This window comes from Tenrec ecaudatus, chromosome 3 (assembly GCF_050624435.1).
Source record: "Tenrec ecaudatus isolate mTenEca1 chromosome 3, mTenEca1.hap1, whole genome shotgun sequence".
In the NCBI taxonomy this organism is placed as follows: domain Eukaryota; kingdom Metazoa; phylum Chordata; class Mammalia; order Afrosoricida; family Tenrecidae; genus Tenrec; species Tenrec ecaudatus.
The window spans coordinates 197,667,406-197,792,831 of NC_134532.1; the positions used below are offsets into that span (position 1 = coordinate 197,667,406).

Genomic DNA, 125,426 nt, shown 5'->3' on the forward strand with positions numbered 1-125,426 from the left:
TAGGACACAGGAGAAAGGAGCTGCTGGCTAGAACTGCCCTCCACTACTGAACTGTGTCATATATGAACTACATGTGAATAAAACAATTAAAATAATAATTAATAATAATAAAGAACTGCTCTCCAACCCCTCAGGGCTCCAACAAATGAAGCAGGTCTGCCCCTCAAACAACATTGGACGACCTCCTTAAAAAAACAGGTTCAAGTCGTTTGTGTGTGTGTGGGGGGAACCCTGTTTGTGAGTCCATGGGTCAATTCTGATTCACGGGGACCCCAAGGGTTCGAGTAGAACCATCTCCACACGGTTTGGGTGTCTGCGGTCATGCTCATGAAGCCGAGGATCCGGAAGAAAGAGGCCGACGCAATGGGATAGACTGTCACAGCGCTGCCACCAGGGGCCCAAACACGAAGGCCGCGATTGCCCCGCAGGGCCCCGCAGTGTTTCCTCCTGTGGTGTGTGGGGTCGCTGTGGTTCGGGACAGACTCGACGGCACCTAACAACAACAACAGGCTACTCAAAAGAGAGACCTGGTGATCTATTTCAGAAAAAAACAAACAAGAAGCAGCCATTGGCACCTCAATGGAACCCAGTTCTACCCTGACACCAGGAGCTGGAGCCAGCTCCCCAGCCATGGGTTTTGAATAGATCACAATACTTCTAGTAACCTCCCCACCCCCGTGCCCAGCCTCCCTCTGGCCACCCACCACCACCACCACTGCCTCCGCCACAGCGCCAAGTTCCACAGCAATAATGGAGGGCTTGCATGAGGGGCGCCCTAAATACCCCTGCCAGAAGCCCACAACAGATTCACTCAAACAAGGAACCCCCAGCCCCCCAGCAGAACTGCCCTCCGGAATGAGAATCTCTTCAGGCAACTGTGAAAAATGCCCACCCTTGGGCCCCGGGTCAAGCGGCTCAGAATATCGGGGGTCTCGGGGATCTGCGTGTGCAAACAGGCAAGTTCATCTGTAAAATGGGGGTGACGATGACAGCTGTTGATAGAGTTTCACTGAGAGTGGAAAGGATTGACACTGATCAAGCACCTTAGGGCTGAGACTCTGAGGTGGCTCTACTGCTACCAGGGCTGATTGGGCAGTGCGTAGCACTTTCGATATTTTTTGCCAACACGATTATTCAGGAGCATTGTCCACCTTCCACGTACATATGAGGTGATAGGAAATAGTATGGCTTTGGTCGGGTGCATCTTCATCCTCAAGGTAACCTCCTTGCTTTGCAAAACTCTAAGGGGGTTTGTGAAGCAGATTTAGCCAACGCAATGAGTCATCTGACCCCTTGACTGCTGCTTCCATGAGCACTCATTGTGGATCCAAGCAAGACTCAATCCTTGACAACGTCAACCTTTTCTCCATTTATCAGGGTGCTACCTACCGGTCCAGGTGTGAGGACTCTGGGCTTCCTTACATTGATCTGTAACTTATTCTGAAGGCTGCAATCCTTGATCTTCATCAGCAAATGCTTCTAGTCCCCCTCACTTTCAGCAAGCAAGGCTGTGTCATCGGCATGTTACGGGGTCTTGATAAGCCTTCCTCCAATCCTGATGCCGTGCTCTTCTTCTTATCATCCAGCTTCTCTGATGGTCTGCTCAGCAGACACCACACTAACGCTCACCTTTCCTGGTCGCTTCTCACAACTGCCTCTGGATGCATGTATGTGTCAGACAGGGTTCTCTAGAGAGAAAAAACCAGATTGCTAATAATTATATATATATATCACAAGAAATGAACTGTTACATTATATACAGATAGATAGATATATGATACAAGAAATGAACAGTTAAATTATAAAGCAGTACAAATGGCTCAGTGCAAGTCACTCCCATGACAGAGTTGTGAGACACTAGCAGTCCTTCAAGTCTTGAGGGCCACCAGGTAGTCCTCTGTAGAGAGAGCTAGGATATCCCAGCACAGGCAGCAAACAGCAAGGCAGGTCACCAACTGTCAGCCAGGTCACCAACAGTCAGTGGCCAGCTCAAGAGATGTAAATTCTAATTGTGTGGTCTTAAAGGGACCTCAAATTACAGCGATACAGTCCAAAGGTTAGGTGTCCCACAGGTAGGGTAGCTTGCAAATTGAGGCACAGAACAAGCAAGGCAGCTGCACACTGGTCCAATGATCAAAGATCAAGAGACAAGAAAGGTGAGGCTCACCGAGCCATTTATCTCTCCGCCCTTCAATTAATCCCACATGTGTTTATCGGCCAGACTGGCACCATAAACTATCTCAATGTACAAGTTCCTTGTGCACTTCCCATTCCTCTCAGGCTATTCAGTTTGTTGTCTACACCGCGGAATGCCTTGGCATAGTCATAAAACACAACTAAACATCACTCCGGTAGTCTCTGCTTTCAGCTAGGAGCCATCGGACATCAGCAACAACAGCCTTTGTTCCACGTCCTCTTCAGGATCCAGCCTGGCTCCCTGGGTGCTTCTTATCAATGTACTGCTGCAATTGTTAGATGATCCTCAGAACAATTTTACGTGCCTGTGATCACAATGATATTGTTCTCTACTTTGCACATGCTGGCGGGTCACCTTTCTTTGGAGCGGGTACAAATATGGATCTCTTCCAGCCGGTTGGCCAGATAATTGTTATTCAAATATCTGGGCATCGACGAGTGAGCGCTTCCAGTTACTCATCAGCTTGTTGAAACATGTCAGTTGATCCCCGGAGCCTGGTTTCTGGCTACTGCCTTCAGTGCACCTTGAACTTCTTCCTTCAGCACCATCGTTCCTTGATCGTGCGCTTCACTTGGGAAGCACGTGTGCTTCATGGAGGTTTGTGATGTGACCCATCATGCTTGCGTCGGGCTGCCAACTGCAAGGTCAGCAGTTCGAGGCTACCAGCCACTCGGGAGGGAAACAGACAAGGCTTTCTATTCCCGTCAAGGGTTGCTGTCTCTGAAACTCAGAGGGGCAGTTCTGCCACATCTATGGGGCTGCCGGGAGTCGGCACAGCCTCGATGGCAGTGTTTGGTTTGGTGTTAGCTTTACACAGAGCAGGTGGCAGTGTAAAGGAACCCTGTGAGCGTAGTGGTTAGTCAATGGACAGCAGCTTGAAACCAGCAGCCACTCCACGGGAGAAAGACAGGGCCTTCTACTCCCATAAAGAGTGAGTCTCAGAAACCCAACAGACGCAGTTCTGCCCTTGTCCTACTGGGTCACTAAGAGTTGGCAACGACTCGGTGGCAGCGAGTTGAGTTCTGAGTGAGACGCTTCTCTGCTGGCTGGAGTCGGGCACCACTGTCCAGGTCTCCAAGGTGCCACCCCCGCAGAGCCTTCTGGGAACTTGGGGCTCAATAGTGTGGGTCACCCTTTAAGGAAATAGCCCCCGTCTCTTGTCGCTAACCTCTCCAAGCCTGCTCTAAACTCTGGCACTGGAGAGCTGGTTGGGCCTCGGCCCACTTCCTGGAGACTTGGATGGCCCGCTTGTTCAGTCACACTCTGGCTGCCGAGTGTTTGAAGAGTCAGATGACACACAGAACCCCAAGAGCACTTGCCGCCCCTCCACTTTGTCCACAGCTGCAGAAGGGCCCAGGGCAACACCATTCTCCTCACCAGGTGACTGGCTTCCTGGCACAGGTACCAGGAGATCTGAGGACACTTACCTGTAAGTGTCCCCTTGACCCTACCAGGAAGAGCCGGCACACTACGTCCACTGGCCTTATCTGCCCCCCAGGGGGGTTCCCTGGTAAAAGCAAACCCAATGCCAGAGTTTCCAGAATCTCACCCTCCTAGTTACTTCCCCACAAAGGCGCAGGTGGAAATGGCTCGCGGGGCTTGGTCTTGTTGCTGTTGTTACCAGCTGTCGAGCGGGCTCTGCCACACAGCAACCCCCGGCACAAAGGACCAACACTGCCCCGCCCTCCTGCCCCGTCTGCTCGATCGCGCCTGTGGGTGAGCCCATGGTTGCGGTCACCGTGTGCCTCTGTCTCGGGGAAGTTCTTCCCTGACCAAACCAGACGGCCTTGGCTTTCTTGAGCCTCTATTAGGTTCACACACACGCGCGCGGGCGGAGTTCTCCTGCGCCTCCTGCACCTCTTTCTAAAACTAAAATGAACACTCAGAATGGGGTTCCGTGGGGAAAGAAAGCCAGATGGTGGAGTGCAGACAGGTGGGCCAAGGAGCCTGTCCTGGTCGGCAGCCCCTGCTCCCAGCTCTGTGAGGGGCATTTACACAGCACCATGGCTCCTGCCCCTATGCGGGGCCATCTGTGGTTTGGGACGCCCTGCCAACCCGAACACAGTGGGTTCAGATCTCCGCAGCAGCGCCGTGAAGCACGGGCCCGGCCAGCTGCAGCCAGCGAGCACCATGGGCAGCCCTGGCCGCAGGTCTGCTCTGTAGCGCGCAGGTCTCCTCAGGGGGAACCGGCTTGAGGGCAGTGGGTTTGGGTTGTACTGCTGGTGCTCCCCGACACCCAGCAAGCAGCAGCCGGGGCTGTTCGAGTCCCTGGGGGTGCACAGCAGCAAACCCAGTAAAGAACCTACACCGGAGACAGCCGGCTCGCACGTCACAGATGACTGCATCATACCCTGCAGGTGCAGACGTGCTGGGCAAGACGGTCCAGGTGAGAAAGGGGATGAGCCCGCGCCTCTTTGGAAGGCTCTGGAGACAGCTTCTGAGCAGGGCAGCCATCTACGTCCACTGAAGGGCCATCGGGACAGCTGCGGAAACAGGGAGGTGACATTCTCAGAACCCTAAGCAGGCGGTGGGAAGGTCCGGTGGTGAGACAGCCGGGGTCAGGCCTACACCAGTGCTGTGAGGCTGATGGCAGCAGAAGATTCCAGAAGGTTCTTGAGCTTGTCAAGACCACACAGATGGCCTGTGCACGTGGAAGCTGGGACCTCCGATCCTGAGTTACACATCTCTCCCGGCGTCGTAGACACACACCAAAACAAGACGAGACCCAAACTCACTGCCATTGGGTCGATGCTGACTCATAGTGACCCTGGGGGGACAGGGCAGAACTGCCCTTTACGGGCACTCTTTATGGGGGTACCAAGTCCTGCCTTTGTCCTGCGAAGCGGCTGGTCACCTCTAAGTCCGGACCTGTTAGGATCCCGGTGCATGACCACAGCACCACTGGGGATCCTGTAGCACACACCTGGGGAGCCTTCTTCCCTACCCTGGGCCAGTGGGGTGGGAGTCTAGAATGTTCTGACTGTAGAAAGCTGCTCAGCGCATCTGCTGACTCAAAGCCAAGCTCACTGTCCTCGAGTCCATGCAGACGCATGTGGGTTTCAGACTGTCCCTGTTGACGGAGTAGAGAGCCCCCATCTCAGAGCTGCAGGGGGGGGTGGGTTTTCAAACTGCTGGCCATGCAGATTGCAGCGCAATGCGTGACCACTCTGGCTCCAGGGCACAGTCTGTAACGCCTCGTCTCCACAGGGGCTCTGGGCAGCAGTCCACATGGAAACCTATCAATAGCTCAGCAGCAAAACACAGGCCTCTTGGCACTAAGCCCCTGTGGCCGCAACCCCACATCCTACAGAGGGACCTGGTCCAGGGCATTCCTGGGCTGTGATCTTCACCGGAGCAGATTGCCGGGTGGCCCTTTCTCGGTGCCTTCCTGGTCGGCATGGGTTCAGACCACCAACCCTTCAGTTAGCCACTGAGCACATGCCCCCACCCCACCCAGACGCCCCCGCTGTCCACACGGCCTGAGCATAACCAAAGCACCAGGGGCAGCGTCCTTGCAGGTGAGGTTCTACCACCACGATTGCGCCAGCTCAGGCCTCATTTGGGTGCCAACTCACAGACAAAAAAATAAAACTTTTTTTTTGTAGTCACGACATTTTGGATTTCTAGTAACAGAACTGGGGCACAGGGTTCTAAATTCTAAAAACGGCAGCGGGTTCTGCAAAGCCCAGAGGTATAAGGCCAACTGGAAATTAGGGCACCCACACTTGCCTCTTGGCAGCGCCAGGGCCGGCGGGAAGAGCTCAGGGTGCCAGCTTCCTCCTTGGCAAAGGAGATCAGCTGTCAGCCCTCGGGGGACAGGGGAGGCAGGCGCTCCTGGTCAGAAGTCGACCAAGCAAGCCACCCAGAGCCGAAGCTTACGTCGCAGCCCTGCTTGGTGTTTCCCTGTTATACCAAAATTCTGACCCTCCACTCAGGGACCCAACCTCCCCATGGGTGGCATAGTGGGGCATGTGTTGGGCTGCTACCTGCAGGGCCAGTAGTTAGAAACTACCAGCCGTTCAGCAAGAGAAATGAGGCTTTCAGTCTCAGAAACCCACAGGGGACATTTGTACCCTGCCCCAGGTTGTTACCCTACAGTGCGCTCCGTGGGAGGCCAGCACCCCCTCTCAGAGGACTCTGCGAGTTGCTATGAGGCTGACACTGTTCCTGCCTCATGAACTTTACCAAGAGAGACCATGCTAAATGGAGCGTAACCAAAGCTACCAGGCTTCGGACTGACAGGGCATATTGTGAATCCTAAACAGCAGGCTGGGGGCCAGCTCTCCAACCTCTCCACAGTGTGGGGCCCCCTCTTCCACAGAGAAGCTCAGACCCCCGCTGCTGCCTGTGCTGGAATGGTGGCCGGCCCACAGGCACTTTGTTGTAATCAACTGTAACTTCTCTTAAAGCCTCGGTCTTGCCTGTGTTATGTGGGGATAATCGCAGTACCTTCCAGCGACCACGGAGGCGCCCCTGGGGATAGCACAGACAGGTCAGTAGTCAATACTCGCCAGAAAGTCTGACAGCCAGCACTCAGCAGGAGGCACCGAGTGTCCTGCTTCTCCAAGGTCACAGCCTTAAAACCCCCATTGAGCAGACCTTAGTCTGCAACACATGGGGGGGGGGGGGAGAGGGAGGGAGGGAGGCAGTGGAGCCTGGCATCAAATCGACAAACAACCAGGAAGCCGGTGCGGGGCCAGGCTGCCTTTTCTGACTACATCCTCTGTAGGAGCATGCAAATTGGAGCCGACTCAACAGCAGCCGCCAATTCTCTGAGGGTGACTGCCGAGCAAAACAGGAAAGCCCATGTGAAACAGCACCCTGTCTCGCCCAAGCCTGCCAACCCATGCGTCGTCATTGCTGTACTGGTATGATACAGGACAGCCCTCCTGGCATGTATGTCGCCTCTTGATAATCTGGGGGCTTCCCCATGCCCATGCCCTTCCTGCCTGCACAGTACCGCCCGCAGTGGCCTCGTTCTCCAGGGGGATCTGGTCCGGCCCTGGCTCAGCTCACCACTCACTCAGGATGCTGTCATCCTGAGCAGGGAGTGGTTCCCTGATGAAACAGGCACCGGCACCACCTGGCTGTTGTTGGCCTGATTGCTGGGGACAAACATGCTTCATGCCCTCAGACTGTTAGGATGCGGACAGAGGGCTCTGACTGGCTGATTTTCATAAGCATCTCGCCAGGCCTTTCTTCCTTGTCTGAGTCTGGAAACCCCTCTGTCCCACGGCCTCCAAGCAATAGGCACACCTCAGGAGGCTGTGCTGCAGGTACCTTGCCTGGGACTTGAAGCCAGGTCTCCCACCTGTGAGGAAGGGCTCACCTGGAGCCTAGCTTGCCGGGCCCCTGCCTCAATCTCTATGCAGCAGGCAGGTCTGGGATGAAGTCAGGGAATGCACCTCCTCTCCCTCACTCACTGTCCCACAGGTTGGCAAACACATCCTTCCTTCTGGAACGGCGAGTCACTACGTGTCGTTCAGTTTCTCTTGCGGGTTTTTTGGTGCATCTCCTTATTAGTAAAAGGGCATTGTGACAGTTGTTAGGCGCTCGGCTGGTGACCAAAAAGTCAAACTCCGAAGCTGCTCCACGGGCGGAGGATGTACCAGCTGCTTCCTTTCCGCACGGACAGCCTTGGGTCCCCAGGAAGCACTTCTGCCCTGTCCTGCAGTTGTCAGAGGGCCACTCTCAGCAGGAGTAGACTTGACCGAAGCGGGTCTGGGTTTGGTCTTGGCATCTGTTAGTAAAATGGACTACAGCCGTGTCTAATTTGCTGGTGTCGTTATTCCCAGATGTAATGATTCCAATCCCCAAAGACAAAGATGAGATTCATAAAGATGGGATTTATAAAGACACTGATCATAAAAGGCAACAACGATGAAAAGTAATTAAAACTTTTACAGGATATTTTCATCAGAAGTGACTTCCAACGGAGGCACTGGACTCAAACCGGTGGTAAGTCAGGAACCACCAGCACAATTAGCCCAGGACCTCATCCGTGCTCGATGAGCAAAGCGCAGGTCTATCCCAGACCTCTGTGGAGGCGGAGATTAGAGGCTGGCGCTTGGAGAAAGGGAGGAGGGTTCAAAAAAGCATTTGAGTTGGACGCTGGGACGGCTGCAGGGAAGATAAGGGACAGTCATGACCCTTCTAAATGACGGGGACACGTTTCATCATTTCTCCACTCAGTGGCACATCCTCGTCTGTTCCACGTAAGCCACAAACAGGACCCCCTTCAGTTTCTGTTCTAGTGATTCGTACAGTGTCATGGTTACAGGTCAAACTGTTGATGCCATCGGGCTGGTTACAACCCGCAGACTGTACACACGCACGAAACACTGCCGGGTGCTGCGCCAACCTCACAATCATTCCCAAGCTCCCCAAGACACATGTTGGAATCCTAACTCTATACCTGCAGGAACAGGATTTTCTTGTAGGATGGGTCTTAAACCTAATGACTCCTGAGTCCTAAAGTACAACATAGGGACAGAAGCACAAGCCAGGAGAGAGAGGTGTCATGTGATGTTCACCAAGGAACTGAGACGATAGAGCGCATACCTATCGAGCCGCAGTGCTCAACCTGTGGGTTGAGACCCCTTTGGGGGTCAAATGACCCATTCACAGGGGTTGCCCGATTCATAACAGTAGCAAAATTACAGTTATGCAGTAGAAATGAAAATGTTATGGTTGGGGGGTCACCACCACACGAGGAACTGAATTAAAGGGTTGTGGCATTGAGAAGGTTGAGAACCACTGCCGTAGAGCCAGGGACTGGTCTCCTTCTGTCCAACATATGTGCGATGAAGTCTTGCCATCCTTGCCTCTAAGGAGCACTCTGGTCACGCTTCTTCCAGGGAAGATTTAATTGTCCTTCTGCCAGTCCTTAGCACTTACATTCTTCTCCAGCACGACAACTGAAATCCATCAATTCTTCTTCAGTCTTTCGTATTCAATGTCCAACTTTCACATGTGTATGAGGCAAGTCGAAATACCAACGCTTGGGTCAAACACACCATCCTCAGTCACGTCCTTGCTTTTCAACACTCTATAAGAGGTCTTATAACACATGGATTAGGGGGGAGGAAAATTCAGGGCACAATTCAATGTCATAAAGAGGACCAGACTTCCTGGGGTGACGGAAACTGGAGGAACCCAAGCCTGGCTCTTGGACACCCTTCAAGCCTGGAACGGAAGCTACCCCCAGGGACCACCTTCCAGCCTGAAGGGGTGAGCAGTGACACTCCTGATGGTGGAGGTGCAGCGTTGGCCCGGAGGAGCAAGGTTCCAGGGGCAGGAGTAGGCAGGAAAGGAGGAGCAGTGGAGGACGGGTGCTCTGAGGGGATGTCAGCTCCCGTCACCAAACTAATGTGCTCTGTAGTCTCACCCACAGCACAATACGCTCAGAACGAAGGGCATCAAGAGATCCTTTATGAAACTAGCATTCTAACTTCGGTACAGATGTTAAGAATTCTTGTCAACAGTAGCTCGTTGGCACTAATGCTACATGATGTCACTTCTAATGCTCTTAGGGAGCCAGCCAGCCACATAGCTAGCTGGTCACCGTCCACCCTAGTCTGTTCTAAACAGGAAAGACACCCCATAACTGCTGGGGTTCGAGCTCAAATACAATGGAGTCCGGACTGAGGTGTTGCCTCTTAGCATCCGTGTAGGATGGAGAGCTGCCCTGCAGGAGCTGAAGCTGTAGTTCTTTCCAGAAGTGGAAAGCTTCATCTTTCTCCCTGGTGGGTTTGAACTGCTGACCTTAAAGTTAGCAGCCCAACACATAACCCACTCCACCACTAGGACTCAGACTCGATGACAGCGAGTTTGAGTTTTGAAGGTGTGCCTGCCCCAAGCCATGGTATTTCCAATAGCCCTGTCTGCACGTGCACGTCGGACACTGGTAAGGAAGAAGCCATGCATTTCAATCACGGTGCTGGCCAAAAACACTGCAGGTGCCATGGACCGCCTGAAGAACCAAGTCCTCTCTCTCGGAGGAAGTAGTCACAATGCTCCTTGGACATGGTGTCAGGAGACGCCAGTCCCTGGAGAAGGACAACGGAGCAGGAAGATCTTTCAGACGGATGACACAGTGGCTGCAACAAAACAACTGTGAGGATGGGCAGCCCTAGGCGGCAGCTGGTCCGCTCTGCGGTGCGTCAGTCTGGCCCTTACAAGTCGGAGACGACAACAGCAGGTAACACCCAATTAACAACACACCCAGCAAAGGTAATCATGACGGGTGCCAAGCTAGTTGTGCTTTTTAATCACGAAGACAGCCTCTGTCTTTTGGCTTCTTCAGCACCGAAGTTGTTAGGTGTCACTGAGTCGGTGCAGCTGCCCCAAGCCACGGTACATTCTCCACACTGAAGTAAATCAGCAGAATGTCCGCAGCAAGCCTCACCAGGAAAGCTTGCTGGAGACCTAAAGTCAGCCAGCGTGGTTGCAATTACTATATCGAATTCCCAATGCACATCATCCCCGAGAGTGACCTTCTGACAGGAAAGCCCGTGTTTCTCCTTCACGTTCACCTTGCTCTTCTTTGTGCTGCACACAGCATCCGAGAAACAGAGTCCAGCAGTGACCTCAGGAGCCCTGGGGGCGCAGTGGTGAAGCACTTGGCTGCGACCCGACAGACGGCCGTTCAACCCACCGGAGAGGGAGGTGTGGCCGGTGGAGGTCAGACTGCAGCCCTGGAAGCTCAGCTCTTCTCTGGCCGGAGCTGGACCTGCTCTGACAGCGACAGGCCTGGGTTTCATGCCTGTGACAAAGCCATTATGAGGGGAGGGGCAAAACGAAAGTAAATAAAATCCCATTTATTTCTTTGCTACACAGAGAAGATTCCAAGTGGGTACAACTGCCTCTGTCCATCTTGCTCAGACCACAGAGAAAACACCGAGCCAGCGCCGCTGGGGTCAGGAGTCCAGCTCGGGGTCGAGCTTCTCCACTTTAACGGCCTCCTCAGTGGGCTGGCCCCCCGCCTCGGCCTCAGCCTCGATCTTCACCGGCTTGCCGCCCGCCTCCTCCTCCTCGTCGGAGGACTCGTCCAGCTCCCACTCGTCATCGATGTCCATCTCAAACACTCTCACGTGGCGGAGATTGGAGCTCAGCTGGAGGAGAAAGGCCACGGGGAGATTTCAGACATGAAATTATAGGCGAGGAGCCCAAATCAAAGCACGGCTTTACAGAAAAGGGACACGCATTCCCACGTATCACGCAATCAGTAACTCTAGCCTTCCTCGTGCACGGCGCACGGGTGGGGGACCTTGGCCGGAGGTCCACGTAAGTAAAGCCTGAGAAATCACCAGCTAGAACCACGCACCTCACTTCCCAAAGCTCCGAGCTCGCTCTCAGGGAGTCGGTGCCGACTCGCAGCGACCCTACAGGACAGGGCAGAACTGCTCCTGTGGGTGCTGAGACCGTAACCCTTAATGGAGCAGACAGCCTCCTCTTTCTCCCTCGGAGCAACTGACAGTTTCAAACTGCTGACTTGTGGTTGGCAGCTCACCACTACGTCACATCGGGTGAGTGGATTCAATGTCTGAGCAGATGGCCTGGGAAGGAGGTTGTAAATATCCAAATGGCCCTTTGCAGAAAGAAGGGTCCCACCTCTCCCAAACCAGCGACCGTGTCACTGGCGAGTCAAATCCAGAAGTGCTCCCAGCTGCTGAGGAAGCTGGCTCCCGACCAGCGACCTAACCAGCTAAGGATCCCGGGTGTTCACAGCAGTTAAGACGGAAACGTCACACAACGCGCTTGGACGCATCCGTCCCACTCCTTCCAGTGATCGAGCAGTGTGTCCGCACTCACCACACAGGACACTTTCCGAAAGCCGTTCCCAGCCACATACTGCGCCTTCATGCTCTCCAGCACCCTCCAGTGCTTCTCGAAGTGCAGGGTCCGAGTGGGGATGGCCCCGCACTGCTCGTCCAGTCTGGGCGGGAGAAACAGCCAGCCAGGGACCAGGTGAGTCTCTGGTCCGTCTACCAGCCCGACCCCATAATACTCCATCCCAGGACCAGTCCCCCGGCCACCCAAATTAGAAGCAGGTATTCTCTTGAATCAGAACCCTGTATTCTACTGAGAACACGCCGGCTCAACTCTACATGCCCTGGAGCAGGGTACTCAAAGGCCTTCCATTCCCACCACAGAGACTCCTAACCGGCCCAGCGAATGCTTCGGATCCGAGAAAAGTAAAGACCAGAGAAGCCGAGGAAGGTGCCATGAGCGGTCCAATCAAAAAGAGGCTGGTTCTGAGCGCTTCCTGGCTAAGCCTAGTGCTCTCGCTTGAACGGAGTGCTGCAACAAATGCGTGCTGCAAACAAATGCGTGCTGCCAGTCCTAACCCTACCCTGGGGATGGGCTCTCTGCTGTGTTCAGGGGGCAGGACTAAGATAGGGTCTGTCTAGAGCTGATGGAAGAAGCAAGTGACAGATGAGCAATGTGGGGGAGATGCCAGGCCACAGGGAGACAGACAGGAGCCTTCTGCCCATGTCCACCAACACCCAAGACTTCCCCCAGAGCCGGCAGCCTGAATTCAGACTTGTAGGCTCAACTGGGAGCCGATATACACTTGGGCATTTTTTATTCAAGAACACAAGACCACAGAGACATCTAGTAACTAGGTAGGCATTATCTGGGGTCGCTATAGGTCGGGAATGTACCATAGGCACTACACATGTTCAAGTGCTCTCAGAAGGACAGTTCCGCCAAGGCCGTACCTCGTGGAGTAAGTCCCACTGAACTGGTAGTCTGCAGACTCTTCGCCGTGATAGACAGAAGACAGAGGCAACTGGACCAAGAGGCGATCTCTTCCGTCACGTCCCACCGTGTCCTTCAGCACCACCGTCACGGTTTCATCATCATAGAACTGTGCATCTAAACAACTGTAGGTGCTAGAGGCAAAACACGTCCCACACCATGGTTACCGCCGAGAAACCTTTACATGCATAACATCATGCTGGCAGCAGGCAGGAAGAAAAATGACAAAAGAAAAGGACGTGACAGTCCATACATAACTTTTCAGGCATATCTTTGAGTGTGCACTAGAATCACACTTGTGTGCTCTTAGACTGACATGTCACAAATGTAACTAGGCCTTGAAAGCAGGCGATCGTGTAGAAAAAGGAGGCTGGGACATCGGTTCCAAGTTCCAGAAAATTCCCGACATCAAGAGCCAGGTCTTTAGCCTGTGGAAATTCCATGAATGGCAAAGTCTATAAGCCTTGGAGAACCAGAGTGGGTGAGACTGCGACGTCGGCAAGAAAAGTGAAATGAAGATGTGACACACAAAAAAAGCCACCCGCCTGCGAAGGACTTTTCCATAGAAAACTTGCTCTCAGCTGGGATAGCGTGGGTAGACGCATCTCATGACCAGTGTCTTCCCTGCACAGCTGAGGGATGGCTTAGGTATGGTTTTGCCCTTTTGTACGTTAAGCAAATCCTCTACAAGTGAGCCTGACCCCACCTCCCATTTGGTTTGGCCTAAGAAGAACACCAGCAGCATAGCCCATCAGCACTGGGGAGGCATGCTCTTTGTCTAGCAGACAGAGAATTCCCAAGCATTCCTTACAGGAAGCCACCTCACACATCTACAGGCCACTTGGGTTCTAACCGGTCTGAATCAGATCCTGCTGTTTAAAGTCCAACTCCTGCCCACTTTGCTGGACATGACATGGGCCTTTGCCACCACCGGCTCTGGGCAGCCTGACCACCTTTCTGCAGCTGCACTCACTGAGCGCACAAACGCCTCACAATCACACATGCGCATCAAGCAAGCTTCAAGACTTACCTGCGTCTCACCTTCTCAGTTGTGGCATAGGTGAAGCTCCCAAATTTAACAGCAACCAGCCCGTTACTGGCAGACCTTGGAGAAAGAAGGGGGCAGGGGGAGAGCCTGACTGTGTGGAACCACCCAGAGGGCCAATCAGCTACATGCTTTGAAAGCACATGGCCGGCCAGCAGCTTTAGTTTGTTTATCGACACAACAAGCTCTGGGCCAACACACTACACTGTCCCTCGTAGTCTAGTAGCTAGAGACGCCTCGATGGTCTGAGGTCTGCAAGTCACCTTGTCACCTCGCAGAGTCTGCACCGTGCAGGTTGAAGGTCAGAGAGAACCACCAAACCACTCTTGGGCTATTATCTGGACCTCAATAAATCCCCTTTCAACTGGCAGATTTAGAGCCCTGTAAGTTATACAGGCACCCTGCTAGATGAGCGCTGGCGGCACAGTGGCTACACACGAGGCTGCTAACCACAGGTCAACAGTTCTAAACCACCAGCCACTGTGAGAGAAAGGGAAGACTTTCTAGTCCCTAAAGAGTTAAGACTCTCAGAAACCCACAGCGGCAGTTCTACCCAGTCCTCCGGGCTCCCCGTGAATCAGAATCAACTCAATGGCGGGGTCTGATAGGACTTGGCGTCACGGGGATCCTTGAACCACGCCTTCGTGAGTAAGGCTCTTTGTTTAGTGAAAGGTAAAAATCTTTCTACAGGGTGCCCAATGATAGTTCTGAATGCCTTAGAGTTCGTGTAACCATCCTGACATGTTCCCCCAGTCTTTAAAAAGAAAGAACAAGCTATACCTGCTGCTTCCCTACCAATACAAAAACGTCTGACCTAGAACTAGGAAGGATTATAGAAATCACCACAAAAAACCAAACCACATTCCGGGCCGTCAAGTCAATCTCAGAGCCACACGACAGGACACGGTAGAATGGCTCCTGTGGGTTTCCTAGACTATAACTATCTACAGGAGCAGAAAGCCTCATTTTTCTCCCATGGAGTGGCTGGGGGTTTCACATTGCTGACCTTGTAGTTAGCAGCCCAACACGTAACCACTACGCCAGCAGGGCTCCTGTTATTGCTTGAGTACTATGGAGATGAAGACTGACAAGCCTGAATTCCCAAGGGAGCTCGGAGGCAAAGTTCATCTGCCTACCCAAAGCCTGAGAGCTTGGGGAGAGAGGCCGTGTGCTTTATTATTCAAAATAATAAGTTCATCTCTTCAATTCAGGCATTAGAAAAATACTTACTGGGAGATATCCGTATGTCTTCTTAGGATGCACATTTTATAAAGCGAATCTTCTAAAATGGTAAAAATAAGATAATGGAGATTTGAAGTTTTATTATTCCACCTGAGGGGGGAAACGGGATGTCAGAACCAAGCATCAGTGATGCAGACTCAGGGTGAAGCTGTGTTCTCCATGTCTGACAGCAAGCCCGACTTACAGAAAGGGGAACTTGAGCAGCCTGCGGGCAGAGTCCTCGCTGAAACAGAAGCCGGAGAAGCCAGGTCAGACCAAGGGCAAGTGGCCGCTGGACGGAACCCCCCAAATGGGGAACGAATTACCTTCTGGCATCTTTATAGAGTGGAATACAGATGGCTTGATTCATCGACTTCCCAATGACGTCCTGAGAAAGGGAGGGCAAAGGTGTATCATGCAGGCAGCAAGAGACACACGCAGAGAAGCAATCCACAGAACCGACTGCAGGTCACTCACTACGACTCTACTACAGTGTCTCTGGGAGCAGATCTTCAGGACATGTCTTGCTAATATGAAGTGTTGTTGTTGTTGCTGAAGCTGTGGTAAGTACGTACACAGACCACCTTCATCACTTCAGCCTCCTTCACGTGGACCCCCCCACCCATGCAGGCATCATCGTGTCTACAAGGGCCCCCGTCACCCTCACGGAAGCTCCGTGCCACCTGAGCAATGCAGCCTTGTGGCCCACGCCTCCCCCACCCCTGATGCTATCAGGTTCAGGTCCAAGTTCATGCTGTTGTCACACAAGATATTTTCATGACCCCACCTTAACAGCAAAGAAACCGGAGCAATCCCGGCTAGCCACAAAGGACCTTCGAGGTAAGGGCAGGGAGGAACCACATGGAGACACTTGACGCCGGCAGGCCGCCCTCCTGGGGGTAATCAGGAGCACAGCAGCTTGGCCATGAGGACTCTGAAGTGAGTTTGTTCCGGGGACAACTGAAGTACCTCAAATAGCAACGTTTTCAAGGGCTGTTCCGATACGTCAGAAGTATGGACACTTCCTTCTGATTTAGACAGAAGACTAGCAATGAGCAAAGGGCAGCTGGATTGAATGACTGTGCTGTTGTTGTTGTTAGTCTCTTTTAAAGACACAGCCCTTAACTCACTGTTCCCGAAGAAAGACTCTGACCAGCTTCGGGGCGGAGAGCGCAGCCCAGGTTCCTGTGTAACTCAATCTCTTCCCAGAGCAGGCCCTCCCTCCCTCGAACCTGATGCTCCCATCCCAGCCCCCCAGCCTCTGGACGCCCACCAGCCACTCTGGCAGATGCTTGTCTGAAGCATGTCTCACTCGGGCCCAGGCCAGCTTAAATGCCCACACCCCGAGTTCAATGCAGAGAATAACCCATCACCTGTGTCTAAACATTTTATCTATCTATAATATACACACACGTATGTATACAAACACACACACACACACACACATATATATAAAACATGCACTTTTATTTCATGTGTTCTAATATTGGAGGAAGAAATGATTACAGTAACCTTTGCTCAAAACTGGACTCACTGACCTCGAGTCAATGCCGACTCATCGTGGCCCCTAGAGCACAGGGCAGAACTGTCCCTCCGGGTCCCGAGACTGTGACTCTTTACGGGAGCAGAAAGCCTCAACTTCCTCCCTACGAGTGGCTGGTGGTTTCCAACTGCCGACCTTGCCGTTAACAGCCTTAAACAACGCACTGCGCCACTTGGCTTCCTTCACCTTTACTGAGCGCACACAGGATGGGGCGTTTTAAATGTCGACTGTACAGAAATGGGAAAGACCGGGCTGTCGTGTCTTCGGACTCCGTGGTGGCGAGTCCAGTTCGGGTTACCCAGGAAACAGCCCTGCCCCAGCCCTTCCCCAACAAGCAAAATGACCAGCAAGGCAACATGGTAATTTTTGAGTACGAAAGGAGTCTTCATTTTTGGGTGACCCACCCTAAACGCAGGCAGGGCCCACCCTTAGGGGCCACAAGCTGGAGCGGTCGGCCGCTCACGGCCGCCCTTTCTCCCACTTACCGCTGGCTTCTGCAAACCGCGGTCAATAAAGGTCTCCATCCGCCTTTTCACGAAATGCAGAGATTTCCGAGGGTAATGAGGAGACAGCAAAGGGCTTTCTGTTTTCAAACAGACAAACGAAAGCGACCGCTGTAGCATAGCACGTGTAAGAGAAAACGGGGGGCCCGGGGGGTGGGGGGGCAGGTGAACACACGGCCCAGCACCATCACCCACCCCCACCCCTTCCGGGGCAGGACCTTGGCCTCGCACCTGACACAGTCGCTGAGGGCACCCAGCGCACTCATTACACGCTGAGCCTGACGCACCTGCTATCCTCTGCCCCTTCCCGCCGCCCACCCCCGGGGCCTGAGAGGCCAGTGTGGGCTTAGGAGCCACAGAACACGTAAGGAAACGCCGTGTGCCCTGCTCTCGTCTTGCCATTTCCAAGTGGTGCCAGCAGCCTGTTCTTGTTGGGCAAAGAGTGGCACTGCGGACGTCTGGACTACAGGACAGTAGAGCGGCCCTGTGGGTGTCCAAGGCTGTCACCCTCTACGGGAGCTGTGCTGGGAACATGCTCCCCAATCCTGACCAAATAGCCTCTGTGAAGAGCCCCTTTGCTCTGCTTCCTCGGGAGGAGGGCCCCGCTCGGCACTTGCCGATCCCCCCCATCAGGCCCTTTCTCGTCCATGCTATTTCTGCTCCCTTCAGAGTGACCGCCCTGTCCCCTCGGGCCAGCTGAGCCGAGTCACCAGGAGCGGGGCTGGTCAAGTGCCCAGTGTGCAAACAGCCAGTCTGGCTCCAACCACCACCCTCTGGGGCCTCTCTGACCTAACACTGGGTGAGACGCGGCCAGTTCACAGGGCCCCTTCAGCGTGAGGTGCTATCACGTCTATGCCAATGGGCAGGGTGAAGGTGGGATTGCGGAGCCTCCACCTACTGGAGGGTGCAAACTAAGTCACCACCCTTTCTTTTCTCGGGGTGGGTGGTGGGGGTGGGATGGTCGGCTGGAAGACCAAAACCAGGCCTCCCTATTGCGAGCTCTCTCAGAAGCAGGACGAGAGAATTCCTGGGACCACTGAGGAAGCTGGGCATGGATTAATGAAGACTGAGGAGGAATCAATGCATTTTAATCATGACGCTGGTGACGACTACTCAAAGCACCATGGACTGCCAGAAAAACAACGTCTTAGGAGAAACACAGCCAGACGCAATTGAGAAGCAAGCATGACGGGACCTCCCCCCGTCAGGAGAGCCCAGTCCCTGGAGCAGGACACCGGGCTCGGTAAAGCAGACGGTCAGTGAGAAAGAGGACGGCCCTCGACAAGGACGGACACAGTGGCTGCAAGCGTGGCCTCAAGCAGAGCAGCGATGGGGAGGCCGGCGCCGGACGGGGCGGTTTCCTGGTGTGGCTCCTCTGACACAGCCCTCTGGAGGGCACCTCACGCCTGGCAACCACACAGCACACTGCACGTGGCACGCACCTACCTTTCAGGTGGCTGCTGCTTTGAAGGAAGTCGTACCACTGGTTCCCTTCTGTGTTAGGGGGCGACACCAGGTCATCATCCTCGTCCTTCAAGTACTAGAGAAAAAGACGCGGGAATGAGAAGCCTGCAAACCACAGAAGTTCCTCCTTCAGACTTTCACAGGCTCCTGCCTCTCACGCACATTCCTATTCTCAGCGGGCCGAGTGCCCCTGCTCAACACCACGCAAGGACAGAGCAAACTGGAACCGTCCAGAGGTGGCGGTGTCGTTGGGGGCCTTCGAGTGCCAGCGGCATCACGCACACCTGAGCAAAGCACTGCCTGGACCCGCACCACCCGAGGGCCTTCCCTTGGTTGCTGCCCCTCTAAGACAGGGTGCAGAGCGCACAAGTGGACTTGAGATTGCGTGGGTCGGTTTTAGGAACTGCCTCCGTCAGGTTCCCGAGTCCCCGCTGCATGTGCGCTCTGGGGCAGTGGTCAAAGGGGTCCACGGAGCCCTGGGAGGTCCTCAGGGTGCTCGCAGGGCCCACGCGCTAACCCCTTGCTGTTGTCCACTTCCCAAAGGGCTCTCGTGGGCTTTATTTCTAAATGATGTCTTGTCTCATGTGCAAGGCTGTGGGTAGGGTTTCTTGAACATAAACCAAGGGAGCCAGCCCCCCGTCACCTCAAGCAAAGCAGCTGACTGTCACTGATGACAGAATACAAGCTTTCCTGCGTAGGGAAGAGCGGCCCTGCCACAGTGAGGCAGACAGCTCAGAGACTTGTGGGGTGAGATGGGGTGCTATAAAGGAAACGTGGCCTGTGAATCCCGTAGGATGAGAAGTGTCAGCATTTGGATGAAGAAACTGGAGAGCCCACGTCTCCCAACAAGCAGTGCCTGAGGCCCCAAAGCCAAACGTGGGGGAACAGCCACGCCATGGGCAGGCAGCTCGAGGGTTCGCTGAAGGACGCACGTTACACTGCACATGACCCGGAACCTCTAGGAACACTACCACTTGCCAGTACTTGGCGACCCAGAGAAGAGCCACAATCCTCTGAACAAGCTATGGAAACCCACCTGCCCTATTTCCCACAGCATAGCTTCCTGTCGGCCGTCTAGACACACGGCATGCAAAAAAAACACACAGACAGGCGACCCAGCTGTCCTCTCTTAGTGGGACATTAGAGACATTTGCAAAACGATGAAAAATATAAGAGTGCCATTCTTCCTGAGATTTCTGAGTTTGGAAAAGACTGTATTTTTCACTAACAGTACTTATATTAGCAGATAACAATAGTTGGCTTTACTGTTATATTTTTGAAGAACTATTTGAGCCTCTTAATTCTTAATTAACACCTAATGACACCTACGGTAGACAGACGTGGTCCACAGAAGCACAGCCTCGTTGCTTCTCCTCTTCGGGCAGGGCTGCTACACAACCTGGCGCTGTAACCCCACTCCCAACCCCAACTCGGAATAATACAGACTTCTACTGCTGAAGCTTACAGTTCTGTTACTACACTCTGTCAATTGAGCACTAGGCATGAGTTAGGACCAGAGCACATACCTGGCCAACCTTTTCCACATTGAAGTATTTGCCTTTTCGGTTATAAAGGTCTGGGGCCTAGAAAGAATGAACCGAGTTTCAGTCTTGGGTCAACGCACAGAAGACCCATCATCAACTTAAAGGGAAAACCTTTGTTTTCAGAAAATCGATGGTGACAGTCCCCCTGCCCTTAGATGAACTGTGTGATAAAACACACACAATCCCAAGTGTGGGTGACAGCCTTGGGGGTGACAGCAGTGCGGTTCCTTGGCTCAGAGTTTACAAAATGCCACTGCAGAGACCACCTACAAAGTAGGATCTGATCCGGCTGCTTCTCCCTGGCAGCCAGGTCGATCACAGGAAACAACCCTGCTTTAGGAAAACACCCATGTCCTACCTCGTTGAAATGTTCTGTGAGAAAATCAGCGACAAAGGTGGTGTCTTTCTGAGTCATCTATCAAACAAAAGGAGTCAAGGTAAGAGCAGGCTGCCCAGCGAAAGAAGTAGTGTGATTGTTTTCTTCCCACAATCCACAAGGAGCCTGGTGGCATACTGGTCCTGTCATTGAACTGCTAGCCGCAAGGTTCTCAGTTCAAAACCACCAGCTGCTCCAAGGGAGAACTTTGCAGTTAACACTCTCAGAAATCCATGGGGGCAGTTTTACCTGGTCCTACAGGGTCACTAGGAGTCAGAAATGACTCCGTAGCAGTTTGGTTTTTGTTTTTTAGAAGCCATGGGGTGAAATAGGCAAAGTTCCTTCCAAGAAATAAGGGTAGAAATGCAGGAGATTGTGTGTCTGAGAACCATGATCCTTGAGCTGAGAAGCCATGTAATTAACTATTTCACCCCCCACCCCGACCTCCCCTGGCCGAAGATTGCTTCTTGCGCTACGATTCCATGTTCCTGGCCCTTCTCTGGGAGCGGGTGACAATGAAGCCAGAGCAGAGGCCACAGTGCTATGAGTTTTGATGTCTGCCTCCTGCAGTAACCCTGTCTGCACACCACCCCAGCCTTGGGCCCTCAAAACGCTGCGTGGCAAGCTCCCCTCTCCCCACGGTGAACACGCCTGACCACCCCGGTAAAGCTGATGGTGATGTCAGAAAGCGCCCCCGCAGGGACTGGTCCGTTTGCCCAGTCGGTCTCCTAGGGCTCAGGAGGCCCTCACTGCCTCTGCTTGGCATGAGAGCTGTCATGCGTGAAGGCTCCTGGGGTCACCAGCCCACCTCGTGTTTCTGATCTGTGTTTTCTCAGGCTTAAAATGATCTACTCCTCCTGAAACAGACTGCGAAGATGTCGGATGAGGGAGCTGCCAAAAATAAGTGGGAATTCTGTCCCAACCATCTTCCTGGAAGGCCACTCCCACTGCCACTTGTCAGAAACCTCATAGTCTAACAGAGACTGCTGCCTCCCAGACCTCCAGCTAAGCCCAGACCCAACGCCCTGCCAGCGAGTCCAGGCCGACTCGTGCGACCCCATAGGACAGGGCGGAGCTGCCCCTGTGGTGTGGCCTCCGAGACTCTTAACTCTTTACGGAAGTGGAAGGACTCTCTTTCTCCAGAGGAGCGGCTGGTGGTTTCAAACTGCTGACCTTGGGTTAGCAACCCGAGTTAATCAAACCTGGGAAATGGCACACATAGACACCATTACAAAGGTTTTCTGTGAGATGGCAAACATCATTTTAATACCTTTTAAGAAATACTACCTTATTCAGCTCGGGCAGCACGTGGTCGTCAGTCATTCTCAACATCGCTGAGAAGAGAAAAGCTACAATTATCTCGAGAGGAAAACGGCCCCCCTAACCTGAAATCAATTGGAAACGGCTTGATCTTTACAGTGTTCTTTCTGCACCAAAAGGGGAAAAGGCATTCTTCTTCTAAAAACTAAAGGGCAGAGAACGTACATTTGATTTATTTTTCTGGTTCAAACTGCAGGTCTCAGCATTCTAACGTTCTCACTTTCTTTTCCTCCTTTAACTCAACCCACTGCCACGCCAAGCAAACTCACTGCTGCCGCTGCCAAGACCTTCCGGGCAGGTTTCCCACTTCCTAACCCAACCTGCGGCCTCCCTCAAAATCTGCATGGTGCTCTCGCCACCGGCAACCTCAGAAGAGCAAAGACCAGGGACTCATCACCGTCCCCCCTTCGCCCCCCCGACAAAAACATCTGTAGTAATAGTCACACATGTGCGTGAGCACAGACACGCATATTTATATGCTTAAAAAAATCCTACCACCTACAGTTGGCTTTCTGTCCTTGCCATGAGCCTGTCCTCAACAGCCTTGTGCATTTTAATCAACCCCAGGTCAGCGAGCGATTCCAGCCGAGGCTGCCCAGTGGAGACGGATGAGATCCCAGCCTCAGCAATTCTGTAAGGGGCACGAGGGGGGAACCCCCCCGGGGGGGCAGTGGGGTTAGGGAAATCAGAGCTCAACTGCACACTCTTTTGCACAGTGTCTCATCGCTAATAAGCTTACTGGACAGAGAAGTGTGAATACACAATATTCTGCAGCATCAATGCAAACTTCTAAATGACCTAAACGCAGCTGCCGTCATCTGAGTCAACTCACTCCTTGATCCATCCAAACAACAAGGTTTCCTGAGCACAATGTTGGTGCCCGGGCCGCGGCAGTGCAGCAGAAAAGGCCTCTCCCGGCTGACAGAGCAGTATTGCTCGCTAGCTAGAAAACAGCTAGTGAGTGAGGGAGACCAAGGATGACAATTCCCCAACCACGCCCACTGCCATCGGGCTGGACTTGGACTCAGAGCGACCCCTGCAGGGTTTCTGAGGCTGGAAGTCTGCAGGGAGCAAACCCCTAGGCTTTCTTCCATGGGCGACGGTGTGGGTTTGCACCATGGACCTTGTGGCCAGCAGCCCAGCACCACCAGGGCTCCGACTTTCCAACCCAGCCCGCTCCGGACAGCAGCTGCCCAAAGTGGCTGCAACTGGGAGAGAAAGTCGTTTGTCTCTCAGGTCCTGCTCAGTTCCAACATCGTGAGACTCCTTAGTCTGATACAACAATGCGCATCTTAAACAGGCTGGCCTGATGAACACTCTGGCTCCCCATTCTGGTGGCTGATGGTACAGTTTGTGGGACAGCACCGTGTTTCGAACCTCAACACCTGCACATCACAGGAAGCTTTACACAAAGGCAATCTTATCTGGCCAGCAAACATGGCGTCGGTATTTCGACCACCATGGCAGAAGCTGACACAGATGTATGTTCACAGGGACACGAGCACTTTACCAGCAGTCTTCCTTCTAGCCCGCTCTCTGGAATTCTAACTGACGTGGAATCAAATCCACTGACAACCCAACTGCGCGTTCCTTTGAAGGGAAGCGAAAGGTGACTATGTCAGGGATGTCACAGGAACCACGTGACGACACGCAATGTGCATGCGCCGTGAGGTAACAGGAGGCCATTAACATCCAGCTAAGCAGTCCTTGTTGGCCAGAGACAGAGACAGAGACGCGAAGAGACAGAGGTATGGGCCCGGATCTAGGCAAGGGGTCTACAATCTATCCACAGCTGGTGATGCGGGGGGGGGGGGTGTCCCTGCTCAGGCATGGCTAACCCACTGAGCCTGCGGCACTGGTCAAGTACGGTAGCCAGTGTGACTGAGGGGCTGCAATTTATAATCTGATTGCATTTTAATTTGGGGGGCTACTAGTGGCCATGGGGGAGGAGGGCCTTCAAAGAGTCTGTGGGAAAACTCCATTATCTTTTCGTTTCACTCGTCCACGAACTTTGGGAGCCCCTTGTATCGGCAGCGCAGGCCCAGAGACAGGAGAAGGCATCAACAGGCGAGCTGTCCCTCAGGGGCAGGGGCTGCGTCTTAGGGTGTTGCTGTACGAAGACAGCACCTATTGGAAATGACATTATCTCATGCCGAGGAAGCATTCTTGGGAGAAAAAGGCTAACTAGCCGTGACTGACTGGGGACAGCGTGTAGAGTGTCTTCCAACCGTTCTCTCTGCTTGTATGGCCTATGGGACTTACTCGAGTAACGGACACAGCCCAAGACAGCACCCGCACACGTTGGCTTAGCAAGTGGTGAGAGTAGAGGAACGATGGAGTCAATGAACTTACCGACATAGAGCCACCGGAAAAAGGCTTTGAAGTTCTTCATGCTGCTATCTATCACTCTACAATGACAGAAACCAGAGCTGTCAGGGGGTGCCCAAGGGAGATGGCCCGCACAGCCCAAGCCCCAGCGCGCGAGTTCGTCCCGCCGGGGTGACAGTGACGCCTTCGGGACGGCAAGTTTGACAGATCAAAAGGACACCTAAAAATAACACACGCACAGAGCGGATCCCGATGCTTTTACAGAATGAAGCCAAGAGCTCGGCTTCCGGCAGGTTAACACAGCTTGGCCACAGACTGTGGAATAGTCTTTTCTCTAGCACCTGGGGAAGCGTGAAATCCTTTTCTAACTTTGCAAAAGGAAGAAATCGGGGGTGGGGTGGGGTGGGGGGACAATTTTCAGCATTGTTCTCACTTTTGAAAAACTGCTCACTAGTTCTTTAGAAAAGAACTAGCCTCGGCCCCACAGAAAATCATTACTATAAATTGGTACTAAGTCATTCTCTGATACCAGGGGATATTGCTTTTGGAAATTGATTTTTGATGCTGACAGTACCTAATGGGATCTCCCAATGGAACTGTCCTGCCTTGTTAGCACGTGCTCCTAAATGGAGGGCTGATGTGGAAGGCAGCTTCGCTTTGATGAACCGGTGTCCCAACAGGAGCCCTGGCGGTGCAGTGGGCCCGACACCGGGCTGATAACCGTAAGGTCACCCACCAGGTGCATCTCGGAAGAAAGATGCAGCTGTATATGCCTGGAAAGTTGGGCAGCCCAGACACCCACTTGGGCAGTTCTACTCCATCCTACAGGGTCAGTGGCAGTGGCCTTGGTTATTGCTTTTGGTTCCTGAATACAGAGATGAGTGCCTTTAAAAAAAAAAATAATTCTTTCCGTTCACATCTCTAAGGTTCTAAGCAAATACCCCTGTACTTTTCACTCCCAAGTCTCAACGCCCTTCCCAAGCATGGAGTTCCAGCCTCCTGGAGAGGGAGGTCAGTACCATTAACCTTTCTGGCAGGGAAGAGCACTTGAAATACGAGGCGGTGACAGCTTGTGCTATCAAGCAGTATGTGCACAACCCTCTTGCAGCAAAAACGAAGGGTGGGGGACGCTTCCCCACCACAGAATACTAATCTGACATCTTATAAACGTTATTTAAGTTTCTGTTTGACTATATTAACATCCACTTTCTAAAAACAAACCTTATTTAGATATAATTTATATGAAATAAGATGCACTTATGTGAAAAAGTTTGATACCTTTCTAGACCCTTGTAACTACCACCTCGCCTCAATCAAGTTAGGGAAAATTCCCATCACCCCTTTGTGCCCTTCCTAGCCAGTCCCCACCCGCCACCCCAGGACACCATTCTGTTGTTAAGAGTCCAACATCGACGGGCTCACTGCCTCAGTGTCCCCAAGTGTAACCTGTAGTGCTCTACTTCCCTCAGAGGAGTGAGGGGAAGATCCTACCCTCAGTCATATCCAACTGGGATCAAAGAGAACTTAATACTTTTAATTTACTCTCAGCAAATAAAAAATACCAACGTACAAAAAGAGTAATCTCGTTTCTTTTTTTCACCTTCAAACCCAAATGTTTACAGTGTCTACGTTCTAAAATTCAAAAAATAAGACAGAATACACCCATTCCCCAAGAGACAGGTGGGCACGAACTGCGGACCTTTACACTCTCAGCTGAGCCCTTAGCCACGGAGCCACAGGGGTTCCTCTCTTCCAAGCACCATTCAAACGGCAGTGAATGGAGGTGGGGTGTGTTTTGGGCACTCTCAATAACAAAGACAACAGGACGAAGGAAGACAGGCGGTGAGGCTCAGCCTCCGAAGTCACACACCGGCAGTACGCAGAGGGACAGGCAGGGAGCCGCTTGTCTGGCCCTGAGGATGCCATCGCACCTCATGCCAAATGTCAGCTTCAACAGAGGACAGAAGGACACCGGGTGTGGCTGGAGACAGAAGATGAAAACCAAACACACCGTGGTCAACAGGCTCTCTCCAAAACCTTGAGACCGGCCAGCATCCACTCCAGGCCTCAGAAACAAAGCAGTCACCCACGGGACCTCCTAGGGATGAGGACTCGAACAAAGGGACAGGAACTGAGGAGCCCTGGCCACCTATCAGCAACAAGAAAGCCAGAATGCAATGGACCAACACATTCAGAGTTTCAGGCCCAGGGGCTGGGAGCCACCCCCAGACTCATGCGGCAGCCAGCTGATGAGACAGGAAGGTGAAGCGGGAAGCTAAGAGATCACAGGCTGGTGGGTGCAGAGTCATGGATCAGGTCGGGGTGCTGGCAGCTCCCAGGGTCAGCAGGCCACATGGGCCGCTGGCCCCAGAACCCAGGGTCCAAGCAAGCAGGAAGGAGAAGAGTGGCCGTGCCTCTCAAACAGGAGGCTGTGGCCTGATTGAGGCTTGGACTCCACCTATCCCTCCCCACAGCTTCACCCAGTTGACATAAAACCTAACTGTCCCACAGACCAACACTCCACTCTCTGCACCACCAGGGCTCCTTAGAAAGCAGATGGGGGCAAGATATATTTTCTTACTGTTCCGCATCTTCCTCCTACACTCCATAGATGGTTCCTGAATTGGACTGGGCTGAGCTGCTTTCTTGATGTAAGTGTCTTTCATAGACATATATGCACACACACACATATATACACACATACATACATAAATACACAAGGTGACCAACTTTCAGCCTGTCCTATAAGGTTGCTACGAGCTAGAACCAATCAACTCCAGAGTACTGAGCTGGGTTCTTTGGGTTATCTGCTTTCTGAAGAAGTTACTGGAGGATGTTTTCCTAACTAAAGGAAGTAAGAAAGACAGGCATCCTGAAAACTCGAGAGCTGTCCATGAATGCAGAACCATGCAGGTCATGGGCAGGAGCCCCAGTGAGGTGGCAGGAGGTGAGGCACCCCGACAAGTCTGTTCCAGCTCACAGGGACCCTGAAGGCTTGAGTCCAACTTCCCTTAGAACAGGCAGAAATCCTCAGGGGAGCAAATCCCCAGAGCTTCTCTGTTAGTGGCCTCGAGCCGCCTGCCTCTTGGCCGATGCCTAACCAAGGCCCCCAACACTCCTTAGAGGCAAGAGAAGGCAGGCAAAAGAAGAGAGGTCTGGCTGGGAGGCGAATTCCAGTAATATGATGTCATACCCTTAAGATATGCCTAAGAAAGTGACAAGGGAAAAGCAGCAAACAGTCGAGGGCAAAACCAAACAAACGAAGGGAAGAATCAGGTCTGAAAACAGAAAAATTTTCAGAAAACTGTCATACAGGCCCACCTCTCAGAACTCAAGAAGTGCCTGAGTGCCGACGGTCCCCAGGCCCACAGCACGGGGATCTTTGGACATAACACGGTGTTCCCCTGCCCCACTCATCCTGTCCAGGGCTGTGGGCCAGGAGACTACATTTTATGTCAAAAGATCCCTGTGCTATTGGCCTGCTTTAATCATGGAAAATTTGATAAAAAAATAAACGAACACAACATTTAATCTCAGACAAGCTTGACCACTGGCTAGGTTCTTATGTCAGGAGGAGGTGAGACCCAGGTGAGTAACTTCTGGTCCCGATACTTACTGCAGAAGCTCATTTGCCTTGAGGATGAAAGAGCCCACGGCAGTGATCGCATCTAAAAGGAAGAGAGGAACATGTGCATGTGCCGCACCGGCCGGCGGGGCCCAGCAAATCCCACTGAGAAAGCAGAGGGCTACCTTCAATTCCTGCCGCATCGAGCCCGAGGGGCGCGTACTTCTGCTTCCAGGAGGCCATGCCTTTCAGCTCACTCAGGTGGTACAGCAGAGACTCCGAGCCGCTGGCACAACGGGTGGGACAGGAGGAAAAGCAGCAGGGTTACCACCCGCAGGCGGGTAGGTGGCTGCCACCGTCTGACAATGGATTTCTCTCGGAGAAAAACGGTCCTTTCGCAAAGCTAGTTCTAAAAACGGGACCACACTGGTTGGCTGTCCTGATTACTGAGATGAATATGTGACAGCATTACATTTTGTAGGACGATCTAATTTTAATACGTATAAAAAATAAAGGCCCACCCAGTACCGGCACTGGCACTCAGTCAGATGGTCACCTCGCTCACCCAACAGCTGTGTTGTCACCATTCAGCAGCATGTGCTAAGTGGCTCTGTGAAGGCAAGCCCAGCTGGACACAGGGGACATGGCAATGAGCCTGACAGGAGGGTCTTCCTCCCCAGAGTGACGGGCTTGCAGGGGAGCTGGTCGGAACCAGGCCACCATGCCCTGGCTGTTCTAGCTGCACAGGGCCCCGGGGGTACAGCCCAGGCACAGGTGTAACAGAAGCGACTCTAGAATGGAGGTAAGGAAGCCAAGAGCTGAAGCGAGCCAGGGAAGAGCAGGGTGGGAGTGTCCTAGGAATGATACAGGAGACAAACGTCCAAATGGAGAAAAGGCCACCTGTTTGAGTGAAGCAATACCATCGGGCTAGAGGCTGAGGAAAGGGGGTTGATCTTGGTCCTCAGTGATGGAAGGCTCTCCAACAGTGGGTTCTCAACTTGTGGGTCGTGACCCCGTGGGGGTGGGGTGGGAGGTATTAAATGACCCTTTCTTTCACACGGGTTGCCCGATTCATAACAGTAGCAAAATTACAATTACGAATTAGCAACGAAAATAATTTCATGGTTGGGTGTCACCAAACATGAGGAACTGTATTAAAGGGTTGCGGCATTAGGAAGTTTGAGAGCCACTGCTCTAGAAGACTTGAAGAGACCAGCCTGAGCTAACCCAGTGTGGAGAAGGCATCTGAGGGGCACAGTGTGGCAGCAGAGACCAGCCAGGAGGCTTCTGCAGTGGTTGAGGAGGGCGGTACAGGATGCCAGGGACTCAGCACAGCAGGGCACACAGTCAAAGCCCCAGCAATCTCTCGGATGGCCCCACTGAGGCACTGGTGGGCACACACAGCACCAGACCTGAGCTTCTGAGGCTGTGGATCACACTCTGGGCCACTCAGCCAGCCATTCGGAACGCCCAATTCTCCTCATGTAAAAAGAGAATCATAACCAACACCATGCCAAGGTGGGAAGTGAAATCATATAAAATGTACTCTGTGAATTACAGAATGGTATGTGAAGGAATCAACTTTACTGCCTAAAAAAAGGCTCCGTGTTCTTCTCAAGCTGTACCTCTTGATGCTCTGGTTGAAACAAGGAGCCCAGACCAGTGCAGCCTGGTGTGACGATGGGCGAATTCTTCATAAGTGAGAATTCTTTACGCCAGGGGCGTGCCAAGACGCCTCTGGCGGCCACTGCGAAGATGCTAGCTAGCTAAAGTTCAAAAATAGAATGCCAGGGGATGAGGCAAAGGCCGAGGGCAGGAGACCCACAAAACGACAGAGGAAGGAGTTGATGCACATGGGCGTGCAATGCTGGGAGAGACCCGAGCCCCGCATACCTCTGCAGGTGACTGATGACCAACTTCTGTATACTGGAATATGAGGACTCGATAGACTGGCCGAGCTTTTTTAAGCCCTAACAAAGAGAAGAAAAGACCTTCAGCATGCACACGTGGGGAGCTGCGTGCTAGTCAGACAAAAGGCGGAAAGCGGGGAGGGGACAGCCGTTTAAACCACTGCTTCTTCGCACCTTTACAGTCAGCTGATTCATCAAGAGCGTCTGAAGTTCAGCACTGCGAAGGAAGGGGAAACATGTTCAGCCAGTTCTCTTGTCAAAACCACTGAAGGCATGGCTTACATGTTTCACTTTCTAAATACAAACAAGGTAAACAAAAAGAGACAGCCAGACAAAATCTAAATCCTTTAGAAACAATACACTGTAAAGACCAGAAACTGGTTTTATTATACACCACAGCTTTAAAAAGTTCGTGGAAGAATGGGACAAAAAGATCATAGATTGTCCATAGGACCTGATGCCAGGGACTTAGGTGGAGAGCGAAAGTTTTGAGAATGGTGAGGACAACGAATGTACAAATGTGCTTTATACAATTGATGTATGTATGGATTGTGATAAGAGTTATATAAGCCCCCAATAAAATGATTAAAATATTTTTTTCCATAAACTTCTTCAAGCCCCCTCGCATGACTGTGTGCTAAAATGGCACCTCGGATCAGTCATGAAAAGATGCAGTACACACAAAACCCCTACCTGAGCCTTGGCATGACATTAACTCACAAACCAAACTCACTGTCACCGGGATTCTAAGTCACAGTAAACCCAACCAGAGTGGATTCCCACTCACAGTGACCTAACGGCACACGTGTCCCTGTGAGCTTCCAGGACTGGAAGTCTACAAGAGTAGAAAGCTTTCTCTTTCTCCCAAGGAGTGGCTGGTGATTTCGAACTGCTAACCTTGCTGTTGTTAGCCACCCAAGGCCATCAGGCTCCTCCAGAGACATCTATTAAACCGTTCACAGGAACTACACATGCGATGCTAATTACATTGGTCCAGGTTAGTGGGGTCTTTTAATTATTCTTTTGGTGGTGTACATCAGCAGTTTGTGGCTCTTTAGAGTCGAAGAACACAAGTCACTCGGGAAATAAACGTAAGTATTTTCACACGGAGACGAGCAGGACTTGCTCACCTGGCTTTCCCCCACAGCAGCAGGTGCATGAACTCATCTTGTACTGAGGTGGTTGTGTTCTTTTCCTAGACAACATCGATAAAACGGTGACAGCCACTTGAATAAACTATAGACAGATTTATTCCAAGTTACAGGAATGACCTGACCCCAATGCCCCTCATCTTCCCCCCAGAGCCACGTTTCAGCTGACCACCTGAATCAAGGGCTTATTGGTGGCGGTGGGGAGTAGGTCTGTGTCCTCTGGGTCTGCAAGGGAAAGAAGGACATTACACGCTCTCCCTCCACAGGTACGCCGATAACCTCACCTGCACAAACGTGGTGAGTCGAGAATCCATCTGCATGAGTATCTCTTCCCAGGCTTCACACATACATGTCAGTGACAAGTTTATATACTGCACGCAAGAAGACAAGAGCATTCAGTTAGTGAAAATATTGACACCAAAAGGCTAATGAAGTAGCATGGGCTTCTTAGTCAATGATCTCAGAGAAATCTAAAATTTGCTTTCCATCACTCTGAGCTCAGGTAAGCCAAAGATAAAGAGCAGCTCGGGGGTTGAGAAGCCCATAGTTTTGGTAATCACTTCAGTCAGCGAGTCTTAGAATTCTGCAATAAAACATTCTTAAATTACGTTTCTGACTGGTAAAATAAATAAGCTCTGGCTTTTCCAGGCTAAGATATGTTTTATGAGCAAGAGGCGTCAAAATGCTGGGTCAGCAACTCGATTTGAAAACAGGATCCTGCTGAAGACAAAGCGGGTGCATAAGCAAATGTGGTGAAGAAAGTTGATGGTGCCCAGCTGTGAAAATATACAGAATCTGGGGTCCCATAGGCTGGAAGATACACAAGTGGCCATCTAACTGAGAAACAACAAAGCCCACATGGAAGAAGCACACCAGCCTGTGCTATCACAAGGTGTCAAAGGGATCAGGTATCAGGCATCAAAGACCAAAAAAAAAAAAAAAAAAATTCATAGCATTGTGAATGAGGGGAGAGTGTGGAGTGGGGATCCAGGGCCCACCTTGGAAAATTGGACATCCCCTTACAGAAAGGCCACGGGAAGGAGACGAGCTAGTCAGGGTGCAATGCTGCAATGATGAAATATACAGCTTTCCTCTAGTTCCTAAATGCTTCCTCCCCACCACGATCATGATCCCAATTCTACCTTACAAATCTGTCTGGACCGGAGGATATACACTGGTACCGACAGGAACTGGAAACAGGGAATTTAGGACAGATGAACCCCTCAGGACCAGTGGGGAGAGTGGCGATACCGGGTGGGTGGAGGGAAGGTGAGGGAGAAAGGGGGAACAGAGTACAAGGATCTACATATAAACTCCTCTCTGGGGGACAGACAGCGGAGAAGTGGGTGATGAGAGACGTCGGATGGTGTAATATAATAAAATAATTTATAAATATTTATAAAATAATAATAATTTGTAAATGTATCAAGGGCTCATGAAGTGGGGGGAGTGGGGAGGGAGGGAAAAAATGAGGAGCTGATACCAAGGGCTCAAGTAGAAAGCAAATGCTTTGAGAATGATAATGACAACATGTGTTTGACACAATGGATGGCTGGATGGATGGTAATAAGAGTTGTACAAGCCCCCAATAAAATGATATAAAAAGTAAACAGGATCCTTAAAAAGAGTTTCAAGAAAGAACAAAAGCTGAAATCATAGATAAGCCCAGACAGACTTCCTGGCCTGAAAAGACTGATGGAACCTTAGAGCCCCTCAGAGCCGGGCGGGGTCTGAACCCACTCCAGGAAGCACCAGCTCTATAACAGGTGCAATGCACTCCTCCGGACTCTCCACCCAGGGAGGCACAAGTCGGGGCTCAGATGCAGGCAGGAGCAGGAAGGCAAGGCCAGTGGAAAAGGAAAAAAGAAAAGGCCCAAATCCCTTTCAGCTTCTCGAAAAGCAAGAGGCAGGCTCGCTTCGCCAGACCCTGAACCTGGGCTGGACGGGGCTGGACCTGGCTTTGGTGAACAGAATGCAGCAGAAGCAAAACTGTGAGCCAGGCCTCCCAGGCTTTTCGGCCTGCATCTGCTTGCACAGGAAGGCCCCGTCAGCCAGGACTGGCTGAGCGGACAGGCAGGGCTGGCTTGCTGGAGGGACAGGTGTGGAGCAGGGAGCAATAGCACAGGGCACTTCCAGTCGGCTGCCACAAGGCACGCCTGGGGCCAGCCGAGCTGAGGGGAAGGTGCCGGGTCAACTCAGCCACTAGGATGAACCTGCAGAATCTCGAACAGAGGAGCACTGATTGGGCACAAAAACCAACCGACAGGATGACTACACTGTGCTTACAACCAAACATGTCAGATGGGGGTTATTTCTGGGAAGGCGTTAAATGATTAAACAATGTTGTTTTCCCTCTTGTCTCTTTATCGTGGGAAAGCGGGTTAGGTGGGAATGGATTCTTAGTTCAATTATTTTTCTCGCTGTGATGGAGGTTATCAGATTAAACAGCTCTACTACTGACAGATAGTACAAGAGCCCTGGTGGCATAGTGGGTTACGCATCGAGCTGCTAATCGCAAGGTCAGCAGTTCAAAAACCACCAGCCACTCAGCTACTCCCATAAAGAGCTGTGGTCTCAGAAAGCCACAGGGCAGCTCTACGCTGTCCTACAGGGCCGCTGTGATTCGGAATTGACTTGAGGGGAGTGAAATCACAGTTAAACAATCCCCACTGTCATCGAGTTGACATCAACCCTTCACAGCTATACAGGGCTTCCAAGCCTTTGGAATCTTGACCGGAGCAGGCAGTCTCTCTCTCTCCCATGAGCAGACTGGTGGGTGGGTTTGAACCACCGACCTTGTGCTGAATAGCATGATGCTAAGTCACAGGGACACCAGTACTTCCCCCAGATTGCTAGGTTTATAAAATAAAGTTGGTTTTTGACAGAACTTTAGAACCTGACAGCACACAGATACATGGCCGATGGTCAAATAAATACCTGCAGGAGCGCGGAGATGTGGGTAAACTTCCTGGCCATCCGTGTGACCTCAGGTAGGAACGAGTACAGCAGGGCCGTTTCCAACTGTCAAAGCAGAAGAGGAGATGGGGTCACACTCGCGTGCACACACACCTGTTTCTTTTACAGGTCAATCAGTCCCTCCCAGCTCACAAACCAACCCCTGAATGCAGACAAACTCTAATGCCATTCACAGCAGGAACCCTGGTGGTGTAGTAGTTACGCATTGGACAGCTATCCCCAAGACCAGCAGTTCGAAACCACCAGCCAGCCACTCTGCAGGAAAAAGACTCCCATGAAGTGTTAGTGTCAGACACACAGAGGCTCCCAGCATCACTCCTGAGTCCTGTGCCAACGAGCAAGTCCTGTGTTAGCTGTGTTACCCCGACAAAAGTGGGGCTATCAGTCAGCTCTACCTGTTAGGTCTTTATGTGCATCCAAATCGTTATTGTGAAGACCTGGTACCTGGTGTTTTGAAAACAAGCCACAGAAGGGAGCATTTTTTTATTATCACTATGGGGATCAGAGTCTGCAGGAGACACGTGCACAGCATCCAGGTGATTTACAGACCAGCAAAGCGCTGGCTTTATGAAAGCATGATTGGGCCATGAAAACAACCAAATGCTCTTCACTGTAACAAGATTCAGGAGCCCTGGTGCCATAGGGGATCACGCTCTGGCTTGCTTACCACAAGTGTGGCGGTTCAAACCCACTAGCCACTTTCTGCTCTCATCAAGATTTAAAGCCTTGGAAACCGACAAGGGCAGTTCTACTTTGTCCTTATGAGTCAGAATTGACTAGTTTTTTGTTTTTTAATAATAATACTCTATATTGGAAACTTCCCAGTCGTATTTTTTGTTTGTTTCCATTTTAACATCCTCTAGAGTCAGTGAAAGGAGCTGTGATGGTGCAGTGGGTTAGGTGCTGGGCTAACGATGAGGTTAGTGGTTCAAAACCACCAGCTGCTCGGCAGGGAAACGAGGCAGCTCTCTACTTGAGTAAAGTTACTGTCTCGGAAATTCACGGGGCAAATCTACCTGTCTTCTAGGGTAGCTGTGAGTCGGCACTGACTCAATGGCAGTGAGTTGTTGAGAATCAGTGACGAAGAATACAAAACCTCCCGAATCTCTCCATGGCTGGCAGGTATCAGCACTCACCTGGAAGTATGAGACTTCTGCAGCACCATCCGTCACAACCTCGGTGACCACTGATAAGGACTTCAAGTCACTCGATAAACATAAAGCAAGGCACGTCCCAGCAATCTGTAAAAACAGATCTGTGTCAGTGTCAGACACAGCTTTACATGGGAACCTGCAGCAGATGAAGGTACGCTTCCACTGAGAAGACACACCGACCAAAGGACACACACTCTCTCTCTCTCTCTCCCATGTCACCAATCCATTCCACCACATTTTCCCTCTTAACGGCACCGTAGAGGAGAAAGACAGAGCTTTCTACATCCGCAAAGAGTTCTAGCCTGAGAAACCCACAGGGGAGACTCCACCCTGACCTACAGGGGTGCTATGAGTTGGCACCCACCCAATGGCAGTACATGGTAAAGGGTGGGGGGACAGTAGGTTAAGCCCAGGGCTGCTAACTGAAAGGCTGGTGGTTCGATTCCACCCACACTGCTCGAGGGGGAGAGGTGAAGCAGGCTGCTTTTGTCAAGATTCTGAGGCTCAGGAAAGCCAGGGAGCAGTTCTACTACTGAGTGGGAGCCACTCGGTGCAGGGGTTTGCTACAAGAAAATACAGCACAGCAGAGAGGAAGATGAGAATGTAGCGGTTGGTTGGCACGGCAGTGGGCATGCACTACCCACTGTAGCATGGCTAACAGTATGTTCCTATCACAAATGGTAGCTCTACGGGCCCCACCCCGGGCACCTATCACAGCAGGGCTGCCCAAAGTGGGTGGTACCACCCCTGGAGGTATCTGCAACAGCAGATCCTACACGGTATCCTGGATCGTGGATGGACAAAGGCAGGGGTCAGCATCCTTTGAAACAGAAGAGCCAATTCTGCCCCCCAAACAATTTAAAAATTATTTGAAAGCCATAAATTTATTTTTGTAACTATGGGAAATTTAAAGAAATATTATAAAGGGAATTATGATATCTTTACTTTCATTTTAAATTCTCCTTCAGGGCCACAAGCACGTAGGGAAAGAGCCGCATTTTGCTCCGAGCCGCAGTGTGCCGGCGGCCGGGCTGGCATACATGTGTTTTCATCACCAGCAGAGCGAACCTTTAGTCATTTTTTTTCCTCCTGAAAAGGGGGCAGTGGTCCAGATAAGGTTGGACACGTGGACTCTAAGTCAAAATCAAGTACATGACAACAATCTTTTTTGTTCAAAATCAAAACGAATTGTGATAAGAGTTGTATGAGTCCCTAATAAAATGTAAAAAAAGAAAAGAAAATCAAAACGAAATCTTAACTGAACTACACCGCGGTTCTTAGGTGCCGCCAAGTCGGTTCCAACTCACAGTGACCCTGCGTCCAGCGGAAACCCACTAGCAGCCCTACGCTCGACAGACACACAGCACGGCCGTGTGCCTCGCCTAAGAGAACAGCGCTCTCACCACTGAACAGCTCATCATGCCAACAGCTGAAAGCGCTCATCCTTTTCCACCTGACAACCGGCGGTGAGGCTCTGGTACCTGAGAAAGCACGTTTCCCGGAAGCAGCACTTACCCCGGTGACGCGTGCAATCTTGAACATCCCGTAGGCATAAAGCTCGATGAAGCCAGAGCTCCCTCCCAGGACAAGGATGTTAAGCCTGCCGGGCAACAAGACAATGAGCTGAGGACTCCTCCATGCAGACGGAGGGCGGCTCTCCTCTGATGCACATGCAAACGCTGTCCTGCAGGGGGAGCAGCGGGAGCAACTCAAGGGGTCGGGGTGGCTGACCACACTCCCTGGGCTAAGACCCCCGTTTCCAGCACGTGAAGAATGTGTAGTTTCAACAGCAGCATCTTAGTATACTGTTGCTGGAACCAACGACCCTATTCCCAGTTTACTCCAAGGGCACCATCAGCTTTAGCCTGGTTCTGGCCCCAGACACATGATGGGCTTAAAGCACGTAGCTGTACTACGTCTGTCCTCCCCGGCTTTGCAATGCGATAGTGAAGCGGAAAGCCCGCACAGTAAAGAGGAAGCAAAGGAGGACCACGCAGTGAGGAAAGCCAGCACATGCCGACAGAGATGCCTGCCTGCTGTCTGGCGCTGCTCCCGTCAGCAGGGAAATCGCATGGCCGACAAAGAACTTGAGAAACCGACAAAGAACTTGAGAAACGGCCATCAAGGTTAATGTCGACTGCGAGGAATCAAGGCAAGACCTACCTGACATCTCCCAGGAGCTTAATAATTTCATCCGAGTTTTCTTCACTAAAATATAAGAAACAATAAGGTTATTCATCAACTCTGTAGCCAACCACAAAAGATTAGCTTATTTAAAAGGGGAAGGGATAAAAAGTATGTCTTACCTAAATATTTTTGAGGTGTTGCTGTAACTAAAGAAATCAGAGACGAGGGTTAAGACACGGTCTGAAGAAGAACTTCTTTCTAAAAGCTTATGAATTATCTCGGACATGTTAAGAGTAGAAGGGGTGGGGGGTGGGCTGGATCTGCAACTTTCACTCTGGAGAAACCCGACGGGGGCACTTACTTTTTCGGCAGGGTGGGCAGTCTGGGCAGGAGAAGGTTGGACTCGTCCTCGGCGTTGTAGAAGGACGTCAGCACACTAGGAAGGAAGGAAGGAGACACAGAGAAGCAGTGCAAACAGCACAGCCTTAGCTTCTGAGGGAAGGAAAGGAAAACAAGCCTCTCTTAGACCCTGACTCAGAATGGCCAGATTCGGGAGGGCTGGGGAAATGGTTTCTGCTGTCTCGGAAGTCTTCTGCTAGAGATTGGAATTGTCTGCAATCATTTCTAGAAATGCCAATATTAAAAATAAGACATTGAAATCGTTTTTTCACATCCTGGTGTTGTAGTGGTTACGCACTGGCTATGCTCCCAAAGGTCAGCACTGCGAAACCATCAGCCACCCTGAGATGGGGCTCTCTACTCCCATCAACAATGACTGTCTCAGAAACTCCCAGGGCAGCTCTGGGGGTCACGATGAGTTGGCAGTGACCCGATGGAAGAGAGTGAGGTTCGGGTTTTTGGAGGTAGAGTGGGATGGGCAGGTCCTCGCAAGGTTATCAGTTCAAGCCCACCAGCTGCTCCATGTTGCAAAGCTTTCTTTTCCTGTAGATTTACAGCCTCGGAAACCCTCAGGACTGCTATCCCCCGTGGGGTCGTAGACCCTAAGGCAGAGGTTTGGGGGTGGTTTGGGTAAATGCCTGGCCAGGTAGTGGGGCGCGGTAGAAAGAACCACTGGGAACAGACTCTGTGATGCCAAAGGGAGTAAGAGGAACAGACCTGACTTCTCTTCCCATGAAAAGAACATCAACCTCCAGAGAGATGCCCAGTTTGGTACCAGAGCCAAGTCCACAACCCCAAGCAGGCAAGAGAAAAGGAGAAAGCTCTTTGCTTCCAGGGGCCTTGTTTTGCAAATGCTATCAGTCTACACTTTACTCTCAAGGGAGCAGTGTTGGCAGACACTTTTCTCAGGGTCATGGAAATGTAGCATTCCCAGATGACTGCCAACCTGTCACTTTCCACTCACTGCAGCCTTAAAGGGCATAGGGGCTGTAAGACTATACAGCAGCGGTTCTCAACCTGGGAACCTGGGTCGAGACCCCTTAGGGGTTGAACGGCCCTTTCACGGGGGTCACCCGATTCATAACAGTAGCACAATTACAGTTATGAAGTAGCAATGAAAATACTTTTATGGTTGGGGGGGGGCGGTCACCACAACATGAACTGTATTAAGGGGTCACAGCATTAGGAAGGTTTAGAACCACTGCTAGACATCTTTACGGGAGTAGAATGCCTCATCTTTGTCCCATGGAAGGGCAGTGGGCTCGAACCACTTACCTTCTGGCTAGCAGTCAATACTCAACACACTGTGCTACCAGGAGTCCTTTTAGTGGCACACGATTAAGTCTTCAGGTACTGAGGACTTATGATTTAAGCCTCATCCACAAAGCCCCACTAAATACATGAGAATCAAGAGTAATTCCGAAGACCACTGCCACCATTCCATCATTTAATTATGGACTCGACGTGTAAGCCGAATCCACCGTGCTTAAGCATTTGGTCCCAAGATGCAAGGGGCCTGGTTGTGCAGGAGGAAAGGCCTGGCGATCGGCTCCCATCAGAGCCCAGCCTGGATCCCAGTGGGACAACTCTACTCTGTGCTACAGAGATGCTCGCTGAGTCAGAATGAAACAAACGGCAGAAGGGATGGGATAAGACCTTTACACAGACTCTGAGATAAGCCGGTTACCTTTTTCTTTCTTCTCTACATTCCCTACCTCCAAAAAGTTGGTTATAAATGAGTAGGGCAATGAACATGTGGAGACTTGACAAGCGTTGCTTGCCACTTCACTGGGGAAGTCCCTGGAATCCCCATCGTCCCTACAGGCTGTGAGCAGAAGATGCGATGGGAACAGTTAGCAGGTAACTGGATGGGGGTGGGGTGGTGGCACCTGCTTCTCCAACCCTCTTCACCTCCCCCGGCCAGCTGCGCCCTTGGTCACCAGATGGCAGGTTATCCATAGCAGATGCTACACCTGGCTAGACCCTTGCCATCTCTTTCTGGAAGCCCCCCTGGGAAAGCTCCCAATGTATAGTGAGGCTTCACAAATTCATTTGATATTAGCTAAGTGAATTTTAATTAGAAAGGAAGCGGGGGGAAAGGGGGACGGAGGATGATCACATTTTTAAAATCCCTCCCCCAAAGCAACGAGAATGTGTTTCAGGTATGAGCTGAAGCCACGTGGTCCTCTGGGCCTTCCCTGAGGCTCAGCCAGTGGCTGCTGGCCACAGAGAAGGCACACTCGCTTTCATGAAATACAGAGATCACCCACTGGGCACTCTGAACACGGAAAGCACCCAACCAGCCAGTCGGCACTTCGGATACTCCAACCAGATGTCCTGACCGCAAACCCCACTCCAAACTCACTCACAGCCCCCTAACGGGCAGAGTGGAACTGTCCCTGTGGGTTTCCAAGACTGTAACTCTTTCAGGAACAGAGAGTCTTGCTTCTCTCCCTTTCCCCTCAGCACGACTGGTGGTTCAAACTGCTGACCTTGTGGTTAGCAGCTTAAGGCACAGCCACCCTGCCACCAGGCACGTTTGATCCGCCAACAAGAGTTCCTGAGACACAAACACCGCAGCTCCAGACAAACCCCACGGAGAAAAGAAAATCATAACCTCTACCAGCTCATCAGTAATGTCCATGGATGGATGGTAGTTGAGTGGAAAGCGTTAGTTATTGAAAATCAAATGCTCACGAGGATTTTTTTTAAAAAGGGCTACCAGGATATTATTGATCCAGTAAGGAAAATACATAGTAATTTTTTCCTCCACTGGAAAAGAGAATCTAACAAAGGAAAGGTCTAAACATTTTCACCTGGATACATGTGACATCCAAACCTCCCTTTGAGGTGCGATCTATTCGGCACACAGCTGTGCGCATGGCACACCGCGTGCATGTTAGCACAGACAGAGGAATCACCTGTCACGAGCAGCCTCTGGCGACGGCGGGCGCGCTCTGACCCTACCTGCTCTCTGCAGTGACTTCCATCCAGTGCATACAAGACACTGGCGCCTCCACGGAAAAAGAGTGCAGGCTCTCCGGCTTTTCCACATCACACAAAACGATCTTTTTGGTGTCAGCAAGAGCAAAGGCCAAAACTACAACGAGAAGATCACACCATCACAGTGAGTATTGACCCTTCAGAGAAAAAAATGGGCATTTCACTCATTATGCCCTCGTTTAAATACGTCTGAAACGTAGGACTAATCCACTCAGCAGCGTTTTAAACAACAGAGAGGGCAGCGCCCCGCCTCACTCTTCAGGACTATTGTTGTTGCTGGGTCCCACGGAGTCGGTTTCCACCCAGCGTGTCCCCATCTACCCACATCCAGCAGAGTGACCCACTGCACAGTCCGGTGCCATCCTGGGCCCAGTGCTGCAGCCACCGTGTCAATCCATCTACATGAGGGCCTTCCTCCTCCACGTTACCAGGCATGATGGCCTTCTCCAGGGACTGGTCTCTCCTGACAGCACGTCCAATGTACTGGAGTCCAGGTCTCAGTATCCTTGCCTCAGAGGAGCTTTCTAGCTATACTTCCTCCAAGACAGATCAGTGTGTCCTTTTGCCAGGCAATTTCAATGACTGAAAGCCCATGCTACCTTCAACAGACCTATTTTTAAGATTACAGCAAGGTCGGCAGTTTGAAACCACTATTCGCTGTGAGGGAGAAAGAAGGGACTATCTCCTCTGATAGAGTGACTGGCTCAGAAACCCACAGGGGCAGCTCTGCCCTGTCCTACAGGGTTGCTGAGTTGGCACGGACTCGATGGCATAAGGCAGTGATGAGTGTTAAGCGATGAGTACATTCTCCCACAAGAAAACCCTCAACAATCCGGCTGCTTTTCTGGCAGCCCGGTTACACGGAGGGATTTTAAATTGCATGGTTTACACATCACTGCGCGTGAACAGCAGATCATAGACGGGCTTCATGTGAACCTCACACACCAGGTGGAGAGTGAGCAGGCCCATCACCAGAGTGCTAACTAGCTGCAACAAGGAGGGAGTAGGAGGCGAGGGATCAGAGCTGCAAGGAATGGGGTCGGATCAGATAGTCCAATCTGACTCAGAGCCGCTCCACAGGACAGAGCAGAGCTGCTCCGTGAGGGCTCTGAGGCCATAAATCTTCATGGGAGCAGACAGTGGAGCAGCGGGGAAGTATGAACTGCTAGCCTTGCAGCCGACAGCCCGGGCCATCAGGTGAGCTTAACGGCTTAGTGCGAAAGCCGGGAGGTGGGGTGGAAGGCCATGGCATGCTGAACCGACTGGAGAACTGCCGGTGGGGTAGAGCAAATGGCTCAGGAAATGAGAGCAGATGGAAGAAAAGCAAGGAATCTTCTGTATTGTATCAATTTCATATCAAAGTTCTCCTTGCCAAGAGACAAGATTCATCTAACTCACTGCCACGGAGTCAATTCCAACTCGTGTGGACCCTATGGGGCAGAGCAGAATCAGTCTCTGTGGGTTCTGAAACGGGAGACTGTTACGGAAGTAGACAGCCTTGTCTTTCTCCCAAGGAGCAGCTGGCCTAGCAGTTATCAGCCCGACACATGACCCACTATGCCACCAGGGCTCTGTAAGATCAATCTAGGTTCTAATAAAAAAAAAAGTTACACCTGCTAAAGCAAAGCCCCCAACCGGTCTTTAACACTCCAGGCTATGCGATGCACAGCGAATTCTTCCTGAAAATAAGCGTGGGTTCTCTACAGACGGCTCTTGGGTAGTAAGAGCACGAAGGCATTCTTTAAAAGGCAGTCATTACGTTTGCCATCTGGTCTCCACGCCAGACAGGTCACCTCCTTTCCTGTGTTTTCATTAGGTGGGAAACTCCAGACCCGGTGGAAACTGGCCAGTCGATGAAGCAAAACCTAGGAGAGAACAGATAACACAGCAGGGGTCAAAAATTAAGGGCAAAAAGCAAAAGGGCCTTGTTATCAGTAAGGTCTGAGTGAACATCATCAGGTATTTTGGAAGAAATCGGTGAAGCAACATTTGAATCTAAGCCTGGTCTGTACCATGTCCCACCTAAAAAATGAACAGCAGGCTTGCATTCAGAAAAGAAGGCAGACTGTCCCAGGAGATGGAGCGGAAAGAACGCTGGCAGGACTCGGCAGATGGTTGCCCGATGTCACATCTTTATGATGCGCCTCCCGTCACAGGAGGTCCAGGTTGCAGGAGCAGGAAGTGCCGGAGGGCACCTAGCCATGCGATCGATGAACACTAGGCCTGCCCCCAGACAACTGGGGATCCGTCTTCAGCTGGGTCACTTGCCAGCCCGGGATCTTAGACCAGTCACTTAGCAGGACCAGGACCACTGAGTCAGTCAACTCATGAAGGTGTGTGGATTTGTTGGAGGGAGATTTGAACCTCCGTTTCCATTACCACTGGCACCAGTGACTTCAAAAACCCATCCAACTGCTGTGGAGCCCATTAGGACTCAGAGCCCCATGGCAGGGCAGGGCAGACTGCTCCCGGGGTTTCGGAGGCTGGACAGCTCCATGGGAGGAGGGCGCCTCCTCGCAGAGGCTGACAGAGTCAAACTGCTCCCCAAGAGGCGAGCAGCCCAACTGGAAACACACTCTGCCACCCCACCAGGGCTCCACGACCTAAGTCATTTAGCCCCCTAACTTTCCATTTCCAGACCCCGAGGGGCGAGATGATTCCACAGTGCTCCTGGAGCTTCAGGTGAGACCCTCCTGACTCCAGTCAACCACTGAACCCGTTAGAAAGTGCCACAGAGCCCCAAAGCTGCTGCATACACCCCCTCTCCTCCTCACAGCTCAGCCTCCTCAGCTTGCCCTGCATGGGAACTTGGGGGTCCCCAAGACTCATCCACACCCTCAACGGCACTCCCCTCTGGCCCATCCTTGTTTCAGCGGGCCCCCTCCTCTGTACTCTCTGGGATTCATGGGCAGACATCCTGAAGATGCCCCACGTCCTTCCTCTGTGGTTAGGGATTATGTGAAAAAGGCACTTCTGGGTAAGCGTAGGGGCGGAGCTCAACCTACCAATTGGGTCCCAGGCTGATGCCATCTCCTTGCTATCTTAAGCCTTTCTGTATAAGAGTGAGAGATGCCAGGATCTCTCTCTCTGCCCCTGTGCCTTCCTGCTTGCTGGGGCTTGGCCTGGCTCCAGGGGGGTCCCATGTGGGCTGCCTGAGCAGGAGAGCCACCGGCACCCTGCCATGTTTCCACCAACTTTGGATCCCTGGGACTCTGCACCCACAGACCTCTGATCTTCCGGCATCATCTTCCTACAAAAAACTCCACTTTTCTGCATCATCAGCCTGCAGCTACCAAAGGATTCTAGCTTACATCACACGTATGGTCTTGCTTTGGACTGGGCTGGGCTGCCTCCTGGCCATTTTCTTGACATAAAGCGCCACTGGATTTGTTTCACTTAGCAACCCATTATAAAACATCCTCTCACCCGACACATCCTTCCCCTGCAGCATCTCCTACGGTGCCCTCTGTGCAGTCCACGGCCCCGCAGCAACCCTCATGTCCCGTACCACCAGGCCAAGGGGTGGAGGTGTCTTCCTAGCTGCTCACTGCTGTTTCTGGACCGTTGTCTTCTCTTTGCAAATTCCCTAACACAGAACCGCAGGCAATCAGATGGTACCACCCACGTCCTTCTTAAGTGCAGTTATCTACAGAACTCCCCCTGTCCTAGAAGTCTGGTGGCACTGTGGGCTAAGCATCCGGCTGCTAACTGCAAAGTCTGTAGTTTAAAGAGCAAACACTGCCCGCCCCTCCTCAGAAGAAAGGTGAGGCTGTCTGCTCCAATGCAGATTTCGTCTTGGAGAACACGCCGAAGGTGCCTGTGAGTCAGAATGGCCTGGGTGGCAGTGGGTTTAGTTTCAGGTTTGAACAGACCCCTAGGTCACCTGGGCCATTCTTGAGAGCTGTGCAGTCCTGGGTCACTCATGCTTCCCAAAGTGACTCATCAGCTCACAGCAGAGAATCCCAGAAAGACAGTCACTTGTGTTTCCTTGACTACGCAGGGGCATTTGGCTGTGTGGATCATCAGAAACTATGGATAGTCTTGAGAAGAATGAGAATTCCAGAACACTTCCATGTGCTCATGTGGAACTACTACATGGATCAAGAGGCAGTTGTGAGAACACAAGAGACTACTACATGGTTTAAAATCAAGATACCGAAGGGGCGGTATCTTCTCACCATACTTATTCAATCTGAATGCTGAGCGAATCACCAGAGAAGCTGGCTTATATGAATAAGAATGTAGCATCACGACGGGATGAAGGCTTATTACTAACCCACGATAGGCAGATAATACAACCTTGCTTGCTGGAAATGATCACTTGAAGCACTTGATAGAGATCAAGTATTGCAGCCTTCGGTATGGATTACAACTCAGTAATCCCAAGATTACTGGGTCTGAAAGAAAACCAAAATCCTCACAACTGGATCAATAAATAATATGATAAATGGAGACAAGATGGTAGTTCTCTTGCTTGAATTCACAATCTATGCCCATAAAAGCAGCAGTTAAGAGATCAAGATGCAAGGAGCTGATACCAAGGGCCTGAGTACAAAGAAAATGTTTTGAAAATGATGGCAACATATGTACCAATGTGCTTGATATATGTATGGATTGTTTTCAGAGGTGTAAGAGCCCCCAATAAAATGCTTTATACAAAAATAAAAAATAGATGCTAAAAGAGAGAGATATCAAAAGGTGCATTGTATTGGCTAAAAGGGCTGGGATGTCACTTTGAGGGCTAAGATACACCTGACCCAAGCCAGAGTGTTTTCAATCGCCTCCTACGCATGTGACAGTTGGGCAGTGGATGAGGATGACAGAAGAATCGATGTATACAAATTACGGTGCTGTGGAAGGATATCCAAAGCCCCACGGACTGCCAAAAGAACAAACTGACCTGTCTCAGAAGAAATATAGTCAGAATGCTCCTTAGTGGCAAGGACAGCGAGACTTCATCTCATGTAATTTGAACGTGTTGTCAGGAGACCAGTCCCTGGAGGACATCACACTTGCTAAAACAGAAGGCCAGCAAAAGAGACAGACCCTCATGGAGATGGACTGGCCAGTGGATGCCACATGGGTCTAACGTGAGGATGGTCCAGGACCGGGTGCTGTCGAGGTCTGTTGGAACTGCCTTGACAACACCCAGCAACAATCGGGAGAAGTGGTGGAGGCCAAGTAACTCCTAGTTTAAAACATACACCATGAAGGGTAAGTCCTTACACCTTAGCCACTGACAACTACTCGGTCATTTCCAGCGAAAACGGAAACTCTTGTTCTTCTGCGAGTCACCTGTGCGGTATTTGGCTCATGACACAGGAGCATGGTAAGCAGCAAGTGGAGGAACTTGAGGACGCACAGCTGCAGGATTGTGCTAAGGTGTGTGAAAACGTTTCGCTAGCAAATGCCCCAAAGGGGCATACAGATCTCAATCACTGGGAATACATCTGGAAAGAGCCTTGGTGGCACAACGGGTTGAGCGCGGGTTGCTGACGGCAAGGGAATTGTTCAAAGCCCACAAGGGAGACGGATGAGGCAGTCCGCTCCCAACAAGATCTACAGTTCTAAGGTTCTTGCTCTGAGTCAGGACTGACTCCATGGCAGGGGGTCTTAGGAGGCATGGCCTTCCGTGGTGTTGCTGGGTGCCATGCAGTCGACTGCGACGCAGTGCGCGCGCGGCTCCACCGGGTTTCCAAGGGTGTTCGCAAGCGGAGTGCCAGGCCTTTCTTCCAAGGCGCCTCTGGGTGGGTGAAGCCAGTAACTTTTGCGCTGGAAGCCAGCAAAGAGTCGTCCGGACCTCGGGGCTCCTTGGCTGGTGACACTCTGAACTGGAAGCTTACCGCTGCCCTGGGCAGGAGGGCTCCACGGGCGGGGAAACTGAGGTCCGAGCGGGCTGGCCTGGGCCCCGGCGCGGGTGGGGGCCTGCTCACTTACCTCGCCCGCGGTGTTGGCCAGCGCAATGAGATCCCGCTTGGGAGACCAGACCAGGAAAATGATCTCCTGCGGCAGCTGCTTCTCTCCCACCACCCGGAAGGATGGGAAACAGGTCGGAAACCGCAACATGGAGGCGGCCCTGCAACAACACCCCAGTGGAGGTGGGCAGCGGCCCCGGGGAGCCCCCAGACGTCGGCCCCAGCGGGTGCAAGCGCCCCTCTACACGGACTGCGCCTGCAGCGAGGCCCGAGAGCGTCCCTGTGGCGACCCACGCCTCCCTCAGCCGGCCGCGCGCGGGCGCCCCGGGGCCACCCGCCAAGGCTGCCGCGCGCTCCCGGCACTTCCGGCTCCGCGGTGGCCTCGCGAGAGGGAGGCGGACCGGGCCCGAGCGGGGAGAAGCGGGCGCGGACTCGAGAAGAGGGCGTGGCCTAGGCTGGAGGCGCGGGCGCGAGCGGTGGGCGTGGCCTGAGCGGGAGCGAGCAGTGAGCGTGGTCTGTGGGCGCGAGCGGTGGGCGTGGCCTGAGCGGCAGGCGCGGAAGCGAGCAGTGGGCGTGGCCGGCGGGTGCGGGGATGGACGGCCGAGAGCGAGAGCAACAGGCTCGGGTTTGGCGGGAGGTGCCGCGCGTGCAGAGACGTACTCTGGCCTTTGGCTAAAGTGGCTTATGCGCGAGTACGCGCGCGTATCCTGCAGGTCTTCCCTATTTCTTGAACGTTTGGACCAAGCGACAGAGATGAGTGCTGAGGCCTCCGAGAAAACGGGGAGAGGAAAAGGGATGTCAATTGTAGGGCTTGGCTAGCCGGAGCCTTCCTTGACCACCTACAAGCGAGTGGTTCTCAGTCCAGGTGGCAAGGTAGCAAGGCCTGGTTAGACGCCCTCCGGTCGGTCAGAACGATAGGGACGCCACGTACAACACAACGAAGCACTGCCGGGCCTTTAGCCACACAATTGTGTTTGAAACTGCACAAGCTGTTAAAATTCCCCTTGCCCAAGCAGCATCGCCGACCAATGATGAGCCCCCATCTGAGGTGGCTTGAACACGTGATGCCTAGCCAAAAGGTGTAAGGAAGAAAGGCCTGGCGAGATCTACTCCCAAAAGGTCAGTCAATGAAAATCCTGTGAGTCTCCCTTCTCGGACACACGTGGGGTCCCGGGGGATTCAGGACAGACCACTAGTGTCCCAGGTGATTCCAACGTGGAGTGAGGCGGGCCCTGTTCAAAACCTCCTCCATCCTGGCAGGTAAGGCTCCATTCCTAACCCAGGGTAGTTCACAACACACTCAGAGACATGGTTGTGTTGGCTCATATGTTGATTTCGACTCAATGATTTATTTGACATCCCCACTTACAACAATTAATCAAAGCTATTCAAGAGCCCCAGCGCTGAGGAGCCCTTGTGGCCTGCTGGTTTCACACTGGGCTGCTAACTGCAAGGTCAGTGGTTCACATCTTGCAGTGGGAAAAAGACGGGCTTGGAAACTCACAGGGGCGACTCTATCCTGTTAGGGTCACTATGAGCTGAATAGACTCTTTGGCAGTAAGGTTTTGTTTTGAGTGGGTGGTGCTGTGGAGTAAGTGGTGAATGCCTAATACCAAGGTCAGCTTTTCAAACCCACCACCTGTTCTGGGGAAAAAGATGCTGTCTGCGCCCATAAAGATGCAGCATGGAAAGGTCTACACAGGCTCACTGTGAGTTGGAACCAACTTGATGACAGTGGGTGGGTGGAATAATAGTTAAGTGCTTGACTGCTGAAAGGTTGGCAGTTCAGACCTACCCAGTGGCTCCACTGGAGAAGGAACTGGCAACCTGACCCCACGGGGATGGCAGCCTTCAGCTCTATGGGGACATTCCACTCTGCCAGCTGGGGCTGATGTGCATCGATATCAGTCCACTCAAAGACGCCCGACCATAACGACGGTGGGGATTATAAAAAACACCTGGGAGCTGCCCTGTCTTGGCAGAACGGGTCTCTGTCTGCCTGGGTTTTTATGTCTCTCACTTCGATTGCTGTGCTGGGAAAGCCATACAGAGACAACTCACAGGACGCCAATGAGAAAGAGAAGTTCTGGTAAAAGTGGAATGCGGATATTGTATTCTGATGAATAAAGATTGACCTGGAAGATGTAGGAAAAGATTTGGTGATAAGCATGTTCATCACAGTTGTCTGGGGGCTGGGGGTTCAGTGCCATCACGCTGATTCTGACTCATAGCGACCCTGTGCACACAGAGACAAACCCTGTCCAGTCGGCCATCCTCACAGCCATGGCTGGTTGCGCCCATTGTTGCAGCCTGTTACTCCATCTCTTTGAAGGCCTTCCTTATTTCCACTGACCCCGTACCAGGCAAGATGTCTTTCTCCAGGCTGGCCCCTCCTAATAACATGCCCAAAGGACATGAGACAACATCACTTCATCCTTCTCAGGAGTGTCCTGGCTGTACTTCTACGGCTGCTGCTACTTCCTTCGGCAGTCCGTGCCATGGTTCCCATGCTTCCCGGTACCGTCATTCAAACGCATCAATTCAACTCATTAATTAGTCACTGCCCAGCTTTCACATGCACGGAGGGGTTGAAAATACCCTGGCTGGAGTCAGGTGCACCTTATGCTCTAAGAGGCATCTTCAATCCGTTAACACTCTTTTTTATTTTTTGCCCCGTTAACACTCTTAAGGGGTCTGTGTACCAAAGGAGATTTGCTGGGATCGCATATTAATAGTTCCTCCGTTTCCGTGTGCCCCTGTTGAGCAGGTGGCATGTTTGGCTGCCTTCCCTAGAGGGCCCCCCCACAGCTGCATATAACAGGGCCCCACCCAGCCCGGCAGTTTCAAAAGATGACCAGTCTTGTCTGCACAGCTGTGCAACAGCTGAAGAGTGAGCCTCCATTACGACCCAGCCAGTGGGCCCAGAGCCCAAGCGTCAGCTTGCTCACTTTTGCCACAATGCTACTCAATCTGGTTCCATGTAAACACTTACCTGAAATCAAACAAACGATTGCAGCATCTCTATGGCAATGACCTTCTTACTTGACCCTGAAGTAACTTCTTGCCTGTCCTAATGCTCCCATTAAGGCAGTGGGGTTGGAGTTCTGTTTTGTAAAAGTGTGCTGACCTGGGGAGTGCTGAGTGCTGTAGCTTCCCTTCCATGTAGCACAATGAAGGGTTTAGTCTTTCTTTCCAAATGCCTTATTCTGAATTGGGTGAAGGTTTAGAGCAGCTCAATTTTCCACTCAACAATCCATATATTTTGTTTCATAGCATTGATTACATCCCCACCCCCACCCCACCCCACACAGTTTTGAGGCTTCTCACTCACCTGGTATTTAGGAGCCCCTCCTACTTGGAGAAGGAGCCCTGGCAGTGCTGTCCGGGAAACAGGCTGCTAACCACAAGGTCAGCAGTTCAAAACCACCAGTTCCTCCTTGGGAGAAAGTTGAGGCCATCTGTTTCTCTAAAGACTTACAGCCCAGAAACCCTATATAGAGTTGCTGCGTGTGAACCATAGCGAACTGTGGGCAGCTGTGAGAAGGGCATCACAGAACACGCCATGGTGCTCACGCCGAACTTGTACATGGATCAAGAGGCAGTGTGTGAACCAAACAATACCGCATGGTTTAAAATCAGGAAACGTGTAAGACAGGGTTGTGTGCTCTCGTCATGCTTGTTCAATCTGTCTGCTGAACAAATCCCCAGAGCAGCTGGATCATGAGTGCAGCATCAGGATTGGAGGCAGGCTTACTAACAACCTGGGACATGCAGATGGCACCGCCTTGCTTGCTGAAACCGAGGACGACTTGAGGTACTTGCTGATGAATATCAAGGATTGTAGCCTTCAGTATAACTCATGCAGACAACAAAATCCTCACAAGTGGACCAATATGTAACATCATAATAGAGAAAAAACCTGAAGTTACCAAGGGTTTTGTCTTGCTTGGGTCCACAGTCAATGTTCATGGAAGCAGCAGTTAAGAGATCAAAAGGCACATTGCATTGGGTAAACCTGCTGCACAAGTATCACTATGGAGTGATACTTGAGTATTGAAAAGCAAGGATGTTACTTTGACGACTCAGTTGGACCTGACCTTTGAATCGCCTCGTATGCATGTGAAAATTGGACAGTAAGGGAGACAGGAGAAGAAAAGATACATCTGAACTGTGGTGCTGGGGAATATTCAAAGTTCCAGAAACTGCTAAAAGAACAAACCAATCTGTGTTGAAAAAAGTATGGCCAGAGTGCTCCTTAGAGGCAAGGAAGGCAAGACTTCTTCTCACAGGCTTTGGACATACTATCAGTCCCTGGAGGACATCACGCTTGCTAAAGTGGAGGGGCAGCGAGAAAGAAGACGACCCTCGATGGGAGGGAACAATGGTGAGGACGGGGCAGGACTGGGCAGGGTTTGGTTCTGTTGTGCACAGCGTCACTATGGATTGGAACTGACTCGATGGCACCGAATGGCATGAATCAGAATCAACCTGAAGACAGTGTCTGCCATCTGGAGAGTACTGATGCAGTGAGTTAAGCATTGGGCTGGCTGCTATCCAAAAGGCCAGGGGTTTGAACATACCAGCTGCTCCATCAGAGAAAGTTGAAGTCTTTTGCTGGCGGAAAGACTTACAACCTTGGAAACCCTTCAGCATCTGCTCTACTCTACAGGGTCAAGAGATGTCCGACTTGCCTGGAGAACAGGGTCTTGGTTGGGACTGCACTAGCCTATCCGCCTGCTTCCTCAAGTGGCTACATGACATCACTGGCATCACGCATGAAGCAGCTGGTTACCTCTGATGTCCCAAGGCCCAAGGGGCAGCTTCAGGTGCCACACGCAGTGAACAAGCAGGCCCTTCCGTCAGCCAGCTTTGCTCCGTACGGCTCTTCTCCTCATAGCAATGCATGCAACGAAAGGACAGGAGGGTTTCCGGTCATTTCCAAAGGCTAGGAGCTCAGCTCACACTTGGATATCACCTTGACCTCAACTATCAGGGCCATGTCCAAAGGACTCCCTCCAATGCTGCGACTGTGGGCCACGGGCGGGTCAACAAGGGGCCTCCTGTGACCATCTTCACGTGAGTATCGCTCACCAGGAACAGCGTGGAGCTGGCATCAATCGGGCTCATGAGCTCAGCTCATGTCATCACGAAGGCAGACCTGGTAGGCGATGGTCACCCCATTCTAACACGGGGGGCGGGGAGGGGAGAGTGAAGGGCCTGGGCAGGGGCACACTACAGCCAGCCAGTGTGACGGGGTGAGGGAGGGTTTTAGCCCCCCAACCAGACGGCCTTCTGCTACTAACCACTTGTGTTAAGACTGGGTGGACTAGAGTAACAAGTCCAGGGACACTCGTGCATGTAAGAGAGAACTTTACAGCAAAGAGCAAATGTATAATGAGAAAATTGCCCAGTCCAGACCAAGTCCATAATTCTGACATTAGCTCATATATCCGATATTAGTCCGTAAATTCCTCTTTAGACTCACACAGCACATGCAATGATGCCTAATGCAGGAAGATCACAGATCGATGGGTAGAAAGTCTTGTGGATCCAGTGGCCATGAAAGCATGTCCATGCTGGTGTGGGTCTCCACACGGCTCCTCCATCTCTCTGGGAGTCTTAACAGCAGGAAAGGGAAGGCAGAGAGAGAGAGAGTACATCCTGCTTCCAGGGAGGAAATTCCCACAAGGAGGCATCAGGCTGTGACCTGACTGACAGGCTAGACTTCACCCCTTCACTGTTAATCTCCTCAAGTTGACATGAGATTTTTTAAAATCATTTTTAATCATTTTATTGGGGGCTCATACAACTCTTATCACAATCCATACATACATTAATTATATAAAGCACATTTGTACATTTGTTACACTCATCATTCTCAAAACATTTGATCTCCACATAAGCCACTGGCATCAGCTCATTTTTCTCCCTACCTCCCCGCTCCCCTCTCCCTCATGAACCCTTGATAATTTATACATTATTATTTTGCCATATCATACACTGTCAGACGTCTCCTTTTACCCACTTTTCTGTAGTCCGTCCCCCCAGGAGGAGGACATGAGATTATGTAAGTACCACGCCACCTCTACATGAACGTACTGCTTTTACACAAACTTGCTGTGCACATTAACTCACAGTGGAGTGGCCGATGGAGGGTGTCTGAGGCTGTCGGTCTACAGGAGCTGAAAGCCTCCTCTTTCCCAAGGAGCGGCTGGTGCGTTTGAACTGCCAATCTTAGGATAAACAGTTCTGGGCTTACCCAACAGCACCACCAGGGCTCGTCCGAGAGGACAAAGCAGTTCTTAATGTCAGCTGAAAACGTGTCATTTGTTCAGCACACGCTGCAGTGACTCTGAAAGCTGGAGAAGAACAACTGGCAATGTTCTGTATGCATGAATCTTTAATAGAATGTCACAGTGAGTATTAGTATTTAGAGTGGCCCTGGTCAAAATTCTTTCCCTCATCTTCAGGTGCAACTGAAGGATAATTGTACACTGTACATTTCTTTTCTAGGGGCATTTCAACCATTTCGATATGTAAGCTCAAGGATCTCCAAATCTAACATGACCGACTTTGGTGCTCAGTGTAAACAAAGCCTGGTGTTTTCTCTTTGGGTTTCTTCTGACACCTTCTGCACAAGGCGGCTGGCCGGGCGCCCACTGTTTAGCTACACGATGAGAGAGAGAGGGCATGTGGAGAGAGCTGCATAGCCAGCTGTGGACAGACCAGCACCCTGGGACTGCATGGACAGAAGCAGGCACAGAGACATACAGCTCAGCCAGATGCCACCTCCGCCAGCAACTGGGGTTTACCCAGTGTGTGGCACTCCCAGAAAATGGCCTCAGAGGCTGGCCTGTAACTTGTTCTTATTCTCCCGTCACTGGACTTGTAAGAGCAGAGATATTAATGGGCCTGTTGCCTCCTCTTCTTTCTTCGTGGAGCAGAGGCCTGATTCACGGGCTGTCCTTCGGTCACTGCCAATTTTATCTTATTATTTCTCCTTTGCTTCTGCTTCCTGACAACTCTGAAAAACAAGGCGCTAAATTATTTTGAAGCAGGGACCTAGTGAATGATGTAATTACATTGAAGTTTAATTAACCAGCTCACCAAATAAGAAAAGGAAAGGAGAGATGGAATTGACTGATAAGTGGTGGACACCCGCCGACTCCTGTCGTGAGAGTCAGAAGCCTAAGCAAGCAAAATGCTGGGACAAGAAATGTCTTTGAAAGATGGTGACTACAGATTTAAAACAATCCAGTCAGGGCAAACACAGCACAGAGGTAAATTGTTAGACCAATGAGTTAGGTTTTTTCCTTTGTGTGTGTGTGGTGGAGGAGTGGTAAAAGGGGGGGGGGGGGTTGTTACATCCATACTGCTCCACTCAGCACTTCATCTCCAAATCCCTGAATTACTTTTTGTGAGAAATGACCATCGCAGCATTTGGCTGTGAGCAGAGGGAGAAAACTAAAAGCACATGTCGGGCAGAGCAGCGCTGTTCCCGCCCCCCACCACTGCCACTGAGCGATGCTAGTCATAGAGACCCCACAGGTCAGGGCAGAACAGTCCATGTGAGCGTTTGAGAGCATAACTGACTTTATAGCAGTAGAAAGCCCTACCTTTTCCCAAGGAGTAGCTGGTGTTTTCGAACTCTTGGCCTTGCGGCTAGCAGCCTAACGCACAACCTCTACGCCACCATGACTCTTAAAAAGCAACGCTAGGCCCATTTCCCCCCTTTCCTTGGAAGATCTCAGATTCCAGACAAGTGCCACACAGAAGGAGAGCTGCTTCAACACGAACAGTGTGAGACTCACACTATCCCATGCCACAGAAGGTAAGACCCTTGGCTTCAGGAGTTCTCTGAGGAAATCACAGGCAGCCTGGAGCTGGGAAAGATGGCCGGCTCACCACCCCCTTACTCTGAGCTAGAAGAACTAGGCCACTCATGTTATCATGAACAAGGGGTGGCTGGGACAAGCAGCACCGGCAGGCCTGGAACTTTCTCCCCACAAACTGAGTCAGCAACATCAGGGCTCGGCTTCTCCCCTGGCGAACCACCTGAGCCCTGGGAGAAAGCTGATTCTGGGCCTTCCCAGTACCCACATCTCGGAAAGGCTTCACAAAGCACCGACAGGCCCCTGAGAAGCAGATGGAGGCTTTGTGTCCCCTGGCCTAAGGGCTGGACCTATAAAACCAGGAGGAAGTGGGGGAGGTCATGAGAGAAGCGAGGAGTTGAGACAAAATGTGTCCGAGTTCTTGAACGGAAAACTGATGATCTGCTCAGAAACCCTGCACTTATCTCACAATAAAGAGTGGGGACTTCGAGGAGGTACAAGACAGAGCAGGCTGTCATCACCCCTTCCCTCCTTCCCTTCCGGCAACACAGGGAAGGAAAGCAGGGTGGTCAGAGTCACAGTCACCAGTGCGGAAAGGCAAAGCCCGACTTCTCCAGAAGCTGGGTCCCCAGTGTCTGGGGTGCCATCCCAGGTGTGGCTCGGTATGGGAAAAGAGAGGTGTACCGCAATCACCTGACAAGGTCAGCTACTGTCCATGCGCTCGGTGTCAGTCCGCTTGCTGGACCTGTTTACACTGGGCACCACAGTCCAAACAAAAACAGCTGCCAGTATGCTGTTTACCTACCCTTCTCCCACAGCCAGTTGTTAGACGCAAGATCCTTTCCTCCTCCAGGAGGATCCAGCACATCGAATGACATCGAATGATATAATCTCTTAATAGCAAAGCCAATGGTGCTATGCATGCCTGTCCCAAAAACTGTAAACCCATCTCTGTTTGCCTTGCCCACAAGATGCAGATCTGATGGTGAACACCATGGGCAGACAGCGTTCAGGAGGGCAGGGAGGAGACGTGCCCCAAGGTCCCGAGTGAGAAAGCCTTCCCCTAGAGATGGTACCCTGCACCCTGCACCCAGACTTTTCACCTCCTAAGCTGTGAGAGGATACATTTTTGTTTGTTAAAGGCCATTAAAAAAAGTAGATGGGTTTTAAAAAAACCCAGTCATTTGAGATATGAATAAACAAAATTTTCCAAATACAAAGTCTTAATAAAGCTGTGATGAACTGATTGAGTCAAAATCAAATAAGTGTTTTGTTTTTGCCTTAAAATTAAAGCGACCTAGTATTTGCCCTCTAAATGAAAAGGATTTATGTAACTGGTAGACGGAGCGTTCGCCACAAGAGGGAGCCCGCATCATTCCACTTCTGGGCCAGAGCAAAATTAGCATGAAGGAAAAACAAATTAATATAAAACAGCTGTAAAAAAAGTATATGCTTAAAAATATCTTTTATGCTATGTATGCATAAAAGACTATTAAAATTAATTTTCACTATTTTAAGGGGGAAAAGTCCTAATTCTGCCTTGTCAATTTTGTTACAAGGCTTCTGGAGTTTGGGGAAGAAAACCGTTACCAAGACAACTGTCAGCCAGAGTTCAGGAATCTTCTCTGAGAGAAGCCAGTTGAATACCACTTAGGAACCACACTCCAAGAGGTTCGCTCTGGGAAAGACACTGTATACGATCTACCTGGGAAGACAGAGATGAACTTCCACAACGAAACAGCAGGTAGTAATGCTGTGAAAGCCAGGTCTAGCAAAAGGCAGAAATCTCTCAGAGAAGGAAGGAAATCCCACAGGCTTTCCACTCAGAGAGTGACAGGGCAATAGTGAGGCAACACCCTGCTGGAGGTGGAAAACTCAGACCTGGAAAAGCAAGGCAGGCCCGGGCAGGGCTGGCTCTCCCGGGCCCCATTATCTCACTAGCAGACCAGGGGCGCCTTGTAGAGCCAGCGATGAGCTTCCTCTATGCCTACACTACTACAAGGCAAACTCAGTGTCCACCTATCTGAGCATGTCACCTTCCAGTCTCCACTCGGCACAGCACCCTAACAGTGGAACAGTCCTGAACCAGGGGTTTGTCAGGTGGCCTTCTTCTCAGGAAGGTTTCTGTAAGAAGTTTCAAGAATTGAATCGTGTCCCCACAAGACAGGTGTCAACTTGGCTGGGTCAAGATTGCCAGTGGTTTAGCAGCTATGCAATGATATGATCATCTCCATGGTGATACGAGCAGCCAATCAGCTGCAAGGGGATTAGGGTAGAAAGTAATATCCTTATTTAGGTCACATCTCCCAAGTGGAGTTTCCCAGGGATGTGGCCCCACAGCACCTTTTATCTTATAAGAAATGAAAGGAGAGTTACAAGCAAGCACAGTGGCAAAGACCTCAGTACCACCAAGAAGGAAGAGCCAGGAGCAGAGTGCTTCCTTTGGCCCCTGGGTCCCCGTGCTGAGAACCTCCTAGACGCAGCGAAAGCCTGATGCCAAGATGCACTGACACCTGCAAAGGGCAGTGGGCCCACAGATACTGAACGGAGACAACAGAGAAAGCCCTCCCCTAAAGCTCGCTCCTGAGCTGGACTTCCACCTGCCCACACTGAGAGAGAATCTATTTCTAGGAGAGCGGTCCACGTGCGGTGTTTCTGAGCAGCACGAGGTAACTATGACTGTGCCAGCTTCTTCAATGAAGTCTTTGCTCTGCATGCTTCTATGCTGCTCTCAAATCCCATAAGGCATCAAGATTAAGATATCAAAATGCACATGAATAATGCAACTTGACCGCAGAACATTAGTAATCTGCGCGTCATGAGAAATTCAGAAAAGTTCTGAACTTAAGACACAGACACATGGACACATCAGAAGCATGCAGCTTTTAAGTTCACATGGACTCAGCAGCACACTGAGACAGGGGAACTTACGTCGGTCTACACCACCTTCCTAAATTTCTAACGTGGAAGAGGTGTTCTCTCTAGAGAAAAGACTTCCAGGAGGGGCCACTGTGGAGCCAAGGGGACAAAGTCACACACAAGCCCCAGATGTCTGCTTACTCACTGCAAAGGCAATGGTGGAATGAGGTTCTGTCCCCCCACACCGGCCTGACAGCCTATCTCTGCATGACCTCTGCAGAGTTCCAGCTGTGGTTAAGCCTTCCTCCTGAGACCTCTCCTTCGAGGTACGTGAAGGGCAAAGCCAGAGACCTGCAGATGCGGGCACGGCCCACTGAAGGCCGACTATCGTCGCGATCAACGGTCTACACAAACGCTGTGAGGCCTGCCTGGTGTGCCAGCCCCTGACCACCTGGCCATAAACTGGCCACAGTGACTCCACGCACGGCCACCCTGAGAAACTCACCGTCAATTTTCTCTAAGCTAGTCAATCAGATGACACTAGACCCACTTTGGTTGTTTTTCTCAAAGTTCCATTTCCACTGTGGGTTACTTAATGGAGATAATTCTTTTAAATAGTGTAAATTTGATAAGAAGTAAGGAAGAGGCAGAGTAAGTAGGAGGTGGAATTCAAGTGGCTGGGTCTTGATGGAATGAAAAAATGATTTTTTTTTCCAATGAGAAAATAAAAAGAAATTGAGAAAGCATTCTAATAAAGCCATAAAACAGAAACTGGTGCATCACATACATCTAATACAAACAGGCATTTTTTCATCACAACTTAGACAACAGCTTAGACGTGTTCCCCTGGATCTTAGTGCCATTAAGCTTCTAATCCAAAACTAAGCATGGGGCTCAGGTTCCTGAAAAATGGACCAAAGGGCCTTGCACCGTAGCAGAGCTTAAATTCTGAGCACCCGTATGGGAAGGGCTAAGGATGGAGGCGAGAGCTCAAAATCCATTTGTAGCATCCCCCGTGGATTAAGCTTCTGCCCATTGAGCAAGAATGTGAACAACCTTGCTATCAGACAGGAGGCATTGGAAAGTGGATTACTGCAAATGTAGTTAGGTTAAAATCTAACATCATAACATCTTGCTCTCCCTTTGGAACTGTTTCTAATTTGTCCTAGTTTTTATTATGTTCTTTCTTTGCAATTGAGGTTTTTCTGTTTTACTTTGTTATTGGGAGTGGGGCTGCAAGACCCAGGGCTGTTGTCAGGTTAGGTGCCATTGATCCAGTTCCAACTCAGAGCAACTCGATGCACAACACAATGAAGCAGTCTGCCCGGTCCTGTGCATCCTCACAGTGGTTCCTACGCTTGAGCCCAGTGTCGCAGCTACCGTGTCCACCCATCTCCTTGAGAGCCTTCCTCTCTCTCACTGCCTCTCCACTTTACCAAGCGTGATGATTGCCAGGAGTTAATCTGTAGAGACAGGAACTGGTTTACTAATTTCTTAACTTATGGGAGGGGAATTGAGAGGAAACAAAAGCTAATAATAATGGATACAAGAATGAAGAACGTGTTCGAAGAACTGACAGTGGTAGTGCTTACACAACTCTAAGACATTTATACCCCAAATTGTATGATATGTCAATAAAGCTGTTAACATTTTTGAAATGAATAAGAACAGCAATGAATTGAAACATACCATCACCACCAAAAAAAAAGAGGCCTCGGTCCCTACCATCCTTTGAGTTGGGAGGAGAGGGTGTATAATTATACTCATACAATAGTTCTCCTAAATATGCTGTCACTGGTATAACATTCCTCTGATTTATAATCAATACTGAATGCTAAGTACAGCTAAATACTTCCTCTCGGTCTGGTTGACTCTATAAAGAAATATAACTTGATCTTACAGTTTCTCTGCCAAGGAACAAGATGTACATTCAGTCTGAAAGGCCTTCTTCCTGCCTTTCTTGTACCATGAGTCACAATTTGACGTGCCCCTTGAAGCCTGGCTGAAGGAGTCCTCCAAAAAGCAGGGAGCCTCACCCCACAACTAAATGTCACCTCCCCCTCTCCTAAGCTACAAATGGACACAGAATACAGACCATTCATCGTGTTTGGCCTTGTACCTTGGTTATTCCCATGCCTCATCCTGTAAAAGGCAGCTACTTGCCTCATCTACACCGCACGCTCCCCATCCCCATCGCCATCGCCACCCCTCGATGCCATGCAGTCGATTCTGACTCAGAGCACCCTAGAGGGTGCTGATTTCCCAAAGAGGGCCATGCCGCCCATGGGAGACCTCTGGAATGATGCAGGGGCTGCAAAAGCAGACAAACCCACTGCCAAGAGGTCTGTTCCAACTCCGCACCAATAGCACAGGGTGGAACTGCCCTGTGAGTTCCGAGACCGTGATTTTCCATGGCAGTCGACAGCCTCACCTGCACTTTACCCAGCTATAGGACGGGAGCGTTCCACTGCCAGGGGCACCGAGTCATGATTTCTTCTGAAAAGGAGGTGGTAGGCCAAATAGTTTGGGGGTCTATGCTACAAAACATTCCCAAGACTGTAAATAATTTTTTTCACCAGTGGACAGTCTCATCTTTCCCCCCTCTAGGTTTGAACCGCCAACCTTGCCTAACGCAGAGTGTCAGCAAGGCAAACAATCCATGACTTCTGAGTCAATGACAAGTAGCAACTGTGACTTTAAACGTCTGTGGACATCTCTCCAACGAGAGCGAATGCCACCAGTGCACGTGAGCACGTCTGAGCCCTCGTACTACGCACTTCTACCGCCGCCCGGGAGGAGCTATGCAAGGCAGACCATTTCCAGGTTAAACGTAAGAAGAACTAACTTGCTAGCAGAGGTCTTGGATGAGGAGACGGTAGGGCAAGTGGCGCGCTTGTGACCGAGTTCCCCACAAACGAAGCAGCCGGCTGCCGGGCCCTCACAGGGGTGCTCTGGCAGGGCGCAGTGGTTGCAGACGCTGCAGTGCACCCAGGCTGGAAGAGAAAGACTGAGTTTCAGGAGATGTTCGCCTGCTGTCATCACTTACCACACTAACAGAGCTTACTGCAAATACTGAGGCTCACTTACTTAACCAAAACCCAAACCCGCTGACTCACAGCGACCCTGTAGGACAGGGATGAAGTGGAGCTGCCCCGGTGGGTTTCCGAGACTGGACCTCTTTACAGGAGTATAAAGCATCGTCTTTCTCACTCGCGGTGGCTGGTGGTTTTGAACTCCTCACTTGACAGTGGTTAGCAGCCCAAAGTACAACCACTATGCCACCAGGGCTAGGACTCAGCTCAGGAAGCCAGGTGAAGGAGGGAGGTCTGAATCCGCCCAAGTCTGCTCACTTCTTCCTGTTTCAGAGCAGCAAACTCATCCCTTCTCTCCTGACACCAAGGTGGCCGGTTGAGGGGACGTCTGTTGGTAGGCGCCGTTGAGTCAAGTCTCACTCAGAGACCCTCTGAACAAAGTGTCCACTCCTGCACCATCGTCACCACGACGACGTTTCAGCCCAGTGACCTGCACTTGACCAAGCAGGATGTCTTTCTGTAGGGTCTGGCCCCTCCTGAGAACATGTCCAAAGGATGTGGGGGCAAGTCTCACATCTCTGCTTCTAAGGTGAATCCTGGCTGGATTTCTTCCACGACGGGTTTGTTTCTTCTTCTGGCAGTACACGGCATTTTCAGTATTCTTCACTAATACCATCACTCAGATGCATCGATTCTACTTGAATCGTTCTCATTCACGGTCCGTTCCCATATGAGGCAACTGGAAACCCCCTCTGAGCACAGTGGTGTGAATGGAGAGCCTCGAAACCAGACCAAGAGCATTATAAAGTCAATGCTAGCAGGTGTAGCCAGTTAAAATGTTACACCTCACCATCTGATCTCCCTACTGACCCATTTTAAAGTCGTTTCAGTATTTCGTATTTTCTGCTTTCCTTGTTTTCCCTTGGATTTTCTAGATGTGGTTGCTGGGTGGTTTGCTGGCTTGCTTCCTGTGCGCGTTCTGTTGGAGTGCCTGTGGCACGCAGGCTAGGCGGCTCTACAGCAGCAGCCACTCAGCTGAGGAGTGGCGAGGGGCCTAGCAGGGAGCTTAATGGCATGCATGAGGAAAACGATGTTCTCAAATGTCCTGCGCCCAGCTTCTTACTATGACGGCACAATTCACCTCTATGAAAGGTGGCGTATATACCAAGAAAACAAGCTACAAAGAACACACCATGGCTTGAGTCAGAGGCACGTTAGTCTTCAAAGTTACATCTTTGCTTCTGAACCCTTTAACGAGATCTTTTATTAGCTCCTAATAGAATGGTTTGGGTAAAATAAACAAATAAACAGAGAGCTCTTTTGCATCAGGTGTGCTCAAAGACACGTACTGCTTAATTCCCAGATGGCTGCTTCCTTGGATGTTGACTGTTGACCCAAGTCAAGTGAGCCCCTCCCCAGCATCTGCCTTTCCTCTTTCCACGGGCCCAGCTGTGCGGACTTCTGTCTTCCGTATGTTGAGGTGTAACCCATTCTGAAGGTTTCACTCTGAACTTCATCAGGAAGTGCTTCAAGTTCTCTGCCTTCACGGTGCAGAGGTGCCATCTGCGTCCGGGAGGGTGTGAACGTGTTTGCCTCCCATGCTGAGACTATGTTCTTCTTCCTGCAGTCCACTTTCCCAGACGATTGGCTCAGCGCTCCAGTAACTGGGGGAAAGATATTCCTGCGGCACACCTTTCCTGATCATATGCCAAGCAGTGCTTCCTTGTTCTGTTCCACCAACTACCTTTGTCTGTACCCAGGTTCCACGTAAGCACCACCAAGTGTTCTGGAACACCAGTTCTTTGCAATGTTACCCATGATGTATCATGATCCACACAAGGGAACTCACCTTTTCAGTCAGGAAATCACATCTTTCTGGTACTTTCTCCCTTTAGCCATGATCCATCTGGTGTTGGCAATTTTCTCTCTCATTCTGAATTTAGTTTGAAGTTGACAGTTCCGAATCGATGTACTGCTGAAACCAATTTTCAATGATCTTCATCAAAACCTTACTTGCATAAGATATTAATGACACTGCCCGTTAATCCCACATTGTATTGAATCATCGGGAAGAGGGGCAAGTGTTAATCTCCTGGTCAGTTGGCCAGGTAGCTCTCTCTCTCAAATTTCCTGGCATAGATGAGTTAGTGCCACTGGTTTTGAAACAATGCAGTCCTGATTCTGTCAATTCTACAGCCTTGTTTTTTGCCCATGGTTTCAGTATAGCCTGAATGTCTTCCTTCAATATCATTACTTCTTGATCATCTGGCACCTCCTGCAATGGCTGAGTGTCCATCCGTTCTTTTTAGCTGTGAGTCGGTGTTTTCCTTCCATTTTCTGTTGATGCTTCCTGCATCCAGTTTTGGCCACAGGATTCTTCAAACTCAAGGCTTGAACTTTTCTTCAGCCTGAGAAATGCTGAGTGTGTTCTTCCCTTGTGATTTTCTAACCCCAGGACTTTGCCCAGTTCCCTATCACGCTTTACTCTCCGTGTTAACATCAGCCAAGTGCTGCACTGAAACAAGGTAACGGGCCACCTCTCCCCATGAAGGGCAAAATGCACGTTTTTGTAAATTTAAACTTAAAGGGCAAGTAAACAAAGGTCTCTACATGGTTTTCTCTTTTTATAAATACAATGAAACATAAACCCTGCTTAGATGGAGAAAACCTAGAATGTGTTAAAGGCTCAGTACTTACACGGCTTTACACACTTTTTGCAGAGAAAGCAATGATTCCACTTCCTGCCATCCTACAAAAACAATTTTTAAATTATGTTTAATTTGTCATCAAAATCAGATCACATGATTAAAAATTAAAATGTCTTATTAAAAACCGGTGTAAATTATTCATTCCTTATCCCTCCCTTTCCTGGGCTTCAGTTAACTGCTTTGATTTAATGCAGGCCTTCTCCGTGCAGCTCCCACGCCTCCGCATGCACCTCAGTCTCTGTAACCGTAAGACGGGAACGCGTGCAAGGGGCTCCTAGGCCTGCACCCATTAAAAGCCGACTGGGTGCAAAGAAAGACCTCATAAAAATTCCTTCAGTATCAGTCATCACAATAGTCTGTCTCCATCCTGTGCAATCCTTAATGAAATTCAAATCTGAGAACCTTATGGTAATATAACACCACTTATTGTGTGAATAGTTTTAAGCTGTGAGATAATATATCTTGAAAAGTACATAAAACATGTATGTACTAAAGTTTAGCAAGTGCAAGTAGTCCCCGTCCTAAAACAGGGCTCCCGGGTTCTGATGACTTGGTCATGAGTCAGTTATAGCTTAAGACCCCCCTTTATTCCCACTCCCACTGCTAGCGCTGTAATCTGCTCTGCGAGGGAGTCTCGATCAGCGAACCAATGACTGACTGCTGCTGACCGCGTCAGCGCAGGGCGCCCGAGACACTTTATGCAGTGCAGAGCCATCAGTAACCCGGTGCCCAAACACAGCCAGGCCGTCCTCGGTGTGGCTCGGCCCAACCGGAAGATGAGGTAAATCAGGGTGAGCTGTTGGAGAGTCAGCACTGACACAGCCCCAGACCAAGAAACACTCTCCCCCAGGGATGGCCCCACATGCCCGCTTCCCCGCAAGCAGCATCCGTGCGGGTCATGCCTGGACGAGGCTCATTTTCAGGCCTGTGCGTGTACCCTCAAATACTGCAGTTGTACCTTCTCCATTTTGGACTTTCTATGATGTGGGCATCATCGCAGAAGTGGCCTCTAGAGATCATCTCTAAATCAACTGGAAGAACATCAGCAGATGGGCCACCTAATGAAAACCAAGTCTAACCAGTAATAAGATGATAGAGTTCCCATAAATGTGGTCTTTTCTGTGGGGAATGCTTTGTGCTGCCCAGTCAAAGGTGCACTCGCCCTTTCTAACCGCATGTAGTTAAAACCTGAGGCTCATCCTCCCTTCCTCAGCAACAGTGTTTAGTCTGGAACCTCTCGGGAGCAAAGCGGCTACTTGCTTGGCTACTATCAGAAGGTTGGTGGATCAACCCACTCAGGGATGCCTCAGACGGAAGAGGCAGAAAGTGATTTCCGGAAGATTACAGTTCTACTCTGCACACGGGGACCACCAAGTGTTGGGATGCCACGGCACCTGTCTTTTATGTTGCTATGGTTTTCTGTCCCTAGTAGCCCTCCCTTCTCTGTAAAGAAGGGAGCAATAACTGTACCTACTTCGCAGGATTGTTCAGAGGATTAACGAGCTGGTTCATGAGCTAGCAGAACTTTCCAGAAATACGTGCGTGTCCCGTGTTATCGAAATGCCAGCTTTGGAATCCCTACGTGTTAGGTGTAAATGGTGTCCATATGCATAGATGAAGATCAGCACTCACATTGCGCCCGCCGATTCTAAACACTCATCGTTTTAACAGCCATAAAGGACTATAAAAATGAATTGGAAAATATATATCAATAAGGAAAGAATGAACTGAAAACGGGTGCTGTTGATGGCAATTAATTATTTGAAAACGCCTGCAGGCCTCCACAGTGAGCATTGAAAGATGATGAGCATGCGTCTCCATGCAGCTGCAACACTGCACGCAGGTACCGAAGCCAACAGGCGAAACAAAATGAGCGAGTAGGTGTGGGCTAAGAACTCTGGACCTTGGACGTGCAGGCCCCACAGGGCTCGCAGTGCCGGTTCTCGGGAGCCACGTATCGCTGACACAGAGAACAGAATCTAGAGGAAAGAGAGAAGCCGCCATCAGCTAAACACGTCTCCTGAGATCCCAAACAGACAAACCATACCAGGCACTGGTCTCAACAAGCGCTCTAAGATTATGAACCAAATGGAAAACACACGGAAGAATCTATGATGTGTAATTCCCCTCCTTTTAGAACAGCGTCATGCTGCGTTTTCCGGGGTGAAGGCCCACACATCCACTGAGGTGCCCAGCCCAGCTGGGCAAGTGCCGCTGGTTCCATCCTTGCCAGTGCGAAGGCACTCTCGCTGCTTATTCCAGCTCATCAATTCAAATCCCTCCACGTCCCCCAGCAACCTTACCTATACCCTTCGTCAGTGGGAAGGATCATTTGATGGGGTGGGATGTTGGTGAAAATCCGCACAGGAGACTGCTTCCGGCCGGTCTTCCCATGTTTATAAAGTGCATGATTGTCATAATCTACCTAGAAAGCAAGGGACAAAGATAGTTTACTCAGAGGAGCCAACAACGCACGTTAGGAGTCTTTAACCAATAAAGGAATAAGCCAAAGCGGAGGTACAAGTGAAGCCACAGTACTTCACACAAAACGCTTCGGAACAGGAGTCTACTTGCTAATCAGCAGTCAGTGAAGGCCACGGGCAGTGAAATGTGATTAGACAAAAGGTGTAATTTATGATGATAAATCTATCTTGCCTAGTATAAAAGGAGCGACCTCATCTTTTTGTCCAACAATAAATTTGGACCAAAGAGCTCGGCCCATTAGATCCGGCTTAGGGAGTGTGAGCGTAATCAGGATGGGAGCTTGTGGCTTTAGCAATCCTCCTTTAAAGATGTGGGCAGGCCTGCTGGGGGCCTTTCCATTCATTGTTGGTGTGTGAAGTACGCCATGTCAGCTTCACCCTACCAAAGTGAAGTCCAGCCCTGGCTTGGTCTCCTCTCCCAGGCTCACTGTGGGACCCTCACATCATGGGAGCAGCCTGCCACACTCCCCTAGGCGAGCTTACATAACTTTCATCTGGAAAGGAAGTCATGACTTCCTGCTGTTAAATCAGATAATGCCTGGCCTCGGGCTGAGGTAAACAGAAAGGTGTGGTAGAGGAAAGAGACTCACAGCCCTGGCTGTTTCCCCATGGAAACACTGACCTCTCTCCTCAGATCCCTAACTCCACTTCCAGTTTCCGCAGATTCTCTCCAAAGTAAATGAAAGGCAACCAGAATGACTGTGACTGTTCGTCTATTGCATCCCCCATCTCCTCCCACCCCTCTATTACCTGCGCCTCTTTTTTTATTGTAAATCATTTTATTGGGGGACTCTTAAAGCTCTTATACCATTCCATCCATCAATTGTCTCATGCACATTTGTGCCTATGTTGCCATCATTTTCAACATATTTTCTTGGTTCCCTACACCTATTCTTAACTTGGTTTAGAAGCTGCTGTGACTGCCAGGCCACTCCATGCGGCACCCCATACAGGAACTCCCCGGAGTTACAAACGAGGTCTGCCCTCAGTGTGTCTTTATGTCGAATCTGTAAGTAAGTCGTGTTACCTAACCCTACTCAAGTGCAAGTAACTGCACGAAGCCTGTCCAGCCACTGAGAAGCTACACTGCAGCAAGTGGAGATGGCTGTGCAGGATTGGTTTGAGTTCAAGGAGCCCAGGGGGCTTACTGGGTTACATGTGGTTGGGCTGCTAACTTCATGGTCAGCAGTTCACACCTATTGTGTCAAATCCATCTCCCTGCACGCCTTCTTTTTCGCTGTCACTCCATATTACTAAAGATCATGTCCTCCAGGGTCTGGTCTCTCCTCACCACACACCCAAAGTGCGTAAGGCGAGTGTTGCCATCCTTGCTGCCTTACTTCTTCCAAGAGAGATCGGTTTGTCCTTTTGGCAGTCCGTGGTCCTTTCAACATTCTTCTCCAGCACAATTCAAATGCATCGATTCCTCTACACTTTTTCTTATTCAGTGTCCAACTTTCCCAGGCACAGCCTTTGTTGTTCCCACCAAATGAGTAGAACTGCTCCTGAGTTTCTGAGGCTGTAACCCTTTAGGGGATTAGAAAGCCTCATCTTTCTCCCAGGAAGAGGCTGACATGGAAGTTAGCAGCCAAAGCATAACCCAGTATGTCACAGAAATCATTCATTTGCAAAAAAGTTCTGCTCTGTAGGAAAGTGCTGTGGGGTTGGGAAACGCAAATGCCAGCCAGACCCAGAGCAGGATCTTTAATGTGGTACAAACAAACCTGTGAAATTGTTATAGATTACTAAGTAAGCCCAAGTAAAATCTGTGCTTTCTGTGCTTACTGGGTGATCCAAGACTGTTTAATTGGCCCATCCCAAGGCTCCCTCTGGACAGTTTCACAGCCATTCCCTGGGTAAGCCAATGAGACACCTACTAGCATTCCATAGAAACAACTGGAGGAAGAAGCCTTAAGCTTCCGCAGTTGGAAAAGATGCATACATGGCCGAGGACACCGAGCTAAAGAAGAGACTGTGGGGAAATCCTAGAGGATTCTGGCTGCCGGTAGTGACTTCACAGTAAGGCCCAACTATAAACAGCTAGTAGGGGCTCACGGCTGCCCTACCAAGAAGTGCAAGTTCACAAGAAAAGCACAAGGTGAGATCACATTTGAAGACCCACAGAGGCCATGAAAGTCCCTGGGTGCTGCCAATGGCTTGCACTGCATTAAGGTTGGCAGACTGAGCTCACCCGGCAGCACCCCCCACAGGATTTGACCATGCACCGAAGCAAAATTAAATCCATGACGAATTCAACGTTTTCTCTGTTTATCATGAGGTTGCTTGTTGGCCTAGTTGTGGGAAATTTTCCCTTTCTTTACGTTGGGGTACAAGCTGATAGCTACAGTCCTTGCTCTTCATCAGAATGCGCATAAACCCTCTTCCTCTTCGGCAGTCAGGCTTGTGGTATCTGCATAACTGATCCTGATGCTGTTCTTCAGAAAGGGCAGCTTCTCAGCTTACTGTACTTGCTCGGCACAGTGAATCAGTGTGGTGAGAGGATACGAACCCGGCACACACCTTCTGATGTTAAATTATGCAGTGCTCCCTTGTTCTGTTTGATCCATAAACAGGTTCCGCATGAGTTCAGTGGAACATCCTGCAATTCCCATTCTACCAAAGGCTATCCATTGTTTCTTACAATCCAGGCAGTCCAATGCCTTCCCAGAATCAGTAAAACACAGGTAAACATCTTTCTGGTGTTCCCAGCTTTCAGTCAACGTCCCTCTGATGTCACCAATGAGACTTTGTGCCATGTCCTCTTCTGAACCGTTTGAATCTCTAGCAGCTCTCTGTCCATGTGCTGCTACAACCGTTTCTTAAATTAGCTTCAGCAAAATTTCACTCACGTGTGCTATTAATGGTCTTGTTCGGTGGTTGCGGCAATAAATGGAGCTGTCTCGTAGGGCAGGACTCTGCTTACTGAAACCATCCCTGTGAGGCTTGACTGCTTGTCAGGAACTTCAACTCAAGCTCTGGCCACTGAGGATATGCTGACTGATAGTGACCCTATAGAACAAGCTAGAACTTCCCCTGTGGGTTTCTGAGACTGTAACACTTTATGGAAATAGAAAACCCTACCTTTTTTTTACCAAGGAGCAGCTGGTAGTTTCAAACTGCTGACTTTGTGGTCAGCAGCCAGATACATAACTACTACACCACCAGGGCTGCTTGTCGTGGAATTAGTGACACAGATTTCACACTGGGACCTGAGCCTAGGCTACATCATCCATGTTTCTTTCCAGCTTTAAAGTCCTATGACTATGCTACCTACAGGTAGCCCTAGTGGGACAACTGTCAAATGCACCACTGCTAACTAAAAGATCAATGGTTCCAATCCCCCAGTGGTTGCCAAACAAAGTCCTGGCATTCTGCTTCCATACAGAATGCAGCGTTGGAAACCCTCAGAGGCAGTTCAAATCTGTCCTATAAAGTTGCTAGGACTCGGAACTGACTCAGTGACAAAAGTTTGGGTGTTGGAATTAAAGGCTAATACACAAACCAGAAGTTGACTCCAAATAATTCCAAGTATGACTGTCTCTCATGGCTCACTCTACTTTCCACCAGGGTCTGCTACTTCATTGCAGTGGCCTCACACAGTTCACAATAGGGCTCATGAGGGAACGCAACAGGTTATAAGTCAGGTGAGAAATACTCAGGATACAGTTGTGTAGTCAGAGGAGTTTCTTCTCTGCTGAGCCTGCAGGCAGGCCTCTCTGACCCTCAGCCTATTGGCCTGATCTCTGCTCTGCTCAAGCAATGCCACAAAGCTCTTTGTAAGCTGCCAATAAATATCCAGAGAGCACACCACTCTACTGTAATCCTCAGACCACAGGCATTCAGGTCCAGTGCCGGGTGGGGGGCGTCAGTGAACCTAACACCCCAAATTAAGTGCCCAGAGGCACACCCCTCCACAGAGTCAGCCTCTTACCCAAAGGCCCGAAGCTTTACTTGCTCTCAGGCTGCAATGTCCACTAGTCTGTCTCCTGCTCCGGCTCCTGGCTCGGCTCCTGCTGCTCCTCTGCTGTCAGGGCTGTCTCCCGGAGGGAGGTTCACTGAGCAGGTTCAAAGCACGTCCCCTCTGGCCCTTCCCTTTTGAGTGCTGGTCCTGTTTCTGAGATGACTAATTTTATACCTCACAGGATGACAATCACAATGAATCACTGACAGCGGAACCACTAGATCCAATGAGCATTTCCTCTCAGGGTCTTCACTCGGTGCACTGGGACAACACAGGTGGTTTGGAGGGAGCGGTGACAAAGGCTTTGCCTAGAAGAGCCCTATGAAATGAATGGCTGCATTGCAAGTGGGCTCCCTTCTAAATGATTTAAGTTCATAGTTTTCCCTCATATGCTTCCCTGCATATTTAATACATGCTACCTTATTAAATTCAATAAAGATGTCTTGAACATTTGAGTATTGTAAGAAAAAAAATCTTCCTAAGAGAATCTTACAAAGGTTTTCCAATGTTGGAAAATAACATTTTAGACAGAGTTCCAGTACGTAGAGCATTCCATGAGATGTTATAGATAGCAGATGGGAAAGAGGAGGGAGGAAAAAAAAAACGTTTCTTTATGGTTACCCAAGGAGTCAGAGAATGTGTGTCAGAAGGAGGTTGATTGCTTGATTTTGCATAACTTAATTGAGATTATTATTATTTTTAAATGCGGGTTTGTTGTGCTAATTAACTATAAACATATGGTATGTGAAATGCATGCTCCTCGGGTAAATTAATGTACCTCTAACATGCATCCATATTTCATAGCTTCATCCACACAAATAAACCTCCTATGGATGCGCGAGAAAGCAAACACAATTTTGCAAATTGCTGATCACGTGTGGGAGCGCTGCTACACCATTTCCCCGTCATTATCGCTGACATTTCCCTCGCGATGATGATGAGAGGCATTTTCAAATAGGAAATCTCTCCCATGGAACTGATTAATGTGATGAAGTACTGTATAGAAATGAGGAAAAGCAGAAAAACCGCTGCAATTCCTAACTTTTAATTTTGTCTATACACAAATGTCTTCTGTGGCAGAGGCGGAAACTAGTGGCACAGAGACCAGACCAAATCACCAGATGCTTCTGCACATTTTGCACCACTGTGCTGGGGGCATTACACAGGGAGACAGAGGTTAAATTAGACGGAGCACATACATGCTCACAGCTCCCTCAGGCCGAGGTGGATTCAACGCAGTTGACTCAAAAGGTCCCACGTGCACACTTCCACTCCATGAACCAATTTCCACGCAGCAATACTGCCTCTTAGTCATGTTCCACAGGTCCCACGAACTGGCTTAGTTATTTCTGTGTCTACCTATCTTCCTCATCACCCCAAACCTGTTAGAGAGTGAGATGAAGTCAATTAACATGGCCCCTCAAAGCCAAAATCCCTGATCTTCTCTGTCTCTGGCTATCATATCATTTTGGAAAGAGTTCTCTGCTATGCTAACGGGCAGGATTGAGGTTGCATTAAGTCTCTGCTTCAGTAGAGGATGTAAGCCAAGTCACCACCCTTCGCTGCCATAGGGTCTGGTTTGAGGAAGGGCAAAAACAAAATCTCCAGGCCATTCCTCTGGGTGTCAGAGCTACATTCGAAACACAGAGAGAGATCCCAGGCCCATCAAGAGAAGAAGAGCCACCAGTGAAGCATGTTTGGGATCACTGTCTGAAGTGGCGAGAGGCACCCGGGGCTGCTGCACGGAGACAAGGGGACAGAGCAAAGGAGCCAGACTGAGACTAGAGGCCAAAGCAAAGGGACCATGAGACAGAGGAGAGGAGCAATACTGAAACTATAAGACTGTGAGGCAGGACCAGTGGGTGGGCTTGGTGTCCTATGGAGACCACATGGCAGAGAGGCTGAGGAGAGAGAGAGGAGAAGAGATGAGAGAGAGAGAGAGAGAGAGAGAGAGAGAGAGAGAGAGAGAGAGAGAGAGAGAGAGAGAGAGAGAGAGACATACAGACAGACAGACAGACTTGGCTGTTAGTTGAAGGAATGCTGGCCTTCCTTTGTATCCTTACTGCTTGCTGATGGTGGCTTCTGGCAGCCTGTGAATTGGGGGTTCCTAAACAAAGCCCTGTAATTCTGAGTTTTGTCAGTGAGTGTTGTATGGCTACTGCAACAAATAATCAAACCCAGCAAGGTTGAGGAAGAAAAGGTTGTTGTCAGACTAGGACGATGGAAGGTGGAAGTGGCTCCATGGCAAAAGGCAATAGGGAAACCAGAGGCCAGGTATGTCTCCTCTGTGCCATTCACTCAGATGGTTTATGCTTATCACATGTTAAATTTTAAGTTGCTATCATATAACAGAAAATGATTTCTTAGCACACTGGTCAAACTATCTCCATTTCTTAATGTGAAACTAACCCTGGAAAAAACAAAAGTCTTGAACGGGTCGATTTAAAAAAACACACAAACAAATACAAGTAAGAGTAAATAACTGTATTCTTAACAATCCAAGCCAGTGGGTTGAACTCACAGAATGTTTGAGATGTAGGTGTGTGTGATCACCTGGTTTAGATATGGTAAGTACAGGCACTAAGGCCCCTGTCCCTCGCAGACATCACTAATCAATCACTTTCCAACAAATGCCCCACAAAGTCACTACCAATTTATCAGGCTCACGCACTGGAAGTGAAACTTATCTGTCATTGCTGTTCTGGGTCAGCCATTCAATTTTACAGGTAAGCAAACAGGCCTGGGGAGAGAAAGTGACTGTTCTCTGAATGGAAAACTCTCTAGCAGGTGGTACAGCAAATCAGACTCCTCCTGACTCAAAGCCAGAACTGTTCATGATCACATCCTTCCTTCCTCATCTGACCTTGATGAAACTCCTGACTTTCTAAGGATTTGATGATTTTTATTCTGTCCTGTATTCAGTATTTATTTTGTGCCTATCTCTGAAATGCCTACATAATTTGTATTTTATAAAGGTTGACACACGTCCTCTCTTCTCTTACCTGAAATGTGCTTGAAAGGAAGAGACTGAGTGATTGTGGTTTTTCATAGTACTGTAGTTTAGGGCCTTAGTGGCATTTTAGGAAAGTCAGAAAGAAGACCTAACAGGGTCTACGGGCCAAGAGCAGTGAGGAGGGTGGAGGGACTGAATTTTTGCCTGATGAAGAGGACTAGAAGGGAAAAGCACTGAGAATGAAGTTAAAGTAACAAGGGAAAAAAATTAAAAACAAGGGAAAGAAAACGCAGAGGGCTCAGAAAGGAATAAAGATAATCACATAAATTTCTGAGATTTTATATATATATGTATATATATATGTATATGTATATATATATATATACATATATATATTAGGAAAATCATTGGGGATGGGGAGGGGGCACAAGAGTAAGATCCCCGAGAACACCAGGCGAGCAGATTTTGCAATGTTATTTGTTGTATATATTTTTATTTTTGTTTTCAAAGATAGGTTTTTCTTTTGCTTCAGACTGCTGTTTACCTAGTCAGATATATATGACTGAAATGGAACATTTAGCACCCATATGCTGAACTGCATATTCAAGGGGGTACCAAACTAAAAATGGAATTTTTTCCCCAAAGCTATGTACTTAAGTTTTTTTTACAAAGCAACCTAATCAAAGTACTCTCCATTACACTTAAAACATTTGTCAAAGCTGCAGTTCTATTCTTGGACACATTTTCCAAACGCATTTTTTTGGAGGGCTGATAGCACCCTTTTCTTCAGCATCAGATCGCTATCCTTTCATGCTCATCTTCATTCACGGAAACAAAAAGAAGTCGCTCGGCACAAGGTCAGGTGAGTAAGGTAAGTGGGGCAAGAGAGGCATGCTGTTTTTTCCAAAAAACTAGTGCACTGAAATAGGTGCATGAGCAGCTGCATTGTCGTGGTGGCAAGACCAATCCCGTCTGCCACAAATCAGGCCTTTTTTTCAGCCGAGATCGGGCGCATTCAGGGTGGTATGGACATAGAAAAATCTGGCCTTTTCTGTTGTCCAGTGTTATGCTATCTTTTCAGAACCTCAAAATAGAAAGTTTGATTAACAGTCTGACCTGGTGGAACCAACTCCAAATGCACTGAGTTGACATTTTCAGCTGTTCAGGAAGTTGACAGGCGTCCAGAACAAGGTTTGTCATCAATCGACATTTCACCTTTTTTGAAATGAGAAAACCACCTGTACACTTGCGTTCTTCCTTGTCCTTGTGAGCGGTGTTCAACACCACAACAGTTTCTGCATCACTTTTTCTGAGCAGAAAACGAAAGGTCACAGACGCTTGCCATCACAAAAAAATGAGGTTCGAGCGAAACTGTTTTTACAAAAAATTCACTGTGCCCAGAGTGAACCTTCCCAGGTGACACCACTAAATGCACTAACTCAGAACTGGTTGCTCGATGCTTGTCTAGCAGGAAAAAGGTGTACTGAAAAAGCTCTGTTCCAGTTTTGTTTAGTACCCCCTCGTGTGTGTGTGTCAATGTGGACTTCAAGACTGTTCTTTTTACAAAAGCACACGAAAACCATTCCTAGCAGCACAGGCTGCCAAGACGGGCACTGACCCATTATTCAAATTGCTCCCCTCTCGTCCACTTTATTTTAAACAAAGATGGAAGCAACCTATGGGGAGTATCGAAGTTTGTGGAAAGTGTTATCAAGAGCTCATGAATTTTCCCATGAACTTTCTGAAGTCCCATTGTATTAGTTTAAGGTGACAAGAAGGAGAACATAGAAATCACTTCAAGTTACTAAAGGCATAAAGATTATGTAGTTATGTTAAAGATGTACACTTACATAGGTCACGGTGAGGAGAGGAAACAATTCAACACTATCTGTTAGCATCACAAATATGAAAAAGATGCTTTACAGAGATAGGAAAAGAATATTTACAAATGAAAATAGTTGCTGTCTCGGGTGGAAAAGTTTGCTAAGTTGGATTTGTCCTCTCATTTGTGGTGAAATTGTTTCAGAATTTAAACCAAGTTTCACAGCAGACTTCAATGTCGGCTCGGAACACCCTGGGATGCCATCTCTAGGTGTGGGGCTAGAGACTCTCAGCAAGAGGCTGATCAGTTGTTTGGACAGACGACTCAACTCGGAAGATGTCACTGCTGACACAGGACACAGCACCCACCTGGTGACCACACGCAGCAGTTCTGACCGCAGGGATAATGTCTGAATCCATGGGCATGAACATGGAAAAAGATATTAAGCAGAAGAAAGAACTTGTGAAGCGCTACCAGGGGCCCTAGTACATAGTGGTTACATAGTGGTTATATGTTGAGCTGTTAATCTCAAGGTCAGCAGTTCGAAACCAGCAGCCACTCCTGGGGACCAAGTAGGCTTTCTACTCCTGTAAAGAGTGAAACTCTTGGAAACCCAAGAGTTCTACCCTGTCCTATAGGGTCATTATGAGTCAGCATTGACAGGGTGGCAGTGACTTTGGTTTGGGTTTGGGAGGGGCTATCATGGACACAGGCATCCAGTCTCACCTAAAGCGTGAGGAAAGCACCAGGGCGATGATGTGAAGGAGACAATCGCCTTTCCGAAAACTCCACCAGGAACCAATACACTCAACACTCATGCTCACAGCCTACTGTGACACCCCTACCTCGTGTACCCCTTCATTCCTGATGTCATCTGAGCAGCCCAAGAGCGTGCACAGGGAGACCCGCCTACTGGGAAAGCGACTCACTGCTCAACGACCTCCACCCAGAGTAAGCAGAGCCCATCACGACGGTCGGTGGCCGTAGGGTCTGAGAACCCTTCTGTCCGACGGTCAGTGGCCGTAGGGTCTGAGAACCCTTCTGTCCGACGGTCGGTGGCCATAGGGTCTGAGAACCCTTCTGTCCGACGGTCGGTCGGTGGTCGTAGGGTCTGAGAACCCTCTGTCCGACGGTCGGTGGTCATAGGGTCTGAGAACCCTTCTGGTAGTGAAAGATCAGAGCAGCTGCTCTCCCAGCAGGGTGCACTGTCCCCGCCCTCGGGGTTCACCCTCTGAGGCTGGCTCAGTCGCTCTCTTCAGGACTGAGGATTTTGTGCTTCAACAAGCACTCTAGGTATTCCGGACATTTAGGCACAGCTGGACTGAAACACGGTGGGGTTTTAGAGCTTAGTACAGCGAGCAGAGATTATTTTAATTTACTAGAAATGAAGGAGAGGCTTATCAGAGTATTCACTTACAAAGAACAGTCACTCCCAACCATGCTAGCAGCAGAATATTCACTCTACCTGGTAATCCAACATGCAGAAGCTTGGAAAAAACTGACGAATTCGAGACTCAAAAAAATAGGGGAAAATCCAGAAAATGGGTAGTTCTTTGTCACTGTCATCTAATGGATCACAAAAACAGAGAGAGAGAAACTGAAATCAGAAATTGGTATCAAAAATATAAAATAGAGAATTACAATGGTATCAGGAGAAAAAATAAAATCACTTAAATAAAATGGAATCTCATACACACACACACCCAAAATATTCACCAACATGATACTTACAACCCCATTTTTCCAAATGTCAATGGGACGTTCTTCTACATGAAAACACAGTTACAGCAAGTATATGGAAGTGATCCTGGAAGGCACCAGGTGGCACACTGCTAATACAAAGGTCGGCAGTTCACAGCCACCTACAGGCTTGGTGGGACAAAGACCTGCTTCTGAAAGATGAGGCTGGGAAACCCCGTGGGCAGTTCTCTTGTCTCACAGTCGCTATCCATCAACTCAACGCGAGTGCTACCGACAACCCAAACGTGCGAAGTGGAAAGGGACTCACACGTTGGAAAACGGGTCACTGTGCTGGAGTGGGGACAGCCTGCAGCCTCGCACACGGGCCCACTGTCAGGAGCAGCAGAGGACATGATGAGCTTGCAGGTCCACGAGCCCATGGTGGGCCTTGCTGCTGCCTGACTAGCCCTGACTGTGCAGAAGTCAGGGTGCACCCTCACATCCCTGAAGCCACCATGAAAGAGCCAGGAAGGCTGGATGCAGTGAAGAGGGACGAGCTGCTAACTTCTCAGCCCACTTAGACATCACCCCTGACCTCAACCTCTCTGTGGACCAGGCTGGCCTGCCCCACTCCTGCTGCCGAGAGACCCTGTACAGTTGCAGGAGCCAATGGTGATCACAGCAGTGATGGTTAGGGATTATGTCTTGGTTAAGGCAAGGGGGGAGCCTATCAATCAGGTCACAGCCTGATGACACTTCCTTGGGGGGTGTGGCCTTTCACCTAAAATAAGAGACAAGGAAGAGTCAAATCCTCTTTGGCCTTTAGCCTCTGATGGAGCTGGATCTTGCAACTGGTTCTTTGATTTCCTTTCGTGTCACCTGCCAGTTTCAGGAGCCTTCAGCAGACTACCGGTGGATGGAGGATTCATTCGGCCAACTAGACCTCTGCATCCACCAGCTTGTGCCCCGTTGTCTGATTCATCATCCTGGTCTGGTTCCCCCATAACCTGTTGTGTTGCTACCGATCTCAGCAGCCGTCATTGGATTACTGACAGTGGATTCATTCAGCTGACTTCAAATTAATTTACCTCTACATCTGCCAGCCTGTGCCCCCCGCCACCTGTTTCATCATCCTTCTTCCTGATCATCAGCCTCCACAAGTCAAAAGAAACCTGACTTGGACCTGACTGGACTTACCTGCTTCTACAAATGTGTCTACTGCTTCTCAAGATAAACCTCTTTCTTTTAACACACGCAAGCATGACTGGTTCTGTTTCTCTACAGACCCCGTCCCACCCCAAGCACAGTGACCTGCAGACCAGCAATGAGGAATGCCACATTGCTGGCACAGAACGCCCCACCCTCCCACGATTCACTAGGGACAGAAGGTCTGGGGCTAAATCCAAGCTCTGCCACCCCTCACTGTCTTGCAGGGCCAATCCAATCTTCTGAAGTATGAAAGGTTCGTAAAAAGACATCTTGTCACCGTGAATTTTTCTGAGACAGGTAGGCTGAGCATCACACTGGGTGTGGTCTAGATACTATCCCCTCTAAGTCACATGTTGCCTTCGTCAAAGATTAAAAACCCCTTTTCCAAGTGGCGGCAGGGGGGTGAAGCCCTGGATGTATGCTCAGGTTCACGCTAGGAAGAGGCACAACTGCAGGTTCTGTATTCTCTCCCCAGCAACATAGAGGACACCCGTTCTGGGGAGTGGCCCTTAGAAGTGAGGTGAATAAGAAGCTGAGCCACAGGTCGGCTTATGTTGCTGTCAACGGGCAGGTACATGGCTTGGGTGGTCCACTCGAGGGAGAAGCTGGGACCTAACCCATGACACACCTCCCACTGGTGAAGGCACAAACAGAACCTGCCTAGGCAGACTGGGTCAGGTCACAAAACACTCTCAAGTCCGAGGCCACTTTAAACTGGAGAGTAGCAATACTCTCCACGGCCTGGTATCACCCTGACCCCAAGAACCAGTGCAAGGCAACTGCGCCTGACTGCCACACCCAAATCTGGGCCAGGGGCTGGGTGCCCTTAGGAGTTTGGGGCCAGACTGAAAGAGCTGGGAGTGGAAGGCTTGCTCCCATGGGTGGGGACTCAGTCTGGTTTGCTCCTTCATCTCTTCCTAGCACCTAAGCTCACTGTGGTCATTCACTGGGTGATGACTACATCTGTGCTGTCTTTCAGAATGCCCCTATTCCCTCCGAAACAAATACGGACCCACAAGCCATGTTAAGCACACGATTAGGATGCTACCAAGCCAGTGGTTACAGTGAGCCTGCCACGTCACTGCAGCAGCCTGTGAAAAAAGGCCTGGTCGTCTTCTCCTTGCTCTGCTGACAGCTGGCAGGCTGGGGACGCACATCTGTTTTACATCTGTCTAGCAATAAGTAACAAAGTACACACCTTGGCATTGACCTTTCTTCCACAGAGCGATGAGTTTCTTAAACGTCACAGCCAGAGGTGCCACCAGGCCGCCGAAAGGAGGATCTGTCACCATAATGACACCTGCACCTTCATCTTCCTGTAAGAAAGCTCTGCACCCTTCAAGGGCGGCCTGGAACACAGGGGGACACACTATGAGCAGCCAAACCGAACTGCTGATGCCCTCTGGGGTGGTACACGGGCACCTGCAGACACTGACGGAGGACTGCTCTGAATTCACTGCCATCGAGGCGATCCAGACCCTCCGGGACCTTTTGGGACAGGGGAGCAGTGCCACTATGGGTTCCCAGACTGTAACTCTTTACGGAGTACAAAGCCGCTTCTTTGTCCCATGAAGCAGCTGGTGGTTTTGAACTGCTGATCTTGCACTTAGCAGCCCACGTCATGCCCCCTTATGCCACCAGGTAGTAGATGGTAGATCTCTCCTTCATAACTTGACTTGGGGAGTAGGTAGGAAAATACTGAACTCCTCAAGATTCTAGTTTTCTCCATCCATCTACACCGTGGCAGTGCAGTCGGGAGACAGCCGCTAAGATACACTCACTGCTGTCAAGCCGGTTCCGACTCACAGCGCCCTACGGACAGAGCAGAACTGCTCCTTGCGGGTCAAGGCTTTACATCTTTACCGTACTCTCTCTTTTCTTTCCCTAGTACAGCTGGGAGGTTTGAACCGCCAACCCTGTGTGTGATATCACACACACACACACACACACACACACACACCCCTTTGTCCTACATTGCTGTCAAATCAGGCCTGACAGCCTACCAATGATCAAGCATCAAGTCGTTGGGGGGATAGCGCAATACACTGAGGTCTAACTGCTGCTTATTCTGACAGCTCATCCTAACGGCTGCCACAGCCATGACTGTCAGACCTCTATGCAAAACGGACTCAGTTGAAAGGAACAGGCTACACTGATGCAGAGGACACAATTTTCAATCCTGAGACCCGAGTTTCCTTTCCTGATTGCTTGGCTTTTCAGTCTCATTGATCAGGGTCTGATTTTATCATTCGCTAATATAGCACAATATGCACTTAGATGTGGGTTAGGGTTCAATAAAGAAGCCATAGGAGTATATGCATATATCTAGCCATAAGCTTCAAGCAGATGTCTTGATCATTCAAGGCATTTGGGCCGATGCATTAATCGCTGGGCTGGCCATGGTTTTTGCTTGCAGTGGGTCTGACAAAGAGGTCAAAGTAGAACCAACAGCTCTGCTGTGTTGTGAATTTGTAGTGTCTGTACTAAGAGTATGTTGAAAGCAGCTTTTTTTTTCAGCCTCTTGTCTCTTTATTTAATGATTAATAAAAACTGTTAAGTCTCAACTGGTATTTCTTAGCCTGGCATCTCTCAGAGAGACAGACACCCAGCACTTCACCATGAAATAAATGATCTCATTACAACACAGCAAGGCTAGAAGGAATTCCCAGGTGGCATAATGGTTGGAGGCTGGACTATGAACCGAAAGGCTGGCAGCTCAAACCCACTCACAAGTGCCTCAGAAGTGATCCCTGGTGATCTGCTTGCAAAATGACATAAGAGGGGGGGCACCATGAATCACAGTCAGCTTGGTGGTGATGAACGACTCATCCCAACAAGTCTACTATACCTGGGAGCTTGTACGGGGACTGGGAGAGGCTGGAGCAAGTGACATCTGAACAGGAAGATGGGTTTGAGTTGCTAACAAGGCTAAAAGGGAGTATTGGGCAGAGGCGGTTAGGGGGTGGGGTGTGTGTGTGTTGTCTAGTCCAATGTGAATGCCAACTCTGTGTGTGTATGTGTGTGTTGTCTAGTCCAATGTGAAAGTCAACTGCCCCACGCACACCCCACCCAGGCAGGAGCAAAGAGAAGAATAACGAGGTGAAGAGGGTCCAGATCCCACAGAGTTGCAAGGGGCAGTGAGAAGGCATGGAAAGGGACTAAACAGGATCACGACTGGGTCTTAATCAATCTTTGGTGAGTTAATAAAAACACCAGCAATCAATGATGGAGCACCACAATTGGGTCCCAAAGAAGCAGGAACAAATGACAGGGGCTTCCTACAACGAAAAAGAAAGAGAACAGGGTCACAGTTCTTACCTGTCCATCAAAGAAATGATGGTTAAACATGTTGTACTGGCAAAAGCTATCTTCCAGATAAAACTGCGAATACCTGTCAGAAAAGGGCTCTGGTTACCTGCTTGGTCACAGCTGTGCATTAGAGAAACACAAACCAAAACGGTCAACTAGGAAATTGCACCTCTGATAAATTTCATCTTTTTTCATTTAACTGGGGCTCTTACAACTCTTGTAACAATCCGTACATCAATTGTATCAAGCTTTTTTTTTTTTTTTGAACCACAGAATACTTTCTGAAAATCTCAGAGAGCCTTCACTGGGGGATGGATAACAAATATTAATTATTTTCCTAAAATCAACAAACAAGTGATAAAATGATAAACTATTCAAGTGTAAAAGACAGGTAGTCAAGGGACCAGAAGATTACCTGATAGATTTGGTGGCAATTTAAGCTTGAGATGGGTTGGCAATTAAAACATATCTTTCACAGTTATCATTTTAACAGAAATACTGAGTCAACATTTCTGCTGAACAGCTGTTATTTCCTTCTGTAGTTAACGAAAAGAGTCTTTAGCACGCACAAGTTTTCTTGACTAGTGCAGATTTGCTTATAAAACAGTCATCAATACACAAGTTAGAAAAGAGCATGTCCCAGCATTCAAATCAGTTGGTTCTGAGCCATGAAGACTCTATGTGCAATAGATGCGCCTGATCCGGTGGTAGCCTCACAATGGCCTGGGGCCCATAGTTGCCATCATGGTGTCAATCCACCTCAAGAGCTTCTTCTTTTTAGATGCTCCTCTACTTTCCCAAGTGCGATGACCTCTTGAAGAGCCTCGTCTCTCCTGAGAACACGTCCCAAAGTATGAGAGGAAGTCTTGCCATCCCTGCTTCCAAGGAAAACTCTCACTGTGCTTCTTCCAGGACAGACCTGGGTCTGGTCTTTAGGCAGCCCACGGTGCTTTCACGACTTTTCTCCAGCACAATTCAAAGGCATCACTCTTCTTTGGTCTTCTGTACTCAATGTCCAACATTCACATGCAAATGAGGTGACTGAACATGCCATGGCTTGAGTCAGGTGCACTGCAGTCCTCAAGTCACATCCTTGCTCTCAACACTTTATGAGCTCTTGTGGACATTCACCCACTGCAATGCATCCTTGGATTTCTTGACGGCTGCTTCTGTGCACATTGATTGGCGATTCAAGCAAGAGCAAATCCTTGACTGTGGTCATAGGGGGTGCCAGCCCCCCACCACTAACCACAGGTTCGGTTCGACAGGCACAATTGTATGGATGAGATAGATAGATAGATAGATAGATAGATAGATAGATAGATAGATAGATAGATAGATAGATAGATAGACAGACAGAGATAGATTATATAAAAGTCATCGAGGGCATGATAGAAGAGATATTGAAATAATGGAGTCAGACACATTCCATGGTAGCAATGCTCACCTCAGCCCCACTTGGTGGTCCACATGGAGAGAGGGGCAAGGGAAGGAGGGACAAGGGGAAAGGGAACAGGGGAGAGAGGAGGACAGGAGAGGGGGAACCCATGAGAGGCCAAGGGAGGAAGAAGAGGACGAAGAGGAGGAGGAGATAGAGTTAGTTCTCTGTTGCTAACCCAGGCCTATATACCTTTGGGGGCGTGCAAGCCCACTAATTACAGGTGAAGACATACATCACAGGAAGGGGCTGCACTGTAGGTTATACAGCAATGAGAGGGGGACAATTCGGGATATACTTGCACTAGGAAGAGGAGGGATGGGGGGAATACATATGACAAGATGGGTGGATCCTAGATTCAGGATGGCAGACGTTGGATGTCACGAAGCTGGTTTGACCTGGTCCCTGGCACCATATCAGTAGGGTATGAACTCCACATACAAGAACCAAATCAAAGACTGCAGGCCTCTAGAGAAGTGGCCCATTGTCCTTAACAGCAGGCAGCAGGGCCTACCACAGTCTGGAGACTGATTGCCTTCAGGGAGGATTTCTGTAAGCATATGACCTTCCCCCCATGTCTTTGGGGGAGATAAAACTTGGGAAAAGTATCTTTATAATCCCACACTGACAACTTCAATCTTCTCTCCATGTATCATGTTATATTGGTTCAGTTGTGAGGAGTTTGCTTTTCTTATGCTTAAAAAAAATGATTGTGAATCCTCTCAATGTACCACTGTTTATCCCACGTCCTCCTTGTGTCTCCTTTTCGCCTTCTTTCCCAATCTTCTAAACTTTGTCCTTGGGGAAAGGCTGCCCTTTTGAACTTCACTAAAGAACCAAACTCACTGCCACTAAATCAGCTTTGACTCACAGCTACCCCACAGGACAGGGTAGAACTGGCCCTGTGGGTTTCCTGGACTGTGATTCTTTTCGGGAGCAGCGAGCCTCGTTTTTCTCCATTGCTAACCTTCAGTTGTTGATTGGTGTAACGCAATGGTGAGTTCAGGTCCAGGCCCGCAGGGTAAAGGCAGTCCCACCAGTCTCTCTCTACCTGAAACTCGTAAGTATGGTCTCTCTTATTTATCATTTTTATTGTATTGTGTTGTTTTTCCCAACAGTTGTATCGGCATATAATCCACGCCATACAATTCAATAGTTCAATCACATAGAGGTGCACTCCACACTGAAGGCTGGATCCTCGATCTCCATCAGCAAGTGCTTCAAGTCCTCCTCACTGTCAGCCAGCAAATGTGTGTCAGCTGCATGGGGAAGGGTGATAATGAGCCTTCCTTTCATCCTGCACACCATCCCGCTACTCTGATTATGTGCTGAATTCGTGCGAGGAAAATAGCCCGTCTGTGCACTGATTCAATGGTTTTCTTCTTCTGATAGGGGACAAGAGAGGCCAGTCTCTGGGAAAAGACCTCGTGCTTGGTAAAATAGAAAAGTCAGCGAAAAAGAGGAAGACTGGCATGGAGAGGGACTGGCACAGTGGCTGCAGCAATGGGCTCCAAAGAGTAATAACCGTGAGGCTGGTGCGGGCATGTTTTGTTCTATTGTGTCAAAGGCAGCTCTACGCTGGACCCAACCAGGCGGCACCTACAGCAACTCATTACAGTGGTCCCTGCCTTGTAAAGTACTTGGGTTCCGACCATCATTTTGGTTGTGTTTTCCATCTTCTCAGTGGTCACACTGGCGCACACAATGTCGCAGTACGAACTTTGCTGATGTTACCATTGCAGGACGTTCCCTTGCAGACCTTCATTTTGATGACTTCCTGTCCCAAACCCTGTCATACAGATGTAGTTTCTAAACTAAGTTTAGGGCTTCGGGGCCTTGACAACATGGGCTCCAACGCTGACCACTCTGCTAAAGTGGACAGGCAGTTTCAGGAAGTGGCAAGATGGTATTGTGGCCTATGGGGGCGCCATCCTGGCAACTCTCACTGGCTTCCTGGCTAGAAATTCCACCCCGATTACCAAGAGGAATTAGTATGATCCAGAACTTTCCACAAATGCAGTTATTGCTACAAATGACAAAATGCTAGCGTCATCACTCTTCTTCATAGTGTGTGTGTGTGTGTGTGTGTGTGTGTGCGTGTGTGTGAAAATGCATCTCTAAGTGTCTTGCTTGGATGCACAATCAATGCTCATGGAAGCAGGAGCAAAGAGACCTAAAGCTATACTGTGCTGCACAAGCCCTCTTTAGAGTGCTGAAGAGCAAGGACATTACTTTGCATCTAAGGTGCAGCTGACCCAAACCATGGCGTTCTCCATCACCTCATATGCATGTGAAAGCTGGACACTGAATAAGGAAGACCGTGGAAGAATAGGTGCATTTGAATTGTGGTGCTGGAGAAGAATACTGAAAGTACCATGGACGGCTGAAAGAACAAACAGACCCGTATTGGAAGAAGTAAGGCCAGCGTGCTCCTTAGAGACAAGGATGGCAAGACTTCATTGTACATACTTTGGACATGTTGTCGGGAGAGCCAAGTCCCTGGAGAAGGACATCCTGTTTGGTAAAGTGAAAAGGCAGCAAAAAAGAGGAAGGACCGTAGCAAGATGGGCCGACACAGTGGCTACAATGGGCTCAGGTATAGGAACGGTTGTGAGGATGTCACTGGACTGTGCAGTGTTTGGTTCTGTTGTGCACAGGGTCACTACTGGTCAGAGCCGACTCATTAACACCGAACAAGTACATATGCAATGTCTCCAACCCCTAGAGGCAAATGAAAATCTGATTTATAATGACACAGATCACGCAAGGCAATCATCCAACTTAAAAAATACAAAGAGGTGTTACCCTACATCAGAACAGACTTACAACAGGGCCCTCTAAGGGAACTATCTGTACTTACAATGCCATCAACAATGTCGAGTCTTCTTAAGCCCAAACCACAGCTTAGCTTATCGAGTAGAGAAACTAGTGTGCCTTGAGCCCTCTGCTCTTTTCAAATCCACCTGTGCGGGATCCAGCTGACAAGGCCAGCTCCACAGGTGGGCGGAGCTGTCGGTAATGGGGAGGAAGGAACAACACAGAAAAAAAGGGGCGGCACAGCCATGCAATTCAAAGAGCATAACCAAAGCCGGTGAGTTGGCTATGTTGAAACGGATGCACTGGTGGATGTGCTGCTCAGTCTAGTCGCAACAGTGAAAAAATATATTAAAAGTAAAACCCAAAAGCTCATTTGGCCCACGAGGAGCTTTTAAAAATATATCCAAGTCTGGGCCCCTCAGTCATTCTGACTCAGTGGGTCTGGATGGGGTCTAGGTATTTTTGAAAAGTCCCTGGGGATGGGTGTGGGGAATGGGGGTTGAACTCTGAGGAAGGTTGGCAGGTTATACCACTGTCAGCCTCTAGGTGGTGCTTCTGGTCCAGAGTCACACGGGGATTATCGCTCAGAGCAATTCCGGAAAGGAGCAGGGCTCTCTCCAAAGGACTACTTGTGAATCTAAACCACCACAAAAGAAGCCGTCATGAACTAGGCTCTCCGTGTGGTTCTAATGTACAGCTGGGGCAGAGAATCACAGCAAGGAGTACTTTCTAACTGGCAAATAAAGACTTCAGGTATTAACATTTTTGTCAATTTTGCACATTTTTGTCAATTTTACTCATTATATCTTAAACGCACATTCATTTGATTACTTGTAAGACTCAGAATATCAAACCAAACTCACTGTCATGAGGTTGATGTTGGCTCATAGTAATCCCAACCTCGTCTTTCTCCTGCACAGCGGTTGATGGTTTTGAACTGGCCCTAAAGTGTAAGCAGTATGCCACCAGTGTTCCTCCACCAGCAAGACCAAGTTCTCTTTATTCCTTCATTGTATTTGTACTGTCTGGTGGTGTGCTGTACCCTTTAATACACTGGGCTTTAATACATTTCAGTTGTGTGGGTGTGTAAAATGGAAATGTTTTTGTGATCTCAATAGGATCGTGAACTTCAGTAATTCTGCATAAACACAAACCATCCTTCTACAGAATTCACCATCTGGTGACAAGACTGAAAACAATGAGGGACACAGCCCCTTAGTTACAAGACATGCTGGAATCATGAGCGGGATGCTTCTGTGCCTCCACTCTATTCACAATTATCTACTCCCATTGACACGTGACTAACTTTCTACCCCAGAGACGCCACCACGATCCCTCTCCACTAGGAGAGGGTGAAAACACCGGCTCTACAGCAGCATGCTCTGCAAACTCCCCTGTTAGCTAGCTGTGCAACCTTACTAAGTTACTTAACCTCTCTGAACCTCAGTTTTTTCATCTACTAAAGGGGAATAATAATAGTTCTTTGCACAAAGTAAATGATAGAAACAAATGAGATCATGCAATGCTGTTACACAATGCATCCTGCAAATGTTAGGCATCATTCTTTTTTTTTAAATCATTTTATTGGGGGCTTGTACACTCTTATCACAATCCATACATACATCCACTGTGTCAAGCACATTTGTATATTTGTTGCCATCATCATACTCAAAACATCTGCTTTCTACTTGAGCCCTTGGTATCAGCTCCTCATTTTCCCCCTCCCTCCCGGGATCATTCTTAATAGCAGGTATAACTAAGCTCAGTTCCCCTGATACTAGGGAATTCTGCTTGCTCAACCAGGCTTTCTCCTCTCATAACCTACAGAGGATCCTGGTGGGTCAGTGAATAACGCTCTTGACCGCTAGCCAAAAGGCCTGCTTTCTAACTCACTTTGGGGAAGAATGACGTGGCGATCTGATTCCGTGAAGGCCACCGCCTTGGAAACACTAAGAGGCAGTTCTATCTACTCTGTCCTCTGCGGTCACTAAGATTCAGAGTTACTGGAAGGTAGTGAGTTGTTTGGGTGTCTTTCCCCCCCAAATAATCTAAGCTCATTTCCTCTCATTCTGTGGTGTGGGCAGAACAGCTGTTCCTCATTCTCAGTCCAATGTCCCTTAATATCTTTGAAGACGCAGCTAGCACATCTGCTGGATTCCCTACAATGTCAATTTGCACTGTAGCAGTAAGCATGACGTTTGGGTAATTGGCAAATATGAAAACAATATGTTTTAGCCTAATGACCGTTCCAAAAACTGCAGGGCAATAATGTAACTTACTATTATTAAATGATGCTACTTTTCACATTAACTACATTCCATATAAATGGTCAAAAATACCGACACCACTATCGTAAGCGTTTCCCTCCCGTTGGGATAGTTTGATGAAAGTGAGAGAAGGACCACACAGACGGTCCCGTCAATATGTCACTCCCCACACGAGCCCTTCACGAAGACACATGGTCGTTTTTTCAGAGTTGAAAAATGTGCGCATTGCCTGGAATTCAGCACAGCACACCTGTCCAGATCAGTCTGGGCGGCGGGCATGGCACAGAACCCAAGAAGGAAAGAAGAAAAAGCCCAGCTCTCACTTGGAAGTTTCCATCAAATACAAACAAGAGAGCATAATCATTCATATTTTAAATGATGAAAAATCACTCAAGGCTGCCCTCTTAAAATGAAATTGGCCACCAAGAATTATTCTCACTATTGAATACAGCAAACAAACTCATCAGGAATGCCTGCACTTAAAAACTGCTCAAAGGCCATTCATGTAATTGGCCCATTCATTCTGTTGAAACGAGAGTCCGTTAGCAAGTGTGAAACATGCAGTACATGCAGGATGTAATCAAGGGCTGAACACAATCTGCTTATGAGATGAATCCCAAGAAATGCAGTTTTTGGTAATAACTTTATTTGGAGGACTTTTTTTTTTTTTGCCAAGTGGGATATCTTTCATGTTAAAATTAGAGCAGTTAGAAATCTATCTTAGCAGATTTAACTTCCTATCTCTTACTCCAAGAATAGGACATGTATTTATAGCACAACTACCCAGAACGCCAGCATTGAGGCCGCACTCTGCAACCTCCAACAGACTTTCTGAGGGGCAACAACCTAACCAAGGCGAAGTGGCAAGGGCAGCGGTTCCTCTTCCTTATTTACCGTCTAGCTTCCACAAGCTCAAGGTGAACGTGGGCCAGGCACACCTTGGTCCTCAGTACTGTTTCATACTTTAGGTGGTCTTTTGCAACAGAGCTGCCTAATGTAAAACAAAACAAAATCCCACAACCAAACTCAGTCACTGAGCCAATCCCAACTCATAGCAACCCCTACAGGACAGCGCAGAACTGCTCCACCCCCAACGGCAAACGCTGCGTTTCTGAGATTACTCTTTGTGGAAGTAGAAAGTCTCATCTTTCTCCCAGTGGCTTCAAGCTGTTGGCCTTTTGGTTTGCAGCCCAATACAGGGACTGAATTCTTGACGACTGCTGCCATGCATGTTGATTGTTGAGTCAAGTAAAATGAAGTCCTCGACAACTTCAATAATGCCAACTAATAATAATAACGTGTGGAAAAGCAAGGCTCTCACTTCGAGGGCAAAGGTGCACCTGACCCAAGCCACCGTATTTCCTTCCAATGGCCTCATATGCACATGGAATTTGGGCATGGACTACGGAAGACGGAAGAACTGGCGTGTTTGAACAGTGCTGTGAAGAACGCAGAAAGCACCAGAGAACAAACGACTCTGTCTCGGAGGAAGGACAACCAGAATGCTCCTTAGAGGCAAGGAGGGCAGAGTTCCTCCCACGTACTTTGGACTGGTTGTCAGGAGAGAACAAGCCCGGCCCCTGCTTGGTATAAAGAAGAGAGAGGGGCAGCAAAAGAAAGGAAGGCCCTCGCTGCGATGGACACAGTGGCTGCATCGGGGAGCCCAATCATAAGAACAATGGAGGCTGGTGCGGGACCCAGCAGTAGTTCACTCTGTTGCACTCAGGGTCACCATGGGTCGGAACGGACTGGATGGCACCCAACAACAACGAATCCCCTTTGACTGGAGCCCCATGAAGCATTCCTGACGGAGAGTAAATGAGCACGCCCACAGGTCCCATCCATGGCCTCCCCACAGAGTACCCCTCCCGTGTGAGGCACAGTGCCTGAGCTGACCACTGAGAACACCTTATAACCAGGCTGGCTCTAGGACACAATCACAGGATGACCCGCCTGGGAGGAGCAGCTTCCCAAGGAGTGCTCAGCCAGCACACCTGTCCCAGGTCTGCCTTACCACCCTCCCACCCATCCCCGAGTCCTCTGCCTTAAACAGCATGACACCATAGAGGAGCGGCACATATCAAACCCAACACTGGTGGGTACCAAAGGGTGACAGCAGTGGTACTCCTCCGTAAGTAACCATCTCCTGAGCAGTCAAGTCCCTGTCTCTCTCCCCAGAGTGACTCCTGGGCACCTGGTAACTGGGAAGGCTGGATCCTGTTCAGGGTGTCTTCTCACACGTGACTGTACCTTAAAGCTACGAACAATCTGTACATCATTTATACTACTGACTCATCACAAAGCCTCGGTAGTCCATTAGTGCCTAGAACCAAAGGCACCCTCCTCCCTAACCCCCCAGAGGGCTGGATTCTGCTCAAGCCACTGAAATGGTCTGAAACCACCCTGATTAGCACCCCCACACTTGCTGACCACCTAATTGCCAAGATAGTGTCAGGGAAGGGCAGCCCTGAGCAAGCCCCCTGGTAAACCACAAAGGCAGGGAGGAGCAGGCAGAGGAATTTACAAAATGGCTAAGGAAGGTAAAAGTAAGGGGGTCCCCCTCAAAGGAAGACTTGCAAATAGAACAAGGCTATCTCCTAGTCTCCTAATCTGGCCTGATGGCTCACAAAAGACCGACCCCACCCCCAGTCTTTATTGAAGTTCTGTATCAAAGGCCTTTGCAGAAGTTACTGTTCAGGTTTAGTCCGAATGTCATATTGCTCTCTGGACTCGGGCAGACAAGCTTCGAGGGTGGGTCAGCCTGTTTCTCCCCTCTTTTCTCTGTACCACATTTGCCAGGTGAAATTTTGTTTTCCTTCCCTATCTGAAGGTTGAGGTGATTTCCCCCTAAAATGGGAGAAAGGCAGGGAGACGCAGAGAGAAAGGGAGGAACGGAAGGGCAAGGAGAAAGACAGAAGCTTAGGGAAAGGCGGACGTTCTGGGTGAAAAGCCACTCAGAAAGGGAATGCGTGGGTGGGCCGGTTGATCTGAATCCCCTTCCTGGATCAAGTTACTTATAAACTTTGCCCAGTGATTTCACCTCTTTCTCCGTCTTCTCATCTGAAACGATGGTCATTGGATCAGCCCGCACACGCACTGTGAGGGCTGACTGAGCTCAGGGCTTGGCAGACGGTAAAGCATTCAAGAAATAGCATCTACTATTATTAATTGCAGTGACTTTGGGGTGTTTTTATTTATTTATGTTTCTTTTCTAATATTATCATTAAGAGAACAAGAACTAAACTTCTACCTTCAGAATAAATACACGAGGGGGGTGCCCCCGACCAAAAAACAACGGACAAAGCTCCGCTAGACCGAGCTTCTGTAGTACGCACTTTTCCTGCGAGGCGAGCATCCAGCAACTCGCTAGGAGGTAGCGCACCCAGTGGCATCGCCTGAGAAGGTTCTCTCTGGTCACAGAGAATTTTTTAATAAAAGCAATTTTGCTTAAACCTTGCTTTTTGTGATGACCAATTTCAGAGAACAGTGTACGGTTGTGAAATTTTGTTTCCTGTTCAGGAAAATGCCGCAGAAACTGCTGTGATGTTGAACCCAGCTTACAAGGACTGTGCTATGGGAACAACTCAAGTATAAGAGCAGATTCCTCATTTCAGAAAGGTGAGATAACGAATCTCATTCTGGACATCCGTCAACTTCCCAAACAGACGAAAATGTCGACAAAATTGAAGGCAGACGACAGACCACTGAAGAGGCAGGGAAGCTATCTGAACTACCTTGGAGCTTGCTTCAGCGAATTTTAATGGGAGATTTGGGAATGAGAAGGGTCGCTGTGAAATTTGTGCCCTGGGTCCTGACTGACCAGGAAAAAGGACATCCAGTGGAAACCTGCCGTGCTTTGGAAGAACAGCTCTGAAGCGACTTAGACTTTTTCCTGGAGACGAGACCCAATGCTGTTCTAATGGCCCCGGAAGCAAACATCAACCAAGCCAGTGGAAGACACCATTGTCACTCCACCCAAAACAACCTCGCAAGTGAAATCAAACATCAAGACAAAGCTCATGTGTTTTGTTTTGTTTTTATGTGAAGACAGTGCATTTAGTTTGCTCCACCAGGTCAGACTATTAATCAAGCTTTCTATCTATAGGTTCTCAAAATATAGTGTAGCCGTGTGTAACATAAAAGGCCTGATTTGTGGCAGATGGAGGACCGGTTTTGCCACCATGACAATGAACCTGCTCATGCAGCCATCTCAGTGTGCAGGTTTTTGGCAAAAAACAGTATGCCCCACGCACCTGACTCACCTGACTTCGCTCCATTTGACTTCTTTTTGTTTCTGCGAATGCAGAGGGACATGAAAAGACAGCAATTTGAAGATGTAGAATAGGAGAAGAAAAAAATGAGGGAGGTGCTGTCAGCCACCCAAACAGATGAGTTTGAAAAATATTTCCAAGAATGGAATCGCAATGTATTTTTTAAAAAAGAACAGAAAAGTAAGTACAAAAGGGGCACAGGGAAAAAGCTACTGTATACAAACACTCCAGGGGTGATGTCCAGGTAGTATGGCAGGGGCCAGACCAAATCCAGGGGTACATATGGTAGCCAACTAAAAAGGGGGCAGGGAGGGAGGAAGAGGGAAAGAAAAATAAAACGATGTGTGATGGGGGAATTGAGCACTGACCTGCCCAAGGGGAGAGTACTGTTTGTGTCTCCACAGGGAAAGAGGGACCAGACCTAAAACCAATGCCAGACGAATGCAGTGTGCCGACAAGGAGTGGGGAGCCAGTGGAGCGGCCTGAGGCCTCGGCCCCATACCAGCTACGTGGACAACTGCCCTTCCCCCCTGAAGAATTTACTTGAGAGGACTGCACTGAAGCTGCAGCTAGGGGAGAGGGGCATGTCTGATCAGAGCACACGGGAGCAAATGAAGGGGGAGGAAAAGAGAGTGGAGCACATCCTGGCCCACCAGGCCTGGAGGACGATATCCCCGCTCTGAACAGCCAATGCACGAGTGGACCATATGACTGAACCCATTAAGAGACACGCTGGCCCTTGCTGGCCCAGGACCCTAAGGGGAACAACACTGGAGACTCAGTGTCGGGACTGTCCCGGATTGACCCCGTGACACCGAGGCAAACCACTAAAGGCGTGCGGCAGAGCAACCATGGGAGCAGAGCAGGGAGCCCCTGAGGGAGTACAAAGGACAGATTCTGGGGCCAGAGCATGGCACCCCATCAGAACTGACTGAAGGACACGCCTAGAGATCAAAAATCAGACCTTGATCTATTTACATGTTTTTCTTTCTTTAAAATTTTTTTCTTTTAATTAATTTATTCTTTTATGGGTCATTGGTTTTCTTTTTTGTTGTCATCGCTGTGTTCTCATTCATCGCCTATCTTGCTATGCCTTGTTTTTTTGGTGCATATTATTATCTCTACAGATCTATCTAGATAAGCTGGATGAATAGTCTGGAAGGGAAAACAACGGGACCAATGGCTCGAGGGGGACACAGGGGAAGGGGGAATGGGGGTAAGGAGGTGATGCTGACCAACCCAGGGACAGGGGAGCAACAAGTGATCCAAAATAAGTGGCAAGGAGGGTGTGAGAGGCCTGGTAGGGATTCAGCAAGGGCAATGTAACCGAGAGAAATTACTGAAACCCAAATGAAGGCTGAGCATGACGGTGGGACAAGAGGAAAGCAAACGGAAATAGAGGAAAGAACTGGGTGACAAAGGGTATTTATAGATGTGTAAATACTGGCATGTACATATGTAAATATATTTACATATGATGATGGGGAAATAGATCTACCTGTATATATTTATAGATTTAGTATTAAAGCAGCAAATGGACATCGGGCCTCCACTTAAGTACTTACTCACTGCAAGAACACGTTGTTCTATTACATTGGCATTCCATGATGCACACCTTCCCAACACAAGTGCTGAAGAAAATATTTGCATAAGCAAACGTAATGAAGAAAGCTGATGGTGCCTGGCTAACAAAAGATATAGCGTCGGGGGTCTTACAGGCTTGAAGATAAACAAGTAGACATCTAGCTGAGAAGCATCAAAGCCCACATGGAAGAAGCACACCAGCCTATCTGACCACGAGGTGTAGAAGAGACCAGTTACCAGACATCAAAGAACAAAAAATCTTATCAGTGGTGCCCACCATCCCGATACGATCACTGAAGATAAACGTGTGCATAAGCAAATGTGGTGAAGAAAGTTGTTGGTGCCTGGCTATCAAAAGATAGTGTCTGGGGTCTTAAAGCCTTGAAGATACACAAGTGGCCATCTAGTTCAGAAGCAACAAAGCCCACATGGAAGAACACACCAGCCTGTGTGACCACGAGGTGTCGAAGGGATCAGAAAAAGAACAAAAAATCCTATCACTGTAAATGTGGGTGAGTACAGAATGGAGACTCAGCAAAGCCCATCGGTAGGCAACTGGACACCCCCTTACTAAAGGGCTGTGGGGAGGAGATGAGCCAGTCAGGGTGCAGGGTAGCAACGATGAAACATATAACTTTCCTCTAGTTCTTAAATGTTTCCCCACCCCCACTATAATGATCCCAATTCTACCTTACAAATCTGGCTAGACCAGAGGATGTACATTGGTACAGATAGCAACTGGGAACACAGGGAATCCAGGACAGATGACCCCTTCAGGGCCAGTGGTAAGAGTGGCGATGCCTGGAGGGTGGAGAGAATGTGGGTAGAAAGGGGAAACCGATTACAAGAATCTACATACAGCCTCCTCCCTGGGGGATGGACAGCAGAGAAAAGGGCAGGGGAGACATCAGACAGTGTAACATAGGACAAAATAATAATAATTTATGAATTATGAAGGATTTATGAAGGAGGGAGAATAGGAGGAGGGGGGAAAATGAGGAGTTGATATTAAGGGCTCAAGTAGAAGGCAAATGTTTTGAAAATGATGATGGCAACAAATGTACACATGTGCTTGACACAATGGATGTATGTATGGATTGTGATACGAGCCCCTAATAAAATGATTCTTTTTAAAAAGAATGGAATTGCAGATTTGATAAATGTTTTAAGTGTAATGAAGAGTATTTTGAAGGTAATGAGATTGTTTTGTATAAACATTTAAATATATAGCTTTGGGGGGGGGAATTCCATTGGGGGGTGGGGTACCCCTCATATATATAATTTCTCCATACTTTCAGAAAGGAAATTGAGTACTGGTGGTAAAGAACATTGAGTTGTTAACCACAAGGTCAGCAGTTTGAAACCACTAGCCAGTCCACAGGAAAAAGATGAGGCTTTCTGCTCTCGTAAAGACAGAGTCTCAGAAACACACGGGGAGTTTTACTATGTCTTTTCAGGGCCACGATAAGTCAAAATTGACCAGATGACAGTGAATGTGTGTGTGTGTGTGTGTGTGTTGTGTGTGTTCTGGTTCAGAAAGGAACATGGTTTTAAAAGAAATTGGTATGTACATGAAATGGAATATTATTCAGCCATAAAAATGCATTCCTCTTGAATCTGTCCTTCCTGATATCATAATCCAAATCATGTCTGAGTCACAATGGTCAATACCAGTCGATTTTAACTCATCTTCAAAAGCGACATTTCAAGAGCTATCTTCAAGTAAAATGTTATCTGTGGTAGGATAATAAAAATACACCTACAAGAAAGTCCAGTTAAAACAATTAGTCAAATTTATGCACCGACCATTAAAGTTAGTGATGTAATAGAAGTCTACCAACTGCTTCGGTCTGCGATTGATCAAGCATGCAACCAAGAGACACTGCTTATCACTGGCATTTGGAATGCCAAAGTTGGAAACAAAGAACAAGGAAGACTGACTGGAAAACATGGCCTTAATGCTAGAAATGGAGCCAGCAATCACATGACGGAATCCTCCAATGGCAATGGCTTCCCGGTACAAAGCTTTTCCAGCAGCATCAAGGTTGACTATAAAGGTGGATGTGTCCCGATGACACATAATGAGCTCGTCTGTGGGAAGAGATGGCAGAGAAGCGCAGTATCATCAGCCAAAGTAGGGCCAGGGGCCAACTTTGGAACAAATCATCAGTTGCTCAGATGCAACTTCAGATGGAAGCTGGAGAAAGGTAACAAGTCCATGAGAGGCAGGGTACACCTGGAGCATATCTCCTCTGAACGTAAAGAACGCCTGAGAAACGGGTTTGATTCCCTGATCACTGTGGACAGATGTTCACATATTATGCAATTCCCGGGGTATGAAATGTCCAGAAAAGACAAATCCGTAAGACAGAAAGTAGATTAGTAATATCATCACTAAGGGGATTAGAGTGAACAGCTAATGGGTACGGGGCTTCTCTTTGGGGTGGTGGAAATATTCTGGAAGTAGACGGTGATGGAAGTTGCACAATACAGTGAATATATAAAAACCACTTAACTGTATACTTTTTAATAGTGAATTAAGACAAGAATATTAGCTGCTATTTAACAAGCAGTCAGTATTCTTGAAGCTGAGCTCAGTAAAATCTGTTTGCTCTTTAATTCCGACAACAACTGTCTGGTAAGCTTGGCTATCAGGAATTACCCAGCAAAGCTGAAAATGACCAGCTGAGGCCGGGCAAACAGGTCAAGTGGAGAAAGCTCGCCCCTGCCTGCACTAACCTTATGAGATATCCCTGGGGGAAACTACGCCCTGGCCACACCCGGACACCACCACACCCAAACCCACTGCCATCCGGGCAATGCCTCAGCTCTCCCCCCGAGAACCATGGAGCCTGCAGTCCGCAGCCCAGTGCTCACCCCACAGCACCCCAGGCCTCCTGGTTGCAGGCACCAGTTTTGAATCAAGGGATCTGTGAAAGACGTGCGCTAATTGCACCCTAGGAATTACTATTCATTAGATTCCTACGCTCGAAATTAGTAGGCATTAGATTGCCTAATTTTCTATGAATATGTATAATTTTATCATTGCTGATATCAGATAGATCTGGGCTGAAACCAGAGAGAATACCACAAAGTTGCTTACTTGTGTTCGTTTTTTTAATAATTTTACTGGGGGTTCGAACAACTCTTATCACAATCCATCCATCCATCCATTGTGTGTCAAGTACATTTGTACATTTGTTGCCATCATCATTCTTAAAACACTTGCTTTCTACTTGAGCCCTTAGTGTCCACTCCTCATTTTCCCCCTCCCTCCTGCTCACCCCTTCCTCATGAACCCTTGAAATTTATAAATTATTTTGTCATATCTTACACATCCGACGTCTCCCTTCACCCACTTTTCTGCTATCTCTCCGTCAGGGAGGAGGTTATAGTAGATCCTTATCATCGGCAACCACTTTCTACCCCACGCTCCCGGTATTGCCACTCTCAGCACTGGTCCTGGAGGGATCGCCTGTCCTGGATTCCCTGTATTTCCACTTGCTATCTGTAGCAGTGTACATCCTCTTGTCTAGCCAGATTTGTAAGGTAGAATTGGGATCATGATAGTGGGGACGGAGGAAGCATTTAAGAACTAGAGGAAACCTGGCTATCAAATGATATAGCGTCTGGGGTCTTAAAGGCTTGAAGGTAAATAAGAGGCCATCTAGACCAAAAGCAACAAAGCCCACATGAAAGAAGCACACCAGCAGGTGGGTTCATGAGGTGTCGAAGGGATCAGGTATCAGGCATCAAAGAACAAAAAATCATATCAGTGGGTGCTCATCTTCCTGATACAATCGCTGAAGATAAAAGGGTGCATAAGCAAATATGGTGAAGAAAGCCGATGGTGCCCAGCTATCAAAAGATATAGCCTCTGGGGTCTTAAAGGCTTGACGGTAAACAAGTGGCCAACTAGCTCAGAAGCAATGAAGCCCACATGGAAGCAGCATACCAGCCTGTGTGATCATGAGGTTTCAAAGGGATCAGGTACCAGGCATCAAAGAACAAAAAAATCATATCATTGTGAATGAGGGTGAGTGCAGTAAGGGGACCCACAACCCATCTTTAGGTAACTGGACATCCCCTTACAGAAGGGTCATGGGGAGGAGACGAGCCAGTCAAGGTGCAGTATAGCAACGATGAAACAAACAACTTTCCTCTAGTCCCTTCCTAAACGCTTCCTCCCCACTGTCACGATCCCAGTTCTACATTACAAGTCTGGCTAGACCAGAGGATGTACACTGCTACAGATAGGAACTGGAAACACAGAATCCAGGGCAGGTGATCCCTCCAGGACCAGTGCTGAGAGTGGCAATACCGGGAGGGATGAGGGAGGGCAGGGTAGAGAGGGGGAACCGATTATATGGATCTATATATAACTTCCTCCTTAGGGGACAGACATCAGAAAAGTGGGAAAGGGAGACTTCAGACAGTGTAAGATATGACAAAATAATAATTATTTATAAATTATCAAGGGTTCATGAGGGAGGGGGAAATGGGGAAGAAGGGAGGAAATGAGCTGATATCAGGGGCTTAAGCAGAATGCAAATGTTTTGAGAATGATAATGGCAACAAATGTACAAATGTGCTTTATACAATTGATGTATGTATGGATTGTGATAAGAGTTGTATGAGCCCACAATAAAATTTTTTTTAAAAAAGAACCAGAGGAAAGGTGTATGTTTCATCATTGCTACACTGCACCCTAACTGGCTCATCTCCTCCCCACGACCCTTCTGTAAGGGGATGTCCAGTTGCCTACAGATGGGCTTTGGGTCCCCACTCTACACTCTCCCTCATTCACAATGACATGATTTTTGCTTCCTGTGTTTTACTGACTACACAAAGGCATTTGACTGTGTGGATAAAAAACTATGGGTAGTCTTGAGAAGAATGGGAATTCCAGAACATTTCATTATGCTCGTGTGGAACCTGCACATGGATCAAGAGACAGTTGTGCAAACAGAGCAAGGGAATACGCATGGCTTCCCATCAGGCTGAGTGTTAAATCCTTTCGCCGTACTTCTTCAATCTGTATAATGAGCACATAATCAGAGACGCTGGATTCTATGAAGAAGGATGTGGCATCAGGATTAGCAGACTTATTAATAACCTGTGAAATGCAGATAGCACCACCCTGCATGGTGAGAGTGAAGAGGACTTGAAATATGTGCTGATGAAGATCCAGGATGGCAGCCTTCAATGTGGATGACAACCGAATGTAGAGAGAAGCAAACTCCTCACCATTGGACCAGAAGTAATATGACAAACGGAGAAAATATTGAAGGTTTGTCTTGCTTGGAGCCACAATCAGTGGCCATGAAAGCAACAGTCGAGAGATCGAATGTGGCACTGCACTGGGTAAATGCACTCACCGCACAAGGCCTCCGGGAAGTGTTAAAAAGCAAGGAATTTACTTTGGGGATTAAGGTGTGCGCCTGACTCACGCCACGGCATTTTCATTTGCCACATAGATCCATGTAATCTGGACACTGAATAAGAAGATGCATTTTTTAATTGTGGTGCTGATGAAAAATAATGATAGTGCCATGGACCACCAAAAGAACAAACAGATCTGTCGTAAAGAAGTATAGCCAGAATGCTCCAGCCAAGCTAGGACAGTGAGACTTCGTCTCACGCAGTACTTTGGACACGTCATCAGGAGACCAGAGCCTGGAAAAGGAGAGCATGCTTGGTAACGTAGCAGGGCTGTGAAACGAGGAAGACCTTCAACAAGGTGGACCGACAGTGTCTGCAAGAATGGGCTCAAATGTAACAATGAATATGACGATGGTCAAAGCCTGGGCAGTGTTTGTACAAAGGGTCGCTGAGATGGAAGCCATTCAACGGTACCTAACATGTGTAACTTCTTTGTTCCCAAACCCTACAAAACTGTAATCTCGCTCACAGAGGGGAAATCAGACCTGAGTTTATTTCCTGGCTCCTTGCACAGCCTCCTGCAGAAACACCTTTTCTCTCTCTCTCCTCAAAATCAGCGTCCGGCCGTTTTAGCTCTCAACTGTGCCTGGGGCCTAGGTCCCACTAGGGCTAGTTACAGCGTCACACATGGATTCCACCTGCCAAGCAGCCCTCACATGACGTAGATGTGAGCAACTTGTCTAGTCCTATGAAGAAGGGACAGGTAATAACTTCTTGGCTAGGTAGTTTCCAAGAAACGTAGCTGTTAATAGACAACTTAAAGGTGACTTGCAAATCTAAGAAAAATGAATTACAAAATTTGTGTTTTAAAGTCACTTTTTAACACTTTAAAAGCATGCTTGCCTTGAGTCTTTCCACTTTATTTTAGGCTAACAAACCAAAGGTCAAAAATGGACAATGTAACTATTTTTAAGAGGACAACTCAGTGATATCAAGTGATATCAATTCAATCACGTTGCACAACCATTGCCACTATTCAATTCCAGAAGTTTTTCATCACCCTCACAGAAACTTGGTCCCCCTGGAAGCAACAACTGCCCACTCCCTTCTACTTAGAGCCCCTCACTCCAAAAACAAAACTCCGTGCCACCGAGTTGATTCAGATGCACAGCAACACTATAAGGTAGAGTAGAACTTGTCCCCATGGGTTTCCAAGATGATCGATCTTTACAGGAGTAAACAGCCTCCACCTTTCTCCTTCGGAGAGACTGGTGGGTTTGAACCTTGGACCTTGTGGTGAGCAAGTCCATGTGTAGTCCACTAGGCCTTTAGCACTTCTTCCCTAACCCCTAATAACCAGTAATAAGCTTTTGTCTGGATGATTTGTCCAAGTAAGTGGAATAATATTTGTTCCTTGGTGTGTGACATGCTTCCCCCTTAACATAAGCGTTTTCAAAGTTTGTGTGTTAGCATGTATGAGAACCTCCTTTAGCTTGATGGCTGATTAACATCCCACTGTATGGATATAGGCTATACTTAGTTTACCCCAAGATCTAGGGCTCCATGCTAAGCCCTGGGTTTGCTGAAGACTGGCTTCCAGTGAGAGTTCATATCCATTTTCAGTCCTGACATAAGCTAGCTTCCACTGAGTTCTTTTTGCCCACTAACCCCTGTGTGGTAGAAAGCTTTGCTCTCAGGCAGAGTATGTTTAAACGTAGATTAAAGGGTCCTTTGGCCTGTCCTGGGAGGGGCAGTCTTGCCCTCAGGACCTGTCTGGTTCTGCTCTTAATGGAAATTGGGGTAGCAAGGTGGCATGGTCAGGAGTTCTATTCCAACCCAGATGGCTAGAGGGCCCCAGAAGCAATCGCTTCCAATCTGCATCGGTGACCACGTCCCCACCACAGGCCCTGTCCTGCTGCTGCAGAGGCAGTGAGGAACTATGTGCTGTCGATCCTAATTGTGAGCTGATTTTCTTTGTGTCCGTGTTTTGTAATTTGCCACGTGGCCATGAATTCTTTGGCTACCATTCAGGCTTCATGCTGATGGTTGGTCGCATTTGGATGATTTGTCTGTGTCTTGTCTTTCTCCTGCATGAGACTTATTGAAGAGATCTCTGTTGAATATATTTGAATATGGGGTCACTTCCGCCTCAGAACAGCAATCATCTGTTGGACACTTGAGTTGCTTCCATATTTTGACTTTTTGTGAATAATGCTGCAGTGAACACTGGGTGCATCTACCTCATCTGAGTCTCAAGTACATTCGCCAAGGATGGTTAAGGGTTCATGTCAACTTGGCTGGGCCAGAAGTCTCAGTGGTTTAGCACATGAGGCCTAGAACCCTCCCACATTGTGATCCAACACAATATAATCACTTCCACGTGGATTGGCTGAAAGCAGCCCCGGTTATTCTTACCATCTTCTCAGATTAGGGCGAGAGGCAACAGCCTTGATGCAATCAATTGAAAGGCACTTTCCTCACAGGCATGCCCTACTTCCAAAATAAGTGGGCGCTGTGGAAAAGCTCACTTGCTTTCTGCTGAGTCAGGATCCGGCACCTGGCATCTGAGCCAGCAGCAGCCTGCCGCACTGCCTGATACCCCGAGGAGTCCTTATCATCCGCCATCTGACCTGCCACTCTGGATTCGTTTGCCTGGGCAGCCAGAAGCATGACCTCTAAGCTGCTGACCTCGGGATCATCGCCCCCTGCACTTACAGGAGTCCAAAGAAGCCTCCTGCCTGCCACCTGACCCACGCACAGACTTAAACTTGTCAGCCTCTAGAGCTGTGTGAGCCACTCCTTTGCTATAAGTCTCTCTCTCTCTCTCTTGACACACCCACATCACGTACACACACCCCACTGGTTCTGCTTTCTGAGAGGACCAGCCCTAGGACAATCGGAAGAGGTTGGAGAGCTGGGGCAGAGGTAGCTCTATGCTTCACTTTTTGAGGGATCACTGATTTACAAGGCAGCCGCACATTCCTCCACCCACCCACCCCACAACGTGTGTTCTTTTCCATTTTCCTGACAATACCCAGCCTAGGGAGAGGTCTGTCTTATTTTTGAGAGAGAACATATTACATTTGATAGATTCTCTCAACAACATGGAATATTGGTCAGCTAGACCGCATCAGATGTAAATAAAAAGAAACACAAAACTCGACTCTTTCAAAATTCAAAATGGGAATGATACTAATAGTGTATTTGTTGGATAGAGAACTAGGCTTGGCCTCTAGACTCTGGTTTCTAAAAATAGCCCTAGCAATCAATAGGCTTTTGTTTTATAAAATATCCAGGCAACACTTAAACACATGCTAATGAGCAGGGAGTACCCAACTCATCACCTTGGCAACCAGTCTCAAGAAAGGAGGGGCATGACTGCCCAGTCCACCCTCTGAGGCTTGATGTGTCACTGTAGCATGTCAGGTGGGCTTTGGGGTTTAAAAGTGGCAGAGGGAGGAAACTTCAAGGTCCCCTCAGCTATGGTATTAGTGAGCAGCATCGGTTCAGTCCACCTGACTAAGTCCATCAGTCCTCATGGTGGGGTACAGTAGACAAGAAGCCCCTTTTTGAGTCCCTCACTGATGCTGCCAGATGGAGACCTGCATGGAAGAGTCCTCTGTTTCCACCAGTCCTCTGTTTCCAGGCAGAGGGTGGCCTGTCCTCCAACTGTCACTTTCAGGTCCCTCTTCTGTGCCACAAGGTGGGTGTGCCTGGCTCTCCATGTCCATGCGGACAGCTCATAACCAGCGGGACTGCTCGCTACTCTACTCTGTCTACTTTTTTATAAAAACCCAGTTACTTTCCAGGTGCTCATATGCATCCCAGGAACCCTGGTGGCTTAGTGGTTACATGTTGGGCCGCGATCCCCATGGTTGGCAGCTCAAAACCACCAGCAGTTTCAAGGGAGAAAGACAAGGTTATCTATTCAACACAAACAGTTATAATCTTGGAAACTCACAGGGGTCACTGTGAGTCAGCCCTGACTCGATGGCAGTGAGTCTAGTTTGGAATGGGCATCTGGGCGCAGAGCAGATGGTGTGATGCCCATGGAGGAATCACGCATCTCAACTTGTGCCTTATTTCTAAGGGCATCCAGGCTATTTAGAAATTGGGGACAAAGACGGGGCTTTCCACTCCCACAAAAGAGTTACAGACTTGGAAACTCACAGGGCAGTTCTACCCTGTACTAAAGGGCTGCTATGGGTTGGCGTCAACTCAATGGTAGTGGGTTTAGCTTGGGAGGGTTTAGTGAGTACTTTACAGTCTGGGCAGGGAGCCTCACAGTGTTATGCATAAACCATAAACTCTTGGAACTAAAATAACTGAAGAAACGAAAGAGTCTACCCACCCCTCTCTTATCAATATGGTTAGTTATGTTCCAAAGACCTGGTTGGTAAATGACAATCAGCGTTATGTGACAATGGAGGGTGACTACATCATTACATCACTGTCAAATAACATCATTAAACAACTGCTTCAGCCCTGGTGGCTTAGGAAGCAGGTCAGCAGTTCAAGACCAGAAGTTTTGCCTTGGGAGAAAAGACAAGGCTTTCTACTCTGTTATAAACAGTTCTACGCTGTCCTATAGAGTCATTATGAGTCAGGACCAACCCGATGGCAGTATTTTGTTTTGTTTTTCAGTTAAACCAATGAGAATGATGGCCAGTCGGGGTGACACATAACCTTAGCTTCAGAGCCAGAGTTACTCTGCCCTGTCCCTGGGCACTCGTTACTGCTGGCCGCACTGCATTTCCGCACTAAACTGCTGGGACAGTAGCCATTTACGAATGTCGATGCTGAATGTCAGACACCGAGACAATCAGTAACTGAGGGTGAGTACACTTGGTCTGCAGATTCAGTTACAGACACTGTGGGTGGCTGAATTTATCATCCTGTGCTATAAATCAGATTTATCTTCAAAATTACCATCAGAGGTAAGATTCTAGGCAGTCTGGGCTTTCTCGTCCCAACACATCGATGCCACTGAACTGGCACCCTCTGACACAAGCCCCGCCCGTTTTCCAGTCCTCTGCCTCAGACCCCATTCAGTGTTCCCTTCCCATCAGACAACCGACACATCATCCTGTAACCTACAGCCCAACAACAACTTCAAGACCCGAGCTGGTGACCTGACTGATCATGAGGAAGTTCATATAGCTTTGAAAATAAGTGGGAAAGAAACTATTTCCCTGAACAGGAAGGCACGCTGAGTGCACCAAAGACAAGAAGACACGGTCACAGGGAAGAGTCAGGGAGTGAGACCGGAAAAAGAGAAGCCACTGGCTCCTGTTGGAACTCTGAAAGATCACAGGCTGTGCATTGAGGGCACGTCGCTAAAAGTGCCATGGAAACAATGACGACGGCTAGGTGTTAACTAATTATGGAGTTTTACCAGACAGTCAACAACAAAGAAGGGAAAAACAGTAAGAAGAAAACAGGAGAAGAATCAGAATGAATACTCTGTAAACCTACCGAAAATCAATATCCAGTAACAGGCTCTTAATGTTCGACTTCTCGTCTGACGCTTTCAACCTGAGCAGCTCGTGTAACCTAAAACCATTAGTGAAAGACACTTAATGAGAAATTACAAATACCACACAGGCAAACATCATTACTATTTTTCAGATCCTTAAATGAAATTTCAATGAGAATCGGCACATACAACACAGGTCTCCATCCAGCAAATATTCTTTAAGGCCGCTCCAAAAGAGAGGAGTCAGTCTAAGATTACAGGATCAACTCAGAAAGCATCTCCGATCTCATTGCAAAATCTATAACAGTTTCTCTCAAAGCAACACTGCGGGGCCCCCTCTACGTGCAGGGAGTGGGCCTTACATATCCCCTGAATTATTCAAGCTTTGTGCTGAGCTCTGCATGTGCTGAATAACCACTCCATGAACATGCCCTTACAATTTCAACACAGGCGTACTGTGGGTTCTGTTTCAGAGGTAAAATGAAGTATTCCGATACAATTAAGTATTGCGATAAAGACAGTTGCACGAATCTTACCCGTTCCTGAGTGCACCTACTCTGCAGTAGTCTACCCGGTGTGCAACAGCATGATGGAGATGTGTGTGATATTGTGACCACACTGGGACAGAGAGACAGGAAGGGAGCCCCCACAGGTAGGAAATATGGTAACAAAATGGTGCCGGCAGGCCTGCATGCAAGCTTGCTTCAAGCAAGGCCCACCCAGAGCGGAGCTGGAGGAAAGCGAGAGAGCAGATGATGGGGTTACCTGGGAGTCCCCACACACAGCACTCTTGTGAACCCGAGCGTGGAGAGCAGGTCCACCAAGAAGCGACAGCTCCTGTCAGCAAACAGATACTGGGCGTGGGTTTTCTTGTTCTGCAGAGGGTACAGGAGTTGACTGGGCCTCTTCAGCTGGGCCACGGAGATCTCTCCCACCACAGGGTGCTCCTTGTGTTCTCCCCAGTCGCCTGGCAACAGCAGCTGCTGACATCTTTGGCAAAACTTCCTCTGGGACAGGGGCAACTGGATAAACGTCAGGTACCTTCCAGGAGCAAGAAAACAGGAGGTGATCAAGGGATGTGAAGTGTGTTGTATGAAGGACCACGCACTTTTGCTACTTTGAGTGTTCCACAAATATGCTGCTCTAAAAAGTCCTGCATAAAGAAGCCAAAAACAAAACAAAACTCATTACCATCAGGGCGATGCCAACTTGTAGCAACCCTCTAAGACGAGGCAGAGCTGCCCGTGTGGGTCTCCAAGCTGTGACTCTTTCCTGAAGTGGAAAGCTCATCTTTCTCCAGAGGAGCGGCTGGTGTTTTCACGGTAGTTTTGAGCCAAGATTTGAAGAAACCCAAAGAGCCCTGGGGAAGCCCTGGTGGCATAGTGGTTACGGGTTGGGTTATGATCCACAAGGTTTGTAGTTCGAAACTACCAATCAAACTTTGGAAGAGAGACGGGCTTTCTATTCCTGTAAATAGTTGGTCTCAGAAACTCACAGCGGCAGTTCTAACCTGCTCTAGAGTCACTCTGAGTCAGCATTGACTTAGAGGTAATGAGTGTGGCTTTTTGATTTGTTTGTTTGTTTGCTTTTTTAAGAGTCATGGCATCTTTCTTCACCACAAGTAAATGTGGTGAAGAAAGCTGATGGTGGCCCGGCTATCAAAAGAGATAGTGTCTGGGGTCTTAAAGGCTTGAAGGTGAACAAGCGGCCATCTAGCTCAGAAGCAACAAAGCCCACATGGAAGAACACACCAGCCTGTGTCATCACGTGGTTACAAAGGGATCAGTTATCAGGCATCAAAGAACAAAAAATTATATCATTCGCTGCACACTTCCATGATACGATCGCTGAGGACAAATGTGTGCATAAGCAAATGTGGCGAAGAAAGCTGATGGTGCCCGGCTATCAAGCGGCCATCTAGCTCAGAAGCAACAAAGCCCACATGGAAGAAGCACACCAGCCTGTGCGATCACGAGGTGCCAAAGGGATTAGGTATAAGGCATCATCCAAAAAAAAATACCATAGTGAATGAAGGGGGAAGTGCAGAGTGGAGACTCAAAGCCCATTTGTGGGCCACTGGAGATCCCCTCACAGAGGGGTTTAGGGGAGGAGATGAGTCAGTCAGGGTGTGATGTAGTACCGATGAAGAATACAGCTTTCCCCCAGATCCTGGATGCTTCCTCCCCCACAGCTACCATGATCTGAATTCTACCTCGCAGGACTGGATAGGGCAGAGGTTGTACACTGGTGCATATAGGAGCTGGAGGCACAGGGAACCCAGGGTGGATGATACCTTCAGGACCAGGGGTGTGAGGGGCGATGCTGGGAGGGTAGAGGGTGAGTGGGTTGGAAAGGGGGAACCGATTACAAGGATCTGCAAGTGACCTCCTCCCTGGGGGACGGACAACAGAAAAGGGGGTGAAGGGAAATGCCGGATAAGGCAAGATATGACAAAATAATAATCTATAAATTATCAAGGGCTCATGAGGGAGGGGGAAGCGAGGAGGGAGGGGAAAAAAGAAGACCTGATGCAAAGGGCATAAGTGGAGAGCAAATGCTTTGAAAATGATGAGGGCAAGGAATATACAGATGTGCTTTATACAATTGATGTATGTATATGTATGGATTGTGATAAGTTGTATGAACCCCTAATAAAATGTTTTTAAAATTTTTTTTTAAAGAGTCTTGGCATCTTGGAGATTCCTTCAGCCTCCATAGGTCCCCAAAGTCTAAATTCCTTAAGAATGTGCCATTCTTATTCCTATTTCTCTCCCTTCGGATGCAGATTTCTGTGGGGCGTCCCTGATCAGAATGAGGAGTGATTGCCAGGCACCTTCTAGCTCCTCTGCTCTCAGTCGTTCAAGGAGACAATTAGTGCTGAAATCCAGGTCCTTCTCCATCCTTGGGTTCCTACCTTTCTCTTTCATGCCAGACAGAGACCAACAGTCACATCCAAGCTGAGCACTCGGCCATCCAGACCTACAGCTCACCATGCAGACAGGTGAAACCCACACCCTCCACCCCTTCACACAAATAACACCCCCACACACATATAATGCGGGAGCAATGAAGTAATCTTTTTTACAGTTCTGGCATAACGCACCTAGACTCCATTCACCCTCATTCAATAATCCAAAAATGCTACCTTGGTTTATATTTACAGAATAAAGATCTATGAAAAGATTAAGAAACCACAAGTGGAGTTTGGTATCTCTGGGAAGCAGACAGTAACTAACTGATGCCACGTGTTGCCTCTGGATGGTTTGTAGGTGGCCCAGCACGGTGGCTCCTAGTGGCTAATGTGCACGTGGGTACTTCACGCCGGAGACATGCCGAGGGTCAGGCTCAGGGTAAAGGTTTCCACAGCCTGGGCACAGGCTGGTCCCTTGTGGGGTGGGGACTGCACATGTGTGTGGGTGCCCTGGTGCCAGTCTATGATGCCTGGCCCGTCTCACAGGGACGGGGCAGTATCCTATAGGCCCAGTGAATTGGTTTTAACCGAGCAAGGGATGCAAGGTGCCCCTGAGTCCGTGGCTATGACACCATCTACAGGTGTCCACTGAGCCAGGAAACTCACGGGTCCCTAACTGAGGTTGTAGGGAAGAGCGTGGGCACACCCACCCTCAGCTGCCTGAGTGATCTTTCCAATCATGCACCTCCAGGGCTGGGGCCACAAAATGAGACTGAAGGCAACAACACGTCAAAAAAGATGATTAGAATAGCAAGTTATGGCCTACCCCGACACAAACACTGAAGACAAAGCGGGTGCACAGGCAAATGCAGTGAAGAAAGCTGATGGTGTGCAACTGTCAAAATATATAGAATCTGGGGTCCCACAGGCTGGAAGACAAACAAGGGACCATCTAACTGAGAAACAACAAAGCCCACAAGGAAAATGCACACCAGCCTGTAAGATGACAAGGCGTCGAAGGGATCAGGCATCAAAGACCAAAAAAAAAAAAAAAAAGATACCATTGTGAATGAGGGGGAGTGCAGAGTGGGGATCCAGTGCCCATCTGGGGGAAATTGGACATCCCTTGCAGAAGGGCTGAAGGGAGGTGACGAGCCAGTCAGAGTCCAGTGTAGCAACAAGGAAACATACAATTTTCCTCTAGTGCTTGAATGCTTCCTCCCCACGACCCCCACTATCATGATCTCAATTCTACCTTATATAACCGGCTGGACCAGAAGATGTACACTGGCATAGACAGGAACTGGAAAGACAGGGAATCCAGGACAGATGAGCCCCTCAGGAACAATGGTGTGAGTGGCAATATTGGGAAGGTAGAGGGAGGGTGAGGGAGAAACGGGAAATAGATGACAAGGTCTACATGTAACCTCCTCACTGGAGGACGGACAACGGAGAACTGGGTGAGGGAGACGTCGGCTGGTGCAAGACATGATAAAAAAATAATTATTTATAAATTATCGAGGGTTCAGGGGGAGTGGGAGCGGGGAGGGAGGGAAAAATGAGGAGCTGATACCAAGGGCTCAAGTGGAAAGCAGGTGTTTTGAGAATGATGATGGCAACATACGTACGAATGTGCTGTACACAAATGATGTATGTACAGAATGTGAAAAGAGTTGTATGAGCCCCTAATAAAATGATTGAAAAAAAACCAGCAAGTTATGAACAGAAAGCATGTGGGGGGGAGAGGTTCCTGAGCGGGGTGGGGGATCAAGAGAAACACATGTATGCAGTGTTTAATAGAATATTAATGATTTCATTTCTTGTGATAGGATATATATTTCTTAAAAGAAATATTATATAATATATATAAATATTTCTTAAAAGAAAAAAATCCGCCAGCTTCCTTATCTCTCTCTTTTTTTAAAAGACACGAGACGTTTCACACATGCAAGAACCCACACAGCCAAGGCAGCAGCCACAAGGTTCCCATTCCTGGCGTTCACCAGGCCGGTGGACGAAGGCATGTGAATGAATCATGGCCTGGAGTCAGGTTCTGGGGGAGCACGCGGAGGATGAGGATTCCTTACCTCTCAAAACTACTTAATAGTGGTCTGAGCAGCTTTTTCAAAAAAGTAAACTTGAAATGGACTTGTAGTCTTTAGTGAAAAATTCATCTCAAATAAAATTTTAAAAAGAAAGAAATATATTGGGGGTGGGGGCAGAGAAAACAGGAATGAACAACGTGGGTTATTTGTATCAAGAGAATGTGTATTACTGTGAACTGGCCAACAAAATCACATCTCTACTAAGCCCTCAAACGAGAGAAAGATTCTGGAAGGTGACTGGTAATATTTCACCAGTATCACCTTTTGGGGAAAGATGGCTCCCCAAAAGTCCTTGTAGTTTGAGAGGAATCAGATGGTTCCAATGAACATCCAGGTGGAACTGCAGGGGAAACCCACCCTTTTACTTCCCCAGAATCCATAGCGTTTTTAAAGCAGCTGTACTCCAATGTATCCAACGCAAGTGTGACTTGTAGTTGTCAACATGCATTCAGAATGACAGCAGGAAATGCGCTCGTCCTGAAAATCCACCTTCCTGCTCCCAAGCTAACTGCTCTTGGACAGCCTGATCCTTAACCAGAGAGAAAAGAGAGGGTGACAGACGGGAAGAAAGGACTTGAAAAAAAGATCACTTGAACTTAGACTGAACTTGTGGTTAGCAGCTCGAAGTGCAACCCCTATGCACGGGGGCTCCACAGGGGCAGTTCGGCCCTGTCCTGTAGGTTGCAATAAACTAGCTGAGTCAGAATCGACTGGATCGCAGTGAGTGTGGGGGATAAAAAGAATTCAGAGAGACTTCTAATATTACAACTACCATCACTATGTCAAAAAGAACTAGTCAATATTCAACCACTTCAGAAGTAGCATATTATTAATAATTGATGGTAGTGAAGGAAGAAGTCCAAGGTGCAGTAAAGGCATTAGCCAAAAACAAGGCCCCAGGGATTGATGGGATACCAAATTAAATGCTTCAACAAGCTGATGAAGCCCTGGAAACACTCAACTAGGCTAAGCCAAGAAATTTGGAGTCAGCTTCCAAGCCAACAGAACAGCATAGATTCTTATCTGTACCCTTTCCAAAGAAAGGTGATTCCACAGCATGGGGAAATTTCTGGGCAATATCATTAATATCACATGCAAGTAAAATTGTGCTGACAATCATTAAACAACATTTGCAGTAGTAATTGCCAGGGAGTTGCCAGAAATCCAAGCAGGATTTAGAAGAGGCCATGGAAAAAGGGATATCCTTACTGATGTCAGATGGATCTTGGCTCAAAGCAGAGAACACCAGAAAATGTTTCCTTGTGGTTGATTGATTATGCAAAGGCATTCAGCTGTGTGGATCATAACTAATATAGATAGCTTTGTGAAGAACAGGAATTCCAAAGCATTCAATGATGCTCACCTTCCCAACATGATCGCTGAAGACAAATGGGTGCATAAGCAAATGTGGTGAAGAAAGCTGATGGTGTCCAGCTATCAAAAGATATAGCGTCTGGGATCTTAAAGGCTTGAAGGTAAACAAACGACCAGCTAGCTCAGAAGCAACAAAGCCCACATGGAAGAAGTACCTGTGTAATCACAAGGTGTCAAAGGGATCAGGCATCAAAGAACAAAAAAATCAAATCATTGTGAATAAGGGGGAGTGCAGATTTGGGATCCACAACCCATCTGTAAGCAATTGGACATCCCTTACAGAAGGGTCGTGGGGAGGAGACAAGCCAGTCAAGGTGCAGTATAGCAACGATGAAACATAAAACTTTCCTCCTAGTTCCTAAATGCTTCACCCTCCCCCACCACTATCATGATCCCAATTCTACCTTACAAATCTGGCTAGACCAGAGGATGTACACTGGTACAGACAGGAACTGGAAACACAGGGAATCCAGGGCAGATGATCCCTTCAGGATCAGTGGTGAGGGTGGTGATGCCAGGAGGGTGGAGGGAGGGTGGGGTCGAGAGGGAGACCTGATTATAAGGATCTAAATATAACCTCCTCCCTGGGGGACGGACAACAGAAACGTGGGTGAAGGGAGACGTCAGACAGTGTAAGATGTGACAAAATATTAATAATTTATGAATTATCAATGGTTTGTGAGGGAAGGGGGAGTGGGGAGGGAAGGGGAAAATGAGGAGCTGATACTAAGGGCTCAAGCAGAAAGCAAATGTTTTGAGAATGATGATGGCAACAAATGTACAAATGTGCTTGACACAATGGATGGATGGATGGATGGATTGTGATAAGAGTTGTATGAGCCCCCAATAAAATGATTTTTTTTAAAGAAATGAATAGGAAGTCCAGAACACAGGCTCTTGCAGAACCTGTACATGGATCAAGAGGCAACTGTGTGAACAGAACAAGGGGATACTGCATAATTAAAAATCAGGAAAGATGTGTGCTAACGTTGTATCCTTTCACCATACTTGTTCAACCTATATGCTGAGCAAACAATTCCAGTAGCTGGACTACATGAAGTAACATACAGCATCAGGAGTGGGGGAAGGCTAACTAACAACTTGGGACATGCAGGTGACACAGCCTTGCTTGCTCAAAGTGAGTAGCAGGTGAAAATCAAGGAATACAGCCTTCAGAATGGCTTACAACCCACTGTATAGAAAACCAAACTACTCACAACTGGGCTAACAGGTAACGTTATGACAAACAAAGAAAAGGTTGAAGTCATCAGGAGATTGTCTGGCTTGGATCTGCAATCAATGCTCATGGAAACAGCAGTCAAGAGATCCGAGGAAGCATTCCACTGAAAGCACCATGTGCTCTCGGGAGAATGTGCAAATCTGTTTTGGAGGAAGTACAGCCAGGATGCTCCTCAGAAGCGAGGATGGTGAGACTGGCACTGGGCGCAAAGCTAACAAGTTTTGAGGCTGACCTGGACTTGGCAATGACTTTCGCTTGTCCATAGGGTTGCTATGGGTCAGATCGACCTGATGGCACCAAACAACGAGACAGCTGGACCAGGAGCGCACAGGGCAGGGTGGAGGAGACTCTGCCGGAGTGCATGGACAGGGGAAAGCTGCCGAGGGAGAGTGGGAGCCAGCGAGACAGAGGGAGGGAGAACTCGCTCCCAGAGCTGCTGACACGTCCCGCCAGGCTTCTGCTGAGGGCCGGCCAGTGCTGATATGTGAAGAAACTACCCACTGCATGAGCAGGAAACAACGACAGGACCCACAGTGCTGCCTTCCGACAAGCCAGAGTGGAAACCCCGATAGCTGAGGAAGGGCCAACCTAGGCTAAAGTACTAAGCTGCTCTGGGCTGCCTAAGAAACCCGGGCCCCTAGACAAAGAAGGCACAATTAGTCGTCAGGGTTATGACAGCAGTGACATGTCACTATATCCCCCATGTTCCAAAAGACCAAGGAAAGGATATCCCCACTCAGCAAAGACATGACAAAATGGGAAAAGACCGACTCAAACTGATAAAGATTTTCCCCAAACTGTCTGAGTTGCAATGCACACGGAACGAGGAGAGTGCAGCAGAGCAGGCGCTGCGGGAGAAAAGATCGGTACAGTTGAAGGCACCGCAGGAAAACATCCAAACACAGCAACAAGGAGGGAAATACACATTCGAGTGAAGTCCTTTAAGGGGTAAAGGCAAAAACTGCATTATCATTTTGAGAAGATAAGGGCTAAAATGGTTTTGAACCCAAGGAAAGCAGCGTATCAAAAGATTCTGGAAGCGAGGAGCGGGATGCTGAGCTGTGGCTGCCTCGTTGCTGGCTTCCAGGAAGACGCCACGCTTCACTCTGACCGTTATCCAACATGGCGACACCTGCCTTAACAAGGAGAAAATGCTCCAGGAAAAACAGATGAGTCTCGTTCCGAGACTGGGTTTACACAGCTGCAGAATAGGGTAAGAGAAGACCTTAAAAGAGGCCAGAGGAAAGCAGGACACATTAGATAGCCAGGAACCACGGGAGGAACAACGTCCGATTTCTAACTGGAAGCAATGCAGGCAGCAGATGGTGAAGCAGCACCAGTTCTTCCAGAAACCTGAAGAGGCGGCAACATTTCCCTTTTCATGAGACGGGGGAGGGGGGCGGAAAGGTGTACAAGAGATGAAACTAAAAAAAAAGAGAGATGAAACTAAAGACCAAGTCACTCAAGCACAGAGACTCCAAAATCAGCATTTTAGCAAATCAAACCCAGCAACACAAGAAAGGACCAGGACCAAGGGGCGCTTACCCTAGGAATGCAGGCTACTCTGTATTTCAAGCCACTCCCTGAAACCCAGCAGATACGCAAGCTGAACAAAACCCCAGGAAACAAAACGCAAAACTTCGGTTCAGTAAGTGCAGAAAAAGCAGTTGACAAAACAAACACGTGTAGCTAACATCAGACCTAATGAGAGATTGACTATGATCTCCCTAAAACTGAAAGCAAGCAAGGCTATCTACTCTTGCTATGTCTTTCAACACTGACTGGAGTTTCTGCTGTTGCTGTCGGATACCCTGAAGGTAGTTCTGACTCAGCGGCCCGCTCCTCCGTACAACAGGGCGAACGCTGCCCTGCCTGTGCCCTCCTCACCGACCGCAGTTGTGTTTGAGCCCACTGCTCAGCCACTGTGTCCTGCATCTCGGCAAGGGCCGTGCCCTTCTGCTTTACCAAATAAGATGTCCTCCTCCAGGGACTGGTCTCTCCCAACTGCTTGAGATGAAGCCTTGCCGCCCTCTCTTCCAAGCACATTGATTGTCCTTCTTCTGAGAGATTTGTTTGTTCTTTGGGCAGTTGATGATACTTTTAATATTCTTCACAAGCACCATGATTCAAATGCATCTATGCTTTGTCAGTCTTCCTTATTCTATGTCCAACTTTTACATGTATATGCATTGATTGAAAATGCCATGGCTTGGGTCAGGCACACCTTAGTAGCATCCTTGCTTTTCAATACTCCAAAGGGTATCCGCCAATCCGGATCCTGCATTCTTCTCCATATAGTCAGCCTCTGATGATCTCGGAAGCACACAGGTTGAAGAAGGATGGTGAGAGGACACAACCTGCCACACACTACGCAGTATTCCTGTGTTGTTTGAACAAGTGTCTCTAGACTCATGGACACGTTCCGCATGAACACAATGAAGTGTTTGGGAATCCCCATTCTTCTCAAGCCCTTCCATAGTTAGTTATGAGTTATACAACATTACCTTTGCATAATTAATCAAACACAATAAATATTGTTTGGTACTCCCTGCTTTGAGCCAAGATCCATCTGCCATCAGTAATGATATTTTTGCTCCATGTCCTCTTCTGAATCCTGCTTACATTTCTGGCCGTTCCTTGTTGATGTACTGCTGCAATGACGTAAATGTTGTTCAGCAAAATCTTACTTGCATGTCGACTAGCTCTTTTTGATAGCGTGACCTTGTGTATTCCTTCCATCTTCTTTTGTTCACACTGCATCATGCAATATTTTGCCCACAGACTCTTTTAATATTGTAATCCAAGGCCTGAATTTTTTTTCAGTTCTTTCAACTTGAAATATGCTGAGTATGTTCTTCCTTTTTGGTTTTCTAATTCTAGGTCTTTGCACATTTCTTTATAATACTTAACTTTGTCTTCTCGAATTGATCTTTGAGATGATCAACTCTTTTACTTCATCATTTCTTTCATTAGCTGTAGCTACTCTACAATCAAGGGCAGGTTTCTGAGTATCTTTCTTTAACATCTACTTTGATCTTTTCTTTCCTTCTTAATAGGGCAGGAAAACAAAATAAAAGGCATACCTTGCAAAGGAACCATTAAACTGTCTTAATTTACAATGTGATAGTTTATACAGAAAGTCCTAAAGACTTTGATAGAATTAATATGAAAGCTTAGAAAAGCTGCAGGATAAAAGATCATATACAAAATTAATTATGTTGCTTATAGGCTACTGACATTTAGAAACTGAAAATTGGAAAATAATGCTACATAAAACAGCATTTAAAATGTGAACTACTACAGGATGAATCTGACCAAAAGAAAATATGCAATGCTATTACACCCGGGGGTGGGGTGGGGTGGGGTGGCGTGGGGTAGGGAGGGGAACCACATAGGAAAACTAAAATGAGCCAAAAATGAAAGAGCTATAGGGCCATGCCTGGGAAAACTCGGTATTCTTAAAATGTCACTTTTAGAATTTACTTCTAAACATGATTCCAATAAAAATCCCAGCAGGCTTTAGTGAGAGGGAAAAAACCCCACCAAAAAACAGATTCTAAAATTCATATGGAAACAAAAAGGGCCTAGTACATGGAAAACAAATTTGAAAAAGAACCTTTCAGTGTAGTGACATCTGAACGACATGATGGATATATTTCATGTTTTATTACCTACACAATATATAAAAATGAACAGTTAGAAGACTCACACTGCTTGACTTCAGACAGCACAGCGTCCTGGAAGTCAGGACTGTGTGTTACTTGTGACAGTCAACACAACCAAGTGAAGATCCAGATAGGCCCATCCATCTTGCATCTCTCTGAGAGAAATCTTCAAAGATTTCTAGGCCAGGTGTGCCCCTTAGCCAAAAATAGAGCATTTTGAAGCACCAGAAACTAAAATGGCAAAAAGAAGTTGCCTAAGTCGATATGGAAAACCCTTTGAGAGTCCCTAGACCCCAGTAACATGTCCAAAGGACGTTAGACGGAGACTTGCCATCCTTGCGTCTGAGGAGCACACTGGCCGTACTTCTTCCAAGACAGAAGAAGTTGTTCTTCTGGTTGGCCACAGTACTTCCAGGATGCTTCGCCGACACCATCATTCAAATGCATCGATTGTTATTCAGTCTTCTTATTCAAAGCCCAACTTTCACACACATATGAACTTTCACATCGTATGCAACTTTCACACGCATCCATGGCGTGGGTCAGGCATCAAGTCCTCAAAATCACATCCTTGCTTTGAACGCTTCAAAGAGGCGCTGTGCAGCACAGTACCCCATGCAATGGCCACTGCCTCAAAGCCATGCGATCCAAGGTTTCTGACACTGCAAACCTTCAGAGTTGGCAACCTTGTCTTTCTCCCACATTGTGGGTTTGAAAGGCCCACCTCGCAGTTAGCGGGCCAACATCGGACCCTCAACACCACCCAGGCTAGAGTGGGGGGAACGCTAAGGAGAGTAATGATCCAGGGCTGACAGCACCTACAGAAAGTGGACCCAGCTTTCTGGGGTCCCATATGGACAAAAGCCTGCTGCTCAGACACCAGACAACACAAACCAAGGGGATGAGGGAGCACCAGAACTCGAGCAAGATGAAACCCCAAAGCAAAGCGAGGCTAGTGTGACGGACTATCTCAGGACACGACGATGACTTGGGAGATGGAGGCCTGCTATGTGAACATCCACTTGACAATAAAGCCCATGCCCGTCGAATACCTTCATTTTGGCAGTATTTCCACAGTGTCTTTCAGAAAGCTGGCGGTCAGTTTATTGTTTCTGGACACAGGATAAACCCAGGCCGTGTGCATTACTGCTTGCTCTTGATAACCATCATAAACATTCAGCAATACTGCTTTATATCTAATGTTCACACACAAGACTTTATTTAACGTTTGGTGGCAAGCACGAGATATAAGGAACTGTAGATTTCTCAGCACTACTCCTTACACACACGCACATAAACACCCCCCACGTACAAACACATAAACACACACATAACCCCCCGCACACAAACACACACACAAGCAAACATATAAACACACACAAATACACACACACACATAAATCCCACCCCCACACAAACACACACACACACAAGCAAACATATAAGCACACACTACATTCTGCTGCCTGCTCAGCAGGATCCACAAACTGCAGGCTAGCACTTTGAGATGTCATTTTTATTGATCTCCTTTTGATGTCCCATTTGCCTTGCCTGGAGCACTCAAATCATGTTTATGGCATCTCCCTAATCGTCAGTCTGTAAAAATCTGGGTTCCAATGAGCACTGAGAAAACAGAATTAAATGAAGCAGCCACTAGGCAGAGCTGGCCGGACGCACCTCCGTGAATGCTGACTTCCCCTGCAACTCTGAAGGTCACAGCAGGGTGCCACCATGCTGCCCACAACAGGGCAGCAACACTTGCATCTCAAGGACGTTGGCCATGTTTACAAGAGACCAGGCCCTGGAAAAAGACACCACACATGGTGTGTTAGGTTTTATGGCACCTGGGGCGGGCCAGGATTCTCCCATCTCCAGAGGGAGTCTTCTGAGAAGCAGCCCATGCAGCGGAGAGCCACGCCCTTCATCTGGTCCCAGCCTTGATCCAGTGAGGGAGGTTTCACTTGGGCTAGAGGCTACTCTTAGTATAGACTGACACTGTGGGAAGCTGACCCACTTTTTTAAAAAAATCAGGTTTATTGATATATATATATATATAAATCAAGTATCATATAATTCAATGCTTTAAATATATTAAAAAGAAGTTGCACAATCATCACAATCCATTTTAGATGTTTTCTTCATTCTCATAGCCATGAATATAAGTTATAAGTCCCAGTACACAGCTTGGGTCACAAGGGCTAGACAGAAACTTGGTCAGAAATGCCCACTTAGGAACATAATAGAGGACGTGACATATTCTATGGGGGGGGGGTGAGAGGAAGGGCTATAGAAGCAATGTGAGTGGTTTCCCAATGGCACGTTGCTCCTCCTGGTTTACCCACCAACAGAGATGAAAGCACCTTCCCGAGACACACATGCCTGACCACACCCCTCCCGGCCCTGCCACCCTCTGGACGTGCATTTCCATTAAGGTTACGAGGCACCCCCACAGGCGTGAGTTGGTTTGGCGTGTTATATGGCAGCAACCAATTGGTCTTCTCCCACTGCCCACCGCATGAAACATGCCCAGGAGGAGCTGAGCCCTCCTCTGCCAAAGTGGTTTTAAGATGGACAAAAAATAATGACACGGATCGACATGTGACCTCCTCCCTGGGTGAAGGGAGATGTGTCGGACAGGGCAAGATATGACAAAATATTAATAATTAATAAATTATCAAAGGTTCACAAGGGAGGGGGAGCATGGAGGGAAGGGGGAAAATGAGGAGCTGATACCAAGGGCTCAAGTAGAAAGCAAATGTTTTGAGGATGATGATGATGTGCTTGATACAATGGATGGATGAATGGATGGATGGATTGGGATAAGAGTTGTACAAGCCCCCAATAAAATGACTAAAAAAATAAAAGAGTGAGCATCAGGCAGGCACGCCGCCGCGTTGCCGGGAGGCTGGATTAGAAGACTGCATGACCTGAGAAGCCACCTTCCTGTTTCTGGTGTGGGACCTGGCGACCGTCTCTAGAGAAACCAGGCGAATGTACTGGGGAAAGCAGGCCGGTGAAAAAGAAGGGCCCGAGCACATGAGCGGACACAGTGGCTATAACAAAAGGCACAAACATAAGAACAATTGTGAGGAGGGTGCAGGAAGGATGAGGGATGTATATATGTATTGTGATAAGACCTGTCTGAGCCCCTAATAAAATGGTTTTTAAAAAAAAGTGTTTCGTTCTTTCAGCATTTCAAGTTGCCCTGGGAAAAGTCAGCAGTTCGAAGCTACCCGCCGCTCCAGGGCGAACGCTGTGCAGTCGGCCTCTGTAAAGAGCTAATGGAAACACTGTGGGTCAGAGCTACTTTGTCCTGGACGGTCACAGCGAGTTGGAAGGTTCATTTGGGTGTGAGCGCTTCAGAAAAGATGCAGGACAGCTGAGTCAGTTTTAAAAAACAGGAACAAAAACAAAACTCAAAGCCCGGGCACTCGTACCTTTCCACACACTGCATCCGACTGAGGGGAGGCTGGCATCGTCGGTTATGAGCTTCTCGGGCAGCAAGTCTCTCTCTGGACAACTGAAAAAGAATAGTTTGTTTAATAAACCACCAAATGTCCCTGCATCCTAGAAACACAGCTGTTACAGGCTGACAGCAAGGAATCACAAAATCCTTGAGTACTGCATTCATTTCAGGGGAAAACAAGGTGCATAAACCCGGTCACTTCTAGAACCATCTAAAGCAGTACCCAATACAGTCAAGGGGAGAGGCCTAACTCTCATGGTGACTGATGTCAAGGGACGTGCGGGAGAGTGGTAAGCAGGGCTCTTTCCCAATAAATTTAAAAGTGAAAACCTTCACCAACTGTAACTGGAGAGAATCCAGAATGCCAGGTCCATCACTCTCTCTCCGCACGCCTTCATGAGAACAATCAGGGTTGCATGAAGGATGTTTGCTGCAGATGCACATCGAGTACTCTGCTACCACTTCCCAGACATGATCACACACTCGGTCGTTTCAGGAGAAACTGGTATTTGCGAAGGGAGGATCAGAGACTCACTACTAACCTCTTTGGAGAATTGTAAGGGGAACCAAGACAGGAACTGAAGACCCCAGGGATTATCAGAGCTGTCCGTAGCCACAGAGCAGTTTTCAACTCACAGCGACCCCTTGTGGCAGAGCAGAACCACCCCGAAGGGTTCCCTCGGCTTTAAACTGCACAGCAGCACACTGCCAGATCTTTCTCCTGAAGGGCAGCAAGGTTCACAAACAAGCTCCAGTTCCCTGTCTTTATGTATGTGTGTACACATGTGTGCAAGTATGTGTACACATATGTGCACGTACGTGTCACTGGTTTTACATTTCCAGAGAATCCAGCCTAACACACCTGGTAAAGCAGGTCAGTGAGAAATAGGAAGACCCTCACAGATATGGATTAGCACAGTGGCTGCTGCAAACCTAAGAACAACTGTGAAGATGGAGCAGGAATGGGTGGGTGGGTGGGTGGGTGGGTGTGTGTGTGTGTGTGTGTGTGTGTGTGTGTGTGTGTGTGTGTGTGTAAGAGAGAGACAGACAGAGAGTGCGCCCTGGTGGTACAGTGGTTACACTGAAGGCTGCAAGCCGAAAGGCCAGCAGTTTGAAACTACCGGCTGTCCCACAGGAGAAAGATGTGGCTTTCTATTCCTATAGAGTTACAGTCTCAGAAACGTCACTATGAATTGCCATCATTTCTCTTAGAAATTTATGGCACATAATGTTCCAATTGTATAGTCTTACAGACATTCTCAATACATTTGTCACATCATACATCAAAAATAAAATTATCCGTGAAGACAGTTGTTATACCTTTTCATCTTCCCACTGAAAGAAATTGCAGTCTTTTCTATCTCTACAGGCAGAGCAGGCATAAAACCTCCGGGTCTCTTCGCTCCCTTCGTTCACTTTTACAAAGAGAAGAGTTGGGCCTAGCCCAGAGCAGGGGGAAAGGAGAGGGGAAAAAACCGTCAAACCATAGTTGTCTTCATCAACTGCATAGCTTTCACCATCCTTAAATAGAACTGGCTTGCGTTTTACATATAGCTGGGCGGGATTCTAGCCACCACTCGGTGTAGTGAACTTCACACGCTTTGAAAAGCTGATCGCTAGAAAGGCAATGCGATCGCGGGGGGAGCTAAGGCCAGCCACGGTGACGGCTGCAAGGCTGGGTCTGGAGAGCCAAACGGGCAGGGAAACCACAGGGCTCCGCACTCTGCCACCTCGACTCTGTTCTCCGAAAACCAGGGCTCTGAGTGGGGTTACACACCCCACTCTCCTCACAAATTAGGGACACTCTGGGTCTAGGTTCCAGGGTAAGGATCCGTCCTGCCACTCTCCCTCACTTGCTTTATTGAAAAGGCAACACACTAACAGTCGAAGTCCCAGAACACTTGGCACCTGGAAGTATTTGATCCCAAGCATTCCCGTTGCCTACACTCCGCCCCAAAGCAACGATGCAACAGCCCTGAAACCAAACGGAACCTTCTAGGCTGGTTTCTCCAGAAGCTGGAAACTACACGCCCCGAGGAAGGGGGCCTTCCAGTCATCCCAGCGGGCGAAGAGGGGCCGATAACAATCCAGGAGTCCTAAAGCCCACAGCAACGCCAGACCAGCTCTGCCCTCTCTCCCGACACCCGACTGCAGCGCTGGGCACAGACGGAGACCCACCGTGAGGGCACAGCGGGGCGGGGGCGGCGGGGTCCTCGGGAAACACCACCTCCACGCCCGAGGCCCCCCGGCGCCCCGCGCTCCCCTCAGCCCCGACGGCTTCACGCGGGTCCCTGGGGGCCGCCATCTTCCCACCGCCGTCCCGACAGCCTCCGTGTGAACCACCGAGCTCCAGTCGGAAGCAACGCCGCGAGACAGCGCGCCGCGTCGCCCCGCAGCGCCCCCGCGCGGCCTGGAGGACCTGCGGATGCCGGGTCGGGCACCCGCCCCCAACGCCGTCCGCGACCGCGCCTGCGCCCGCTCCAGGTAGGGCTGGCTGGTAGGTAGGTCGGCGCGCCGGCCCCACCCTCGGAGACCTGTAAAGTCTCTTCTTCCATAAAGGATAGCTGGAGGCGATGACGAGTCTTGGGCCACATTTGGTTGAACTGCAAATCCCTGAGTCAGTGTCATTGCTCGCTGTCATAGCGACCCCCCCAGGGCCGGCAGCTCGAAACGGCCCGCCGCGCCAGTCTCGGACACCCCCGGGGCAGCGCTGCCCTGTCCTGACGGCCCGCGAAGAGTCAGCAGCGACCCGGTGGCAGTGGACACAGGACAGGCTAGAACGACCCGTGAGGTTCAGGAGCTGTAACTCGGTGGGGGAGTAGAAAGCCCGGTCTCCTTCCAGCTGGTGGTTTTGAACTGCTGACGGTTCGGATCGCAGCTCACCAGCCATCGCAGGCTGACAATAGAAACAGCTGTGGCACCCGCCCTAGTTCTTTACCCTTTCTTGTCGCCCCCGCACCTCCTGAACGCCCTCATGTATCGTTGCAACATTCACCGTTGCGTGTCCATTGAGTCCTGGTGGGGTGCATCGTGGGCACAGGTTTGTTGGATTCGATCCCCAAAGCTAGCTGTCACTCGGGGAAAGATGGGGCCATCCACACCGGTGAACCGTTACCGGCTCAGAAACTCACAGCCCTTCCACCCTGCCCTATAGGGTCACTATGAGTCAGCGTCGACTAGATGGCAGTGACTCGTGTTCCCACCCTAAATCCTTGCCCTTATCTTTGACTCCTCTCCTTCTCCTTCATGGCCCTCACCTGACCATCAACAAATCCTTTCAATCTTCAGAATGTATCCCCAAACATCTCCCAACCTTCTTTCTGCTGTTACATGGTTTGTCCTGTCACCGTTTCTCACCGGACTGCCTCCCTGCTTGCACCCTCACATGTCCAGACTCTAATTCCAATAAGCCGAAGAGATTATTTGAATGCCTAAGTGACATACATAGTAGGAGAAGCATCGGGCTGCTAACAGCATCGGGCTGTTGAAACCCAACAGCTTCTCCATAGGGAAAAGGCGAGGCTGTCTGCTCCCTTACAGATTGCCTGTCTTGGTATGAGTTTGAATGGTATGAGTTTGGTGGTAGGGAGGGGCTATCTTTAGAAGAATTCAGCATATGCTGTTGTGTTAGTCTGGGTACTTTAGAGAAACAAATCCACAGAAACTTATGTATAAGAAAGAGTTTTATATAAAGGGTAAGTGCACATCAAGAAAACATCCCAACCCAGTGCTGCCCAAACCCACAAGTCCAACATTAACCCATATGTCCAACACCAATCTACAAAGTCCTCCATTTCACAAAACAGACACAACGATGCCAACTGCAGGAGGAAAGCCGAATCAGTGAACGTGTAAGCATCTCAGTGCTGACAGGGGTCTCCACACGGCTGCTCCAGCACCCAGGGTTGCATCTGGGTAGGTCCATGTGGCTTCTCCTCAGGGATGTCTTGCCGGAAGTGAGCCTTGCAAGCTGAAGCAGGAACTGGCCAAGCCAGCTGCACCCTGGTCCTACCACCACAAAGCAAGAGACCCGATAACTAGAAAGGCGAGGTTCACCGAGCCATTTATCCCTCCTTCCTTCAATTAACCCCACCTGAGTTTATCGGCCAGGTTGGCACAATAAACTACCTCAGCTGTGTTCCTTGAAGAGTGTAAGGGTATGAACTGCTCTGTGCCTGCCCACCAGTCATCCTCTGGCCAGTTCTCCCTGCTGGTAAATCCTAGCTCCCTTCAGAGAAGTAAAAAAAAAAAAAAGTCAAATTTTAATTTTCTCAACCTTCCCTAAAACTAAAGTGCTATGGAGGTAGGGTCTGGACAACACCAAGGTGAAGCCTCCTGGGGATTCTGGCAGAACGTTATCTCCTACTAATTATAATACAGAGTAACACTCTTTCCTGCCTTTAACTTGGCAAGGGTGTGATGTATGGAGCTGCGGTTGCTGTCTCATGGCCACGAAGGCTGTAACCTAAGGTTGAGGACCAACGTGAGGGACGAGGAAGCCAAAAGATGAACGCACCTGTGTTCTTAATTGATACCCAATTAACCCTTTGACCTGTTGTTAAAGAGCCCAAGAAGGTCTTCATTGTGAAGGAGTCTTCTCCTTAGGTCGTTCTTTTTTAACCATTTTATTGGGGGCTCGTACAGCATTTAACATCATCCATCCATCCATTGTGAAGGCACATTTGTATATTATTGCCATCATCATTTCCAAAACATTTTCTTTCTACTTGAGCCCTTGGTATCAGCTCCTCATGTTTTCCCTCCCACTCCCCCACCTTCTGTCCCTCATGTTCTCTTAATAATTTATATATTTTTTCATGTCTTACGCTGTCTGAAGTCTCCCTTCACCCACTTCTCTGTTGTCTATCCCCCTGGGTGGGGGTTATTTGTCAATCATTGTGATCGGCTCCTCCTTTCTACCCCCACCTTTCCTTTCCCCTCCTGGTATCGCTACTCTCATTATTGGGCCTGAGGGTTTTTTCTGTCCTGGATTCCTGTGTCTCCTGCTCTTATCTGTACCAGTGTACATGCTCTGGTCTAGCCAGATTTGTAAAGTAGAATTGGGGTCATGATAGTGGGGGCGTAGGGGAGGAAGCTTTAAAGAACTAGAGGACAGTTGTATGTTTCGTTGGTGCTATACTGCACCCTGACCGGCTCATCGTTTCCTTGTGACCCTTCTGTAAGGGGATGTCCAATTGTTTACAAATGGGTTTTGGGTCTCCACTTCCCCCTCCCCCTCAATCACATTGTTTGGCCTTATTAGTTGCTTGCCATCAAAATCCTCTCAACTAACAGATGCAATAAAACCCTTTTCTTTTCCTTTTAGAGGAGTGGTTCTCAACATGTGGGTCGTGACCCTTTTGGGGATGGAACGACCCTTTCACAGGGGTCGCCCGATTCATAACAGTAGCAAAATTACAGTGATGAAGTAGCAATGAAAATAATTTTATGGTTGGGGGGGGGGTCACACCAACATGAGGAACTGTACTAAAGGGTCGCGGCATTAGAAAGGTTGAGAACCACTGTTTCAGACATGTGTCTTAGTCCGTTGTTTCTTTAGCCAACCAAGGTGCAAAGGATTGATGCTGTTTCCTTGGGGCTGTGGCCTTCTGATAAGGAGAGCCCTCTGTCCTTCACCTTCCTGCTTGCTGACCCTGAGTGGCGCTGGAGCCCTGCCATGTTTCCACCAAGCTCAGATGCACACTCTACACCCGCCGGCCTGTGATCTTCCTGCATTCTACATCATTACATGCAGGTGTGTGAGTCTGAAGAGGAACTTTTGGACCAGAATTGGACTTACAGACTTAGGTAAGTAGGGCTGGGCTGGGATGTTTTCTTGATATATTATTATTTTGTGAGATAAAGCTCTTTCTTATATACATGAGAGTCCCTGGTTTTGTTTCTCTCGTCAACCTGGCCTGACACACATGGTATCCTTTTCCAGGGACTGGTCTCTGGATAACTTGTCCAAAATACGTGAGATGAAGTGTCGCCATCCTCAGTCCTAAGGAGGATTCTAGCTGGTGCTTCATTCAAGACAGATTTGTTTGCTCTTCTGGCAGCCTATTCTACATCAGTATCATAATTCAACTCCAGCAAGCCTTCTATGGTCTTCCTTATTCATGATCCAGTTTTCACACTCACGAGAGACAATTTGAAGATAAGATGGCTTGGGTCAGGTTCACCTGAGGCCCTAAAGTGACAACTTTGCTCTTGAACACTTTGAAGGGAACCTTGTGAAGCAGATTTTCCCAGTGCAATACATCATTCGATTTCTTGACTTCTCTTCCCATGACTGTTGGTTGTGAAACCAAGTGAAATAAAATCTCTGACCACTTTCTGCCATCTCTCATGAGGCTGCCTGTTGACCCAATTTCAGGATTTGGGCTTTCTTTACATTGAGCTGTAATCATACTGGAGGCTGCGCCCTTGGTGTCCATCATCAATAAGTGCCACAAGTCCACTTGGCTCTCAGCAATCAAGGTTATAGTATCTGCATATTGCAGGCTGTCAATAAGTCTACCTCTAATTCTGATGGCATATATGTTAGGCAGGGTTCTCGAGAGCAGCAAGACCAGGACAATTTTGAACACACACATATATATATATAATGGGTAAGTTTATATAGCTAAAAGGAATATTACAGTAAATTAGTCCACAAAGCAATACAGAGAGCTCAGTCCAACTCACTTTTGTGAGACAGGAGGAAGATGAAGTGGTGAGGTATAGCACACGCCAGTAGCCAGGTTGGCTTAGCCCACAGGTAGCAAAGTACACATGGTGAAGCAGGGCAGCTAGCTCAGGCAACACACTGGTCCAACCTCCAGGGCCACCAGGGGGGGAAAAAAAAGAGGGGCCAGCCTCCAGCCAGCCATTTATCTCAGTCGTGCCTCCAAAGGAGGTCATCAAGCTGCGATCTGATTGGCAGGCTAAACTCCACCCATATTTCCTACGGGTGCCATGTTGGCACAAAAAACCTATCACAAGACATTTTTCTTCATATAGCCCAGGGTCTCAGATGATTTGCTCAGCATACAGATTGAATGAGAATGGTGAGAGGATACACACTGACACACA

The 125,426-nt window shown here is 48.9% G+C and overlaps 2 protein-coding genes across 2 annotated transcripts; both read right to left on the reverse strand.

The window, feature by feature from the left end:
• Positions 1–10,996: 10,996 nt before the first annotated feature.
• On the reverse strand, positions 10,997–46,860 carry ANAPC4 (anaphase promoting complex subunit 4). Its single transcript, XM_075544470.1, has 28 exons — positions 46,528–46,860; positions 42,350–42,455; positions 40,555–40,687; positions 37,550–37,624; positions 37,368–37,394; positions 37,225–37,269; positions 36,577–36,661; positions 35,044–35,148; positions 33,869–33,952; positions 31,216–31,302; positions 30,911–30,975; positions 29,955–29,997; positions 29,764–29,840; positions 28,056–28,156; positions 27,922–27,973; positions 24,330–24,385; positions 21,945–21,991; positions 20,640–20,696; positions 20,264–20,320; positions 18,720–18,813; positions 17,256–17,353; positions 15,554–15,615; positions 15,433–15,471; positions 15,237–15,338; positions 13,992–14,066; positions 12,922–13,095; positions 12,011–12,134; positions 10,997–11,310 (listed from the first exon to the last, which is right to left on the reverse strand). The coding sequence occupies exons 1-28, from the start codon at positions 46,654–46,656 to the stop codon at positions 11,116–11,118; spliced, it is 2,394 nt and encodes a 797-aa protein (XP_075400585.1). The 5' UTR covers positions 46,657–46,860; the 3' UTR covers positions 10,997–11,115.
• A 5,446-nt stretch (positions 46,861–52,306) lies between these two features.
• Positions 52,307–120,695, reverse strand: ZCCHC4 (zinc finger CCHC-type containing 4). The gene is made up of 13 exons (XM_075544471.1): positions 120,528–120,695; positions 119,670–119,788; positions 118,321–118,403; positions 104,354–104,629; positions 103,588–103,665; positions 80,363–80,435; positions 78,243–78,393; positions 75,621–75,721; positions 65,240–65,361; positions 64,840–64,915; positions 62,926–62,977; positions 60,042–60,189; positions 52,307–53,529 (listed from the first exon to the last, which is right to left on the reverse strand). Exons 1-13 carry the CDS (start codon positions 120,652–120,654, stop codon positions 53,409–53,411), a joined length of 1,527 nt encoding a protein of 508 aa, XP_075400586.1. The 5' UTR covers positions 120,655–120,695; the 3' UTR covers positions 52,307–53,408.
• Between the last annotated feature and the right edge of the window lie 4,731 nt (positions 120,696–125,426).

What these genes read in the sequence shown, in the direction of transcription:
- ANAPC4 (XM_075544470.1), bottom strand. Translation starts at nt 46,656, where the DNA reads ATGTTGCGGTTTCCGACCTGTTTCCCATCCTTCCGGGTGGTGGGAGAG. An exon ending in TGCTGCCCGAGCTGAATAAG is followed by an intron (nt 20,697 to 21,944) that starts GTAGTATTTCTT and finishes TTTGTTTGATAG; the next exon opens with ATGACTCAGAAAGACACCAC. An exon ending in TTCGGAAAGTGTCCTGTGTG is followed by an intron (nt 11,311 to 12,010) that starts GTGAGTGCGGAC and finishes TTTCTCCTCCAG; the next exon opens with CTGAGCTCCAATCTCCGCCA.
- ZCCHC4 (XM_075544471.1), bottom strand. Translation starts at nt 120,654, where the DNA reads ATGGCGGCCCCCAGGGACCCGCGTGAAGCCGTCGGGGCTGAGGGGAGC. An exon ending in CGCCCCGCTGTGCCCTCACG is followed by an intron (nt 119,789 to 120,527) that starts GTGGGTCTCCGT and finishes GCTCTGGGCTAG; the next exon opens with GCCCAACTCTTCTCTTTGTA. An exon ending in TCTGCATGTTGGATTACCAG is followed by an intron (nt 65,362 to 75,620) that starts GTAGAGTGAATA and finishes CTTGCTTTCTAG; the next exon opens with GTAGATTATGACAATCATGC.